The 144,179-nt window shown below is 44.1% G+C and overlaps 1 protein-coding gene across 1 annotated transcript; it reads left to right on the forward strand.

Moving 5' to 3' along the window:
• The first annotated feature begins 39,527 nt into the window (after window positions 1–39,527).
• On the forward strand, window positions 39,528–92,010 carry ZFP64 (ZFP64 zinc finger protein). Its single transcript, XM_056547891.1, has 6 exons — window positions 39,528–39,726; window positions 46,854–47,087; window positions 48,757–48,909; window positions 50,605–50,667; window positions 53,826–54,077; window positions 90,120–92,010. The coding sequence occupies exons 1-6, from the start codon at window positions 39,684–39,686 to the stop codon at window positions 91,310–91,312; spliced, it is 1,938 nt and encodes a 645-aa protein (XP_056403866.1). The 5' UTR covers window positions 39,528–39,683; the 3' UTR covers window positions 91,313–92,010.
• The last annotated feature ends 52,169 nt before the right edge of the window (window positions 92,011–144,179 follow it).

The following is a 144,179-nucleotide window of genomic DNA, read 5'->3' on the forward strand; positions in this document are numbered from 1 at the left end:
GGAAGACGACCCCCGGTGCTGGGGACCCCGATCCCCGGCGTCCATGTTGGGATCGGGGCCCCAGGTGCGACGGCGGCGAGGGACTTTCCTGCGATGGAGCAGCAGCAGGAGGTGAGTTACAGCCTCCTGCTGTTGCTTAGCAACAGCTCCCAGCATGCAAAAAGGGCATGCTGGGAGCTGTAGTTATGCAACAGCAGGAGGCAGACCACCACAACTCCCAGCATTCCCTTATGGGCATGCTGGGACTTATGGTTTTGCAACAGCTGGAGGCACATTCTTTCTATGGAAAAGTGTACCTTCAGCTGTTGTATAACTACAACTCCCAGCTTGCACAAACAGCTAAAGTGCATGCTGGGAGTTGTAGTGGTGCATCTGCTGGTTGCATAACTACAACTCCCAGCATGCCCGTTGGCTGTCGGTGACTGCTGAGAGTTGTAGTTTTGCAACAGCTGAAGGCACACTGGTTGTGAAACTTAGAGGTTTTTTTTTTTACCTAACTCAGTGTTTCACGACCAGTGTGCCTCCAGCTGTTGCAAACTACAACTCCCAGCAGTCACCTTACACCATGCACCTGACATGCTGGGAGTTGCAGTTTTGCAACAGCTGGAGGCACACTGGTTTTGAAACACTGAGTAAGGTCACAAACTCCGTGATACATAACCAGTGTGCCTACAGCTGTTGCAAAACTAAAACTCTCAGCATGTACAGTCTGTCAGCGCATGCTGGGAGTTGTAGTTTTGCAACAGCTGGATGTCCCCCCCCAATGTGAACGTACAGGGTACACTCACATGGGCGGAGGCTTACAGTAGGTATCGGGCTGCAAGTTTGAGCTGCAGCAAATTTTCTGCAACAGCTCAAACTGCCAGCGAGAAACTACTGTGAACCCCCGCCCGTGTGACTGTACCCTAAAAACACTACACTACACTAACACAAAAAATAAAATAAAAAGTAAAAAACACTACATATACACATACCCCTACACAGCCCCCCTCCCCTCCCCAATAAAAATGAAAAACATCTGGTACGCCATGGTTTCCAAAACGGAGCCTCCAGCTGTTGCAAAACAACAACTCCCAGTATTGTCGGACAGCCGTTGACTGTCCAGGCATGCTGGGAGTTTTGCAACAGCTGGAGGCACCCTGTTTGGGAATCACTGGCGTAGAATACCCCTATGTCCACCCCTATGCAATCCCTAATTTAGGCCTCAAATGCGCATGGCGCTCTCACTTTGGAGCCCTGTCGTATTTCAAGGCAACAGTTAAGGGTCACATATGGGGTATCGCCGTACTCGGGAGAAATTGGGCTTCAAATTTTGGGGGGTATTTTCTGCTTTTACCCTTTTTAAAAATGTAAAGTTTTTGGGAAAAGAAGCATTTTAGGTAAATTTTTTTTTATTTTTTTTACATATGCAATAGTCGTGAAACGCCTGTGGGGTATTAAGGTTCACTTAACCTCTTGTTACATTCCCAGAGGGCTCTAGTTTCCAAAATGGTATGCCATGTGGGTATTTTTTGCTGTCCTGGCACCATAGGGGCTTCCTAAATGCGGCATGCCCCCAGAGCAAAATTTGCTTTCAAAAAGCCAAATGAGACTCCTTCTCTTCTGAGACCTGTAGTGCGCCAACAGAGCACTTTTCACCCCCATATGGGGTGTTTTCTGAATCGGGAGAAATTGGGCTTCAAATTTTGGGGGGTATTTTCTGCTTTAACCCTTTGTATAAATGTAAATTTTTTGGGAAACCAAGCATTTTAGGTAAATTTTTTTATTTTTTTTTACATATGCAAAAGTCGTGAAACACCTGTAGGGTATTAAGGTTCACTTTACCCCTTGTTACGTTCCCCGAGGGGTCTAGTTTCCAAAATGGTATGCCATGTGTTTTTTTTTTTTGCTGTCCTGGCACCATAGGGGCTTCCTAAATGCGGCATGCCCCCAGAGCAAAATTTCCTTCAAAAAAGCCAAATGTGACTCCTTCTCTTCTGAGACCTGTAGTGCGCCAGCAGAGCACTTTTCACCCCCATATGGGGTGTTTTCTGAATCGGGAGAAATTGGGCTTCAAATTTTGGGGTGTATTTTCTGCTATTACCCTTTTTAAAAATGTTAAACTTTAGGGAAACCAAGCATTTTAAGTAAAAAAATATTTATTTTTTTTTACATATGCAAAAGTCGTGAATCACCTGTAGGGTATTAAGGTTCACATTACCCCTTGTTACGTTCCCCGAGGGGTCTAGTTTCCAAAATGGTATGCCATGTGGGGTTTTTTGCTGTTCTGGCACCATAGGGGCTTCCTAAAGGTGACATGCCCCCCAAAAACCATTTGACGCTCCTTCCCTTCTGAGCCCTCTACTGCGCCCGCCGAACAATTAACATAGACATATGAGGTATGTGCTTACTCGAGAGAAATTGGGTTTCAAATACAAGTAAAAATTTTCTCCTTTTTACCCCTTGCAAAAATTCAAAAATTGGATCTACAAGAACAAGCGAGTGTAAAAATGAAGATTGTGTATTTTCTCCTTCACTTTGCTGCTATTCCTATGAAACCCGTAAAGGGTTAAAACGCTTACTGAATGTCATTTTGAATACTTTCGGGGGTGCAGTTTTTATAATGGGGTCATTTATGGGGTATTTCTAATATGAAGACCCTTCAAATCCCCTTCAAACCTGAACTGGTCCCTGAAAAAAAGCGAGTTTCAAAATTTTGCGAAAAATTGGAAAATTGCTGCGGAACTTTGAAGCCCTCTGGTGTCTTCCAAAAGTAAAAACTCATCAATTTTATGATGCAAATATAAAGTAGACATATTGTATATGTGAATAAAAAAAAAATTATTTTGAATATCCATTTTCCTTACAAGCAGAGAGCTTCAAAGTTAGAAAAATGCAAAATTTTCTAATTTTTCATCAAATTTTGGGATTTTTCACCAAGAAAGGATGCAAGTTACCAAAAAATTTTACCACTACGTTAAAGTAGAATATGTCACGAAAAAACAATCTCGGAATCGGAATGATAACTAAAAGCATTCCAGAGTTATTAATGTTTAAAGTGACAGTGGTCAGATTTGCAAAAAATGGCCGAGTCCTTAAGGTGAAAAAGGGCTCAGTCCTTAAGGGGTTAAAGGGCCAGTAGCACCCAGATTGTTAAGGGTTTCAGTCCTTAAAAAAACGGTGGACCAAGATCAAAGTGCAGGTGGATATAGAGACTACTGATGGCTGCCTTCTTTGTCTCTCCTGTATTGCATTCACAAAGAAGGGCAACAATCAGTCCAAAAAGACATCTCATGTCCAGCATCAACAAGTCTGTCAGATACGCATTAAGATGATGGAAATCCTGACCCTGAAAGTGCATGCAAAAGACCTGAAGGAGGTTGTTAACAAACTGATCCCAGGCAACATAGGCCAAGATATTGCAAAGGCATGTCAACCTATCTATCCTCACCACGATGCCTATGTTCAAAGGGTCAGGATGCTGAAAAACTCAAAATTCCGCTTTCCTGAGACCCTGGCCCACTCTTGCAGCCACAGAGCTGAGGCTGGGTCCACAGGCGTCCACAGACGTACCCAGGCCTACTCCTGCTGTCAAGGAGGTTTGGCCTAACCAGCGGGTACCAATCAAAGTGCCTCGGCCAACTCCAACTGATGGGGAGGTTTGGCCGGATCAACAGGCACCAACAATTCATCCTCCAGTGGCGCAAACTGCTGCTGTACAAGTGGTGGTGACTGTGAGTCCAACCATCTCTGAATCCAGTTTGTCTCATAGAACGCACATGTCAACCCCATGGAGGGGGCCCAGTCTCGTGGTCCTAGGTATATGACCCAGCCTAGAAAGCAGTTTGATCAACGAGGTTGGAGTGGAAGTGTTCTATTTGTGTACTCGTGTACAGTAACTTCACCAGGCCTGGTCGTATGACTAATTGACTCCTGTGTGCAAGCACAATTTTTGGACCTGCACTATAATTGTTGTAGTGTAATAAAAATGCATATAGTTTGTTGCTCACCAAAAAGTCAGTGTATCATGTCTCTGATGTCTGGTAGTTTTCTTTTAGGGGTTGTCCTAAGCCAATCAGGAGAAGCAATATTTCACCCTATCACCAAGATCATGTACAGTCAACAGTAAAGTCGTGTACTACTCATAGTCATAAGTACATATAAAGTGCACAGAAAGTCAATTATGTCTTAGTAATGTATAAAGTGTTGTTATGCATAGTCAAATGTCCTAATGTGCATAGTCTAATGTCATGATATACATAGTCATAGTCCATAAGTCGTGTTATACCATAGTCATAGGTATGTTGTTGTTATTATTATACCTAATCCTTATTCTCCGTTAAATACAAAAATCTGCCAGTGCATGTATGGACATTGATACAGAGACTGTATTGCATTATCAGTTCTTGACAAAAACAGCCTGGAATGCTCCAGAATTGCATGTGGCCCCACGGCTGTTTTGCTCCTCAAAGCTTTCCAGGATGGACGTTGGGGGCGACTTTAGATAAGTAGGAGGATTTGTGATGTCCCAGTACAGGATATGCATCTCACAGTCCTATCAGCTTGAGTCCCTGCATGTCCCCAGGGCTCACCTGCACTGTACCCGTATAATCTGTATAATTGTATATTATATGGTCACAATTGATATGGTCACAATTTTATTGATCACATGATAATAGTTGTCACATGTTAAAGTCACATGTTTTGTTACCCAGAGAGCACCAGATGACCCGCAGCTAGCCTATGGGCTCCTTGCACAGCCCCCCTTTATAAGGAAGGGAGGAGCTGTAATCTCTCTTGTGATCTTTCTGCTGAGGTCAAGTCCAGTCCAGACATCTCAGAACCAGTGTCCAGCACATCTGGAGGCCTCAAGCCTAAATTACAGTCACAAGTCAGGAAGTTAAGTCATCTCTGTATGCTGTCACTATCTTCAGTCAAGTCTATTATAGTCAGCGTGGCTGTGCTAAAGTCTGTCAAGTCACTGCAAGTCCCAGCAAGCTGCAAGGTCCCCTTCCGTGTTACTGGCCACCTCTCTGGAATCCTGGCCTAGCTGTAAAGACTGTTACCATCTGTCTACCTCAGTAAAGCTACCGTTAACCCTGACCTGGCCTTGGACTCTTATTTGCCCTGCCTAACTAGGACTAGCGGTGCTACCGTTTGGGTGGTTATCAGTAAAACCACGCCCTGGTGTCACGAACATTTAGGGGTTAACACATCTGCCCCTGGGCTACAGCATCTGCCCCATAAACCTAACATCGCACCCCCATGGCGCATCCTTATCAGATGTGGTAGTAATGCAGCAGGATGCCCTAGTATTTATACTGAAGAATCAGTTCTAGGACATGGTTCTGTAAAACCACATCAATGTGAATTATGCTTTAACACTCTTACATCAGGGGGAAAAAAGATCTCACAGGGCACATCGTATCAATGGAGGATGCCCCCCCCCCCCCCCCCACCCCATATGTGGGTTCTGGTTATACTCACTTTATGATCATTTGTTTATGGTCAAGATGGAGCAGAAGTCTCTAATATCATTGTACACTGGGGACCTCTAGTGGTCCTGATATGTATGGCAGGCACTTTATGAAGGATACTTAATCTAGTTTAAAGGAGAAATATGGCGAAAATCTTTTAACTCATCCTGTGCCTGGGCTGCAAAAATAAAAAATTCTTACTTTAACTCACCTTCCTACATTCCCCCGTGGTGGAGATATCGGCATTCCGTTCCTCGGGTGATGCTCTGCTCCGTGCTTCTTAGGCTTGGAACGTCACACTGCGGTCAGCGTATCGCCGGCCGCAGCGATGTCCCACCTGGGCCGGTGATAGGCTGAGTGCACTGTAATGTAAGAAGCCGGCCAGAGCTCCTTACATGACAGTGCGCTCAGCCTACCACCGGCCGAGGCGGGACATCGCTGTAGCCCGCGATACGCTGACAGCGCTGTGACGTTCCGAGGATAAGAAGCACGGAGCAGATCAGTGCCGGAGAAACAGGACGCCAATATGGCCGCAACAGGGGAACGTAGGAAGGGGAGTTAAAGTTTTTTTTTTTTTTTTTTTTTGCAGCCCGGCCACAGGATGAGTTAAAAGATTTTCGCTGCCTATGTCCTTTTAAAGTGGTATTACAGGATTTATTAATTTTTTTGACTATGCTACAGGGGCTGTAAAGTTAGTATATTTCATAATATAGTGTCTGTACCTGTGTGTGACAGTAACAGCATACAAAATGACTCAGGTCTCGGGTTTTCCTAGGTTGCACTGCGGCCAAGACATTTCATCACTAATCAGGTGTGCAAAGGGAACCTGTCCTGCTTCAAGGGGTGGAGCGACTGCATTGTATTTATGCAGCAGCTGTAGCCACCCTGGTTAAAAAACACTGTTCTTTTGAATGGAATGCAACTCATTTGTGTTTCAATGGGTGGGGTGGATGATGTGTGGTAGGGATAAAAGTGATCTCACACTTACAAACAAGGAACTATAGGATTTGTAGTTTGAGAGAACAAACTCCAACAGGAAATACCCAGTTCACAAAAAGATAGCCACAGCATTATGGTAATCTCACAACATTTAGCCCGAAGACAAGCAAAGATACTTCTTAAGCATGTCCCTTTACTGGCAGGTATGTACTAAAATCACCTTATGGTGGATAACCCCTTTAAAGAGGACCTGTGGCCAACCTCAAAATGTTGCGAACCCCATGTATGCTGCACATTTATTGCAGATTTTCTCTATTGTCTGCAGTGGAAAAATTCTACATCTGGAATGCTCTGGCAGTGTTGCTGATTCAGCAGAAATGTTGCAGCTTGATTTTGTTTTTTGCCTTTTGAATTTGCATATTAAGCACAAAATATCCATAAAGAAAAATCTGCAACAAATCCACAACTTAATCCAGATATTGGTGGAGAAATACAGCAGGTTTTCTGCTCCTGTAAATTCAAATACTTTCCAATACATGTGGCTTTACCCTAAAATGTCTGCTGCGTTAATAAAATTCAGTTTTTGGAGCATTACATTCTGTAACAAAAAGAAAACCTGCATATACTGTAAACCTTCAAGTTGTGTTTTTCACAAGTTGTAAAAAATTCTATTCAAAATATTTTTTTTTTCCATATGAAAATGGTAATAAAAATCTTGGGATCTTGTCATGTTCTGTATATATGTATATGCAAAGTGTCTTTTTATATGCAGTATATTTTGGATTTTCACCCCATGGGCTTCTTAGAGCAGAAATAGAGATGTGAGGGCGAAAACTTCAGGGGTGCCGGAATACAGGCGCTGACCAAGAAGGGGACCAGTGAAGCCAGGTAGGTAACAAACAGCTTTAATCCAATGCGACGCGTTTCACCGCGCTTGCTCGCAAGCGCGGTGAAACGCGTCGCATTGGATTAAAGCTGTGTGTTACCTACCTGGCTTCACTGGTCCCCTTCTTGGTCAGCGCCTGCATTCCTGCACCCCTGAAGTTTTCGCCCTCACATCTCTATCGTTTCCAGGAAGGCTGCAGACCTAATTCACTACAGCAAAACCCATATCCTTGTTGTGTGGGAATTTGCACAACTTGGCAGGGTGAGCCTTCATTTTACCCTCCCTCCCCACACACCTGTGATCCCGTTGATTCTCCACAAGGGAGCGCCTGTTCTTCTTCTGTTTTATAGAGCAGAAATAGACACAATTGATCAGTTCTGCAAACCATGTCATGCTGGTAGTTGTAGTTTCACAACAGTTGGAGAGTCACAAGTTGCAGTTTATACATTCCCCGTATCATACACATTGGGAAATGTGATTGTTCTCTTCAGGTGCCATCTAGTAGCAGGTGTTTGTGGTTTCCCCGCTGCTGTTCCACCATAGCCCCCTGGCTCCAAAGCTCTCCCTAGTACAGCATATATGGACTTAAAGTCACTGCGAAATCTCCTGGTGAGTGCCCCGTTTCTTTTCTATTTGATTTGCCATCTTTTAATCCTCTAATACATCAGTCCCAGACAGACGTTCCCATTGCATCACCTCCTTGTCCAAAGCAGATCGGTGACCGATCATTGATATCACTTTCCTTCTACCACCAGGATTCTTCTCTTTAGCTTTCTTATGTTCTCTTTGGTTTAAAGGGGTACTCCGGTGGAAAACATTTATTTATTTTTTCAAATCAACTTGTGCCAAAAAGTTAAACGGATTTGTAAATTACTTCTATTAAAAAATCTTAATCCTTCCCGTACTTATCAGCTGCTGTATGCTCCAGAGAAAGTTGAGTTCTTTACTGTCTGGCCACAGTGCTTTCTGCAGACACCTCTGTCCATGTGAGGAACTGTCCAGAGAAGGATAGGTTTGCTATGGGGATTTGCTCTTACTCTGGACAGTTCCTGACATGGACAGAGGTGTCAGGAGAGAGTACTGTGGTCAAAAGAACAACTCAACTTCCTCTGTAGTATACAGCAGCTGATAAGTACTGGAAGGATTAAGGTTTTTTAATAGAAGTAATTTACAAATCTGTTTAACTTTCTGGAGCCAGTTGATTATTATTATTATTATTATTATTATTTATTTTTTGCACCGGAGTCCCTTTTAAGAGCTTCCTTTTGGCTTTTCTATATGTAAATTCTATCTTATCCAGCGATTCCATACAGTCCTGTCATGGACATTGACTTCTGTCTCCTCCATTTTTTTTTTTTTCCAGGCATATTGCTGTGACTTTTCTATCTTGGGGCATCCACATCTTCCTTGCTCTCTCCATGTCTTTTTTTATGTAATCTACTATACTATTTACACCTTCCTGTATTTTCCACAAAGCTGACTGGGAACAACCATCATTTTCTGGCACATTCCATGGTGAAGGAGTTGGATAATCCTTCTCATGAATACAGCCGCCAGCTCTCTTGTTGGGGCCTTGTTTCTATCAATGAGTCCAGTCCACAACTCTCTCCCTATTGCATGTACATTTAGTAACATAGGGGGAGATTTATCAAAACCTGTGCAGAGGAAAACTTGCCCAGTTGCCCATAGCAACCAATCAGATTGCTTTTTTCATTTTTCACAGGCCTTCATAAAAATGAAAGAAGCTATCTGATTGGTTGCTATGGGCAACTGGGCAAGTTTTCCTCTGCACAGGTTTTGATAAATCTCCCCCATAGTTCTTTAGGTTTAAAAAAAAAAAGTTACTTACCCCCTTACACACATTCTCCCCCAGCCTGATCCTTCTCATTTTATGCACCAATCATTTATGTGGAACCGTATCGAATGCTTTGGAAAAATCCAGATATGCAACATCCAGTGATTGCCCCTGGTCCAGTCTGGAGCTCACCTCCTCATAAAAGCTGATCAGATTAGTATGACAGGACCGATCCCTCATAAAACCTATGCTGATATGGAGTCATACATTTATTTTTATCAAGATATTCCAAAATAGCATCTCTTAGAAAACCCTCCAACAATTTACATACAATGGAGGTTAAACTAATAGGCCTATAATTTCCGGGGTCATTTTAGACTACAGATGGAAGTTACATGGTGATGCCAGATTTTTTTTCCACTCTTTGATTTGGAAAACCATTGGCCATTAATACAATAATTTTTCATATGCGTAAGCAGAAGATACATTTAATAAAGAATGATCAGGGTCATATTTGGGATTTGTTAGGATGTAATAAAGCCAATGACATCCTCTAAGTGAGGGAATCCAGAAGTCTTGCCAGGGGTTGTAGTTTCCTGTACACACCAACAGTAAAAAATAAAAATAAAAAAGTTATACAATGATAGCCAAGGTCTAGGTATTCCTGGGATTCAGCTCTTATTTTACTGGAGATGTATGAATTATTGTATTTATTGGCATATAACATGCACCCTCATTTTAACAGGGAGATTTGCTTAAAAAATAAATAAATGTGAAATAAATGACTTGGAAGCTCTGAACTAAATGCAGCATCATTCCTTCAACTTTGATTCCCCCCATTCACCAAATCATTCCCCCTGCTCCTTAGTCTGGTCCCTCCTGTGCCATATCTTTTCACCCACTTTATCAGTCCCTGTGCCACATCCCCCCCCCCCCTCTGATCCCCTGTGATCTCCCTTGTTCCTCGTCATTTTCCCTTTGTGCCTCATGTGACCACCTATGTTTAAATATTTCCCCTTTGTGCCTTATTTCCCTGTGATCCCCCCTGTGCCTCATCATTCCCCACTATCTCATCATCCCCCCACATCATTATTCCCCCCTTCTCCCTGCTTTTTGTTTTCAAATTCTCTGTTACCTGGCCATGCTCCGGCAGTCTTAGGGGCTGCGGCCACTTTAAATCATTGGTCAGCGGATTTACCGGCGTGCAACGCGCAGCTAGGGTTTTTGCTTTAAATTTAAGTTTCAAAAGTGTGTGTTATGCACCAATAAATATGGAAATTCGTTCACAAATAAAAAGATCTAAATTTAATTGGGGCCCTCAACATTCAGATATCCCAAGGCACAACTGGACTTCACCAATATCAGGTGCTTTTCTGGGTCCTAAATGTAAGCCTCAGTACTCACAAAAATTCTGCCGCAATTTACTGCCCAATACTTTCAATGGGATTATGCTTCCCATTCAGACAGTGAAACTTCTGCCATTCTGCAGCAGAAATTCCGCTTTACACATTCTGCAGAAATATAAGATCAGTCTAATATTTTGCGTTATTGAAATCAATGGGGTTGGAATTTCAGCGGAATTCTGTATTCTGTGAGAACACAGAAATTCCACCCCAATTACGTTTAGCAAGCTTTGCTGAATGGAATTTCTGTGGAATTGACCATACACTATGAGATAATAGAAGGAAGATCCCTGCTATTCATAACAGGTAGAGGCCTCATGCACCTGTATGGAAGCTACATACCAGTATAGTACAAAACTCAGCTTTATGGAGGGCCATGTGCATGCTACCTTACACTTCTATATGCTGGAAACATATGCTGGATTATCTGAATGTTAGATTAAATTCATTTATTTGTATAAACTTTTCCAAGTATTTTTTTAGTTGCAGGTTTTTCATAAAACTTTGGGCACATTTTAGACCATTCCATGAGTCAGTTTTTCATCTAGTCAAGCAATAAGACATCACAGTCTACATCTTAAAGCATTGGGCACCTGCAGAAAATTTCTAGGTGCATTGGTGTCAGGATTCGGCAGGCTGGTGGTGGATCCTCTGTGTCAGTGAGGGATTGGCGTGGACCGTACCGGAGGACCGGTTCTAAGTTGCTACTGGTTTTCACCAGAGCCCGCCGCAAAGCGGGATGGTCTTGCTGCGGCGGTAGCAACCAGGTCGTGTCCACCGGTAGTGGCTCAACCTCACTGACTGCTGAGAGTGGCATGGTACAGGAGGACTAGACAGAGGCGAGGTCAGACGTAGCAGAAGGTCAGGGCAGGCGGCAAAGGTTTGTAGTCAAGGGCAACGGCTGAAGGTCTGGAAACACTGGTAATGGACACACACAAGAAAGCTTTCACTAGGCACAAGGCAACAAGATCTGGCGATGACAGGAAGGGGAAGTGGGTTTTTATAGGGAAGGTACAGGTGCAGGACTGATTGGACCAGGCGCCAATCAATGGCGCACTGGCCCTTTAAATCTCAGAGAGCCGGCGCGCGCCCTAGGGAGCGGGGCCACGCACGCCGGGACTGAGCAGACAGAGGACGGGGCAGTTGAGGAGATTGGGATGCGACCCACGGGTGGGCGCGTCCCACTACGCGGATCGCATCCCCGCCGGCAGTGACAGTGCAGCGCTCCCGGTCAGCAGTTCTGACCGGGGCACTGCAGAGAGGAGAACGCCGCGAGCACTCCGGGGAGGAGCAGCGACCCGGAGCGCTCGGCGTAACAATTGGTTTACTGGAGGTAGTCCCCCTGGTCTTCTGTCTCATTCGATTCTATATCATTCATGACGGGATTTGGGGAAATCGTTCGCTTAATACGACAAGTATTTGCCTTCCGTCTCAGTGGAGTGGAGGGGCGGTGGTAAGCTGCGCACCTTGTCACTCCTTGTTGAAACATGCCGTGTGGCTTTGAAGTTCAGTTTTCACATTCAAATACAGCGTGTTTGTGCTTCTGCTTGTAAATAATAGATCACTCTCCGAGCGTCACCTGCTTTCCAGAGAAAATGTAAATGGGGCCGACTAAGGGACCGCACAATGACAATGGACTACCTACAAAGCTAATTCCATTCTACAAACTTCTGCATGCACTGAGACTAATAGAAACCTGCGGGGAACACAAGGTTCCATTTCTCTGCAGTGACATTTCTACCTCCACATTTCTGGCTGTGTTTCAGCTCCTAAAGACGTCTTGTGTTTGCAGATCTCCCCGGAGCCCCTTAAATGCTGCTGTGTTAGTGGTTCCTATTGTAGCAGTTCACTTATGACAGTTTATCAAACTAACAAGTCATTGAGCAATGGGGTTTTTTTGGGCTCAGCTCCACAAGGGGGAGAATTGAGAGAAAAAACGGAGGTTTAGCGACAGCAATTTCCTTCTAAGCCGAGGAATCTATAATTTATTAATGTGAGAACGCTCAGCTTCAGTGTTTAGGGTAGAAGAGTCTTACACAAATCTGAAGCTGATCCTCTTGCTGCCTGTCTCCTCATAGATTGATCATGGAGGGTTTATGATGGCATTCTAAGTCGTAAGACAATGAACAACACTATCCTGACCCAAAAGGGACATGTTGCAGCCTTGTGTGACTGTAGCATTTGAAATGCGTGACAGGGTATATGTTGAATAAAGCAGATTTTCATACGATTTGAGATAGTTGCATGTAGATAACTATAGCTACTAACAATCCAAATGTACGGCCACTCTTACAAGAAAATTACCAGAAGATCTGCATCAAAACATCTTTGTCATTTCAGGTAACTTATCAAGATAAACTGTGATCTATGTATACATGAGGAGTATCACTGTTTTATGTCTATTATATAACTCGTACATGGAATTCATCACTAGTTTTCAGCTCTATAGGCTCAATTTCTAATTTTCAGCTTTCTCTGAGCTAGTGAGTGTTGACTAGCTACTATGATGTCTCCATATACTGTACACACACAGAAGAAGGAGTCTCCAATGACTCACAAGTGTCATCTTTTGTGATTAGAGTCGTCCTTTTTCCTTTTCTTCTCCATCCGGCTCCGACCACCCTGATGACTTCTTCCAGTCATAACTCGTCTCTTCAGCATTTGCTAAAAAAAACACCTCAGGCTCCATATGTGATAGGGACCCCCCCACACTCCACCCCCCGAACATCCATTCAAATAAAGACATTACAACTAAGTGGGTGAAAGGCCACAGCCATTTATTGAGGGTTATTATTTTATTAATAAATAAATTAATAATAAATAACCATTGAATCTAAATAACTCCTAAACCATCATAAAAGATATAACCACAGTGTATAGTCACAACACCATCTGTCCACCCAGAAAACTCTGGGTGACACCGCCACTTAAGATTAGCTGTCCACATAAGTGACACCCTCATAACAGACCGTGACAGGGACGGAGGGACGGGAAAGCTTCTCCTTCAGGGTTTACTTCAAACTGGTCACCAGCTCGTTCCAGCAGAACTTTATATAGATTTCAATCTTCCCGCTGTAGCTATCCAGCCAATCAGATAATTCTCCAGATCTGCCCTGCAACTCTCCGGCCCTATGAGAAACTCAGCACGGTATTAGACATTCAATTAACACTTGCCATAACTTCTCTTGTCATAACTTGTACATCTACCTGACCTTATAACCAGGGGGAGGGGGGCCCATCCCATAAGCCCCCTCCGTTATCCTACTGGGCCTTTTCATTTTATCAATTCTTCTCAACCTCTACATAAACTTCTTCTATAGTCCCCAGTTGTAATAATACCCCCTTCATGCCCCGCACTGTAAAAATAAGCAGTTTAGTCTGCCACCACTAACCTCCCTGGCGGTATGATTATGTGTGGAAATTTGTACCAAAAGTGGTACAATTTTTTGCATTGAAATTTTCATATCTCCCCCCGCCCATTTCACATCTTCCCCCCCCCCCCCCGTCACATTCCCCCTCCCTTGTCACATTTCCCCCCCTTATCACATTCTCCTCCCCCTTGTCACATTCTCCCCCTCCTTGTCACATTCTCCCCCCTCCCATGTCACATTCCCCTCCCCCTCTGTCACATTCCCCCCCTCCATGTCACATTCCCCTCCCCCCGTCACATCCCCCCCCCCTTGTCACATTCTTCCCCCTCTGTCACATTCCCCCCTTTGTCACATTCTTCCTCCCTCCATGTCACATCCCCCCCCCCCTTATCACATTCTCCTCCCCCCCCCCCTTTGTCACATTCTTCCCCCTGCCCCGTCACATTCATCCCCCCTCTGTCACCTTGTCTTGTCCTGCAGCAGCATATACTGGGTTTGCCGGGCGGATTTCAAACCTAGTGTATTTGCTGCAGAATAAGTCCTTTCCCCTTCAGCCAATCACAGGCTTTACACCACTGCGGCTTGTGATTGGCTGAAAAGGGAAAGGTCCTCAATATGAATAATGAAGAGAGCAGGGATCGGAACGCACGGAGGGGAACGGCATCTGCAGGGACCAGGAGAAGGTAAGCAGAAGGTTTTTTAAATTTTCCTCCTGGTGGCCTTTTACACTTAGCTCACTTGGCTGTTCGGGCATGCTGAGAGTTGTAGTTTTGCAACAACTGGAGGCCCCCTGGTTGGGAAATACTGACTTTTAGTATTTGTCTTTACCTGTTCTGGCCGGCCTCCGCCACAGGAGCCGACCCGAGCAGATAATCGCATGTTTTCCCGGGGGGCCGTATTCTCGAAAATCGTATCTCGTTTTCCAGGGGGCCGTATCTCGAAAATCGTGTCTCGTTTTCCCGGGGGCCGTATCTCGTAAATCGGGCTGCACAATATATCGCAAAAATTGCAATTTGATTGCTTTTGCGATATATTGTGCAGTCCAGCCGGCAACTCTGCAATTCTACCCCGAGCGTGACTCGGGGTTACCGCTCCTTGCAAGGAAAATTAACCCTGAGTCACGCTCGGGATAACCGCTAAGAAGGTTAAGTAGGTATGTCCTCACAGTAGGCAGGTACAGTGCCTTGCATAAATATTCACCCCCTTGGACATTTTTTTTTAACATTTTGCTACTGTTACAAACCGGAATTAAAATAGACTTTTATCATTTGATCAACACAACATGCAAAGTACTTTGAAAGTGCAAAATACCTTTTTATAGTGACACAAACAATAATGAGAACTAAAAAGTTGACATCTGTTGAATACATAAGTATTTTAGGACATTGAGAATAAATGGTAGAGAGGCTCCTATCACCTTGGCCACCTGAGACTCGAGCTGCCCAAATAACACCTATGCCCACTAGAGATGAGCGAATTTACAGTAAATTTGATTCGTCACGAACTTCTCGGCTCGGCAGTTGATGACTTTTCCTGCATAAATTAGTTCAGCTTTCCGGTGCTCCGGTGGGCTGGAAAAGGTGGATACAGTCCTAGGAAAGAGTCTCCTAGGACTGTATCCACCTTTTCCAGCCTACAGGAGCACCTGAAAGCTGAACTAATTTATGCAGGATAAGTCATCAACTGCCGAGCCGAGAAGTTCGTGACGAATCGAATTTACGGAAAATTCGCTCATCTCTAATACCCACGGTGCCAAAAAGTACAAAATATAGTAGAGAAATTGGGGCTCAGAGTCGTGAATATTGGATAACGTTTGGTTTATTGTATATGTATATATATATATATATATATATATATATATATAATATTAATATGCTTGTGTTCTGTGACTCACAGGGCCCTTGTGGGTCACCTTGGTATAAATAGAGTTAAATGAATATGGTTAAAAAGAATATAATCTGTTGAAGGAGTGTCCACACGTTCTATGGAGATAAAGGCAGTGAAATAGCAAATATAAAACATATAGTGGTGTCTCTGTTTAAGGCAGTTTTTGTTTAGACCACTGTTTCCACAAATGTTTAAATCCACATGAATGAATGATAGGCTGTCTTTATGTATTATCTCTCTTTGAAGATATATAGTATACAGTGGTTATTGTTATGTAGCTATGCAAAGTTAGTTTGTAACAATTGTATCTAAGTTTGTAATCCTGGCTCTCTATACAGAGAGCTCGCTGCTAGAGACACGGCCGTCTCACACATATGCAGCGGCGATACTGAACTTGATTGCAGATAATAACAACGCTTCTTTTACATGAAAGTTAAAGAATTGGCACCTTCTATAATTTGTGCTGGTCGCCGGTCTGGTCCCGGCTCCCTAGGGTGCGCTTCTAGAGACTCGGCCAACTCAGAGTCACAGCGGCAGCAGTGGGCTCGATCAGTGTGTACTGCTGCGGTTCTCCTTTAAGCAGTAGAGGAAGGCCAGCAGCATCCTCGTGGTAAGGATAGCACGCACTGTTCTGTGTTGATTGACAGGGGCAGTGGATCTTGTATAACAATGTATCCTTTTGAAAAGCTTGATGTGTGGCACTTAGGATTAATAATGGTTATGGCTGGACGCGTTTCAGGTCCCCCATAGGACCTTTCTTCAGCAGCTAGACATAGGTCATATCTTGAAAAAGATACAATTGTTACAAACTAACTTTGCATAGCTACATAACAATAACCGCTGTATCCTATATATCTTCAAAGAGAGATAATACCTAAAGACAGCCTATCATTCATTCACGTGGATTTAACTCCTTAAGGACGCAGGGTTTTTCAGTTTTTGCTTTTTCGTTTTTTCCTCCTTACCTTTTTAAAAATCATAACCCTTTCAATTTTCCACCTAAAAATCCATATTATGGCTTATTGTTTGTGTCACCAATTCTACTTTGCAGTGACATTAGGCATTTTACCTAAAAATTCACGGCGAAACAGAAAAAAAAAAATTATTGTGCGGCAAAATCGAAGAAAAAAAGCCATTTTGTAACTTTTGGGGGCTTCCGTTTCTATGCAGTGGATATTTCTGTAAAAATGACACCTTATTATTCTGTAGGTCCATACGGTTAAAATGATACCCTACTTATATAGGTTGAATATTGTCGTAGTTCGGAAAAAAATCATAACTACATGCAGGAAAATTTATACCTTTAAAAATGTCATCTTCTGACCCCTATAACTTTTTTATTTTTCCACGTACAGGGCGGTATGAGGACTCATTTTTTGCGCCTTGATCTGAAGTTTTTCGCGGTACCATGTTTGTTTTGATCGAACTTTTTGATCACTTTTTATTCATTTTTTAATGGTATAAAAAGTGACCAAAAATAAGCTTTTTTGGACTTTGGAATTTTTTTTACGTGTATGCCATTGACCGTGCGGTTTAATTAATGATATATTTTTATAGTTTGGACATTTACGCACGCGGCGATACCACATATGTTTATTTTTATTTACAGTTTAATTTTTTTTTATGGGAAAACGGGGGTGATTCAAACTTTTATTAGGGAAGGGGTTAAATGACCTTTATTAACACTTTTTTGAACTTTTTTTTTTTTTTTTTTGCAGTGTTATAGGTCCCATAGGGACCTATAACACTGCACACACTGATCTTTTACACAGATCACTGGCGTGTATTAACACTCCTGTGATCAGTGTTATCGGCGCTTGACTGCTCCTGCCTGGATCTCAGGCACGGAGCAGTCATTCGCCGATCGAACATCGAGGAGGCAGGTAAAGGCCCTCCCGGTGTCCAGTAAGCTGTTCGGGATGCCGCGATTTCACCGGGATACTTTCACTTTCGCCGCTTATTAAGGGTTAATACAGGGCATCATCGCGATCGGTAATGTCCTGTATTAGCCGCGGGTCCTGGCCGTTGATGGCCGCCGGGACCGACCCTATATGACTGTGTGACCCCGTGGCATATCGCGGGAGCCGGCGGAGGACGTAAATATATGTCCTTCGTTGTTAAGGGGTTAAACACATGTGGAAACAGTGGTCAAAACAAAAACTGCCTTAAACAGAGACACCACTATGTTTTATATTTGCTATTTCACTGCCTTTATCTCTATAGAACGTGTGGACACTCCTTCAACAGATTATATTCTTTTAAACCATATTCATTTAACCCTATTTATACCAAGGTGACCCACAAGGGCCCTGTGAGTCACAGAACACAAGCATATTAATATTATATATACAATAAACCAAACGTTATTCCAATATTCACGACTCTGAGCCTCAATTTCTCTACTATATTTTAGGACATTACCATGCTTTCATCTAAACTATTCCATTGTAGCCCTCACTGTAGGTTTAGGGTCATTGTCCTGCTGAAAAATGAACCTTTGTTCTAGTCTCAAGTCTTTTGCAAACAAGAGGATAACAGCAGCACACTGCTAGCACTAAGCTATATGTGAAATATGACATGTTTAACTTTGCAACACTGCTATAGTGAAAAATAGAGGTTCATAGCTTACCATTTGGCCAAATAGTGTGTACCATCCCACCACGATAAGGTGACCTCTTTGGGACAGACCCTACACTATGAATATCCCTTTCTAGGCAAGCACGGAGCCCCAATTTCTGGGCATGTAAGGTCTGGCACTGGGTGGAGTGCATGAACCAAGATGGAGACAGCCACTCTTCCCACATGTGTAACATAAAAAGCATAAATTGGTGAGCACAACCTTTTTTTAGGTAGGCAGGTAGTTTTGCCTGTCCCCAGTAGACAGGTACAGTCTTAGGTATTCCCCCACCACCAGCAGCAGGTATGTCCTTAAGTTACCCCCACTCTGCAGTATGTAGGTAGTTCCCTCCTGCGTATTTCTCATAAAATTTTAATCATACAGAAGGTTAAATTGCAACCATATGTTATTTATTTAGCATTGTTTTATCATATATAACTATAGATTATATGTTTATAGTATCAGTGTATGTTTTGCACTATTATAGTTTATATGATGTGCATTCTATTTTTCACGTTTACCTCGGTCTTTATTTTGGAGTCATGGCCTTCCTTTATTGTACTTATATGTTCGTGATATACCATAATGGACATGAGAAAGAAGGCAGCAGTGCCTTCAAAAACGTGTCACCTTCTTAAAGTTACGGTTGTGCTTCCAAGACCATTTCATCTACTGTCCAGACATCACGGGCAGCACTGACTTTAAGCATCTTTTCTCCTATTCTATACTTGGATCTCCTCCTCCGTCCCTGCTCTGGGCTGGGGTGGATGCTGGCTGCCTCTGTATACTATGATCATTTATTGATCTATAGACACTATAAGGTGCTCTTAGTACGACACCCTCAGGTGGGCACATTACTTGACTTCAGTGTGGTCACCAATCGAAGTTGACTTATGGCACTAAGTGCGCCTCCTGGTTCCTTTTTCTCTTTCATTTTCTAGGTATGTCCTTAGGGTACGTTCATATGTATGCAGATTTGATGTGCAGGATTTTCTGCTGCAGATTTCAATGTAAACTAAATGACTGAGCACAGCTTCTAATCGGCAGTTACAAATACTGCACATCAAATCTGCGCAGGATCCTGTATGTGTGAACAAACCTTTAGGCATTTCTCCCCTTGGTTCGTAGGTATGTCCTTAGATATTCAACCTCACAGTAGGCAGGTATGTCCTCAAGTATTCCCTTCTTCCCAGGAGGCAGGAATGTTCCTTGGTAACCCCCCTCCCCAGTAGGCAGATAATTCCCTCTTGGTGCCAGAATAACAAAAAAAGTCACTGCGTTTCCCGCAAAGAGCCTCCAGGCCACCTCCTTGGTCTCAGTGTAGACCGCAGGTCTTATCCTGCCTGAAACCTACAGTGACAGCTATCAACTGTATGTGCATGTGCCTAGAGGTTCGGGGCAAGTGTTCTTGACTCCCTGTTAGCGAACAAGTGAAATGTGGAATATGATGGGCCAGTTACTTTCCACTCCTGGACAAAGCCCCCCACAAGAAATCACAAGATCCATAGACTTGTTAAAGATATGCAAATGTAATAGAACAAAATTGAACACTAAGATAACACATCCTATATCTGAATGAATGAACTAATCGTATGAAATACTTTTGTCTTTACATAGTTGAATGTGCTGACAACAAAATCACACAAAAATTATCAATGGAAATCAAATTTATCAACCTATAGAGGTCTGGATATGGAGTCATACTCCATATATACTATTTAAGTGGAAAATCACACTACAGGCTGATCCAACTTTGATGTAATGTCCTAAAAACAAGTCAAAATGAGGGTCAGTAGTGGGTGTGTTTATTTGTGTTAGTGTAGTGTAGTGTTTTTAAGGTACAATCACAGTGAGTTTTCCGCTGGGAGTTTGAGCTGTGGCGGAAAATTTGCCGCAGCTCAAACCTGTAGAAGGATACCCACTGTAAACCGCCTCCTGTGTGAATGTACCCTGTACATTCACATGGGGGGTGCCCCAAACCTTTGCAAGACTACAACTCCCAGAATGCACTGACAGACCGTACATGCTGGGAGTTGTAGTTTTGCAACAGTTGGTTGGAATCACACTGGTTGGAATCACAGTTAGGAAACAGACTCTAGCTCAGTGTTTCCCAACCAGTGTGCCTACAGCTGTTGCAAAACTACAACTCCCAGCATGCACTGACAGCCGAAAGGCATGCTAGGAGTTGTAGTTATGCAACAACTGGAGAACAGTTTGGAGACCGCTAAGTAGTGGTCTCCAAACTGTAGCCCTCCAGATGTTGCAAAACTACAACTCTAAGCATGCCCAGACTGTCCAAGCATGCTCGGAGTTGTAGTTTTGAAACATCTGAAGAGCCAGATATTGCAGAACTACACTTCCCAGCATCCCTGACTGTCTGGGCATGCTGGGAATTGTAGTTTTGCAACATCTGGAGGGCTACACTTTGGAGACCACTGTATAGTATTCTCCAAACGATGCCACTTCAGATGTTGCAAAACTACAACTCCCAGCATTCCCAGACAGTCAGTTCATGCTGAAAGTTGTAACTTTGCAACATCTGGAGGACCACAGTTTGGAGACCACTACACAGTGGTCTCCAAATTGTGGCCCTCCAGATGTTGCAAAACTGCATGCTGGGAGTTGTAGTTTTGCAACTTTTAGAAGACCACAGTGAAGATCACTTACCAGCGATCTTCACTGCAGCCTCCTCCACCACCGCACTTTCCGGCCGCACTCCTCCTGCCACCGCCCAAGGTCTCTGCCACCGCCGCCAGAGTTAGTGGACCGTCTCCAGAAGATCTCTATCGGGACCGAGGAGGCCTGCTATCAAGTTCCGCTGCCCGAAGACGACGGAAACTGGCCTGCAACCCGGCGGAAGGTATGCCGAAGTCTTCACGAGAGTCGTCACCGATGAGGCTGTCACCCAATCACCGGACCTTGGGATCCTGGGTGGAGATCTACACAGAGGAGTCAGAAGTGAGTACCCCTCCATCTACCCCCAGTCCAGAGTCTGCACCCCAGGTCCTGCAGCCCACAGAAAGTCCCCAGTCACCACCACTACCCAGGTGGTTATTTGGTGACGAGCCAGCACTTCAGGTCATGAGGGATCATCTCCTACCCCTACCAGGGAAGTCACATCCTTCTGTCCCAACTGCCCAGGCTGAGAAGGCTAAACGGGAGGCTGAAGTGGCTGCCATCATGGAAGAATTAAGGGCAACGAGGAGAAAAGAGTATGGTCCTCAAATCATGCCGTATGAAGTCCGTCAAACCCCGCAGCAGGACACTAAGAGCATTGAAGCCTTGTACATAAGAAGGCTAGAGCAACTCCGAGAGGGAGAGCCACTACTAGAACGGTGGAGGGCCAGAGTCATCAAGTTCGACAGAGTAAGGGGGTATGGCACACTAATGAACTGCCACCAAGGTGGTACTATTCTAGTCAACAGGAGAGCAGTAAAAAGTGACTACCTCCCTACACATCTACACTCCCTAGAGAGCAGGGAGATTGTAGAATACACCCCTGTAAAGCCTGCGAGGGGAATGGGCAGCAGCCATCACCAGACCCAAGAATCGTACGCAAATCCCCTTTGCCTATTTCCCCTCTGAAGATTGGGACTCCGATCCATTTGGTCTCCTGACGCCAAGTGTCAAGGGGAAAGTCATCCAAGAAGAATGGTGGTATCCCGAGTCACCTGTTATGGACCCCAGATATCTGCGTCGAGGGTCTTCTACAGATATGTCCAGGCCTACTCCTGTAGTCGAGGAGGTTTGGCCTAACCAACGGGCACCAACTAAAGTGCCTCAGCCTAATCCTGTTGAGCAGGAGGTTTGGCCGGCCCAACAGGCACCTACACGTGATCCCCCAGTGGCGCAAACTGCTGCTGTACAAGTGGTGGTCACAGTGAGCCCGACCATCACTGAATCCAGTTTATCCCATGTGTTGTGGGATATTCATGTCAGCCCCATGGAAGGGGCACAGTCTCGTGGTCCTAGGTACATGTCCCAGCCTAGAAAGCAAGGTGACCGTCGAGGTTGGGATGGAAAGTAGCCAGGCCACAGTATTTGAAGATTTTTACTATTGAGTCATGAGACTAACTGCGTTCAGGAATCTTTGTTGTTTTAGGTTTTGCAACGTTCAAGAACAAGTGTCTGACGAACTTGTCAAGAAGTTTACTTGTAACCACATGCGTAAGTGTTCCTGCCCGGCTTTCAGCCATGACCCTTTACTGAGAACTCCAAAATGTAACTGAACTGTACAGTGGTACAATGAAAATCTGCATATATCATCAGAGTAATATATTTTTGCCAATGATTTTTGCACAAATAGATACTTATGTTGGTGTGCTGTAATAAAACGTGTATAATATGTTTGTACAGGAATGGCTAACGTGTGCAGTGTTTTTATTCATGGCAATCTATATGGGAGGTCTCCTGACCCAGTCAGGAAAAGTGTAGCCATTACCTCACCACCATGACAACTCCCAGCAAGGTACAAAGATTAATTCACTCTAAAACATGTGAAAGTTATGTACCACACATAGTCCCAGTTATATGATAAAAGTAGTCCACATACATGTAAATATATCAGTTAGGACTGTTAACATTATTTGAACACCCTGTCCACCCATGTCTATATTAAAAATGTCTAATGTTTTCTCATGTCCAAGTGTGCAGGATACTTTACTGGCCAGGAGGTATTCCTGATAGCTATACAAAACACGTACAGTGACAGAGATAATATGTCAAAGTAAAGTAATACTTATGTCTAGATTAATATGTAGAGTTCTGGGGGGAAGTGTGTAAAACCAAGGGACTCCAGTAGCCAAGGCATTGGGTAGATAGCCTCCGACAGCCCAATCCGAAAAAATCTTTAATAATTGTTATGCATATTCTTGTTAGAGAGTGTCCAGAATGTCATTACAAGGTCAAAAGTCCTCGCATATGTACAAGAGCGTGTATGGACATTCACCATGCCACATGGACTCATTTCTGTTTGTCATCAGACCTGGAAAGGACATTTTGTTAAAAGTGGTCACTTCGGTCCCCCGCCCTCTAGGACTGGGCGTCGAGGGTGACTGCAATTAAGAGGGGGAGTTTGTGGTGGCCCAGTACCCCAGGGTCCCCTGTAGTTGTTTCCCCATTTGTGTGTGTGTGTAAATATATATATATATATATATATATATATGTTGTATATTAAAAGATGTGTTAAGCCTTTAACAAAATGAACCATGTGATTGTGCCTTTAACAAAATGTACCATGTGATTGTTACCCAGGAGGCACCAGTGATGAGCTGACCCTAAAGGTGACCTCTGGGCTCCCTGCCAGTCTCCCCTAAATATAAACCCTGGGCGGAGCTAGCTTCTCTCTCTTTCTCTCTTGCTTCCTTCTGAGGTTCAGTAAAGTTGTGTCTAGTGTGTGTGTCCAGAGTAGTGGAGGCCTCAAGTCAAGTCCTGCAGCCACAAGTCAAGTGCAAGTAAGATAAAGTCACCATCCTGTCAGTCACAAGTCAGTCAAGTCATCTGTATACCCAGTGTGGCCTGCACTAAATTCTCCCATCCAACTACAAGTCCCAGCAGGCCTGCAAGGCATGTTTCACTGGTCCCCTCCTTGGGCCCTGGCTGTACTGCATCGACTGTTCCAACTGTCTACCCTCAGTAAAGCTACCACTGTCTGTAACTTGGCATCGGTGTCTTCATTGCCTCTGTGCCTAGCCCAGGATCCAGAGGTATACCTTTGGGCGGTTAAGTATAAACCATGCCCTGGCGTCACGAACACAAGGGGTTAATACCATCTGCCCCTAGGATAAGAACATCGGCCCTGCACCTCACACCCCGCCATACCACACCCTTATTATGTATAGAAAGATATAGGTCTTCTTTGAACAAAATAACATAATATAAAAAGTGCAGGAACTTAAAGGGGTACTCCACTCGTCAGTGTTCAGAACATTTAGTTCCGAACACTGTGCGCTCGCTGCTGGGGTCAGCCACGTCCCCTAGTGATGTCACACCCCGCCACCTCAAAGCAAGTCTATGGGAGTGACGTCACTAGGGGGCGTGGCCGACCCCTGCAGTGCACGCACAACCAGTGGAGTACCCCTTTAAACCATCTCCACTGATCTGTGAAGGATTCTGAGTAATGCGGAGATGATACCCGGCATGGAGTACAACAGACTAACGATGCCTATTAAGGTGAGATTTATCTTCTGGGATGCTGGGATTAGTATGGGCCACACGTGGCAGCCTATTATCATATATTAATATTAGCTAATCATTTCACCACCTCTGTGGAAGCATCGAGTCAGGATGGATTTATTACTACAGGTCTCACAGCTTAACTAGGAAATCTCTTTATAACTTAGGTAAACAAAGCTTCTTTATGGGATGAAGAATATACAGGAGGAGGTAAGAAGGAGAGAATAGAGACCTCCCCACTGGTCAGTGTTAGGGTGCCATCTGTTGTGCACTACTCTCTTATTACAGTGAACACTTTGGAGACTATACAAGTAGATCGCAGATTGTGCCGATCAGTGCCATGCCAACACGCCTCGGGTGCTGCATGGAGATCGCGTGGGGTTCGAGCAGCGGGACCCCCGCAATCAGTCATCTTATCCCCTATCCTTTGGGACAGATATGATTGTAATATTAGTCATTGGTGTAGCGTGGGTTGGCAGCACCTGGGGCTATTGAGTAACCCATCCTCACTCCCCCCACTCTACTCTCTTAGTGAACTTATGAGAGTGGAGATGCATACAAAGTATTGTTGCTCACCAGGGATGCATGCAATGCATGCAGGATTTTTTCAAGGTTGTGGTTTAAAAACATAAAATAATCCCTCCGCATTAGGATGACTTATTACTACTGCAGTGGTTAAAACACAACCATTAATGTCTAAACCTTTGGAACAAAAGTGAGTACACCCCTAAGTGTAAATGTTCAAATTGAGCCCAATTAGCAATTTTCCCTCCCTGGTGTCATGTGACTAATTAATGTTCCGGTGTCTAGGTTTGAATGGGGAGCAGGTGTCTTAAATTTGGTGTTATTGCTCTCACACTCTCTAATACCGGTCTCTGGAAGTTTAACATGGCACCTCATGGCAGAGAACTCTCTGAAGATCTGAAAAAATGAAATGTTGCTCTACATAAAGATGTCCTAGGCTAGAAGATTACCAAGATCCTGAAATTGAGCTGCAGCACAGTGGGCAATACAATGCAGCAGTTTCAAAGGACAGGTTCTACTCACAACAGGCCTCGCCATGTCAGACCAAAGAAGTTGAGTGTACATGCTCAGCGTCATATCCAGAGATTTTCTTTTGGAAATAGATGTTTGAGTGCTGCCAGCATTGCTGCAGATGTTGAAGGGGTGGGGTCAGTCTTTTCAGTCCATACGACGCACATTGCATCAAATTGATCTGTATGGCTGTCGTCCCAGAAGAAGCCTCCACAAGAAAGCCTGCAAACATTTTGCTAAAGACAAGCAGACTGAGGACATGGATTATAGGAACCATGTCCTGTAGTCTGATGAGACCAAGATAAACGTATCGTTGTATATGGTATAAAGCGGGTGAGGCAGCAACCAGGTGAGTACAAAGACAAGTGTGTTTTGTCTACAGTCAAGCATGGTGGTGGGAGTGTCATGGTCTGAGGCTGTATGAGTGCTGCTGGCACTGGGGGGGCTACAGTTCATTGAGGGAACCATAAATGCCAACAAGTACTGTGACATACTGAAGAATAGCATGATCCCCTCCCTTGGAAGACTGGGCCACAGGGCAGTAATCACACATGATTACGACCCCAATACACCTTGAAGATAACCACTGCCTTGTTAAAGCAGCTGAGGGTCAAGGTGATTGACTGGCCAAGCATGTTTCCAGACCTAAAGCCTATTGAGCATCTGTGGACCATCCTCAAACAGAAGGTGGTGGAGCGCAAGGTTTCTAACATCCACCAGCTTCGTGATGTCGTCATGGAGGAATAGATGAGGATTCCAGTGGTAACCTGTAAAGATCTGGTGAACTCCATGCGCAAAAGGCTTAAAGCAGTGCTGGATAATAATGGTGGCAACACAAAATATTGACACGTTAGGCCCAATTCCTACTTGGGGATGTACTCAATTGCTCTACATACCCATACATGGAAAATGGAGAAAAATGGTCTTAGAGGCGCTGCGCAAAACGTGGTCACAGATGGAAAGACTCGAGCCAGCACATGACAAATAATATTTCATTTGACACAACGGACGACGCGTTTCGGCACACAGACTGCCTTCCTCAGATTCAAACATACAGTGCTGTACTATCAGTGTCCTGGAACTCTGTGACCAAAGACTGCAAATACTGAAAGCGATCTACGCTTGCACAGTGCCCGCCGCTCATCTTCTCTCGTGGGAGAACCAGGACACTGATAGTACAGCACTGTATGTTTGGACCTGAGGAAGGCATGTTGTGTGCCGAAACACGTAGTCCGTTATGTAAAATAAAATATTAATTGTCCTGTGCTGGCTCGAGTCTTTCCATTTGTGACCATGTTTTGTGCAGTGACTCCAAGACCGTTTTTCTCCATTTTCCATGTGTTGCTCAAACTGGCCCTTGCACAAGGGTCCAGTCCCGGTCAGAGTGGGGCAGCCATTACCTACTAAAACCATACTCCCACCGGTCCACTGCAAGTATTGATCCCAGGAAACCTGGGACTAAGGCTTGCCATCCGATCTGGTGAGCATATCACTTAGGTGTGGTGGAGGGTCACACTAAGTCGGTATACGTAAACGAAGGGAGCGCCCCGTTTTCTTTTTCCCTCTTTCCTACGTCTACATATCCATGTGAGGGCTTGTTTTTTGCGCAACCTATTGTATTTTGTAAACAAAGCTTTTATTTTACCATAAAATGCAAGGCAAAACCAATATATGAATATTTGTGGGAGGAAATGTTTTAAAAATTGACTGTTTTGGTTTTGACAGTTAAACTGACCCAGCATCTCTATTCTGATTAAATCAATACCCATATCGGCTTTCTATTATTGTACAACTTTCAACAAAAAGGTAAACCATAAACAAAATATGTATGCTTAAAAGGGGTATTTTGGGCTTAACTAGCTTTTAACTATCAAATACAACAACTGAGAAGATTCAGAAGATCGCACTCACCACTGTAGCTCAAATCCTTTATTGGGATGTGTAAAGCAGGTACAGAAGATACAGATGCGGGGGCGCCTCCATGGGACGGTCTCTGTTTCGTGCACGAGGTGCACTTCGTCAAGCCAACACTCACTGAATGAGCAAGGAGGCGGAAGTTATCAACACATCACCACAGGTGTTGCAATCAGCATGGTCTCACCTTCATGGAGGAAAAAGGTTAGTAAAACATAAAAATAGCATAAAGCATACAAAACTTTATAAGAATGAACTATAATCGTTCCTATCATTTAATCCAAGTGGCCCCAGTGCTTCTAGTTTGGTTATCCACTTTTCTTCGCACTGTAAAAGATTCCTTTGTCTATCACCTCCGTTCCGGGGAGGGTTAACCACTTGAAGTCCAGCAAACTTTATGGTACTGCAATCATTATTGTGTTTTTCTTGTATGTGGCTTATTAGTCGTGGTGCTCCATGTCCTGATTTTACTGAATAGAAATGTTCACGGACTCGGGTGAATAGTTTTCTGAAAGTCTTCCCTATATAATAGTATCCACACGGACATATTATTGCATACACAACATATGTTGAACGGCATGTGATCATTTGATTAACCGTGTGTGAATGTCCTCCTAGTTTTTTATTGGAACAATAACTGCAATGTCTGCAGGGAAAATTTCCGTTCGGAGCGGATCACTCTAACCAGGTATTATTCAACAAGTTTTTTTTTTGCTTAGAAACGGTGCATTGCCATAGAATGAGATTTGCCATAGAATGAGATGCTCCGCCTCTATCACATCCTATTGGCTCACACTTGTCACGTGACATATTTAACCATCACGCATCGACGCGCACAGTAGTCTCAGTTTGGCTATCACAGGGAGAGGATCTCCTCTCCCTGTGATAGCTGAAGCTGCACGGAGCTGCACCGAGCTCTCAGCATGCCTGGGTAGCCTTTAGCTGTCTGGGCATGCTGGGAGTTGTGGTGCCTAACTTCCTTTCACTATTAATACTAAACTATGCTAACTTACAACCTACACTAATCTACGGCTACGCTACCTACCTACTTCCATACGCTATTTGCGTAGTGCTGCGCATGCGCATTACTGCTTTAGCTGCGCGCACATGCGCAGTACTACTTTACCTGCACCCAATGCTCCACTTTCTGTTCCCCGCTCCCTGAGCGTTAACGGGGGACGGGGAGTAGAGCTGCGTGCGTGGGGTGTAGTTAGCGCTGGCGGGCATAGGGATCCCGATAGCGCTGTGGATCTATCGCGCTCGCTGGGAGGCAAAGCTGATGACAGCGTTATTGGGCATAGGGGTCCCGATAGCGCTGTTGATCGATAGCGCTGATGGGAGGCACACTGACAGCGCTATCGGGCATTGGGATCCCGATAGCGCTGTGGATCTATCGCGCTCGCGGGGAGGCACGCTGATGACCGCGCTATTGGGCATAGGGATCCCGATAGCGCTGTAGATCTATAAAACAGTAAATGTAATAAAAGAGTAAATGTATGAGCCGTATGAGCTGAGTAAATTTATGAGCTTCTGTGGCCCGATTGAATCGGGCCACAGAGCCCATGTGAGCTCCGTGCAGCTTCAGCTGAATCGGACCACAGAGGCCATGAGAGCTCGGTGCAGCTCCGTGCCGTTTCAGCTGTCACAAGGAGAGGAGATCCTCTCCCTGTGATAGCCAAACTGAGACTGCTGTGCGCGTCGATGCGTGACGGCTAAATATGCCACGTGACAAGTGTGAGCCAATAGGATGTGATGGAGGCGGAGCATCTGATTCTATGGCAAATCTCATTCTATGGCAATGCAACGGCATCTCCGATAGTGGAGCTTTTTCTATGGGTCAGCAGTGGTTTTCTTATAGCGATTTCATGCAACTCAGGGTCTGCTTCAATCATGTGCCAATTCTTTCGGATGGCAGATGCTATGACAGAATTCATATTTGAGTTGGAAAATGAAAAAGTAAATCTTCTATTATTCCCGTCATTTTTGTTGTGACGTTTGGATCTAAACAAGGTATGTCGGGGTATGACATTTGCTCTATTAGCTGCTTGTTCGATAATATGTTCAGGATAGTTTCTTTCTCTTAGTCCGGTTTTTAATTCTTCTGCTTGTATGAGGTATGTCTCCTGGCAACTATTTATTCTTTTACGTCTAAGAAATTGAGAATAGGGAACACTTTTTTTGATATGGTGGGGATGGGAACTATTGAATTCTAATAATGTGTTATGTGCTGTACTTTTTCTAAATCCTTGTGTGTGGATTTCATTATCCACTATCTTTATAGAGACATCAAGAAATGCTAGTGTGTCGTCACCAAATACATGTGTGAATAACATGTTCACATTATTAAAATTGAGAAAATGAACAAATTCTTCAAAGCGCTCCCTACTGCCCTCTCAGACAACAAGCACATCATCCACATAAGAAATGAATAGTTTTATGTACCTTTTGTATGGGTTGGTGTCAGGCTTCGGCAGGCTGGAGTTGGATCCTCTGTGTCAGAGAGGGATTGGCGTGGACCGTGCCGGCGGACCGGTTCTAAGTTGCTACTGGTTTTCACCAGTGCCAGCCGCAAAGCGGGATGGTCTTGCAGCGGCGGTAGCAACCAGGTCGTATCCACCGGCAACGGCTCAACCTCTCTGACTGCTGAGATAGGCGCGGTACAAGGGATAAGGCAAGAGCAAGGTCGGACGTAGCAGAAGGTCAGGGCAGGCAGCAAGGATCGTAGTCAGGGGCAACGGCAAGAGGTCTGGAACACTGGCTTGGGATACACAAGGAACGCTTTCACTGGCACAATGGCAACAAGATCCGGCAAGGAAGTGAAGGGGAAGTGAGGTAATATAGGGAAGTGCACAGGTGAACACACTAATTAAAACCATGCGCCAATCAGTGGCGCACTGGCCCTTTAAATTGCAGAGAGCCGGCACGCGTGCACCCTAGGGAGCGGGGCCGCGCGCGCAGGAGACAGCACAGATGGGGAACGAGTCTGGTAAGCGGGTCGCATCGCGAATCGCATCCCGGCTAGGGACATTATCGCAGCGCTCCCGGTCAGCGGGTCTGACCGGGGCGCTGCGAACAGGAGAATGCTGCGAGCGCTCCGGGGAGGAGCGGGGACCCGGAGCGCTCGGCGTAACAGTTGGCCTCTGAAAAGACAAACTTTCTCTCAAAAATCTATAGAGATTGGCATAAGTGCAGGAGACCGGCGTGCCCATCGCAGTGCCGGTCTCCTGCCTATATCTCCATCAAACTGAAACTCATTGTGAGAGAGGATGAAGGATAGGGAATCACATATGAATGATGTAAAATTATCTGATCTCCCGGCTTCGACAAGGAGCTCATGGATAGCCCGCAGACCCGCATCCCTAGGGATGCGGGTATATAAGCTCTCGACATCAAATTGACGCGAGATGATAATCATCACTCCAAGTGAAGTCACTGAGTCGGGCCAAAAGATAGGAGGTATCCCTAACATATGTGAGCATGGATGTCAGCATGGGTTTTAGGAGCCATTCAAGGTACTGGGAGAGAGGTTCAGTCGCAGAGCCGATCCCCGCCCCTATGGGGCGGCCGGGGGGGGGGGGGTCGGCTTTGCGACTTATGAATTTTTGGGAGAAAATACCATTTAGGATATTTTGGGTGTTCTATGATTAGACGTTCAGCTGTTTTTATGGAAAATTTGCCTTTTTCAGTATAAGATCTAAGGAGGGATCTACGTTTTGTGACAGTGTTATGTGTAGGATTACATATAGATGGGTATACACATCTTTATTGTGCAGCTGTCTAGCTGAGTTGTAGTAATCAATGTCGAGTACAACTACACTGCCTCCTTTATCAGCCCTGCATATTTTAAGATCTTTACGTGTGTTCAGCCATGTAAGTGCTCTTTCTTCTTTTGGAGAGAGATTGCTTCTAGTGGTGGGGTATATTAGGGACTTTACCTCCCTACAAACCGCTTCCCTAAACAGATCGAATGAACTGCCTGGTGCCACGGGAGGGGAGAACCTAGAAGGCTTCCCACCTGTAAAAGGAATCTCAATCTCTTTATCAGAAAGGCTGGTATCTGGTAAATCTTGGAATGAATTGGCTAACATATGAACCAGGGTTATTTCCTTTTCTGAAAATGTACTAACCACACTAAAACCCAATGGACCAATATTCACAGGGGTCTCTCCTTCTATTTGCTCTTTTGATACTTTATTTCCAAATTTTTTGGAGAAAAATTTAGTAAGGTTCATCTAACGGATCGATTTGTATAGATCGATTTCAAATTGGGTATAATCAAACGGATCACAAAGTCTAAAGTTAAGTTCCTTTGATAAAAGTGCGATTCAATCTTCAGACAAATCGACACTCGTAAGGTTGATAACATTATTTAATTTTTCTCCTTGTCGAAGCCGGGAGATCGGATAATTTTACATCATTTATATGTGATTCCCTATCCTTCATCCTCTCTCACAATGAGTTTCAGTTTGATGGAGATTGGTATAGGCAGGAGACCGGCACTGCGATGGGCACCCCGGTCTCCTGCACTTATGCCAATTTCTTTGTATCGATTTTTGAGAGAAATGTTGTCTTTTCAGAGGCCAACCCATACAATAGGTACATATAACTATTCATTTGTTATGTGGATGATGTGCTTGTTGTCTGGAAGGCAGTAAGGAGCGCTCTGAGGAATTTGTTCATTTTCTCAATTTTAATAATGTGAACATGTTGTTCACACATGAATTTGGGGACGACACACTAGAATTTCTTGATGTCTCTATAAAGATAGTGGATAATGAAATCCACACACAAGGATTTAGAAAAAGTACAGCACGTAACACATTATTAGAATTCAATAGTTCCCATCCCCACCATATCAAAGAAAGTGTTCCATATTCTCAATTTCTTAGACGTAAAAGAATAAATAGTTGCCAGGAGACATACCTCATATAAGCAGAAGAATTGAAAACCCGACTAAGAGAAAGAAACTATCCTGAACATATTATCGAACAAGCAGCTAATAGAGCAAATGTCATACCCCGACATACCTTGTTTAGATCCAAACGTCACAACAAAAATGACGGGAATAATAGAAGATTTACTTTTTCATTTTCCGACTCAAATATGAATTCTGTCATAGCATCTGCCATCCGAAAGAATTGGCACATGATTGAAGCAGACTCTAAGTTGCATGAAATCGCTATTAGAAAACCACTGCTGACCCATAGAAAAAGCTCCACTAAGCAAAAAAACGTATCGAATAATACCTGGTTAGAGCGATCCGCTCCGAAAGGAAATTTTCCCTGCAGACATTGCAGTTATTGTTCCAATAATATCAAGAGCCGCACCGTAAAACTAGGAGGACATTCACACACGGTTAATCAAATGATCACATGCCGTTCAACATGTTGTGTATGCATTAATATGTCCGTGCGGATACTATTATATAGGGAAGACTTTCAGAAAACTATTCACCCGAGTCCGTGAACATTTCTATTCAGTAAAATCAGGAGCACCATGACTAATAAGACACATACAAGAAAAACACAATAATGATTGCAGTACCATAAAGTTTGCTGGACTTCAAGTGGTTAACCCTCCCCGGAACGGAGGTGATAGACAAAGGAATCTTTTACAGTGCGAAGAAAAGTGGATAACCAAACTAGAAGCACTGGGGCCACTTGGATTACATGATAGGAACGATTACAGTTCATTCTTATAAAGTTTTGTTTGCTTTATGCTATTTTTATGTTTTACTAACCTTTTTCCTCCCTGAAGGTGAGACCATGCTGATTGCAACACCTCTGGTGATGTGTTGATAACATCCGCCTCCTTGCTCATTCAGTGAGCGTTGGCTTGACGAAGTGTACATCGTGCACGAAACAGAGACCGTCCCATGGAGGCGCCCCCGCATCTGTATCTGCTTTACACACCCCAATAAAGGATTTGAGCTAAAGTGGTGAGTGCGATCTTCTGAATCTTCTCAGTTGTTGGATTTGCTAGTTACTTGGATTGGATCTGCACCTCCACGCTCATTTATTAGTGCTCACTCCCACTCTTGCATATGCCCAGGGGGGTCATTAGACCCCCTCCCATGTCGGCGATCGGCAAAATCGCAAGTGAATTCACACTTGCGATTTGCGCAGATTCCGGGTCATTACGGGTCTATGGTGACCCGGAATAGAAGGGGGATCGCGGTTGTCTAAGACAACTACGATCCCCCTACAGCGATAGGAGTGAGGTGGCAGGGGTGCCACCCCTCCTATCCCTGCTATTGGTGGTCTAGACGCGACCACCAATAGCAGATCGGGGGCGGAGGGGTTTACTTTCGTTTTCCCCGTCCTGCCCATCCACAATAGGCGGGGCAGGACGGGGAAAACAACGGGGACCGTTACCCCTCCGGAGGCTGCGGGCGACGGAGATCGGCGCGGGCGGCGTGCGGCAGAAGAGGACGGCTCCCTGGATCCTACGGAAGCCGGTAAGTTGCCTAGCAACATCTGGAGGGCTACAGTCTGAGACTGTAGCCCTCCAGATGTTGCAAAACTACAACTCCCAGCATGCCCAGACAGCTGTTTGCTGTTTGGGCATGCTGGAATATGTAGTTTCGCAACAGCTGAAGGGCTGCAGTTTGAGACCACTATATAGTGGTCTCTAAACTGTATCCCTCCAGATCTTGCAAAACTACAACTCCTAGCATGCTCAAACAGCTCTTTGCTGTCTGGACATGCTGGAATTTGTAGTTTTGCAACATCTGAAGGGTCATTGTTTGGAAATCACTGGGCAGTGGTCTATAAACTGTAGCCCTCCAGATGTTGCAAAACTGCAAATCCCAGCATGCTGAAACAGCAAACAGCTGTCTCACCATGCTGGGAGTTGTAGTTGCGTAACCTCCAGCTGTTGCATAACTACATCTCCCAGCATGCCCTTCGGTGATTAGTACATGCTGGGAGTTGTAGTTTTGCAACAGCTGGAGGCACACTGGTTGGAAAATACTGTTAGGTAACAGAATCTAACTGAAGGTTTTCCAACCAGTGTGCCTCCAGCTGTTGCAAAAGTACAACTCCCAGCATGCACGGTATGTCAGTACATGCTGGGAGTTGTAGTTTTGCAACAGCTGGAGGCACACTGGTTGGAAAATACTGTTAGGTAACAGAACCTAACTGAAGGTTTTCCAACCAGTGTGCCTCTAGCTGTTGCAAAAGTACAACTCCCAGCATGCACTGTCAGTGCATGCTGGGAGTTGTGGTTTTGAAACAGCTGGAGGTTTGTCCCCCCATGTGAACGTACAGGGTACATTCACACGGGCAGGTTTACAGTAAGTTTCCTGCTTCAAGTTTGGTCTGCGGCAAATTTTTCACCGCAGCGCAAACTCCTAGCGGGAAACTCACCGTGACACGCCAGTGTGAATGTACCCTAAAAACACTACACTACACTAACACATAATAAAGAGTAAAACACAACATATACACCACCCCCTTACACTGTCCCTCCCCCCCAATAAAAATGAAAAACGTATTGTACGGCAGGGTTTCCAAAACGGAGCCTCCAGCTGTTGCAAAACAACAACTCCCAGCATTTCTGGACAGCCACAGACTGTCCAGGCATTCTAGGAGTTAAGCAACAGCTGGAGGCACCCTGTTTGGGAATCAATGGCATAGAATACCCCTATGTCCACCCCTATGCAATTCCTAATTTAGTCCTCAAATGCGCATGGTGCTCTCTCACTTTGGAGCCCTGTCGTATTTCAAGGAAACAGTTTAGGGCCACATATGGGGTATTTCCGTAATCGGGAGAAATTGCACTGCAAATTTTGGGGGGCTTTTTCTCCTTTTACCCCTTATGAAAAGGAAAAGTTGGGGGTTACACCAGCCTGTTAGTGTAAAAAAAAAATTTTACACTAACATGCTGGTGTTGCCCCATACTTTTTATTTTCACAAGCAGTAAAAGGAAAAAAAGCCCCACAAAATTAGTAATGCAATTTCTCCTGAGTACGGAATTACCCCATATGTGGGCGTAAACCGCTCTGCGGATGCACAAGTCTCAGGAGTGAGAGCGCACCATGTACATTTGAGGCCTAAATTCGTGATTTGCACAGGGGTGGCTGATTTTACAGTGGTTCTGACATAAACGCAAAAACATAAATACCCACATGTGACCCCATTTTGGAAACTACACCCCCCACGGAACGTAACAAGGGGTATAGTGAGCATTTACACCCCACAGGTGTTTGACGAATTTTCATTAAAGTTGGATGGGAAAAAATTTTTCACTAAAATGCTGGTGTTACCCTAAATTTTTCACTTTCACAAGGGAAAATAGGAAAAAAGCCCCCCAAAATTTGTAACCCCATTTCCTCTGAGTAAGAACATACCCCATATGTGGATGTAAAGTGCTTGGCAGGCACACTACAATGCTCAGAAGAGAAGGAGCGCCATTGGGATTTTGAAGAGAAAATGTGTCCGGAATTGAAGGCCACATGAGTTTACAAAGCCCCCATAGAGCCAGAACAATGGACCCCCCCCCCCCACATGTGACCCCATTTTGGAAACTACACCCTTCGTGTAATGTAATAAGGGGTACAGTGAGCATTTACGCCCCACATGTGTCTGATAGATTTTTGGAACAGTGGTCCGTGAAAATGAAAAATTTTATTTTTCATTTGCACAGTCCACTGTTCCAAAGATCTGTTAAACGCTTTGTAAATGCACATGGCCCCTGATTACCCTTCCAAACGAATTCTCTTTCCAAAAGCTCAATGGCGCTTCTCCTCTTCTGAGCATTGTATTTCGCCCGAAGAGCATTTTACGTCCTAACATGGGGTATTTCCATACTCAGAAGAGATGGGGTTACAAATTTTGGGGGGCATCCTCTCCCATAATGCTTTGTAAAAATGGTAAATTTGGGGAAAAAACTGCACTTTAGTGAAAAAAATTTTTTTTTCATTTACACATCCGATTTTAACGAAAAGTCGTCAAACACCTGCGTGGTGTTAAGGCTCACTGGACCCCTTGTTACGTGCCTTGAGGGGTGTAGTTTGCAAAATGGTATGCCATGTGGGGTTTTCTGCTGTTCTGGCACCATAGGGGCTTCTTAAATGTGACATGCCCCCCAAAAACCATTTCAGCAAAATTCACTCTCCAAAATCCCATTGTTGCTCCTTCCCTTCTGAGCCGTCTACTGCACCCGCCGAACACTTGACATACACATATGAGGTATTTCCTTACTCGAGAGAAATTGGGTTACAAATTTTTGGAGGCTTTTTCTCCTATTACCACTTGTAAAAATTCAAAAACTGGGTCTACAAGAACATGCGAGTGTAAAAAATGAAGATTTTGAATTTTCTCCTTCACTTTGCTGCTATTCCTGTGAAACACCTAAAGGGTTAACAAACTTACTGAATATCATTTTGGATACTTTTAGGGGTGCAGTTTTTATAATGGTGTAATTTGTGAGGTATTTCTAATAGGAAGGCCCTTCAAATCCACTTCAAACCTGAACTGGTCCCTGAAAAATTTCGATTTTGAAAATTTTGTGAAAAATTGCTGCTGAACTTTGAAGCCCTCTGATGTCTTCCAAAAGTAAAAACATGTCGACTTTATGATGCAAATATAAAGTAGACATATTGTATTTGTGAATCAATATATAATTTATTTGGAATGTCTATTTTCCTTACAAGCAGAGAGCTTCAGTTAGAAAAATGCAACATTTTCAAATTTTTCATCAAATTGTGGAATTTTTCACCAAGAAATGATGTAATGATGAAGTATCGACAAAAATTTACCACTACCATAAAGTAGAATATGTCACGAAAAAACAATCTCGGAATCAAATTTATAAGTAAAAGCATCCCAGAGTTATTAATGCTTAAAGTGACAGTGGTCAGATTTGCAAAAAATGCTCCCCTCCTTAGGGTTATAATGGACTCCATCCCCAAGGGGTTAATATTACCATATTCTGACCCCCTTTAACTTTTTTATTTTTCTGAATATTGGGCTGTTTGATCCGTAGTTTTTATTGGTACCATTTTTGTTTTCATGGGACTATTTGATCACTGTTTATTCATTTTTTTTTCTGATAATCAATGAGCAATTCTGGTGTGAACAAATGTTTATGTAAGTAATTGTATTTTTCATTAGGGGAGAGGCTATATCTGCAACTTAATGCGCACACACACAGCTCTGCTACACATACAGCATCATGTGTGTCATATACAGCTCTGCTTAAAGGAGATGGAATAATACAGGAATAAAATAAAATGTAAAATCCGCAGGATAGGACATAAGTTTAAGATTGTGGGGGGGGGTCAGAGCGTTGGGGCCCCCTGCAATCTCCTGTATGGAGCCCCAGCTCTCCCGTGGAGCAGCACGTCACAACCCTCTCCCGAAGCAGCGACCGCCGCACCCCCTCCATATATCTCAATGGGAGAGCGGTTATCTTGGGCTCACCCATAAAGATTTTCCGGCAGAGGTCATAATGCACCACTCTATGTGAGCCGAGGCTCCATACAGGAGATTGCGAGGGGCCCCATCGCTCAGACCCCCTGCGATCAAAAACTTACCCCCTATTCATAGGTCATGTAAGAAGGCGGCCGGCTTCTTACATGACAGTGAGCTCAACCTATCACCGGCCGCGGCGGAACATCGCTGCGGCCGGTGATAGGCTGACGGTTCTCCGAAGTTCCCGTCCCCAGGAAGAGCGTGAGGCCGACGTATGAAGGTGAGTTAAAGCTTATTTTTTTTATCTTTTGCAGTCCGGGCATAAGGATACAGCGTACAGTACAGAGTTCCAGTGCCGGCGGCCCGCAGCAAACAGGAGGACGAGGAGGGCAGCGCATGCGGGTGACATGTGATTAGTTCCCCGATGGCGACAGCGCAGCGCTGATAATTAATTGGGAGGGGAAGCAGAACAGCGCTCGCGGGTCACATATGATTAGTTCCCCGATGTGGAGACAGCGCAGCGCTGGGCTGACAATTCATTCATTCCAAGGGGGAGGGGCCAAACCGGTATTGCGGTATGGGAAAAATTCATTTCGTGCAGCACAAAAATTTCGGTATTCGGTATGAACCGGTATACCGCCCAGCACTAGCGTCACGCACAACACAACTCTGCTACACAAAGTTTCATGCACACACACAAACACACAACTCTGCTACACACACCTTCATACATACACAACTCTGCTACACACAGCTTCATACATACACACCACTCTGCTAGTTTCATACACACACACACACCACTCTGCTACACACAGCTTCATACACACACACCACTCTGCTACACACAGCTTCATACACACACACCACTCTGCTACACACAGCTTCATACACACACACCACTCTGCTACACACAGCTTCATACACACACCACTCTGCTACACACAGCTTCATACACACACACACCACTCTGCCACACACAGCTTCATACACACACACACCACTCTGCTACACACAGCTTCATACACACACACACACACCACTCTGCCACACACAGCTTCATACACACACAGCTTCATACACACACACCACTCTGCTACACACAGCTTCATACACACACACACACACACACCACTCTGCTACACACAGCTTCATACACACACACACACACCACTCTGCTACACACAGCTTCATACACACACACACCACTCTGCTACACACAGCTTCATACACACACACACCACTCTGCTACACACAGCTTCATACACACACACCACTCTGCTACACACAGCTTCATACACACACACACCACTCTGCTACACACAGCTTCATACACACACACCACTCTGCTACACACAGCTTCATACACACACACCACACTGCTACACATAGCTTCATACATACAACTCTGCTACACACAGCTTCAGACACACACACACACAACCCTGCTACACACAGCTTTTTATATATATATATATATATATACACACACACGCACACGCATTGTGGAAACACTGTAGACGTTTTGTTGTAGTTCTAGGTGCGCTCATCTGCCGCAGTTTCCATACGGAGCCCGGACTCAGGATCTCCACCAACTCAAACACCTGTAACTGAACAACCCAGACTCCTCCCACCCACGTGTCCGATCACATGACAATGGCGTCATGAAAGGTCCTTTATCCTACTAGGATCTAGCATCTACCATTAATAACGGCTATCAGTGGTCTCACAGCCCCCCAAGGCACCCCTGTAATATCTCTGAGTGGGCAGGAGGGGGTCCCCGGGCCGGTCATGAACCCCAGCGCAGCCGCCGAGGGATATCCCACCATGCAGTGTGAGTACTGGGTGAGCGTGCAGGTTCCGGGGCGCCGCTCTGGGCATTAAGCGGGTAACCCGGGAACGTGCCTGTTCTTATAAGGCTGAGCCCCTGAACGGCTATGGAGTGATACAATAACTAGGCAGCTCCCAGGGTGCAGTGCAGCAAACATGGCGGCACCAGGCTCTTACCTGTAGGCAGTGTGTGCTAACATAGAGGCTCATTTATCCGCACTTCATTTGTTTTGTGCAATATTTCAGGTGTGGATTTTTTTTTTACCACCAACAAAAAATGTTAGAAATTGATAACATTTTTGTCAATGTATTAGCAATGACCTGCACTGCCACTGAACTGAAGTAAAATTTGCGCAAAAATGTAGCAAATTTTATAAAAGTTGCAGTTGGTAAATGTGGCATTCACATGCTCGTAAAAAAATATAAAGAAAATACAGAAATATGTGTAAATGACTGAAAACTGTCTTAGTTATACACACAGAAAAGGCGCAATTTGCAACAAAAAAAGGGACAAATGGCGCAAATATGGTGAAAAGTTGCACAAACCCTAAAAACTACATAGAAAAAGTGCAGTTTACAGCAAAAAGTATAATGGAAAAAAGGACAACGAAAAAGGCCAATTTTACAACAAAATGGTGCAAGTAAAATGATAAATTTTTGTGCAGTGTAAAACCTGTTGCGCAAGTCTGTGGTTTAACCAGCTGCCACGCAAAATGTATTATTGCAGATGTCACTTTAAAAATGTCTGCAGAGGACAGGAAGGCTAGGATAGTGCAAGAAAGGGTAAAACGCTCACGCACATTCCTACACTCTCTGGTCACCGGAGTACAATTGCGCAACAATAATAGGAAGAATGCACAGTTGGAAAATTGATGAAGCCAGCACAGACTATATAAAAATAGCGCAAAAGTCAGTGTGCAAAATAAAAACATTCAAGTGCGCAATTTTTAAGGTACACGCCGGTTGGTATGCTTAGAATGGATCAAGAAACGTACAGCAAAAAAACAAGTGTGACCCCCAAGCCTTTGAGTAGGAAGAGGCACAGTCCCTGTTTACATCATGTCTATTTAAAGGGGTACTCCGGAGGAAAAATAACTTTCAAATCAACTGGTGCCAGAAAGTTAATCAGATTTGTAAATTACTTCTATATAAAAATCTTAATCCTTCCAGTACTTAACAGCTGCTGGATGCTCCACGTAAGTTTTTTTTTTCTTTTTCAATTTTCTTTTCTGTCTGACCACAGTGCTCTCTGCTGACACCTCTGTCCGTGTCAGGAACTGTCCAGAGCAGGAGCAAATCCCCATAGGAAACCTATCCTGCTCCGGACAGTTCCTGACATGGACAGAGGTGTCAGCAGAGAGAACTGTGGTCAGACAGAAAATAAAAATTGAAAAAGAAAAAAACTTAAGTAATTTACAAATCTGATTAACTTTCTGGCACCAGTTGATTTGAAAGTTTTTTTTCCTCCGGAGTACCCCTTTCAATAGACATGATGTAAACAGGGACTGTGCCTCTGCTGTAGAAACTATAGTCCCTACAGAAAGGACAGTAAAGGCAAATGTACAATCTTTCTGTTGGTCTCCACTCTTTCACTACATTTTCAATGTCTGACCCCTCTCCTCCTACTACCAACTTGAAGCCCACCACATATTACAGTTCCCACTCATCTGACACTGCTACATCGATGAGTATGCAGGCCCTCGGGCGTTGTTGACCTTGGTCTCTGGCTTCCAGTTCTCCCCTGGGCAGTCAGTCCAGCAGCCTTAGTAAGGGGAGGAGAAAAGGTGACGGACATTGGTCAGTGCAGTTACATAATGTACTCCTCCAGCACCCTGTCTAATAGGGGATTGTCCTCAAGCCTTCAACATGTAATGTTGTCCAGTCCTGCCTATCTGGTTTGGCTGGGTTCACATAGTTTTTGGTTTAGGATCTGTTCAGCCACATCCGTGTTTCCCAACCAGGGTGCCTCCAGATGTTGCAAAACTACAACTCCCAGCATGCCTGGACAGTCTTTGGCTGTCCAGGCATGCTGGGAGTTGTAGTTTTGCAACACCTGGAGGCACCCTGGTTGGGAAACACTGATCTACATCATTGGTTTCCTAAGGGCTCGTTCACACAGCCGTCTGCCCCCGTTAAAGGACAACTGCAGCGGAATTACACTTATCCCCTAACCACAGGATAGGGGATAAGTGTTTGATCGCGGGGGGTCCGACCGCTGGGACCCCCCTCGATCTCCCTAACGGGGCACTGGCATTAGCGCCCATGGTGATGTATCGTCGACCTAGAGGTCGACGGTGACGTCCCGTCTCCTCCCCATCCCCATACAGTTCTATGGGGGATGCGGGGAGGCACGAATGCTGCCTCCCCGCCTCTCCCATAGAGATGTATGGAGGAGGCGTGCCATAGGAGAGCCGCGGCCCCGTATAAGTGTTTGATCGCGGGGGGTCCGAACGCTGGGACCCCCTGTGATCTCCTGTACGGGGCCGCGGCTCTCCTTTGAAGGGGGCGTGCCGGCCGCAGCATGACGTTGCGGCCGGCACGCCCCCTTCACAGGAGAGCCGCGGCCCCGTACAGGAGATCGCCGGGGGCCCCAGCGTTCGGACCCCCCCACAATCAAACACTTATCCCCTATGTTGAGGATAGGGGATAAGTGTTTGTACCGCTGCAGATGTCCTTTAATAAATGCCCGTTCTGCAATTCGTTTGATCATTTTTAAACGGGTTGTAAACGGCGGTAATATAATCCCATCGATGTCAGTGGGATTTTTTTTAGTATGCTTTATCACTCATTTACACATGTTTGCTTCCTGTTCCGTTTTTTTTTTTTTTTTTTTTTGATGGGAGAAACGGTGCATGCAGTATTTTTTCTGCCGTCAAAAATAACGGAATGGAAAAGGATATTCTAAATTTAACATTGAAGTCTATGGCAAACGGATGAACCTTTAATGTCATCCGTTTGCCCCCGGTTTATAATATCCATTTTTGAACTGTTATTACTTCTGAGCATGCTCAGAAGAGGTGACATCAGCAGACTCCTCCAGCGCTGAGGGACTACTACTACTTTCATCATGGAACAGACTTGTTTCCATGTTGGTAGGAGTAGTTCCCCAGCTGCGGGAGTCTGCCGGCGCCTGAAAGCGCTGAAGGATTGATCGCACCGGGTTTCACTTCTAAGACCCGATGCGATTAGCAGTTATAAAGTAGGGGAGCAGGCAGCATGCTGCACTCCCCTGTTATGCATATACTGTGTAGACTTTCATTTTGAAATCCCCCACTAGGAGCCCTAAATGGCCGGCACCGTGGAGCCATTCAGGGCTCCCTGCGGGGTATTTAAACTACTACTGTGACCCCTAAATTTATTCCCCGCCATGCATATTTATAATAATTCATTGGCCCCAGTGTGCATATCCTTATTCCCCACAGTGTCCTTATCCCCCCCCCCCCCTTCTCCCTGCTCCTCATCTTCTTGGAGCAGGGCAGCAGCGGGACAGGTTGGGAACCGGCAGCGGTGAATGAATGAAGCTGACATGTCCCGCATGTAGGCATCATTCATTTTCCGCCGCCGCCGCCCCACATGTCCCCGCTGCTGCCCTGCTCCTAGCGCAATCAGAGCACACCGCTGGGACATGTCTATTGTCTGCTGCTCATCCCTGTCTGGTACGGAGATGAGCAGCAGAGAATAGGCATGTCCCGGTGGTGCGCTCTGATGCAGGACTTGTCGGCTTCATTCATTCATTTGCTGCCGCCGGTTCCCGACATGTCCCGCTGTTGCCCTGCTCCAAAAAGATGAGGAGTAGGCAGGGGGGGTGGGGGTGGGGGATAAGGATAAGCACACTGGGGCAATAAATTATTATAAATATGCATGGGGGCATAAATTTGGGGGTCACAGTAGTAGTTTAAAAAGCCCGCCGGGAGCCCTGAATGGCTCCTCTGTGCCGGCCATTAAGGGCTCCCGGCGGGGGATTTCAAAATGAAAGTTTACACAGTATATACATCGCAGGGGAGCACAGCATGCCGCCGGCTCCCCTGCTTTATAACTGCTGATCGCATTGGGGGTACAGGGGTGTGGAAATTTAAAAAAAAAACTACTTGTCCCCACTAGACCACCAGGGATGGATATAAAATCCCTTTAGACACTGCTGACAGCGATGATCTAATGGTTTAATAGGCAATTGCAGTATGCCAGGATATTAGCGGCGGGAGAGCTGTAGCTCCTCTTACCCCCGAGGGAAGCCCAGAAAAGTCTAGATGTAACTTTTTGATCACCTTATAAAAAATGTCTCATATGAAGTGCTTATCCAGTTTATGTGCTGCATTTTGTGTCCGAAAATGCTGGAAGTTGCATTTAGTTACTAGATAACTACATCTCCCAGCATGCCCTGATACAGCCTATGGTTGTGTGGGTGTTGCAGCATGTTGCACTGTATAGTACAGTTAAGGTTATTGTGGGACATGCTGGGAGTTGTAGTTTTGGTTTGTGTCAGCTGCAGAGCCATAGGATGTGTCAAGGAATAATGGGAATTGCAGTTAGTAACTACAACACCCAGCATGCCCTGATGTAGCCTATGGCTCTGCAGCTGACCCGAACCAAAACTACAACTCCCAGCATGTTGCACTTTATAGTTCTACAGTTTAGGTTATGGTCCAACATGCTGGGAGTTGTAGTTTTGGTTTGGGCGTGTTTGTGTGCATCCGTGGGGCTCTTGGTCGTCGGGTGAGTATGAAGGGGGTGGGATTCTGGGGGTGCAATTTAGTGCGGGTGCCACTAAAAATAAATAAAATTAGATGGCACAACTGCCCTAATGCCCGACGTGACAGTCCGCTCCTATACAAAACATTCATGCATACACATATCATACATGCACCAGCCACTGCCCCCATATCATACACACATCCCCCCGCCACTGCCCCCCCACATCATACACTCACACCATACATATACACCATACATATGCACACATCATACATACACCTGCCGCTGCCCACCCCACATCATACATCACATACACACATCACACTTAGACATTATACACACATCATACATTACATACACATCACACATAGACATCATACACACATACAGTCACACCATACATATCCACCAGTGTTTCCCAACCAGGGTGCCTCCAGCTGTTGCAAAACTACAACTCCCAGCATGCCCAGGGCATGCTGGGAGTTGTAGTTTTGCAACAGCTGGAGGCACCCTGGTTGGGAAACACTGATATACACCATACATATGCACACATCATACATACACCTACCGCTGCCCCCCCATCATACATTACATACACACATCACACATACACTCACACCATACATATACAACCACCCTTCCTGCCGCCGCCTGTATTCTCGGTCTCCTCACCTGATCCGGCCATGAGTGGACATCAGAGCTGTAGTCCCGGCGGTGTGTGGTGAGATTTCCGTCCTCCCCCTCCCCCTCCCCCCCCGCTCTGTGTTTTCCCCGTGCAAACAAGCAACCGCCCCGTGGTGGATTAGGTCCTATGGAGACAGATCAGGGGGAGGGGGAGGGATAGAGCTGTGTGCGGGGGATGGAGCTGTGCACGGAGCTGTCTACGTCCTTTCTCTCACCCTGCTGTGTCTTCTGAGCTGCGTCCTGCGGGAGGGGAGATAAGGAGACTCTGCAGTCAGCTGGAGGCCGCCGCCCCCTCCATACACTCTGAGTGTCGGTGTGAGGTGTAGACTTCCATCGGCTCCTGCACCTCACACCGGCATTAAAGAAAAATAAGGGAGAAATCTGTCTGTCCCAGCTAGCCCGATACAGGGCTAAATCTATAAACAATTCACCTGCCCGACGCCCAAAACTACTTGTCCCGGGCGTCGGGCTATAGGATTTCCACATCCCTGGGGTAGAAGAAACTAGAAGAATGGTCAGAACTCTGGCAACTGAAATTTAATGTGAATAAGTGCAAGATAATGCACCTGGGGCGTAAAAACCCTCAGGCAGAATATAGATTATTTGACACAGCCCTGACCTCAGTATCTGAGGAAAGGGATTTAGGAGTAATTATTTCAGAAGACTTAAAGGTAGGAAGACAATGTAATAGAGCAGCAGGAAACACTAGCAGAATGCTTGGATGTATAGGGAGAGGTATAAGCAGTAGAAAGAGAGAAGTGCTTATGCCGCTGTACAGATCACTGGTGAGACCTCACTTGGAGTATTGTGCGCAGTACTGGAGACCGTATCTCCAAAAGGATATAGATACTCTAGAGAGAGTTCAGAGAAGAGCTACTAAACTAGTACATGGACTGCAGGATAAAACTTACCAGGAAAGGTTAAAGGACCTTAACATGTATAGCTAGGAAGAAAGAAGAGACAGAGGGGATATGATAGAGACTTTTAAATACATAAAGGGAATCAACACGGTAAAGGAGGAGAGCATATTTAAAAGAAGAAAAACTACCACAAGAGGACATAGTTTTAAATGAGAGGGGCAAAGGTTTCTGCAGTAATATCAGGAAGTATTACTTTACTGAGAGAGTAGTGGATGCATGGAATAGCCTTCCTGCAGAAGTGGTCTCTGCAAATACAGTGAAGGAGTTTAAACATGCATGGGATAAGCATAAGGCTATCCTTCATATAAGATAGGGCCAGGGACTATTGATAGTATTCAGATTATTGGGCAGACTAGACGGGCCAAATGGTTCTTATCTGCCAACACATTCTATGTATCTATGTAGTACAAACACTAATGTAGCCTTCCCAGCCGTTGGCAGACTCCTGCAGCTGGGAAACTACTACTTCCATCATGGAAAGGAGTTTGCTCCATGATGGGAGTAGTAGTCCCGGCTGCAGTAGTCTGCAGGCGGCTGATACTAATGGAAGAAAAACTGATTCAAACGGATGCCACTAAATCAGTTTTCATCCGTTATTAGAATGGTCCATTTAGGAGGCAATAAGAGAGGAAATATGAATGAGGGCAGACGGCTGTGTGAATGAGCCCTAACCAGGATGCCAAAGGCTGTCCAGGTATGCTGGGAGCTTTAGTTTTGCGACAGCTGGAGGCACCCTGGTTGGGAAAACACTGATCTACATGGACAGATCTGTTCCGCTACACGGGTGTGAACCCAGCCTTAGCAGATTTGTTCATTGCCTTTCTGTCCTGTCTAGTTTCAGGAGCAGCCACAGTGCTGGTGGAACTCACAGCCGACATACACATCTGTGGCCTCTGCAAGACGCAGTTCAATAACCTGGATGCTTTTGTGGCTCATAAGCAGAGCGGCTGCCATCTTACTGGTGCCTCCACGGGAGGAGCGAACACCGTCCAGTTTGTATCGGCTGAAACTGTGAATCCATCTCAGACCGCAGCGCGGACGATCACCTCCGAGACACAGACCATCACTGGTAAGCCTTTATGTATCCATAGGAGAGCTCGCAGAGAAGTCAGATGATGGGAGGGAGGAAAATCAGATATAGTTAATCTCTACTGTATACTGCCTCTATTGCTTTATAATAAGTGGGGGTCCGATCCTGAGAGTGAAGGGTTGTGCTGCAGTTCTCTCCATAGCCCTAATTCTCTAGCTTGCTGAGGGTCCCAGGAGTCAGCAATATGCCATCACTGTATTACAGTGTTTCCCAACCAGTGTGCCTCCTGTTGTTGCAGAACCACAACTCTCAGCATTCCCGGACAGCCTTTGGCTGTCCGGTAAATCTGGGAGTTATAGTTTCGCAACAACTGGAAGCACACTGGTTAAAGTGTACCTGTCGTCAACAAAAACCTTTTATATAATGTAGATAATATCATTATATGTATATTTGTAATATACATTGGTTAAAAAAAATTGTATATTTTTGTCCCTGCAGCTACTGCCTGTGTGTATCTATGAGGAGTCCAAATACAGGAAGTGAGAGTGGACAAGCAGGGCTCTGTGCACTACGAAAAAGCAGGACAGTGTGCACTGAGGCTCTATAACATGCTCTCGGGTCATACATCAGGATGATTGACAGGCCAGGAGTCTGCACAAAACCCTGCTTGTTAAGCCTCACTTCCTGTATTTGGTCTCCTCATAGAGACACACAGGCAATAGCTGCAGGGGCAAAAATATACACAGTTTTTAACCAATGTATATTACAAATATACATATAATGATATTATCTACATTATATAAAAAGTTTTTGTTGACGACAGGTACACTTTAAGAAACACTACTGTATAAGTTGTGAATAAGTTATTAGGGTATATGCAGCAATAAGTTATTAGGGTATACGCAGCATATTCCACACTGTGCAGTGGGAAATACACTGTGAATTCTCCTATAAGCAGACACACTGGGCATTCCCACTGCAGCCCTTTGTGCGCAGCGTTGCTACGTGACGGGGCCAGTGCAGCGATGTGACTGACGCACGACCCGCCTACAATCCTCACTACACACACTGTGCTACCGTGGGGAAATCCTGTGTGTCTGGTCATAGGAGAATACGCAGCATATTTCCCGCTGCACAGCATGAATACTATGCGTATACGCTACGTGTGCCCCTACCCTTAAAGTGTTACTGTCATAAATAAAAAAAACATTCGACATGTCAAAAGTTTTGATTAGTCGGAGTATCGGTGCTTCACTCCTCGCCTCAGTGCTCTATCCATCACATTGCGGATGTCAGTCTTCATAGCCTATAATGGAACCCGTCTCCTGCAATGAGCACTGAACCCCCGGAGTGAAGCGTGCTGCCATGCCCTTCACACAGCTATATCTAGAGATTGGTCGGGGTCTCAGCTCTGAGCACCCCGAACAATCAAAACATTTTTTTTTCACCTGCTCATATATATTGTTACAAACTATCAGGACAGGATAACGGCTAGAACTGCTGATGGGTTCACCAAGAATTACGCTGAAACAAAACCTCAGCTATGTGAACATGACTAGATGAGTTTAGGTTTTTAGCCTATAGATGTACAAAGATAAAAAGGACTTCTATGGTTAGAGGTGGTGGGTTTCAGGATCTGATGGGACAGCCTGGGGGAGTACAGCAGTTGCTGTAACATTTATAACTTGCATTGTTTTTTATCTCTTAGTTTCGGCTCCAGAATTTGTCTTTGAGCACGGATATCAAACGTTTTTGCCAAGTGAAGGGCCAACATCCCAGAACATCACCATAGCCACAAAATGTCGCTCCAGGAAAGTGTCTGCTTCCTTATCCCAGAAGAAGCAAAGCTGCCACTACCCAGGTGATGCGGACTGATGTTCAGAGGGCTGCTGTTTAGAACAGTCTCTCAAAGGGAAACTATTAGCAGTCACTCCCCAATGATGTGACCCTGGGCAGTCACCTGTTCCATTCTCAATGAGGCCATCTATGTAATACACAGATATGCTGAGTCCATCAGAATGAGACTGGCTTTTTGTGGTGACTCTGCTATATTGTACCCCCACCAGCCATTAATATGTAAATACATTATCATGCAAATAATAATAATCTTTATTTATATAACACTCACAGATTCTGCAGTGCTGGTGGATCCAGGGGGTTCAAAAAAGGTATTAGGGAAAATATATAAGTTGTTAATTAAAGGAGTACTCTGGTGCAGAGTATTCCTGCTCCATCCTGCCCGGGCTGCAAAAAAAATGAAAACAAAACCATCCCTCACCTTCCTGGGTTCCCGCGGAGCGCCACTACAGCTGATCAGTCCTCCGGTCCATCCTCTTCATACTTCCGTGTGAACAAAGCGTCACATGACGTTCAGCCTATTATGGGCTGAGGCAGAACATTGCGGCGGCAGACGATAGGCTGAGCGCCATGTGACGCTTCGTTCACACGGAAGTATGAAGAGGTTTGACCGGAGGACCGATCAGCTGTAGTGGCGCTCCGCGGGAACCCAGGAAGGTGAGTGATGGGTTATTTTTTTTTTTTTTGCAGCCCGGGCAGGACGGAGCAGGAATACTCTGCACCAGAGTACTCCTTTTAAGCATAGAAGTAAAAAGAAGGTGTCAAAAAGTAGAGTGAAATGGGAGGAAGATATTGGTAGAGTGGAGGAAAAAGTTTGGGAAGAAAACATAAATATAAAGTGTCACAGATTAAATTGATTTATAGAGTCCATTATTCACCCAGATCTTTATTTAGAATGGGGAAGAGAGCAGATTCGAAGTGCCCTAGATGCCCGGAGGAAGGTGCAGAACTGTGGCATATGATATGGAATTAGAGAGAAATCCAAGTTTTTTTGGAGAGCATTTTTTTTTTTTTTTTTTTTTTTTTTTTTAATCAAGGAGGTGTATGGGATTAAGTTACCATATGATTATGGTTACTGTAGTATTGGGAATAGGAATTATGCTCATTGGGAGAGATTTATCAAAACCTGTTCAGAGGAAAAGTTGTGCAGTTGCCCATAGCAACCAATCAGATCGCTTCTTTCATTTTTAAAAAGGCCTCTGAAGAATGAAAGACGCGATCTGATTGGTTGCTATGGGCAACTCAGCAACTTCACCTCTGGACAGATTTTGATAAATCTCCCTCATTGAGTACAAAGGAGTGATAATAAAGCATCTGGGTCTGGCCCGTATCTTGATCCTAGTTCATTGGCTAATATGGAATAGAGTAAGTGGCAATAATGAAAGTTGATGTCCTTTTATTTGTGCCAGTCTAGTTGGGGGGGGGGGTGGTGTTGGTATTGGGTTAATGGATTTAGTTTTTCCTGAATATTGTTATGGAATGTGTAAACACACGTTTTGTTATTCTGTATAAGAAAATTAAAAGCTATTTTAAAAAATTGGACCTCCACCAGCCGTTAATGTAAATAAATATATACATTGTCGTGCAAATAATAATCATTCTTTATATAATGCACACAGATTCTGCAGTGCTGTACACTCAAATTGGTGCCTGTACCCATTTGGGCTAATGTTTAATTTTCTTTCCTCTCACCTTCTAGGCTGTCAATTCAAGACAGCTTATGGGATGAAAGACATGGAACGTCACCTGAGGACCCATACAGGTATTTGTGGAAAATGAGGTCAGGCTAACCTTCATTTACCTTATTCTTCCCACTATATTATTTCCTTGGATGTGTTTTACCATAAGGCTGTGTTCACATCTTCTGGTTGTTTTTCAAAAACCTTTTTTGTCATGTTTAATTAAACTGCTGCTAATTTGTAAAAAATTATGGAAACAAAAGTAATACAACCACAATATGTCAGTACAGCCTTAAAGGGTTACTCCACTGGAAAACCCTTTTTATTTTTTTTAAATCAATTGGTGCCAGAAAGTTATACAGATTTGTAAATGACTTCTATTTACAAATTCTAATCCTTCCAGTACGTATCAGCTGCTAAATGCTCCACAGGATATTCTTTTCTTTTTTAATTTCCTTTCTGTCTGACCACAGTGCTCTCTACTGACATCTCTGTCCATGTCAGGAACTGTCCAGAGCAGGATAAGTTTGCTATGGGGATTTGATCCTGCTCTGGACAGTTCCTAAAATGGACAGAGGTGTCAGCAGAGAGCAGTGTGGTCAGACAGAAAGGACATTCAAAAGAACTTCCTCTGTAGTATACAGCAGCTGATAAGTACTGGAAGGATTAAGATTTTTAAACAGAAGTAATTTACAAATCTGTTTAACTTTCTGGCACCAGTTGATTTAAAAAAATGTTTTTCAGCGGAGTACCCCTTTAATGTAGCATATACAGAACTTTTCTGGTTTATTATATTACTACAGCATTGGAATCTTTTTGAGTGATGCATCTCTTCCTATACACGGATTTACTATACCTTGGTAGAGAGAGACTTGTCACCCCCAAGGACTAGTTACCAGTGTTCTGGTGGCCTTTTTAAACTATCATTACTCCTGAAATGAGTGTCTCAGTAATTCATAGTGTCACAAAGTCACGATACCTGCACCGGTTTTATGCTGCCCACAGTTTTGGTAGCATAAAACTGATGATGGCTTCCCTTTAAATGCTTTTAAAGAGTACCTGTCATGGTCTTGTTAAATTTTATATTCCTCCCAGTTCACTGCCCCATCATGATAAACCACCCCTGCCTTTATTTTTATAATTTTTTAGTTTTCTAACTTGATATTGCTCTGCATTTTCTGTCAGATTCACAGACTGGGAAGGGGTGTTACCCAGCAGGTGTGACATCATCGGAAGCCATACAGGGGAGAACTTCCTCCTTCACTCTGCTACACACAGCCCAGAGCAGTTCAGTGCGTGATGAGCTCTGATTGGATAAGGCTGCACACACCCCCCCTCAGCACTCCAGACTGCATTTCCTAGTTTTGGACTTCTGCCAGACCAGCAGGAGTCCAAAGTCTGTGCGAGAGATTGGGTGAAATGTGCTCTGGACAAGTAGGGAGACACCTAGTGGCAGCTTTTTTAAACACAAATAAAACATAGAATTTTTTTTTCAAACAAAGTACATTTTTTATTTAACATAAGGAGTGCAATAGCAAAATTTTTTTAATGATAGTGCTTATTTAAATGTCTGTTTGCTCACATAACCATGTTGTTTCTAAACTGCTTGTGGGAGAAGGTAACCTCTCGTGTTTTGTTTCATTGGCTTGATTTTTTTTTTCATGTGTTGTATTGGTGCTGTTAATAAAGTTTTTTATTAATACGTTGATACCCAAAGTCCGCCTATATCTGTTCACGTTAGCTTTTCTCTTCTTAGTGGCAATTTTTTATTTTTTTTTGCAGACCAGCACAATTTTTTTAAATGACAGGGACACTGTAACAGAACACAAGTTTTGATTGATACCTTTAGCCGATGCTACAGGGAGATTGCAGTAGTTCTGTACTGCATGTTTTAAGGGATTCGGCTTTATATACTATGAGAAGTGTCAGGGGTCTCCCTTTTCTGAGGTAAAGGGACACTTGTCTGTCTTTATCCAAATCAGGCATACAGCAAAAATGTTCTTGCAATCTGACTTTTGGTCAGGGTTATTAGGTTATTATCAAAGGTTGCAAGCCAAATGAAAACAACAATACATGAACAAAAGTTCGGCACTACCTATACAAGTGATGATCCTCACTACCAGCTCTGCCAGCTAACAAAAACCCTTTCAGCAACCTTTACTCCCATGAATCTCTCCACAGGCAGGCATTTTATTTTTTATATCTGCCCTCTCATTCACCTTAAAGGCTTACAGGGGTACTCCCCCCTGGAAAACCTTTTTTTTTTTCTTTTTTTAAATCAACTGGTGCCAGAAAGTTAAACAGATTTGTAAATTACTTCTGTTTAAAAAAAAATCTTAATCTTTCCAGTACTTATCAGCTGCTGTATACTACAGAGGAAGTTCTTTTCTTTTTTCCTTTCTGTCTGACCACAGTGCTCTTTGCTGACATCTCAGCCAATTCTAAGAACTGTCCAGAGCAGGAAAGGTTTGCTATGGGGATTTGCTCCTACTTAAGACAGTTCCTAAATTGAATAGAAGTGTCAGCAGAGAGCACTGTGGTCAGACATAAAGGAAATTCAAAAATAAAAGAACTTCCTCTGTAGTATACAGCAGCTGTAAAGTACTGGAAGGATTAAAATTTTTACACAGAAGTAATTTACAAATCTGTTTAACTTTCTGGCACCAGTTGATTTAAACTTTTTTTTTTTCTTCCAGTAGAGTACCCCTTTAATTAATCATCTTGAAGGTGAGAGGCTCTGGAGATACCTCACTTAGGAAAGGAACCTGGGGGAAATATACCTGCGTTCCACCACCAAACCTGCATGAGTGTCACAATACATTGCTGTTGATCTAGTTGCTTTATTCTTCTATGCACCACATTACTATAATTGATTTCTAGAATGTCATCTCCTTCCCATCTAGATGTGATGTAGACACAATACTACAGATTCCCACCACATAGGGTCTACTGATCAATATGGTGGCTGCCTCCTACAGGAGACTGTTGTTTCCCATGTATCATATATTGTGTTAGAAAATAAGTCCGTCCATAGAGCAGCAGGAAATTACAGTCCCCTGCAGTCTCTCCGTTGATTTGACCTGTTTTCTGTTATTTGATGTCCTTATTGCGGTCTGCTCAGTGATCAGAAACCTTCTGCTCACAAACAAAGCCAATATACATTTATATTAGGATTTGCTATACATGCACTCTCTTAAAATGAATCTCTATGTTTTCCAATGTTATTCCTATTTGCCTTCAGGGGACAGACCACACAGGTGTGAGACGTGTGGAAAGTGTTTCAGTCGGAAGGATAAGCTGAAGACGCACATGCGCTCCCACACCGGAGAGAAGCCGTATAAATGTAAGGAGTGCGACTACAGTGCAGCAGACAGCAGCAGTCTGTGCAAACACCAGCGTATTCACACGGACGAGCGCCCCTTCAAGTGTCAGATATGCCCATATGCCAGCCGCAACTCCAGCCAGCTCACTGTGCATTTGCGCTCACACACAGGTAATCTGTCACTTTCAATAGCACTTCTTTTTAGAATATAGTAGGCAACTGTTTAACAATTCCTGCATGTATGGTTATAAAAGGGGTACTCCGCCTTAGACATCTTATCCCTATCCAAAGGATAGGGGATAAGATGTCAGATCTCCGGGGTCCCGCCGCTGGGGATCCCCGCAATATAGCAAGCAGCACCCACCTTTAACTGCTTCCGGAAGCGCTGGAGGATTTCAGGCTAATTCCTCCCGACCACGGGGACGGAAGATCGTGATGGCTGCCACGCCCCCTCCCATAGACTTGCATTGAGGGGGCGGGGCGTGATGTCACACGGGGGCAGAGTCATGACGTCACAATCTTCCGTCCCCGTGGTCGGGAGGAATTAGTCTGAAATCCTCCAGCGCTTTCGCAGTTACAGGTGGGTGCTGCTTGCTATATTGCGGGGGTCCCCAGCGGCGGGACCCTGGCGATCTGACATCTTATCCTCCATCCTTTGCATAGGGTATAAGATGTCTAGGGGTGGAGTACCCCTTTAAATGAATTGCTGCAATCGCATCAGTGCAAGCATATTCTGCACATCACTGAATATAGACGGACTTCAAACAATCAGCATCCTGCCCTCCTGTTGCAGAGTTCGCTTTTTAGATCCATCAACTTTCAATTAACCAATTACCTAACATATAAAGTGGAGATTCTGTAAAATTGTTACAAGGTATAGCTAGTTTATTATTTATGTTTTGTGAGATTTATCAACACCTATCCAGAGTTGCCCATAGCCACCAATCAGATCGCTTCTTTCATTTTTTGAAAAGGCCTCTGAAGAATGAAAGAAGCGATCTGATTGGTTGCTATGGGCAACTCAGCAACATTTCCTCTGGACAGGTTTTCATAAATCTCCCCCTATGATTCTGGGTGGATCCTTCCTATTAATAAAATAAAACTTAATTGTTCTATAATTTTTTATTTAAAGGACACTATTTATTTGTCTATTTATTGTTCCCCATTATCTGCCCTAGAGTCAGAGGTAACATTGACTATAGGAAAGATGATGACTCTTGGGGGGAAATTTATCAGATCCTGTGCTGAGGAAAAGTTGACCAGTTGCCCATAGCAACCAATCGGATCACTTATTTCATTTTTCATTGGTTGCTATGGTCAACTTTTTTCTCCACTGGTTTTAATAAATCTGCCCCTTGGTTATCTGCTACGTCAGGCTGTGTAAAAATGAGGCTAAATGTATTCGCCCCATGATCCCTACACATTTCCTCTGCTGTGACCTCCAAAAATGTTTACATCATATGTGACCTATATCAGCCCCTCTTTTTAGAACACTCCAGCACTGATATCCAACACTTCAGAGACATTACATGATATGTGACTGATATCATCCTCTCCTCTTATAATGCTCCAGTACTGATATAATCTCCAGACATTACATTATATGTGACTGATATCATCCTCTCCTCTTATAATGCTCCAGTACTGATATAATCTCCAGACATTACATTATATGTGACTGATATCATCCTCTCCTCTTATAATGCTCCAGTACTGATATAATCTCCAGAGACATTACATTATATGTGACTGATATCATCCTCTCCTCTTATAATGCTCCAGTACTGATATAATCTCCAGACATTACATTATATGTGACTGATATCATCCTCTCCTCTTATAATGCTCCAGTACTGATATAATCTCCAGACATTACATTATATGTGACTGATATCATCCTCTCCTCTTATAATGCTCCAGTACTGATATAATCTCCAGACATTACATTATATGTGACTGATATCATCCTCTCCTCTTATAATGCTCCAGTACTGATATAATCTCCAGACATTACATTATATGTGACTGATATCCTCCTCTCCTCTTATAATGCTCCAGTACTGATATAACCTCCAGAGACATTACATTATATGTGACTGATATCATCCTCTCCTCTTATAATGCTCCAGTACTGATATAATCTCCAGACATTACATTATATGTGACTGATATCATGCTCTCCTCTTATAATGCTCCAGTACTGATATAATCTCCAGACATTACATTATATGTGACTGATATCATCCTCTCCTCTTATAATGCTCCAGTACTGATATCATCTCCAGACATTACATTATATGTGACTGATATCATCCTCTCCTCTTATAATGCTCCAGTACTGATATCATCTCCAGAGACATTACATTATATGTGACTGATATCATCCTCTCCTCTTATAATGCTCCAGTACTGATATAACCTCCAGACATTACATTATATGTGACTGATATCATCCTCTCCTCTTATAATGCTCCAGTACTGATATAATCTCCAGACATTACATTATATGTGACTGATATCATCCTCTCCTCTTATAATGCTCCAGTACTGATATAATCTCCAGACATTACATTATATGTGACTGATATCATCCTCTCCTCTTATAATGCTCCAGTACTGATATAATCTCCAGACATTACATTATATGTGACTGATATCATCCTCTCCTCTTATAATGCTCCAGTACTGATATAATCTCCAGACATTACATTATATGTGACTGATATCATCCTCTCCTCTTATAATGCTCCAGTACTGATATAATCTCCAGACATTACATTATATGTGACTGATATCATCCTCTCCTCTTATAATGCTCCAGTACTGATATAATCTCCAGACATTACATTATATGTGACTGATATCATCCTCTCCTCTTATAATGCTCCAGTACTGATATAATCTCCAGACATTACATTATATGTGACTGATATCATCCTCTCCTCTTATAATGCTCCAGTACTGATATAACCTCCAGACATTACATTATATGTGACTGATATCATCCTCTCCTCTTATAATGCTCCAGTACTGATATCATCTCCAGACATTACATTATATGTGACTGATATCATCCTCTCCTCTTATAATGCTCCAGTACTGATATCATCTCCAGACATTACATTATATGTGACTGATATCATCCTCTCCTCTTATAATGCTCCAGTACTGATATCATCTCCAGACATTACATTATATGTGACTGATATCATCCTCTCCTCTTATAATGCTCCAGTACTGATATAATCTCCAGAGACATTACATTATATGTGACTGATATCATCCTCTCCTCTTATAATGCTCCAGTACTGATATAATCTCCAGACATTACATTATATGTGACTGATATCATCCTCTCCTCTTATAATGCTCCAGTACTGATATAATCTCCAGACATTACATTATATGTGACTGATATCATCCTCTCCTCTTATAATGCTCCAGTACTGATATAATCTCCAGACATTACATTATATGTGACTGATATCATCCTCTCCTCTTATAATGCTCCAGTACTGATATAATCTCCAGACATTACATTATATGTGACTGATATCCTCCTCTCCTCTTATAATGCTCCAGTACTGATATAACCTCCAGAGACATTACATTATATGTGACTGATATCATCCTCTCCTCTTATAATGCTCCAGTACTGATATAATCTCCAGACATTACATTATATGTGACTGATATCATGCTCTCCTCTTATAATGCTCCAGTACTGATATAATCTCCAGACATTACATTATATGTGACTGATATCATCCTCTCCTCTTATAATGCTCCAGTACTGATATCATCTCCAGACATTACATTATATGTGACTGATATCATCCTCTCCTCTTATAATGCTCCAGTACTGATATCATCTCCAGAGACATTACATTATATGTGACTGATATCATCCTCTCCTCTTATAATGCTCCAGTACTGATATAACCTCCAGACATTACATTATATGTGACTGATATCATCCTCTCCTCTTATAATGCTCCAGTACTGATATAATCTCCAGACATTACATTATATGTGACTGATATCATCCTCTCCTCTTATAATGCTCCAGTACTGATATAATCTCCAGACATTACATTATATGTGACTGATATCATCCTCTCCTCTTATAATGCTCCAGTACTGATATAATCTCCAGACATTACATTATATGTGACTGATATCATCCTCTCCTCTTATAATGCTCCAGTACTGATATAATCTCCAGACATTACATTATATGTGACTGATATCATCCTCTCCTCTTATAATGCTCCAGTACTGATATAATCTCCAGACATTACATTATATGTGACTGATATCATCCTCTCCTCTTATAATGCTCCAGTACTGATATAATCTCCAGACATTACATTATATGTGACTGATATCATCCTCTCCTCTTATAATGCTCCAGTACTGATATAATCTCCAGACATTACATTATATGTGACTGATATCATCCTCTCCTCTTATAATGCTCCAGTACTGATATAACCTCCAGACATTACATTATATGTGACTGATATCATCCTCTCCTCTTATAATGCTCCAGTACTGATATCATCTCCAGACATTACATTATATGTGACTGATATCATCCTCTCCTCTTATAATGCTCCAGTACTGATATCATCTCCAGACATTACATTATATGTGACTGATATCATCCTCTCCTCTTATAATGCTCCAGTACTGATATCATCTCCAGACATTACATTATATGTGACTGATATCATCCTCTCCTCTTATAATGCTCCAGTACTGATATAATCTCCAGACATTACATTATATGTGACTGATATCATCCTCTCCTCTTATAATGCTCCAGTACTGATATAATCTCCAGACATTACATTATATGTGACTGATATCATTCTCTCCTCTTATAATGCTCCAGTACTGATATAATCTCCAGACATTACATTATATGTGACTGGTATCATCCTCTCCTCTTATAATGCTCCAGTACTGATATAATCCTAGACATTACATTATATGTGACTGATATCATCCTCTCCTCTTATAATGCTCCAGTACTGATATAATCTCCAGACATTACATTATATGTGACTGATATCATCCTCTCCTCTTATAATGCTCCAGTACTGATATAATCTCCAGAGACATTACATTATATGTGACTGATATCATCCTCTCCTCTTATAATGCTCCAGTACTGATATAATCTCCAGACATTACATTATATGTGACTGATATCATCCTCTCCTCTTATAATGCTCCAGTACTGATATAATCTCCAGACATTACATTATATGTGACTGATATCATCCTCTCCTCTTATAATGCTCCAGTACTGATATAACCAGAGACATTACATTATATGTGACTGATATCATCCTCTCCTCTTATAATGCTCCAGTACTGATATAATCTCCAGACATTACATTATATGTAAATGATATCATCCTCTCCTCTTATAATGCTCCAGTACTGATATAATCTCCAGACATTACATTATATGTAAATGATATCATCCTCTCCTCTTATAATGCTCCAGTACTGATATAATCTCCAGACATTACATTATATGTGACTGATATCATCCTCTCCTCTTATAATGCTCCAGTACTGATATAATCTCCAGACATTACATTATATGTGACTGATATCATCCTCTCCTCTTATAATGCTCCAGTACTGATATAATCTCCAGACATTACATTATATGTGACTGATATCATCCTCTCCTCTTATAATGCTCCAGTACTAATATAATCTCCAGACATTACATTATATGTGACTGATATCATCCTCTCCTCTTATAATGCTCCAGTACTGATATAATCTCCAGACATTACATTATATGTGACTGATATCATCCTCTCCTCTTATAATGCTCCAGTACTGATATAATCTCCAGACATTACATTATATGTGTCTGATATCATCCTCTCCTCTTATAATGCTCCAGTACTGATATAACCATAGACATTACATTATATGTGACTGATATCATCCTCTCCTCTTATAATACTCCAGTACTGATATAATCTCCAGACATTACATTATATGTGACTGATATCATCCTCTCCTCTTATAATGCTCCAGTACTGATATAATCTCCAGACATTACATTATATGTGACTGATATCATCCTCTCCTCTTATAATGCTCCAGTACTAATATAATATCCAGACATTACATTATATGTGACTGATATCATCCTCTCCTCTTATAATACTCCAGTACTGATATAATCTCCAGACATTACATTATATGTGACTGATATCATCCTCTCCTCTTATAATGCTCCAGTACTGATATAATCTCCAGACATTACATTATATGTGACTGATATCATCCTCTCCTCTTATAATGCTCCAGTACTGATATAATCTCCAGACATTACATTATATGTGACTGATATCCTCCTCTCCTCTTATAATGCTCCAGTACTGGTATCAGTCACATATAATGTAATGTCTGGAGATTATATCATCCTCTCCTCTTATAATGCTCCAGTACTGATATAATCTCCAGACATTACATTATATGTGACTGATATCATCCTCTCCTCTTATAATGCTTCAGTACTGATATAATCTCCAGACATTACATTATATGTGACTGATATCATCCTCTCCTCTTATAATGCTCCAGTGCTGATATAACCTCCAGACATTACATTATATGTGACTGATATCATCCTCTCCTCTTATAATGCTCCAGTACTGATATAATCTCCAGAGACATTACATTATATGTGACTGATATCATCCTCTCCTCTTATAATGCTCCAATACTGATATAACCAGAGACATTACATTATAGGTGACTGATACCATCCTCTCCTCTTATAATGCTCCAGTACTGATATAATCTCCAGACATTACATTATTTGTGGTCATGGCTCGAAAGGCCGAACGAGCAAGTATACGAAGAAGGAGAACAAGAGTACTTACCGTCCTGAGCCTTGGAACCCCGGTAGACCTAGTACAGAATTAAGAAATACAAAACAGCGGATGAGGTGTGCCCAATAACCGCGACCGAGGGCACGCCTATAGAGGGCATGCCCTATGTATGGATTATGATAGAAAAAGGGAGGGTTGGGTGGGTGACGCCCACGAGTCATACGCCCCTACCTGAGGGAGAGGGGAGTTTATATACCCCACGCCACTCCCACAAATGCAGCCAATTAGGCTTTTTACTTGTGGTCATGGCTCGAAAGGCCGAACGAGCAAGTATACGAAGAAGGAGAACAAGAGTACTTACCGTCCTGAGCCTTGGAACCCCGGTAGACCTAGTACAGAATTAAGAAATACAAAACAGCGGATGAGGTGTGCCCAATAACCGCGACCGAGGGCACGCCTATAGAGGGCAAAGAGTCAAGAGTAGGGTGTAACTCTATTTTATTTGTATCACAACGCCAACACTTTAAACACATTAGCCATTTCGGTAGAGGGATCCGGAATGTACCGGTCAAAACAGCTGGAGTTCCAGCGGCCTAGCTTCTTAATGATGTGAGCTGGGACATCATGTTTGGAGGCTGCGGAGGCCGCTCCGATCCTGAACGAGTGTCCTGAGATGACAGCGGGATCATGACCTAGCATGGTGACTAGGGAGCGGACGTATCTGGTAAACTGGGAGGAAGACAGAGCATGCCCAGCCACCGGGAGGAGCGGACTGTCCGTTGCTTGCCCGGACAGCATTGAGAGGAGGTCGGTGAGAGACGAGACTGGGCACCACTGATGTGAGGTGGGGAAATATCTGATGGATGCTCCCCATCTGCAGGTTTTGGTGGACGGAAGGGTGAAAGTGAAACCTAGCCTGTTAGATGATAGCTGGCTCAGGGTCGGCCCGGGTGCTCGGCAGCCAGTGCGCGTGAACTCCCCCGGTCTAAGGAAGCCGTAAAAAGCAAGGTGTATGGCAGCTTTGATGACCGTGCTGAGGTGAAAACCAAAAGGGTGCGTGTCCAGTAAGGAAGACATGGCCCGGAAAAGATCCCCCGTGACCGGTGCGCGAGAAAGAGATTTGGGGTGCGACAAGACTGAAATGCCCTTGAGTGCTGCTTTGATCGGATGAGCAGAGAGTAGAGAAGAGGCGTGAGGGTGCGAGAGTGACCTGTGGTGTTGAAGACCTGTTAAGTGAAGTTTGATGGTGTTCTGGGATAAGTGTAAAGAAGAATGGCAAAAACCAACAAAAGCTAGGGCAGAGTGTAAAGTGATTGTGGGGGAAAGCCCTAAGCCCTGCATGAAGGAGGAGAAAACCGCCAAAGCGGTATCATAAGCCCGGATCGTGCTGGGAGCTAAAGACTTCTTGATTAGAGTGTTGGCAATGGAGACGTATCTGGCTAGTCCGTTAGCAGTTGTTGGAACGGAGGCACCGGGACTCCGACCCGGTCTGCGTCTGGTTGTACCTGAAAAAACACACCGAATTTAGCCCGAGAGAGTGCATCAGCCGCCAAGTTCTTCCTACCTTCTATGTGCTCGATCAAAAAATGGAAATTGTGCTGGAGAGACAACAGAATGAACCTCCTGACAAAGCGCATTATGTGGGGGGACCTAGAGCGTCCTCTGTTGAGAATGTCGACTGTAGCGGAATTATCGCACAGAAATCGAACTGTGGAGTTAGCCCAGGAGTTTCCCCAGACAGCAGCGGCGGCTACGATGGGAAATGTTTCAAACAGGGCTGAAGTTACTGTGAAGTCGGGAATGTTGCGGATCTCAGCTGGCCAGGGGCCGGCTAACCATTTGTTCCCGAAAATGGCTGCGAAGCCAACCGATGAGGCATCGGACACTATAGTCGGGGACCCGTCTGATAAAGGGGGAACGAAGAAAGAGACACCGTTCCAGCTCTCCAAGAAGTGATCCCACATGAGTAGGTCAGCCATCGCCTCATTGTTGATGTGGATGACCTGCCTCTGACCCGATACAGAAGGGAGAAGGTCCAAAAGTCTGGATATGAAGGCTCTCCCCTGCGGGATGATCCTCATAGCGAAAGCCATCATGCCCAGGAGGCTCTGGAGTTCGACCCTGGTTACTGTGCGACTCCTGGATAGGTTGTGTATCATCTCCCGGGTTCTGACTAGTTTCTCCTGGGGAAGCCTAGCCTGCATGTTTACAGTGTCTAGGATGACGCCCAAGAACACCAGTTGCCTGACGGGGCCCTCCGTCTTGTGAGGTGCCACTGGGACCCCGATTTCCTTGAACAGAGACAGTAGTGAAGTGAGGTTGAGAGGAGCGAGACTAGGATGTTCGAGTAGTAAGAAATCATCCAGGTAATGTATGACGTGCTGGCAGTCAGCCACGTTCTGGAGTGCCCAATGCAGTGCTGTGGCTAGTTGGTCAAAGAGCCAGGGGCTGCTCTTTGCCCCGAATGTGAGCTTAACTGCGAAATAATACTTGTCCAGCCACCTGACACCGTGCCATTGCCAGAGGTCTTGTCTGATCGGGAGTAGTTTGAAAGCGTCCGTTATGTCCGCTTTGGACAACCAAGTGTTTCTCCCTAACTGTAGGATAATCTGTATGGCTCGGTCAATAGTAGCATATTTCATGGAGAACTCGTCGGAGGGGATTAAAGCATTGATGCTGGGAATGATGGAGGAATAAGGCGCTGAGAGGTCATAGATTAATCTTCTTTTATTGGAAAATTTGCCTGTGGCAAGCCCCAGAGGGCTGACTCTCCAACATGGAAAAGGGGGAACATCAAAGGGACCTATCATGAAACCTTTTGCCAGTTCCTGCTGGATTAGCCCGGACACGATCTCTGGTTCGGAAAGGGCTGACGACAGGTTACCACATTCATGCGTGCTTTGCGGCAAAGCGACCAAACCTGTGTGGAACCCATCGCAGAAACCCGCCACCAGCCATCTCACCCAGTCGGGCTCAGGATGACCAGCTAGGACCTGTGCGAGGACCTGGACCTGTACCACGCCTAGTCATGCCTGAGGGCCCTTCTGGGAGCAGATAGAGCTGGGGTGAGCCCTGAAACAAATGAAACACACGTGTAGTAGTCTGCAATTGCTGTACACGCAGGAGGAAAGATTGAAGTTATTGCAGATCTGGGTCTTGCCCAGGTACCTCACTGGTCTACCGAGCCTATCTAGGGCGGCCACGTTCCTTGGAGCTGGAGGGGTGAAGGCGTTCAGGCTCCTACTGGTGCTGGGTTCCCCTGGGTTGCTGACCTGCGGGCACCAGCTGGAGGAATGCGTGGTCACCCCGCATGCGGTGCAGGAGGGGGCTTTCAGACCCGCGAAATGTTCGCAGTATAGCTCCGTGTCTATGGACCCCCAGTTGGTGACGTAGCCGAACTGCGCGTATGCGGCTGCTACTTTTGCTGAAAAAGACTTGTGGTACTCGTAGAACGTGGTGCCCCCGTACTTGTACGCCATCTGCACAACCCTGTGTAAGTACAGGTCCAACTCCTCCCTGCGGCCAGGGCTGACTGAACAGAGTACGTCCCTGAATAGTCCAAATGCCAGCACAAACTCAGTGACACTCAACTTCCTGCTGAGCCTAGCGTCCTTGCTTTTGAACGTGACCGCCAGCTCCCCGCAGGCAACGGTTTTGGTATCATGTACGTCCGTGGTGGCAATTAGCAGAGAGGCGAGGTTGACCTCTTTTCCCTCAAGGATGTCCTTTTTTATGGCTGCCGGGATGAAATGTGCGGGCGTGATGATCGGTGGAGGATGTGGCATACCTGAAGGCGTGGCCTGAGAGGTAGAAGCCGTGGGCGACGCTGCGGTCGGGACTGCTACGTCGCTCCTGGAGAGTTCCATTAGGTCTAGCCTAGCCTTGAAACCTGACACCGTCGTAAGCACCTCAGTCATCATCGTGTGAAGCTGAGACAAGGAGGCGCTTGAAACTTGATCCTGGGCCGCAGCCTGGCTACCCCGGGGGGCTTGGTCAGCATTCAGCAAGTTGAATAACTCGCCCTTCCTAGCTGAGGCCGGAAAGGGGACACCCCTCCTTCTCAACTCTTCCATTAGCCTGGGGATGGTCCAGGACCTGTACGAGGGCAAGCTGCCTCGGTCCGAGGCCCTGGCAGGAGTCTCAGGAACCGAGAGTGCCTCCTCGATATCCGCTGGCTGAGACATGCTGCTGGCAACCTGTCCGGGCCATAGAAGGGTGCCGGCAAGAATAAGAGGGAAAGAGAACAATAAAAATGACTAGAGAAAAAAAAAATATATATATGTATATATATATACCCTCCCTATATATGTATGTATACTCTCTGTACACAGTTTTTTTTTTTTTTTTCCGTTCTCCTGGCTACAGGAGGGAACTGACCTGCTGAATTTCCTGAAAGCTTCCAACACCGGGAGTACTGACCGCACGGTAATGGCTTCCAGCTGTGGATATTTAAGGGAAAGATTAATTACACATGAATGTGACCGACCGAAAAGGCGTGATGGAGGAAAGTGTGATACTGAAACTGAGGCTAAATGTATGCTGTTGCGCTGAAGAAGAGTCAGAACAGCATACGCAGAGGACCCCACTGAAGATGAGTCAGACGCAGGTGATCCTCTGCCTATGAGTGATGTCGAGTCGTTCTGAAGAAGAGTCAGAAATAACCATGTCGTCAAGCCCCAACTGAAATTGAGTCAGGCTGGGGCCGATTGACGTGAGTGTGGTGACGCACGTGGCTCTGAAGACGTGTCAGTAGCAGCGTCCTAACCGGTGGCGGGAGTGCTCGTGACTGCGTAAATGTACGGGATGAATATGGAGTGATAGACGGGGGGAGAACATACGGTTCCCCTCTCTAATATTGATTCTGTAAGTACCTCAAACTGAAAGCTGTATGAGATGTATACGGGAATACGGACACAATCCGACCACCTGGTACCCTGTGGAGCAAGCAAAACGTGATGAGGCAGGAAGCACCCTGACTGACCGTGACTGCCAACGTTGACGAGCCACCGGCCGTCAAGCTACATATATGTATACAGTGACATCAAGCAAACAAGTTCCGTGCCGTAGTGGTGACAAGCAGCTCCCAACCCCGCTCCCTTGACACCCCTTCCCCCTGGCAACCAGGACCTGCTGGGCCTGGCGACTCCTGCCATGTGCCCGCCTTGTATGTGAAAACGAGGGGGGGGGGGGGGGGGGGGGCTGGAGCAGTGGTGGGAAAGAGTCGCTGCCCCCTGGAGAAATCCGGCGTGATTAGTAGGGCCTACGTGCCACTGGAGGGAAGCTGTGGCCTCCGTGCGTGGCTCTAACTGAAACCGAATCGACCCCCCCCCCCCCCCCCAGCCGAGCGGCGAAGGGGAGCGGGACTGTATTGCAGGTCCTGGGAAACCCCTCCCCTATGGCCGGGGCCGTTTGTGTGGAGGCCGTCAGCGGCAGCGTCCTACGGCTGAGCAGCGGCAGCGCCGCGGCGCCGGACGACGCCGTCACTGAAACCCCGCCCCCCCCCCCGGGCCAGAAGCCCCGCCCAGCCAGCGCACGGCAGGAGATGGCGTGGAAGCGGGGCACCAGGCCCGGACGGAGCGGCCGGGCCGACGAGCGGCGGCGGCGGCGCGGCTGAACCAGGGAGGTCCCCCACCCACACCCGGAAGCGCAACACCGGGGAGAACGCCGTAGTGCAGGGCCCAACAACCCGCTCCCCCCCACGGCCAGCCGAGCGGGTGCTGACAGCCGGCAGGAGAGGACGGGCCGCGCGACCCGCAGGAGCAGTGCTCCCCCAGAGCGGCAGCGAGCAGGTGGCAGGCGGGTAAACGGTACAGGGGCCTGGGCCTGCGGCAGGAGTGAATACTTACCGACCTGAAACACGAAACACGAAATAACTGCAACCCACTGCAAACAACTGACACCTCCGAGACGTACGCCCTAACACGGTATCCTGCAAGAGAAATACCGCCCACGAGTCATACGCCCCTACCTGAGGGAGAGGGGAGTTTATATACCCCACGCCACTCCCACAAATGCAGCCAATTAGGCTTTTTACATGTGACTGATATCATCCTCTCCTCTTATAATGCTCCAGTACTGATATAATCTCCAGACATTACATTATATGTGACTGATATCATCCTCTCCTCTTATAATGCTCCAGTACTGATATAATCTCCATACATTACATTATATGTGACTGATATCATCCTCTCCTCTTATAATGCTCCAGTACTGATATAATCTCCAGACATTACATTATATGTGACTGATATCATCCTCTCCTCTTATAATGCTCCAGTACTGATATAATCTCCAGACATTACATTATATGTGACTGATATCATCCTCTCCTCTTATAATGCTCCAGTACTGATATAATCTCCAGACATTACATTATATGTGACTGATATCATCCTCTCCTCTTATAATGCTCCAGTACTGATATAATCTCCAGACATTACATTATATGTGACTGATATCATCCTCTCGTCTCATAATGCTCCAGTACTGATATAATCTCCAGACATTCCATTATATGTGACTGATATCATCCTCTCCTCTTATAATGCTCCAGTGCTGATATAATCTCCAGACATTACATTATATGTGATTGATATCATCCTCTCCTCTTATAATGCTCCAGTACTGATATAACCTCCAGAGACATTACATTATATGTGACTGATATCATCCTCTCCTCTTATAATGCTCCAGTACTGATATAATCTCCAGACATTACATTATATGTGACTGATATCATCCTCTCCTCTTATAATGCTCCAGTACTGATATAACCTCCAGAGACATTACATTATATGTGACTGATATCATCCTCTCCTCTTATAATGCTCCAGTACTGATATAATCTCCAGACATTACATTATATGTGACTGATATCATCCTCTCCTCTTATAATGCTCCAGTACTGATATAATCTCCAGACATTACATTATATGTGACAGATATCATCCTCTCCTCTTATAATGCTCCAGTACTGATATAACCTCCAGACATTACATTATATGTGACTGATATCATCCTCTCCTTTTATAATGCTCCAGTACTGATATAATCTCCAGACATTACATTATATGTGACTGATATCATCCTTTCCTCTTATAATGCTCCAGTACTGATATAATCTCCAGACATTACATTATATGTGTCTGATATCATCCTCTCCTCTTATAATGCTCCAGTACTGATATAATCTCCAGACATTACAGTATATGTGACTGATATCATCCTCTCCTCTTATAATGCTCCAGTACTGATATAACCAGAGACATTACATTATATGTGACTGATATTATCCTCTCCTCTTATAATGCTCCAGTACTGATATAATCTCCAGACATTACATTATATGTGACTGATATCATCCTCTCCTCTTCTAATGCTTCAGTACTGATATAATCTCCAGACATTACATTATATGTGACTGATATCATCCTTTCCTCTTATAATGCTCCAGTACTGATATAATCTCCAGACATTACATTATATGTGTCTGATATCATCCTCTCCTCTTATAATGCTCCAGTACTGATATAACCTCCAGACATTACATTATATGTGACTTATATCCTCCTCTCCTCTTATAATGCTCCAGTACTGATATAATCTCCAGACATTACATTATATGTGACTGATATCCTCCTCTCCTCTTATAATGCTCCAGTACTGATATAACCTCCAGACATTACATTATATGTGACTTATATCCTCCTCTCCTCTTATAATGCTCCAGTACTGATATAATCTCCAGACATTACATTATATGTGACTGATATCCTCCTCTCCTCTTATAATGCTCCAGTACTGATATAACCTCTATAGACATTACATTATATGTGACTGATATCATCCTCTCCTCTTATAATGCTCCAGTACTGATATAATCTCCAGACATTACATTATATGTGACTGATATCATCCTCTCCTCTTATAATGCTCCAGTACTGATATAATCTCCAGACATTACATTATATGTGACTGATATCATCCTCTCCTCTTATAATGCTCCAGTACTGATATAATCTCCAGACATTACATTATATGTGACTGATATCATCCTCTCCTCTTATAATGCTCCAGTACTGATATAATCTCCAGAGACATTACATTATATGTGACTGATATCATCCTCTCCTCTTATAATGCTCCAGTAATGATATAACCTCCAGACATTACATTATATGTGACTGATATCATCGTCTACTCTTATAATGCTCCAGTACTGATATAATCTCCAGACATTACATTATATGTGACTGATATCATCCTCTCCTCTTATAATGCTCCAGTACTGATATAATCTCCAGACATTCCATTATATGTGACTGATATCATCCTCTCCTCTTCTAATGCTTCAGTACTGATATAATCTCCAGACATTACATTATATGTGACTGATATCATCCTCTCCTCTTATAATGCTCCAGTACTGATATAATCTCCAGACATTACATTATATGTGACTGATATCATCCTCTCCTCTTATAATACTCCAGTACTGATATAATCTCCAGAGACATTACATTATATGTGACTGAAATCATCCTCTCCTCTTATAATGCTCCAGTACTGATATAACCTCCAGACATTACATTATATGTGACTGATATCATCCTCTCCTCTTATAATGCTCCAGTACTGATATAATCTCCAGAGACATTACATTATATGTGACTGATATCATCCTCTCCTCTTATAATGCTCCAGTACTGATATAATCTCCAGAGACATTACATTATATGTGACTTATATCCTCCTCTCCTCTTATAATGCTCCAGTACTGATATAATCTCCAGACATTACATTATATGTGACTGATATCCTCCTCTCCTCTTATAATGCTCCAGTACTGATATAACCTCCATAGACATTACATTATATGTGACTGATATCATCCTCTCCTCTTATAATGCTCCAGTACTGATATAATCTCCAGACATTACATTATATGTGACTGATATCATCCTCTCCTCTTATAATGCTCCAGTACTGATATAATCTCCAGACATTACATTATATGTGACTGATATCATCCTCTCCTCTTATAATGCTCCAGTACTGATATAATCTCCAGACATTACATTATATGTGACTGATATCATCCTCTCCTCTTATAATGCTCCAGTACTGATATAATCTCCAGAGACATTACATTATATGTGACTGGTATCATCCTCTCCTCTTATAATGCTCCAGTACTGATATAATCTCCAGAGACATTACATTATATGTGACTGATATCATCCTCTCCTCTTATAATGCTCCAGTACTGATATAACCAGAGACTTTACATTATATGTGACTGATATCATCCTCTCCTCTTATAATGCTCCAGTACTGATATAATCTCCAGACATTACATTATATGTGACTGATATCATCCTCTCCTCTTATAATGCTCCAGTACTGATATAATCTCCAGAGACATTACATTATATGTGACTGATATCATCCTCTCCTCTTATAATGCTCCAGTACTGATATAACCAGAGACTTTACATTATATGTGACTGATATCATCCTCTCCTCTTATAATGCTCCAGTACTGATATAATCTCCAGACATTACATTATATGTGACTGATATCATCCTCTCCTCTTATAATGCTCCAGTACTGATATAATCTCCAGACATTACATTATATGTGACTGATATCATCCTCTCCTCTTATAATGCTCCAGTACTGATATAACCAGAGACATTACATTATATGTGACTGATATCATCCTCTCCTCTTATAATACTCCAGTACTGATATAATCTCCAGACATTACATTATATGTGACTGATATCATCCTCTCCTCTTATAATGCTCCAGTACTAATATAATCTCCAGACATTACATTATATGTGACTGATATCATCCTCTCCTCTTATAATGCTCCAGTACTGATATAATCTCCAGACATTACATTATATGTGACTGATATCATCCTCTCCTCTTATAATGCTCCAGTACTGATATAATTTCCAGACATTACATTATATGTGACTGATATCATCCTCTCCTCTTATAATGCTCCAGTACTGATATAATCTCCAGACATTACATTATATGTGACTGATATCATCCTCTCCTCTTATAATACTCCAGTACTAATATAATCTCCAGACATTACATTATATGTGACTGATATCATCCTCTCCTCTTATAATGCTCCAGTACTGATATAATCTCCAGACATTACATTATATGTGACTGATATCATCCTCTCCTCTTATAATGCTCCAGTGCTGATATAACCAGAGTCATTACATTATATGTGACTGATATCATCCTCTCCTCTTATAATGCTCCAGTACTAATATAATCTCCAGACATTACATTATATGTGACTGATATCATCCTCTCCTCTTATAATGCTCCAGTACTAATATAATATCCAGACATTACATTATATGTGACTGATATCATCCTCTCTTCTTATAATGCTCCAGTACTGATATAATCTCCAGACATTACATTATATGTGACTGATATCATCCTCTCCTCTTATAATGCTCCAGTGCTGATATAACCAGAGTCATTACATTATATGTGACTGATATCATCCTCTCCTCTTATAATACTCCAGTACTAATATAATCTCCAGACATTACATTATATGTGACTGATATCATCCTCTCCTCTTATAATGCTCCAGTACTGATATAATCTCCAGACATTACATTATATGTGACTGATATCATCCTCTCCTCTTATAATGCTCCAGTACTAATATAATATCCAGACATTACATTATATGTGACTGATATCATCCTCTCCTCTTATAATGCTCCAGTACTGATATAATCTCCAGACATTACATTATATGTGACTGATATCATCCTCTCTTCTTATAATGCTCCAGTACTGATATAATCTCCAGACATTACATTATATGTGACTGATATCATCCTCTCCTCTTATAATGCTCCAGTACTGATATAATCTCCAGACATTACATTATATGTGACTGATATCATCCTCTCCTCTTATAATGCTCCAGTACTAATATAATCTCCAGACATTACATTATATGTGACTGATATCATCCTCTCCTCTTATAATGCTCCAGTACTGATATAATCTCCAGACATTACATTATATGTGACTGATATCATCCTCTCCTCTTATAATGCTCCAGTACTGATATAATCTCCAGACATTACATTATATGTGACTGATATCATCCTCTCCTCTTATAATGCTCCAGTACTGATATAATCTCCAGACATTACATTATATGTGACTGATATCATCCTCTCCTCTTATAATACTCCAGTACTAATATAATCTCCAGACATTACATTATATGTGACTGATATCATCCTCTCCTCTTATAATGCTCCAGTACTGATATAATCTCCAGACATTACATTATATGTGACTGATATCATCCTCTCCTCTTATAATGCTCCAGTGCTGATATAACCAGAGTCATTACATTATATGTGACTGATATCATCCTCTCCTCTTATAATGCTCCAGTACTAATATAATCTCCAGACATTACATTATATGTGACTGATATCATCCTCTCCTCTTATAATGCTCCAGTACTAATATAATATCCAGACATTACATTATATGTGACTGATATCATCCTCTCTTCTTATAATGCTCCAGTACTGATATAATCTCCAGACATTACATTATATGTGACTGATATCATCCTCTCCTCTTATAATGCTCCAGTGCTGATATAACCAGAGTCATTACATTATATGTGACTGATATCATCCTCTCCTCTTATAATACTCCAGTACTAATATAATCTCCAGACATTACATTATATGTGACTGATATCATCCTCTCCTCTTATAATGCTCCAGTACTGATATAATCTCCAGACATTACATTATATGTGACTGATATCATCCTCTCCTCTTATAATGCTCCAGTACTAATATAATATCCAGACATTACATTATATGTGACTGATATCATCCTCTCCTCTTATAATGCTCCAGTACTGATATAATCTCCAGACATTACATTATATGTGACTGATATCATCCTCTCTTCTTATAATGCTCCAGTACTGATATAATCTCCAGACATTACATTATATGTGACTGATATCATCCTCTCCTCTTATAATACTCCAGTACTAATATAATCTCCAGACATTACATTATATGTGACTGATATCATCCTCTCCTCTTATAATGCTCCAGTACTGATATAATCTCCAGACATTACATTATATGTGACTGATATCCTCCTCTCCTCTTATAATGCTCCAGTACTGGTATCAGTCACATATAATGTAATGTCTGGAGATTATATCATCCTCTCCTCTTATAATGCTCCAGTACTGATATAAACTCCAGAGACATTACATTATATGTGACTGATATCATCTTCTCCTCTTATAATGCTCCAGTACTGATATAATCTCCAGAGACATTACATTATATGTGACTGATATCATCCTCTCCTCTTATAATGCTCCAGTACTGATATAATCTCCAGACATTACATTATATGTGACTGATATCATCCTTTCTTCTTATAATGCTCCAGTACTGATATAATCTCCAGACATTACATTATATGTGACTGATATCATCCTCTCCTCTTATAATACTCCAGTACTAATATAATCTCCAGACATTACATTATATGTGACTGATATCATCCTCTCCTCTTATAATGCTCCAGTACTGATATAATCTCCAGACATTACATTATATGTGACTGATATCCTCCTCTCCTCTTATAATGCTCCAGTACTGGTATCAGTCACATATAATGTAATGTCTGGAGATTATATCATCCTCTCCTCTTATAATGCTCCAGTACTGATATAAACTCCAGAGACATTACATTATATGTGACTGATATCATCCTCTCCTCTTATAATGCTCCAGTACTGATATAATCTCCAGAGACATTACATTATATGTGACTGATATCATCCTCTCCTCTTATAATGCTCCAGTACTGATATAATCTCCAGACATTACATTATATGTGACTGATATCATCCTCTCCTCTTATAATGCTCCAGTACTGATATAATCTCCAGACATTACATTATATGTGACTGATATCATCCTCTCCTCTTATAATGCTCCAGTACTGATATAATCTCCAGAGACATTACATTATATGTGACTGATATCATCCTCTCCTCTTATAATGCTCCAGTACTGATATAATCTCCAGACATTACATTATATGTGACTGATATCATCCTCTCCTCTTATAATGCTCCAGTACTGATATAATCTCCAGACATTACATTATATGTGACTGATATCATCCTCTCCTCTTATAATGCTCCAGTACTGATATAATCTCCAGACATTACATTATATGTGACTGATATCATCCTCTCCTCTTATAATACTCCAGTACTGATATAATCTCCAGACATTATATGTGACTGATATCATCCTCTCCTCTTATAATGCTCCAGTACTGATATAATCTCCAGACATTACATTATATGTGACTGATATCCTCCTCTCCTCTTATAATGCTCCAGTACTGATATAACCAGAGACATTACATTATATGTGACTGATATCATCCTCTCCTCTTATAATGCTCCAGTACTGATATAATCTCCAGAGACATTACATTATATGTGACTGATATCACCCTCTCCTCTTATTATGCTCCAGTACTGATATAATCTCCAGAGACATTACATTATATGTGACTGATATCATCCTCTCCTCTTATAATGCTCCAGTACTGATATAATCTCAAGACATTACATTATATGTGACTGATATCATCCTCTCCTCTTATAATGCTCCAGTACTGATATAACCAGAGACATTACATTATATGTGACTGATATCATCCTCTCCTCTTATAATGCTCCAGTACTGATATAACCTCCAGACATTACATTATACGTGACTGATATCATCCTCTCCTCTTATAATGCTCCAGTACTGATATAATCTCCAGAGACATTACATTATATGTGACTGATATCACCCTCTCCTCTTATTATGCTCCAGTACTGATATAATCTCCAGACATTACATTATATGTGACTGATATCATCCTCTCCTCTTATAATGCTCCAGTACTGATATAATCTCAAGACATTACATTATATGTGACTGATATCATCCTCTCCTCTTATAATGCTCCAGTACTGATATAACCTCCAGACATTACATTATACGTGACTGATATCATCCTCTCCTCTTATAATGCTCCAGTACTGATATAATCTCCAGACATTACATTATATGTGACTGATATCATCCTCTCCTCTTATAATGCTCCAGTACTGATATAATCTCCAGACATTACATTATATGTGACTGATATCATCCTCTCCTCTTATAATGCTCCAGTACTGATATAATCTCCAGACATTACATTATATGTGACTGATATCATCCTCTCCTCTTATAATGCTCCAGTACTGATATAATCTCCAGACATTACATTATATGTGACTGATATCATCCTCTCCTCTTATAATGCTCCAGTACTGATATAATCTCCAGACATTACATTATATGTGACTGATATCATCCTCTCCTCTTATAATGCTCCAGTACTGATATAATCTCCAGACATTACATTATATGTGACTGATATCATCCTCTCCTCTTATAATGCTCCAATACTGATATAATCTCCAGACATTACATTATATGTGACTGATATCATCCTCTCCTCTTATAATGCTCCAGCACTGATATTATCTCCAGACATTACATTATATGTGACTGATATCATCCTCTCCTCTTATAATGCTCCAGTACTGATATAATCTCCAGACATTACATTATATGTGACTGATATCATCCTCTCTTCTTATAATGCTCCAGTACTGATATAATCTCCAGACATTACATTATATGTGACTGATATCATCCTCTCCTCTTATAATACTCCAGTACTAATATAATCTCCAGACATTACATTATATGTGACTGATATCATCCTCTCCTCTTATAATGCTCCAGTACTGATATAATCTCCAGACATTACATTATATGTGACTGATATCCTCCTCTCCTCTTATAATGCTCCAGTACTGGTATCAGTCACATATAATGTAATGTCTGGAGATTATATCATCCTCTCCTCTTATAATGCTCCAGTACTGATATAAACTCCAGAGACATTACATTATATGTGACTGATATCATCCTCTCCTCTTATAATGCTCCAGTACTGATATAATCTCCAGAGACATTACATTATATGTGACTGATATCATCCTCTCCTCTTATAATGCTCCAGTACTGATATAATCTCCAGACATTACATTATATGTGACTGATATCATCCTCTCCTCTTATAATGCTCCAGTACTGATATAATCTCCAGACATTACATTATATGTGACTGATATCCTCCTCTCCTCTTATAATGCTCCAGTACTGGTATCAGTCACATATAATGTAATGTCTGGAGATTATATCATCCTCTCCTCTTATAATGCTCCAGTACTGATATAAACTCCAGAGACATTACATTATATGTGACTGATATCATCCTCTCCTCTTATAATGCTCCAGTACTGATATAATCTCCAGAGACATTACATTATATGTGACTGATATCATCCTCTCCTCTTATAATGCTCCAGTACTGATATAATCTCCAGACATTACATTATATGTGACTGATATCATCCTCTCCTCTTATAATGCTCCAGTACTGATATAATCTCCAGACATTACATTATATGTGACTGATATCATCCTCTCCTCTTATAATGCTCCAGTACTGATATAATCTCCAGACATTACATTATATGTGACTGATATAATCCTCTCCTCTTATAATGCTCCAGTACTGATATAATCTCCAGACATTACATTATATGTGACTGATATCATCCTCTCCTGTTATAATGCTCCAGTACTGATATAATCTCCAGACATTACATTATATGTGACTGATATCATCTTCTCCTCTTATAATGCTCCAATACTGATATAATCTCCAGACATTACATTATATGTGACTGATATCATCCTCTCCTCTTATAATGCTCCAGTACTGATATAATCTCCAGACATTACATTATATGTGACTGATATCATCCTCTCCTCTTATAATGCTCCAGTACTGATATAATCTCCAGACATTACATTATATATGACTGATATCATCCTCTCCTCTTATAATGCTCCAGTACTGATATAATCTCCAGACATTACATTATATGTGACTGATATCATCCTCTCCTCTTATAATGCTCCAGTACTGATATAATCTCCAGACATTACATTATATGTGACTGATATCATCCTCTCCTCTTATAATGCTCCAGTACTGATATAATCTCCAGAGACATTACATTATATGTGACTGATATCATCCTCTCCTCTTATAATGCTCCAGTACTGATATAATCTCCAGACATTACATTATATGTGACTGATATCATCCTCTCCTCTTATAATGCTCCAGTACTGATATAATCTCCAGACATTACATTATATGTGACTGATATCATCCTCTCCTCTTATAATGCTCCAGTACTGATATAATCTCCAGACATTACATTATATGTGACTGATATCATCCTCTCCTCTTATAATGCTCCAGTACTGATATAATCTCCAGACATTACATTATATGTGACTGATATCATCCTCTCCTCTTATAATGCTCCAGTACTGATATAATCTCCAGACATTACATTATATGTGACTGATATCATCCTCTCCTCTTATAATACTCCAGTACTGATATAATCTCCAGACATTATATGTGACTGATATCATCCTCTCCTCTTATAATGCTCCAGTACTGATATAATCTCCAGACATTACATTATATGTGACTGATATCCTCCTCTCCTCTTATAATGCTCCAGTACTGATATAATCTCCAGAGACATTACATTATATGTGACTGATAGCATCCTCTCCTCTTATAATGCTCCAGTACTGATATAATCTCCAGACATTACATTATATGTGACTGATATCATCCTCTCCTCTTATAATGCTCCAGTACTGATATAATCTCCAGACATTACATTATATGTGACTGATATCATCCTCTCCTCTTATAATGCTCCAGTACTGATATAATCTCCAGAGACATTACATTATATGTGACTGATATCATCCTCTCCTCTTATAATGCTCCAGTACTGATATAATCTCCAGAGACATTACATTATATGTGACTGATATCATCCTCTCCTCTTATAATGCTCCAGTACTGATATAATCTCCAGACATTACATTATATGTGACTGATATCATCCTCTCCTCTTATAATGCTCCAATACTGATATAATCTCCAGACATTACATTATATGTGACTGATATCATCCTCTCCTCTTATAATGCTCCAGCACTGATATTATCTCCAGACATTACATTATATGTGACTGATATCATCCTCTCCTCTTATAATGCTCCAGTACTGATATAACCTCCAGACATTACATTATACGTGACTGATATCATCCTCTCCTCTTATAATGCTCCAGTACTGATATAATCTCCAGACATTACATTATATGTGACTGATATCATCCTCTCCTCTTATAATGCTCCAGTACTGATATAATCTCCAGACATTACATTATATGTGACTGATATCATCCTCTCCTCTTATAATGCTCCAGTACTGATATAATCTCCAGAGACATTACATTATATGTGACTGATATCATCCTCTCCTCTTATAATGCTCCAGTACTGATATAATCTCCAGACATTACATTATATGTGACTGATATCATCCTCTCCTCTTATAATGCTCCAGTACTGATATAATCTCCAGACATTACATTATATGTGACTGATATCATCCTCTCCTCTTATAATGCTCCAGTACTGATATAATCTCCAGACATTACATTATATGTGACTGATATCATCCTCTCCTCTTATAATGCTCCAGTACTGATATAACCTCCAGACATTACATTATATGTGACTGATATCATCCTCTCCTCTTATAATGCTCCAGTACTGATATAATCTTCAGACATTACATTATATGTGACTGATATCATCCTCTCCTCTTATAATGCTCCAGTACTGATATAATCTCCAGACATTACATTATATGTGACTGATATCATCCTCTCCTCTTATAATGCTCCAATACTGATATAATCTCCAGACATTACATTATATGTGACTGATATCATCCTCTCCTCTTATAATGCTCCAGCACTGATATTATCTCCAGACATTACATTATATGTGACTGATATCATCCTCTCCTCTTATAATGCTCCAGTACTGATATAACCAGAGACATTACATTATATGTGACTGATAGCATCCTCTCCTCTTATAATGCTCCAGTACTGATATAATCTCCAGACATTACATTATATGTGACTGATATCATCCTCTCCTCTTATAATGCTCCAGTACTGATATAACCTCCAGACATTACATTATATGTGACTGATATCATCCTCTCCTCTTATAATGCTCCAGTACTGATATAATCTCCAGACATTACATTATATGTGACTGATATCATCCTCTCCTCTTATAATGCTCCAGTACTGATATAACCAGAGACATTACATTATATGTGACTGATATCATCCTCTCCTCTTATAATGCACCAGTACTGATATAATCTCCAGACATTACATTATATGTGACTGATATCATCCTCTCCTCTTATAATGCTCCAGTACTGATATAATCTCCAGACATTACATTATATGTGACTGATATCATCCTCTCCTCTTATAATGCTCCAGTACTGATATAACCAGAGACATTACATTATATGTGACTGATATCATCCTCTCCTCTTATAATGCACCAGTACTGATATAATCTCCAGACATTACATTATATGTGACTGATATCATCCTCTCCTCTTATAATGCTCCAGTACTGATATAATCTCCAGAGACATTACATTATATGTGACTGATATCATCCTCTCCTCTTATAATGCTGCAGTACTGATATAATCTCCAGACATTACATTATATGTGACTGATATCATCCTCTCCTCTTATAATGCTCCAGTACTGATATAATCTCCAGACATTACATTATATGTGACTGATATCATCCTCTCCTCTTATAATGCTCCAGTACTGATATAATCTCCAGACATTACATTATATGTGACTGATATCATCCTCTCCTCTTATAATGCTCCAGTACTGATATAATCTCCAGACATTACATTATATGTGACTGATATCATCCTCTCCTCTTATAATGCTCCAGTACTGATATAACATTCAGAGACATTACATTATATGTGACTGATATCATCCTCTCCTCTTATAATGCTCCAGTACTGATATAATCTCCAGAGACATTACATTATATGTGACTGATATCATCCTCTCCTCTTATAATGCTCCAGTACTGATATAATCTCCAGACATTACATTATATGTGACTGATATCATCCTCTCCTCTTATAATGCTCCAGTACTGATATAATCTCCAGAGACATTACATTATATGTGACTGATATCATCCTCTCCTCTTATAATGCTCCAGTACTGATATACTCTCCAGACATTACATTATATGTGACTGATATCATCCTCTCCTCTTATAATGCTCCAGTACTGATATAATCTCCAGACATTACATTATATGTGACTGATATCATCCTCTCCTCTTATAATGCTCCAGTACTGATATAATCTCCAGACATTACATTATATGTGACTGATATCATCCTCTCCTCTTATAATGCTCCAGTACTGATATAACCAGAGACATTACATTATATGTGACTGATATCATCCTCTCCTCTTATAATGCACCAGTACTGATATAATCTCCAGACATTACATTATATGTGACTGATATCATCCTCTCCTCTTATAATGCTCCAGTACTGATATAACCTCCAGACATTACATTATATGTGACTGATATCATCCTCTCCTCTTATAATGCTCCAGTACTGATATAATCTCCAGAGACATTACATTATATGTGACTGATATCATCCTCTCCTCTTATAATGCTCCAGTACTGATATAACATTCAGAGACATTACATTATATGTGACTGATATCATCCTCTCCTCTTATAATGCTCCAGTACTGATATAATCTCCAGAGACATTACATTATATGTGACTGATATCATCCTCTCCTCTTATAATGCTCCAGTACTGATATAATCTCCAGACATTACATTATATGTGACTGATATCATCCTCTCCTCTTATGCTCCAGTACTGATATAACCAGAGACATTACATTATATGTGACTGATATCATGCTCTCCTCTTATAATGCTCCAGTACTGATATAATCTCCAGACATTACATTATATGTGACTGATATCATCCTCTCCTCTTATAATGCTCCAGTACTGATATAATCTCCAGACATTACATTATATGTGACTGATATCATCCTCTCCTCTTATAATGCTCCAGTACTGATATAATCTCCAGACATTACATTATATGTGACTGATATCATCCTCTCCTCTTATAATGCTCCAGTACTGATATAACATTCAGAGACATTACATTATATGTGACTGATATCATCCTCTCCTCTTATAATGCTCCAGTACTGATATAATCTCCAGAGACATTACATTATATGTGACTGATATCATCCTCTCCTCTTATAATGCTCCAGTACTGATATAATCTCCAGACATTACATTATATGTGACTGATATCATCCTCTCCTCTTATAATGCTCCAGTACTGATATAATCTCCAGACATTACATTATATGTGACTGATATCATCCTCTCCTCTTATAATGCTCCAGTACTGATATAATCTCCAGACATTACATTATATGTGACTGATATCATCCTCTCCTCTTATAATGCTCCAGTACTGATATAACATTCATAGACATTACATTATATGTGACTGATATCATCCTCTCCTCTTATAATGCTCCAGTACTGATATAATCTCCAGAGACATTACATTATATGTGACTGATATCATCCTCTCCTCTTATAATGCTCCAGTACTGATATAACCATAGACATTACATTATATGTGACTGATATCATCCTCTCCTCTTATAATGCCCCAGTACTGATATAACCAGAGACATTACATTATATGTGACTGATATCATCCGCTCCTCCTATAATGCTCCAGTACTGATATAATCTCCAGACATTACATTATATGTGACTGATATCATCCTCTCCTCTTATAATGCTCCAGTACTGATATAATCTCCAGAGACATTACATTATATGTGACTGATATCATCCTCTCCTCTTATAATGCTCCAGTACTGATATACTCTCCAGAGACATTACATTATATGTGACTGATATCATCCTCTCCTCTTATAATGCTCCAGTACTGATATAACCATAGACATTACATTATATGTGACTGATATCATCCTCTCCTCTTATAATGCCCCAGTACTGATATAACCAGAGACATTACATTATATGTGACTGATATCATCCGCTCCTCCTATAATGCTCCAGTACTGATATAATCTCCAGACATTACATTATATGTGACTGATATCATCCTCTCCTCTTATAATGCTCCAGTACTGATATAATCTCCAGAGACATTACATTATATGTGACTGATATCATCCTCTCCTCTTATAATGCTCCAGTACTGATATACTCTCCAGACATTACATTATATGTGACTGATATCATCCTCTCCTCTTATAATGCTCCAGTACTGATATAATCTCCAGACATTACATTATATATATATTAATGATATCAACCTCTCCTTGCTGTATAATGTGCCAGTACTGATATAACCATTACATTATATGTGAGTGTTATTAGGTGCTCCTTTAAGGGTAGTTCAAGAAGATTTCTCCACCACAAATGTTCTGTGGTTTTGGACACAAATCTGTGGCGAAACATGCAGATTTACCTTGGTTTTCTCCCCTGCTAACACTAAAGGGGGTGAAATCTGCTGTGAAAATCTACAACAGAAATGAACATGCTATAGATTTGAAAAACACACGACATGTATATTTCCACCTGCAGCTAATTTTAATGCTGCCGTACAGTTAGTAGCTGAAGACTTTAGGTTTAGTGCTCCTTAAACGGTCCTGTAATTTTTAGGCCCCTTATTTACATGTCATCAGTATTGTATATCATGCTAATCTTTATGCTTACCGTACTTTTCGCTGTATAAGACGGTCCGGCATATAAGACGCACCCAATTTTAAAGGAAGAAAATCTAGAAAAAAAAGATTATGAACCAAATACAATGTAAAGTATAGGACAGTGATCTTCAACCTGCGGACCTCCAGATGTTGCAAAACTACAACTCCCAACATGCCCGGACAGCCGTTGGCTGTCCGGGCATGTCGGGAGTTGTAGTCTTGCAACATCTGGAGGTCTGCAGGTTGAAGACCACTGGTATAGTAGGTAGTACTCACGTGTCCCCGCCGCTCCGGACCCGTCACTGCTCATCACCGCTGCCCTGGATGGCGCCCTCCATCACTGTCGCCGCATCCCCGTGGTGTCCCAGTCACTCCGGAACGTCTCTGCTGCCCGGGATCCTCGCTCTCCATCGCCGCCATCACGTCACTACGCACGCCGCTCCTATTGGATGACGGGACGGCGCGCGAGACGACGTGATGACGACGAAGGAGAGCGCCGGCCATGCAGGGGATCCCGGCACGGAGCAGTCATTTGCCGATCAGACACCGAGGAGGCAGGTATGGTCCCTCTCGGTGTCCTGTAAGCTGTTCGGGACGCCTCGATTTCACTGTGGCGGTCCCGAACAGCCCAACTGAGCAGCCGGCTTAGTTTCACTTTCGCTTCAGACGCGGCGGTCAGCTTTGATCGCTGCGTCTGAAGGCTTAATACAGGGCATGTCCTGTATTAGCCGCGGGTCCTGGCCGTTGATGGCCACAGGGACCGCCGTGATATGACAGGGTTTTAATGTGTATTTGCCGTATAAGACGCACCAACTTTCCCCCCCCAAGAAAAAGTGCGTCTTATACGACGAAAAATACGATAACTTCTTCAGTGTCCTGTACAGCTTCAACAGGGTCCTGTACAGTACACAGTGTCCCAAAAAGTTAACCCTCACCTTGTGTCCAAATGAGCAGCTAACCGTAGAACAGAACATGCAGTACCTCCCCATACTGTAAGGAGGAGCTACCAGACACCAGTCAGTGCATACACTTCAGTATTACAGGGGTTTTACCAGTGAATGCCCATTCTGATTGGTCAGTTCTTCCAACCATTGACATGGTTTGCAGATTTGGACTGTCTGTAGCATTGTATGTTGAGTATGGATTCAAGTTACAATGATCCAGAAGTGACCATTGTATGTTGAAAGTATTGTAACCTGAGGCCATTGTAAGTTGAGCGATCACTGTATAGCTGCAGCCACCATATACGTGAAGCCCAATGGTAGCTAGAGTAGGTCATTCTTCTGAAATTCTTTCAGATAATGCGTGACATCTGCTTGCTTCCCCATCTACTTGTCCTTCAAACTCTAGGTTTGTCTTTCACAAACTTTTAAGTGTAAAGGCATCAGGTAGGAAAGAGTTAAACAGTTTAAAGGAATTGCATTTACGATTGTAGAAAATGTTAATCCAAATTTTGGTATTTTAGGGGAAGTGGAGCACTTAGATGGTACAGTATGTTTATACACTTATATCTCGCCCCCCGATCTAAGGAGGATAATAATCTAAATGCATATTGATGTGCGTTTGATCTACATAGTAAAGCTTTTAGTGCGATTAAGTGTGAAATTCAGCGGCACATCCCCCGACTGCAGCATGTTGTTTACAGAGCGGAGATATTTTTCCTTATTAGATGAATACATTTTTGTACGAAAAAAAAAAAAGTTAAAATATAAAGGAAAACAGCAAATTGGTCTCCTACTGATATTTTAATTAAATGCACTTTGAATGTATATAGAGGGGAGAACGGGCAGAAAGCCGCCATCAGTCATCCAAACGCCAATCCTGCCGAGAGGTTAAGAGTTTACCAAAAATAACAAAATTCTGCTTTAGGGTACGTTCACACATACAGGATCCTGAGCAGATTTGATGCGCAGGATTTGTAACTGCAGATTTGAAGCTGTGCTCAGTCATTTAGTTTACATTGAAACCTGCAGCAGAAAATCCTGCGCATCAAATCTGCGTATGTGTGAACGTACCCTTACAGTGAGATTCCTTAAACTGCTCAATAAATCCACTGGATGTGAGACAGACGCCCCGTGTCCCCAAGAACCGTCCACAAACTCCTTGTCGTCACAGGAACTTTTACCGTTCTAGAAATTAATATTTTACTACAGGAGTTTCCCCCTTTTTATTTTTTTATTTTTTATTTTTTTAAAACAAACAAATGGATGGTATTCCCAATTTTGGGGCCTCACAATAATGACTGCTTTACTAGTAGGATTAGAGTGCCCATGGATTACAGAGGCCCCATTGCAAATGAAAAAAACTTCTGTTCCTCAGCACCAGAATTACCCTCACAAATTAATTATTTGGAAGAAGTAGCCGAAAGGGGACAATCTCCTTAACCCCTTAAAGACCAAGCCCATTTTGGCCCTAAGGCCAATTTTCCTTTTCGTTTTTCTCCCTCCTCTTCTAAAAACCATAACACTTTCAATTACAGTGGTCCCTCAACATACGATGGTAATTCGTTCCAAACGAGCCATCATTTGTCGAATCCATCGTATGTTGAGGGATTTGTGCAATGTAAAGTATTGGAAGCTGTACTCACCTGTCCCCGCCGCTCCGGACCGCGTCCCGCCACTCCCGATGGTGTCCCTGCCGCTCCCGATGGTGACCCCGGGCCTCTGCTGGGCTCTCCTGGTCTTCTCCGGTCCTCCGCAGTCTTCTCTGGTCCTCTGCTGTCTTCCGCAAGGCCTTACTGGACCTAGGTAGCGACGTCATTACGTTGCTGCGTGTGCCGTTCCTATTGGATTACGGGACAGCGTGCGCAGCTTCGTATTGACGTCACCGGAGAGGGCCGAGAAGACACCGGAGGACCAGCGCTGGACCCGAAGGGCACCCCGGAGCATCGTGGAGGGGTAAGTAATACTCACCGCACCACACGGGGAACATTAAGCTGCTATCCGGCAGCAGCTTAAGCGTTTTGTGCTGCCGGATAGCACGATGGCCCCGACATAAAAAAAAGCATTGTATGTTGATGCTGACATCGACATGCGATGGCCTCTGAGAGGCCATCGTATGTCGATTTGATCATATGTCGGGGCCATCGTATGTCGGGGAGTCACTGTATGCACCTACAGACCCATATAAGGGCTTATACCAAAAACAAACTATTATTTGTGGTGTGAAATTTAAAGAAAAAAAAACACACCATTTTGTAACTTTTGGGGGCTTCAGTTTTTAAAGGGGTACTCCGGTGCTTACACATCTTATCCCCTATTCAAAGGATAGGGGATAAGATGCCTGATCGCGGGAGTCCCGCAGCTAGGGATGCCCGTGATCATGCACGCGGCACCCCGTTTGTAATCAGTCCCCGGAGCGTGTTCGCTCCGGGACTGATTAGGGTCGACCGCAGGGCCGGCGACGTGTGACGTCAAACCCCCGCCCCGTGTGACGTCACGCTCCACCCCTCAATGCAAGCCTACAGGAGGGGGCGTGATAGCACCGGAGTACCCCTTTAAGCAGTGCACTTATCGGTAAAAATTACTCCTTATTTTTATTCTCTAGGTCCATACAATTACAAGAATACCCAATTTAGGCTACATTCTCACTGCCAGTTGTCTCCGGCAGTGTTAAGCCTGTTATTTTAGGATCGAGAATAGCCGGAGAAAAACTAGTGCTTTCACCGTCTTAGTCTCCTGCTATTCTCTCTGAAAATAACAGTGCCTGATGGACCCCATTGACTATAATGGGGTCCTTTGCGACCCATTATTGGCCGTTATGACCTGTCAAAATTACGCCCGTCAAACTGCAAAAATAAAATAAGGGAGTTTGACGGACAAAATTGACGGGGCATACCGGCAGTGTGAAAGGGGCCTTATATAGGTTTTATTTTATTCTACTTCCGTATTTTTTGCCGTATAAGACGCACTTTTTCTTCCCCAAAACTGGGGGGAAAAAGTCAGTGCGTCTTATACGGCGAATACACCCCTATCGCGGCGGTCCCTGCGGCCATCAACGGCTGGGACCCGCGGCTAATACAGGACATCACCGATCGCGGTGATGTCCTGTATTAACCCTTCAGACGCGGCGATCAAAGCTGACCGCCGCGTCTGAAGGGAAAGTGACACTAACCCGGCTGTTTAGTCGGGCTGTTCGGGACCGCAGCGATTTCACTGCGGCAGTCCCGAATAGCCGGGTTATTGCTTACAGGACACCGGGAGGGACCTTACCTGCCTCCTCGGTGTCTTCTCCGTTCAGGGATCCCCTGTATGGCCGGCGCTCTCCTTCCTCGTCATCACGTCGTCGCGTACATGCGTCGGCGTGCGTAACGACGTGATGGCGGCGACTGAGAGCAAGGATACCCGGCCGGCAGCAGAGACGTTCCGGAGCGACGGGGACACGGCGACAGCGATGGCGCGACATCCAGGGCAGCGGAGACGGGTCCGGAGCGGCGGGGACACGTGAGTATTACCTCCTATGCAGTGGTCTTCAATCTGCGGACCTCCAGATGTTGCAAAACTACAACTGCCAGCATGCCCGGACAGCCGTTGGCTCTCCGGGCATGCTGGGAGTTGTTGTTTTGCAACATCTGGAGTTCCGCAGGTTGAAGACCACTATTGGGTTCAAAATCTTTATTTTTTTAGATTTTGCACCTATAAATTGGGTGCTTCTTATACGCGGGTGCGTCCTATAGGGCGAAAAATACGGTACTTTAAAAACATTTTAACTACATGCACCAAAATAAGTTTGCTGAAAATTCTCATCTTCTGACACCTATAACTTTTTTTTTTTTTCCGCATACGGTGATGTATGAGGGATAATTTTTTGTGCTGTTCTCTGTAGTTTTCATCTGTACCATTTTTGTGTTAATGGGACTGTTTTTATTATGGTATATGAAGTCACCAAAAATGCGCAATTTTTCTTTTTTTTTTTTTACCTGTACGTCATCAACAGTGCGGTTTAACTACTCTTATATTTTAATAGTTCAGACATTTATACACGCAGTGATAGCACATATGTTTATTTTTTATTACATTATTTTATTTAAAAAATGGGAAAAGGGGGGTGATTCAATAAATTAACTTTTTTTCATTTTTGTCCTCATATGGGGCTAAAACATGCGATTACATACACTGTTCATTGATCAGTGTTAGAGATGAGCGAATTTACAGTAAATTCGATTTGTCACGAACTTCTCGGCTCGGCAGTTGATGACTTTTCCTGCATAAATTAGTTCAGCTTTCAGGTGCTCCGGTGGGCTGGAAAAGGTGGATACAGGAAAGAGTCTCCTAGGACTGTATCCACCTTTTCCAGCCCACGGGAGCACCTGAAAGCTGAATTCATGTATGCAGGATAAGCCATCAACTGCCGAGCCGAGAAGTTCGTGTAAATTCGCTCATCTCTAATCCGTGTTATCGGTGCTCTGCTGCTCTAGCCTGCAGACCCTGGCTGCATCACCAGAGGACCGATCAGATGGCGAAGAGGCAGGTAAGGGCCCTCCCATCGTCCGCTCAGCTGATCAGGACCAGCAATTTCGCTGCGGATGTCCCGATCAGCTCCGCTACCAGCATTGTTATATCCCACATTAAGATGCCGCAATTAACTTTGATCGCGGTGTCTAAAGGGTTAATGCCGGGCATCGGCCCCATTGGCAGTGTCTGGCATTAACTATGGGTCCTGGCTGTTGATGGCGGTCGGGACTCACCAGGTATGAAGTGCACTTATGAGCCTGCGGGAGCAGGGCATACAGGTACACCCTTGGTCCTTAAGTACCAGGATGCAAGGGCATACAGGTTATGTCCTTCATCCTTAAGAGGTTAAGGATATGTTCACAATATGAAATCGCCGCTCGCGGAATTCTGATCAAGAATTCCTTCTTGGGGCCACCTCAAAAATCCTTCGGCGGGGGGTCTACGCTGACCTTTGCCATCACCATTGACAGCAATGCAGTCCACACGTAATTCCACAGAAAGAATGAACATGTTTATTCTTTTGTCGGATTAATGTCGGCGACAAAATTTTCTGCTGCTAAAATTCCATAGTGTACATGGGTCTGTGGAAGCCTCACACCAGTGTTAAGGTTCACACAACGGAATTCCCAAGCGCAAGTCCTCGGGCAGAAATTCTGTAGTGTGAACACACTCTAAAAGTGCAATGGTTGGCCTGTTTTAGTTTTTATGTGGCCATACACATTAGATGCATGTTGACGGAACTAGCTGATTTGCTTAGGACCAGCCAAACGTCTAATGTGTAAGGTCTTCTATCTCAGGAGAAAGAAGGACCAGACCGCTGGATTTCAACAGATTTGTCTGGAGAAGGACAGATTGACTTGGATGGGGAAAGAGGAGTCTATGGGACTATAGGGGTCTGGAAAGTGGTGCGGGCTGTGGAGGTCATGACATCATGACCACGCCCCTTGTAATGCCACACCCCCTCAATGCAAGTCTATGGGAGGGGGCGTGACAACCACCATGTCCCCTCCCATAAACTTGCATTGAGGGGGCGAGGCATGACGTCACCACCCCCGCAGCCCACACCCAGTGCTTGGAACTAAATGTTCCGAATGCTGGGGCAACTACATGATAGGTAACAGAGGGGGCCTATCTCCCTGTTAGCTATGTGGTGACCCTCTTATGTTTCATTGTGATGTGTTTGTTTTTCAGTGAGGGATCTTTATGGCTGTTTCTTGCTTCTCCTGATGATAAAACGCTGTGGAATGTGTTGGCGATATATAAAGGTTATTATTATGATTCATACAAAATCTGCATAGCTGTAGGTTATTATGGCACGTTGGGGGGCATATACTAAGATGTGTGTGATTTAGTAAAAAAAAAAAATGTTGGCGTGTTTTTTTTCTTTTTGTGTGACTCGCCAAATTTATTACATGGTTTCAAGGCATGTGATAAATTTTGTGGAGGATACACATTTTCTGAAATTTCACTCTTCACATACACCAAAAAGCTACTCTAGGTCTGGGCTGGTGTAGAATTGCACCTTATTGGGAGGTTTTGTGACTTTTTTGCAAAAGTCTCAGTTGATAAGTTCATTACCACTGCACAAGACTAACCCTTAACATCTGGCCTGTAAGCTCTTTTTAAAAAAAGGTGTAAATCATAAAGGCGCAAAAAAATAGCTTGAGGCGCAGCGCTGTTCCTAAATAGAGACAAATCTACACACAAAAACAGCTCTAAAGACAATGATAATTGCCCCCAATTGTCTCCTGTGTTGTGCTGACTGACAAGAGAGCCGGGGGTCAGACTGACACAGAAAACCCATTTTAGCACAGAACTGTATATGTGTTACACCATCTTCTATTTTGTTCCCTTCTTTTTTAGGAGATGCACCTTTTCATTGTATACTCTGTAACTCCAAGTTTAAGATCAACTCTGATTTGAAGCGACACATGCGAGTCCACACAGGAGAGAAGCCATATCGTTGCGAGTTCTGTGATTTCTTTTGTGCAATGAAAGGGAACTTGAAGTCTCACATACGGATGAAGCACAATGCGGAGAGCACATTTAAATGTAACCAATGTGAGTTTCATTGTGGCAGTAAGGCCGATCTACGGCAACATTTACGCTCCCACCTACCAGAGCAACCAGTAAAATGCCTTGAGTGCAGTTATTCCTGCGCCAATAGAGCAGCCCTGAAGGTCCACGAGCGGATCCACTCCAATGACCGACCCTTTAAATGCCATTTCTGTAAATTTGACACAAAGCAGCGTAGCAACCTGACTACCCACATCAAAAAGGTTCATGGAGACCAGGTGAAAGAGAAGTCTGATCCCCAAAAAACAGAATGCACTTTTCAAAGGCAGTCCACGGCACGGAAAAATAACAAAGTGGAAGCCAAGAAAACATTCAAATGTGACCTCTGTGATGCTTCGTTTGTTAGGGAGGACTCTCTGCGCAGTCACAAGAAGCAGCACAATGAATACATCATACAGAAGAACCATACTTTGTCTGTTCTGCAGCTTTCTATTGATTCCTCAAGAGAAACCGATGATCAGATCTTAAAAGTTAAGGCCAGACAAAGGCTTCAAGACAGAGATGATACAGTCACTTCCTTGCAGAATGCTTCAATTTCAGATAGAAAGGTGACTAGCAACCAGCTCCAGATGCTGAGCCATGTAAACCTAATGGCTTCTCCTCAAATGAGCACCCCTCATGGCAGTGAAGTAGAAATGGTTATACCTGTTCCACCAAGGCAAGCCAACAGTGACCATTCACATGAGGAGCTGATAGGGAATCATGCGGACCCCAGCCAGGCATCCCCAGCCAACCCAACCTTTATAAATGCTGCAGGCATGACCTGTTCAGACCTTGAGGGCCTCAATGTTTTAATTCATGAGGAGTCAGAGAATGTTACTGTGGTCAGGGTGGGAGATGAAGACTCTCATCCGCCAAACTCTTCACCATCTCCGGAGTACCCTTCTCCTCCAGTTGTCTCCCCCAAAGAAAAGTACATCATCATACAGGATGACGAAAGTCCTGATGTCCTGTGCCCTGCAGATGCCATTCCTGATTGACTAAACGTATGTTTAAGAATGGAGACTGTTTCTTAGATGAAAACTATGCACTGGTACATACTGTTCTGCGCACGAGGTTAGCGGTATGCTATGAACACTTGTTGGTTGTGCTGGCTAGAACAGAAAGCTGATTTTCTAAGCTGTGATTGTACTGGGGGTAAACTGGACTGACCACACAAATGCCTTTTACGGATCCCCAAACTTTCCTAAACATGCTGGTGGGCCCCATCCCATTAGGCTAACACCATCATACAGATACAAGCCTTAGTTTGTTGCTGATAAATTATGTCTACTAAAAGCAACATGAAGCTAATATATACATATCCCTTCCAAAGCTAAGGTTTAATTTCTTCCTTAGATGGACAAAGATTATACTGAACAAGTGTTTTGTTCCATGAAGCATAATAAATGGCATTGGGAGTGTGGCTAAGAAATCAAAAAATGTGCCAATATTATTATGAATGGGCAAATAATGTAAATGTACATGAGGCATAAGTCAGTGGAGACAGTGATGCATGATGACCTGCACCAAGTTTTGCCAATTTTCACTGACTAGTCATTTCATGCAAACACTTGTCACTACCACTTTACCAAAATCTTTCATCTTAGAGGGTGCTTTTTTGAAAAATGTTTTAAGTTTTTGTTTCCTAAATTACACAAAGAAAACTGAGTACATAGGGGGGATTAAGCAAAACCTGTGTAGAAGCAGAATGGTGCAGTTGCGTATAGCAACCAATCAGATCACTTCTTTCAGTTTTAACAAGGCCTCTGAAAATGAAAGAAGCGATCTGATTAGTTGTTATGGGCAACTGCACCACTATTCCTCTACACAGGTTTTGACCTCCCCCATAGTGTGCACAACATTTACTATACATATATCTGAATACTCGCAGATGGAGGTTTAAAAAACTGATATTTTCCATGTCAATTATATTTTCTGCCAGATGGTGTGTATATACATTTTATTATTTATTTTATAGTGATAAAGCCTAAGTTTTATCCTTTATTATACACCAGAGGTACATTCACTATTCTCTTGGTGAAGTCACCATGTACCTATATTAGGTACCTATACATTACTTATCCTGTACTGATCTGGAGTTATATCATGTATTATACTCCAGAGCTGTATTCACTATTCTGCTGGTGGGGTCACTATGTACATACATTACATCACTTATCCTGTACTGATCCTGAGTTACATCCGGTATTATACTCCTAAGCTGCACTCACTATTCTGCTGGTGAGGTCACTGTGTACATACATTACTTATCCTGTACTGATCCGGAGTTATATCCTGCATTATACTCCATAGCTGTACTCACTATTCTGCTGGATGAGTCACTGTGTACATACATAATATTATTTATACTGTACTGATCCGGAGTTAAATCCTGTATTATACTCCTAAATTGCACTTACTATTCTGCTGGTGTAGTCACTGTGTACATGCATTACATTACTTATCCTGTACTGATCCTGAGTTATATCCTGTAGATCTTTTATTAAAATTTCAAACATAACAATAAAAAATTACAAAACATAAACATATCATATCCGACAGAACATATCAATATAACGATCATAAAACCAACACCATAGCATAAAATACAACACCGGTCCACCCCACACTCATTCCTGCACACAAACAAATATATACAATATTTACAAAAGACATATTCCTATAATACCCATAATACCCATACCATACTAATAAACTATATACACTAATACTAAATGTGAATTTCCTGGCCCAGTTGCAATACCAAAAACCCAATACCAGTAATATACCAAAAAGAATAACAACAACAACAATAATATATACAAAATAATAAAACCAACACAAAAAAAATAACACCACTTTTTTTTTTAGTTTTTTTATTTTATAATTTTTTTTGGCCCTGAGCTGGTCCCGCATCCCATGCCCCCAGTACATGTTACCAGACGTCCATGAACCAGTCCAGGATTTTCTGTATATATAAAAGTCCCATACAAACCCCCTCCCCCCTTTTTAACCCACCACCCAACCTAAACTAAACCCAAACCCCAGGTGGCATCACACAATATATACAATATATACATTACATAAAATATACACAGACTAACAATATATACAATACATAAGTATACAAATAGACTACAACAATAAATACAATAACAAATACATATAACACTATAAGCCAAACAACAAACCCCTAAAGCTCAAGTTCAGCGCCTGCAAGCCCTATATTACCATAAACCAACTGCTCAAAACAAAAAGACTAATGTGCCAGCATCAGCCCACCACCAGGGGGAGACAACAGGCTAAGGCACTTTAAAGGCAGAGCCCCTCCATAGACGAGAGGCCCTGCCAGCACCCAGCCTCTCGTACTCCAGAGAACGTGCCTTCACCAGGTCACCGAGAATGTTCCTAACCACCACATCCACAGGGAGGATTTTACGCTGCGTCGACACTAAACACCGTGCGTTCCACGTGTAGTACCTAACCACTGAGCTGACTAGGAATAAAGTGCACCGGTCCCAGCCTCCAAGGTTTCTGAATGCCCCATAGGCCCATTCCGCATAGGAGAGACTGGCCAGCCGAGGCCAACCAATGGAAGCGCCCACCCTGGTGTAAACCTCTGTGTTAAAGGGACAATGAAGCAGAAAATGCTCCATGCTTTCCAGCATGCCTCCACACTCTTCGCGGGGACATCCCCGGTCATCAGAGCTCCTGCACTTCAGATTGTCCCTCACACACAGTTTCCTGTGGAAGCAGCGCCAAGTCAAGTCCCAAAACTTCAAGGGGATCCTGATAGAATTCAAAAGCTCTAAACCCACCTCCAGATCCCGAATTGGGCAGTCCTTGAGCGCCAATGGCCTCTGGAAATGAGAAGACAGGACCCTCTTGTCAAGGAATTTCCTCGACAGAGTCCTAATCTCCCCCATCCCCGGACCCCACCGACGAATAACCTTCAGAACCGGGGTAGCGTAAGCCGGGAGATGCCCGTGTGGTGTGCGAAGATCCTTCACTTGCCCTCCTGTCTCCCATTCCTGGAAGAAAGGCCAAAACCATCCCCTACAGGAGGATACCCACGGAGGAGCCCTCTCTGACCAGAGGTTTGCTATATTGGTCTTAAGAAAGGTATTCACTAGGAACACCACAGGGTTGACCATACACAACCCCCCTAGTCTCCTCGTACGGTAAGTAACCTCCCTCTTCACTAGGTTCAGTCTGTTCCCCCATAACATCTGGAAGAACACACTGTAGACCCGGGTCCAAAGAGGTTCTGGCAACATGCATACACTGCCCAGGTATATCAGTAAAGGGAGCAGGAATGTTTTGATCAGGTTAACCCTTTCCCGGAGGGTCAAAGACCAACCCTTCCACTGATCCACCTTCTGAGCGGCGATCTTAAGCCTGCTGTCCCAGTTTTGTTTGGGGTAATCCCCTTGGCCAAATTCGATGCCGAGAACTTTTGCAGATTCCTGGGGCTCTGGAAGGGCGTCCGGGAGATCAAAACCAGGATCTCCCCCTCCCAGCCAGAGACTCTCGCACTTATCCCGGTTGATCTTGGACCCGGATGCCTCCGAGTAGCGGTCCACCTCTGAGATCACCCATTGGCCTTCCTCTTGTGAGGAGACAAACACGGTGACATCATCAGCATACGCTACCGCCCTCAGAGCCAAATCCGGCACCGCCAGGTCCATTCTCACCCCCGCCAACGGTCCACAATCAATCCTCCTAAGGAAAGGATCAATTGCAAACACGTACAGCAACGGGCTCAAAGGACAACCCTGACGGACGCCAGACCCAACCTCAAAAGAGCGGCCAATCCAACCATTCACAAGCGGGAAACTCTCTGCCCCTGCGTACAAGGTCTTAAGCCAATCAACAAACCCCCCCGGCAGGCCATATCTCAGAAGAACAGACCAGTGGTATTCATGGTTAACCCGATCAAATGCTTTTGCCTGATCCAAGGACAGCAAGTACCCCTTCCAGTGGCCAGCCCTACCCTGCTCCACAGCCTCTCGGACACTGAGCACAGCACTAAATGTACTGCGGCCCGGAACAGAGCAATGCTGAGCCCCCGAAAGGAGCCGGGGTGCAAACTCCACCAGCCGGTTAAACAGCACTTTTGCTAGAATCTTTCGGTCCACATTGAGAAGTGCTATGGGACGCCAATTCTCAATGTGGGACGGGTCTTTACCCTTTGACAGGATGATCAGCGCTGACCTCCTCATTGACTTTGGCAGAGTGCCCGAGGATAGACACTCATTAAAAACCCCAGTCAAGAGGGGAACCAAAGTGTCCTTAAAGGTCTTATAGAACTCAGATGTTAAGCCATCCGGACCGGGTGACTTCTTGAGGGCAAGCCCATCAATAGCCATCCTGACTTCCTCTTCCCGGATCATCTCTGTCAAAACGTCAAGAGAGGAGTCTACTCCTGGTTCAGGGACGGTTTCAGCCAAGAAAGCTGATACCTTATCTCGATCTAGATCCTTCCTTCCCAAGAGGTGCGAGTAGAAGGATCTGACGACCTCCAGGATCCCTGATCTGGACCTTTTCAAGGATCCCGTACTATCAATCAGTCCTGAGACTATTTTACTATTCACTGACATCTTGCAGTTTCTGTAAGGGTCGGGCGAGCGGTACTTCCCGTAATCCCTCTCAAAAACCAAAGATGCGTGTCTGTCATACTGGCACTTCATCAACAAGGACTTCACTCTGGAGATATCGTCACGACTACCTCCAGTCGAGACAAGGTTCTCAAGTTTCTTCCTCAGGCCCTGGTACAAACGGTACCTGTTTAGGCTTCTGAGGCCCGAGAGCTGGCAGAAGAATCTCGCAACCCTTTCCTCGAAGATCTCCCACCACTCTGACTTACTGCTACAAAGGCCCAGCAATGGTACCTGGCTCTGAAGAAAATCCTCAAAGGACTGTCTTATCTCCGCTTCTTCCAAGAGAGACGAATTCAGCTTCCAATAGCCTCTGCCCATCCGGAGGGTCTCTGTGACATTCAGAGAAAACAAAATTAAACAGTGATCGGAGAACTCCACCTCAACAACAGACACTGCTGAAAAGACGGCCTCCTCCTTTAAAAAAAACCTATCTATCCTAGACCTACAACTACCCCTATGATAGGTGAATCCCGCGTGGCCTGGGGTGTGCCGGATGTGGACATCCACCAGGCGAGCCTCACTCGCTATGCTATTAAGGGCGACGCTATCATAAGTCAGCTTGTCTCTGGCACCTCCCCTGTCTTGGGGCCTCGTGACAGCATTAAAATCCCCTCCAAAGACCACCTGCCGACTTGTAAAAAGATAGGGCTTGATCCTCATAAAGAGACACTTCCGGTCCCACTTAGACTGTGGGCCGTAGATGTTAATAAGGCGAAGTTCTTGTCCCTTCATGAGGACATCTAAGATCAGGCACCTCCCCATTTCTAACTCGATAACCCGTCGGCATTCTACCGCTGCGGTAAAAAGGACTGCCACTCCGTTATACGGCTCGGCCCCAAGAGACCAGTAGGAGGGCCCATTCCTCCACTCTCTTTTAGCCTTGTAGATAGATGACATATCTGTTAGCCTGGTCTCTTGCAAAAATAAAATATCAGCATTAATATGGGCAAAAAAATAGGCCGCAAATCGAGCCGTATCTGACTTTATGCTGGCAACATTAATAGATGCCAGAGTCAACGGAGAGGGTGCCGCCATCAAGGGTGATTGAGTTAGACAGCTTTCTTTTTCCCACCATCCTTTCCATCCACCCCACCACCCTCCTCATCAGATGATGGTTTACCCCTTTTAAGTGAAATAGATGTGTCCATTTTCCCTTTATATACATTTTCCTCGTCCCCTGACTCTGGGCCAGTCTCCCCCCCTGAAGACATAGATTCCCCAGGGAGAGAGGACTCAGCGTCTCCTGTGAGCCCCACCGCAACATCCGGAACCTCACCCCCAGCCCCCCCCTCCTCCGAAGAGGAAATGTTGCGGAGGGCTCGGAACCGGTTGGAGAGACCAATCAGAGGGGGGTCAGTTGTACCTTCCTTTGGCATCTGGCGGGTGGGAGAAGATCTTACATCTCTCCTTTTCTTATTCTTCCGAGTACCCCGCTTTGTTTCTGCCCATCCCCCACTGTCCTCATCCGCGCTCCCACCATGGGAGGACAGTGAGGAGACGGCATCCCCCTCTTTGTGGATCTTCCCAATCTCCTCATCCAGTTCACTATCCCCCAGGGCCTCAGCAGTAAGACTGGCCGCAGGGACAGGATCAGGAGTCACCCCAGTTGGTTGATGCTCCTGTGAGTCCTGAATCTCCCTGTCCCTTTGACGCTTCTCGAGACGCCTCAGTTGGGCAGGCGTCTTCTGCTTACTTTTCTTCCCTGGCCCCTGCACCCCTTCATCCCCGACAGCCATCCCCCCAGCAGAATCCACCTCACGGCTTACTCCCACCGGGGCAACAACCGCGTTGACAAAGGAACGAGGGCAGCGACTGAATAGGTGACCTAAGTCACCACACAGGTGACACCTAATCTCTGCACAAGCGAGATGGCCTATTTCCCCACATCTGTGACAGAGCTTCGGCTGACCCTGGTAGAAGATCTGGATACGATCCCTTCCGAGGAAGGTCGCAGATGGTATATGGGTAACGGTGTTTCCTGAACGCCTAAGCTTGACCATAAACGTCCAGGCCCCTGACCAGATGCCATATTCATCCCTGTTCTTTTTTGGGACCTCCACCACCTCACCATACCGACCTAGCCACGTCATGATGTCAATACAAGAAAGCGATTCGTTACGGGTTAAAACGGTCACCTTCTTGACATTATTTTGGCGAGACACTGCCTGAATGGCAAAGTCTCGCCAGCCGGGCTCATTCTTTACCAACTCATAATTCGACCAGAAGAGCTCAAGCCCCTCTGGCCGAACAAAGCTGATATCGAACTCAGGGGTACCATAAGGATGTATTAAGGCATAGATGTCAGCTGCCTTAAAGCCCAACTTCAGCAGAAGCTCAACAACTTTAGCTCTTGGAGGACATGTATCACTGCCTCTCCACCTCAGCCGGACCACATTCCTTCGGAGACCACCTGGCCCGGCTGTTGGGAGAGACCACACAGTATCCCCCCCTCTTTCCTCTCGGAAGGCTGAAAGACCATGTCTTTCTATCCAAAAGGATAGATCAACCTCCCTACCCTCTACATTGATTGATCTCTCCCCTCTCCTTAAGGCCCCCAGGAGACGCTGCTGCAAACTGCTCTCCCCAGAGCCAGAGGACGAGGAAGCTGCCCCCCTTCCCCCATCGGTGACATTCGCGTAGCTGCGGATGGGTGCTGCCACCGCTGGGGGTGCAACTGGACCAGGCCCTACATTCCCACCACTAATCTGTGCCCCTTCACCACCCTCCTCCACATAATCCATACCCAAACCATTGACCCCTATTTTAGCTGATGTGCCCCCCATACCTCCACCCGTGCTACAGCCCAAACCACCATTCAAAGCCCCAGAAAGATTTTTAGTAACATATGAATTATTCACCTCATTCACACCCTCAGTCACTCCAACATTAACCTCCACATTCATACTGGCTGGACCGGTGCATTCTGGTGCAGATTTTGTACTGTCAGCATCACTGGGTACCAGGGCTGGAGCCATCACCACAGGACAGGTCACCGGTCCCTTATACAAGGACCGGGAAGCCTGCCTAGCCTGTTTATTAGCGGCCCCAGCCCTGTTTTTACCGGTACCCTCCGCCTCATCCGTACTAGAATGTCCAGCTCCTGGGCGCCGCTGATCTGGATCAGCGGCGCCAATGCAAAACAAAAGTTTCTTTCTACTTTTGGGAGAATCTATTTTTCCCTTAGCCACCACGACTACCTCCGGCACTGAGTCACCCCCCTCTCCCACAGGGGAGCGAACTACAGCACCGGAGTCTGCCTCTCTGCCCACTGCATGGCCGCCCTCACTGTACGGCCTTGCGGCCGATGCCTTTTCTGCTCCATCCCTGCTACTGCAAACAGGCATGGAGCTCTGCGCCCTTTTAGTATCTGTACTCTCCCCGCACCTTTGCACCGAGTCCACCACAGAACACGGGCTGGGCTGGGTAACGGGGCTTGCACAATGAGCTGACCCTGCGGCCGACTCAGGGTTTACAGGGAGGGGGGTGTAGATGTAACTCACCACTTCTTGCTGCTTTGGCTTGGTCTTCTTCTTCTTACCCCCAGGTGCCTCATTTGGGAGCTCATCTCCAAACACCAGGTTCTGAGGACACACTGGGGATTCCAGCATGCGGATCTGGGCCATTAGTGCCCCTCCCTGGTAGCTGCTGTCACTGTCCTCCCCTGAGTCGGCAGGTGATACTGCTGGTTGCTGTGCAGGGGGCCCACTGTACGGGGCCTGCTGCTGTTGCCGCAGGCCACCAGGTGGATCTGGCTGTTGTTCTTCCTCCATCTCCTCCGCATCATCCACCTGGCTCTCAGGTTGCAGCCCCATCAACCTTTTATTTTCCTTTTCCTCCATTACCTTGAATCGTTCTCCATTTTCCAATTTTTCTTTAAATGGCCCACTCTTCGCCAGTAATTCTCCTCTCCTCTCCTCCAAAGCTTGTATTTCCGCCATAAGTCTCTTTATCTGCCCCTGGATCTCCGTCTTTTTCTTTTTTGGAGTTACCTTAGCCCTGGCACGGTCACAGCGCAGTTCCTCTCGGAGCCTCCTGATGGCCTTACAGGCGTCTTCATACTCACGGAGGTGACTTTTTACCCGGGAGGTATAGGTGGAAATAGACTCCCGGGTCCTCAGCACTCCCCAGCCTTCCTCACTGAGGTCGGCTTCACCTCCGTGAGCACTCTGCCTTCTTCCTGATGAACCCAGCTTTCCGCTGGTAGCACCCAGCTTTCCTGAGGTGGATCCAGCCTTGGAGCTTCTCACCTCTGTGGGGGGAGTTGGAGCAGCATTGCTGCGACTCCTGGTGGAATGCCTCACCCCCAAATCCTCCGATGTTCCGGCCGCTTGCTGGCTTCTACTGCTCCCCTGCGGCCTATTCCAAGGAGCAGAAGCCTGGGCCTCGCCTCCCTCACTCATGCCTGGAAACCCACTCCCTCCCTGGGGAGGAGGAAGCAGACCCCAGGTGGAACAGATGGAAATCCCTGGAGCTCAGGAGACACAGCAGACACACACAGCACAGCTGAAGCACGACCACACCCGCAACTAATTGGTCAGCACTCCAGAGCTGTACTCACTATTCTGCTGGTGAGGTCACTGTGTACATACATTACTTATCCTGTACTGATCCTGAGTTATATTCTGTATTATACTCCAGAGCTGCACTCACTATTCTGCTGGGGTTACTGGTCCAGTGTAATGCCCCATCTGGTGTGGACCTGCTTTGCCATCTACTGGTTTTTGGAGAGAATTCTAAGGATTCCCCTAGTTTTCATCCCTTATCCCGCTTCAGGATGTGTAAGCTGGACTTCTTCTCTAGGGGAGATACCAGGTGGCTTCCACATGAGTGGACTTTCATAGGTGGCAGCAGGTCCGGACACCCTGCTGCCAAGGGAGATACAGGCGGTTGAGGGGAGCTGAAGCTGTAGGTGGAGATGGCAAACCAAATCCAAGTTGGTAATGCAGCAGAGCTAAGTAAGAAAAGTAGACTCAGGTGCAGATAGGTGGTAACAGGCTTGAAAAATTCATGTGTGGCTTGCATTCTGGTGGTTTCTCTAGTGTATGACCCAATACAGAGGGGTCAGGATAACTGGCTCCGGTCAGGAACTGGAAAACCGCTAGAGAGCAAACACACACCTTCACTGTAAGAAAAGTACAATATTGCTTTGGCACAATAGGAAGGAAGAAGCATTCTCATATAGGTGGTTCGTGGCAGGGATAGGAGGACAAGAAACAGGGATGTGCACAAATCCCTAAAGAGGCAGCCTGTTCATGCACCGATGACCAGAAACTCGTACCCTGCAGCAGCACAAAGGAGGATGCCCAGAGCTAGCAGCAGAACAGGGAGCCATGTGTGCGGCTCAGCTGAGGTAAGCAGTGGGACACACAGACAACAGTACACCCTGATATATCAAACTATCTGAAGCTGAGCTGTGATTAGTTACTATGGGGCAAATCAGATACATTTTTGTCTAATTAACCTTTGTCACTGTGTACATACATATGTGGCATCAGTGTAGAATAAGGAATTATCCTGTTCGAGATGCCAAATTATGTGGTAGCCACGGGGGGTTAGTAAGAATACCTGATCACTTCGTGATGCCAGGGCACCGTTATCCTATACACGGTCCAAGGTTGGGGACAGCTTCTGCTGGGCCAGACATGGGGAGTAAATGAACACACTGATGTCAGGTAACGGATAACTGTCTTTACTGAGCAGGGTGCAGATGGTAATACACGTACAGCTGGTTTTGAGTGAGAGTGCAGCGTAACCCCTTGGGAGCCCTGTTGCCTTGCTGGGACTTGTGGTGCCTTTACCAAACATATACTGACTTGTGAGATGGGTAGATGAATCCTGGTAGGTAGGGTTCTGTCAAGGTACTGAAGAAGCCTTCTCTGCTACCACCATGTGAATAAACCTTGCAGAATGACCAGAGAGTAGATTTGAGGTAGACCTTCCCTCAGAGAGCACAGCACACACACCTGAACCAAACTGTAACTCAGGAGCCACTAGACTGGGGCAACTCCTCCCCCCACTACACTATATAAGGGAGACTTTAGGGGTTCCCATTGGCAGGCAGGGTAACATAGGGTTCACTGTCAATTAAGGGTACAGTAACACAGGATAACATATATACATATAACAGTAATATAATTAATTTAGAAAAATATATTATTTGGCAATAGAATGTAAACATAATTCATATAACAGCAAGTCTCTGGTGGGCCTAACACCTTGTGCTACCAAGCTGCCCAAAACAGTCCAAAGCCACAGGAACTGATCCTGAGTTATATCCTGTATTGTGCTGGTGGAGTCACTGTGTGCATACATTACATTACTTATCCTGTACTGATCCTTAGTTATATGCTGTATTATACTCCAGAGCTGTACTCACTATTCTGCTGGTGAGGTCGCTGTGTATATACATTACATTACTTATCCTGTACTGATCCTGATTTATATCCTGTATTATACCCCAGAGCTGTACTCACTATTCTGCTGGTGAGGTCACTGTGTATATACATTACTTATCCTGTACTGATCCTGAGTTATATCCTGTATTATACCCCAGAGCTGTACTCACTATTCTTCTAGTGGGGTCACTGTGTATATACATTACTTATCCTGTACTGATCCTGAGTTATATCCTGTATTATACTCCAGAGCTGTACTCACTATTCTGCTGGTGAGGTCGCTGTGTATATACATTACATTACTTATCCTGTACTGATCCTGAGTTATATCCTGTATTATACTCCAGAGCTGTACTCACTATGCTGCTGGTGCAGTCACTGTGCATACATTACATTACTTATCCTGTACTGATCCTGAGTTATATCCTGTATTATACTCCAGAGGTGCATTCACTATTCTGCTGGTGGGGTCACTGTGTGCATACATTACATTACTTATCCTGTACTGATCCTGAGTTATATCCTGTATTATACTCCAGAACTGCATTCACTATTCTGCTGGTTGGGTAACTGTATATACATTACATTACTTATCCTCTACTGATCCTAGGTTACATTCTGTGTTATACTCCACTAGTGATCAGGTTGTAGTATGTGTAATATAACACATATAAAAAATAGGCCTGGGCTTTTTTTTGAATTAGCAGCCTTTTTGGTGAGGGTCTGACTGCTGGGACTGTGTACATACACAACAGTACTTATACTGTTCTGATCCTGAGTTACATAATGCATTACATTCCAGAGCTGTACTCACTATTCTGCTGATGCAGTCATTGTGTACGTACATTACATTACGTATCCTGTACTGATCCTGAGTTATATCTTGTAATATACTCCAGAGCTGTATTCAGTATTCTGCTGGTGGAGTCACCGTGTACATAAATTAGATTACTTATCCTGTACTGATCCTGAGTTACATCCTGTGTTCTACTCCAGAGCTGTACTCACTACTCTACTGGTGTAACATACACAACATTACTTATCCTGTACTGAACTTGAGTTACATCATGCATTACACTCCAGAGCTGTACTCACTATCCTGCTGGTGGAGTACATGCATATTTACTAATGTATAATGTCTAGCCCTTCCTCTGTGGTGGGGCTGAGTATCCACAGCAGCTCTGATAAATTGAGTTACATGACCTATATTCACCACTAGGGGGCCCAAGATACATATGCCAAAATTATGGCTGCATGAGAAAAACAAAAGTATATATACATAATTTTCTGGATAATTTAACCCCTTCCCGCATTATGACATATAAACGTCATGATGTGCTTGTAGTTCGCGCATCATGACTTTTATAAAAGTCATGCAGTTAACCCGGCGATGCGCAGCATCGCACAGGTTAACAGGCAGAAGTCCTGCTGTTACCAGCGGGGACAACTTCTGCAAGCCCCCCCCCAGGACCATCTGTGGATGGTCCTGGTCAGCGATCACTGTGATTGGTCCCTGTGGACCAATCACAATGATCGCTGACTGGGGGGGTTAATGTTCAGATCCCCTGCTCTGCCCACCCCTAGAAGTCGGGCAGAGCGGGGGAAGAGGATTCTGGGTGCTGCCGGTGGGGGACCGCGGCACATACCTGCCGGGACGGCGCGGACTTGAGGACCGGGGACTGGTGGCAGGAGCACGTGGAGGCGGTGGCAGGCAAGTGGAAGCAGCAGTGAAAGTGATATTCATTGCTGCTTCTAGGAATTTGAAAACTACAACTACAGCCAAAGGCTGTCTGGGCATGCTGGGAGTTGTAGTTTTGCAACATCTGGAGGGCTGCCGTTTGGAGACCACTGTGCACTGTGCTCTTCCAGATGTTGCAAAACTACAACTCCCAGCATGCCCAGACAGTCCAGGCATGCTGGGAGTTGTAGTTCTGTAACATCTGGCCCTTCAGATGTTGCCGAACTACAACTCCCAGCATGCATGGGCAGTCTGGGCATGCTTGGAGTTGAAGTTTTGCAACAGCTGGAGGCACACGGGTTGGGAAACACTGAGTTAGGAAACAATGTTTCCCAACCAGTGGGCCTCCAGTTGTTGCAAAACTACAACTCCCAGCATGCCCAGACAGCCGAAGGGCATGCTGGGAGTTGTAGTTTTGCAACAACTAGAGGAGAACAGTTTGGAGACCGCTAAGTAGTGGTGTCCAAACTGTAGCCCTTCAGATGTTGCAAAACCTCAACTCCAAGCATGCCCAGACTGCCCAGGATGCTGGGAGTTGTAGTTCAGCAACATCTGAAGAGCCAGATGTAACAGAACTACAACTCCCAGCATGACTGGACTGTCTGGGCATGCTCCCAGTTGTAATTTTGCAACATCTGGAAGAGTACAGATTGAAGACCACTGCACAGTGGTCCCCAAACTGTGGCCCTCCAGATGTTGCAAAACTACAAGTCCCAGCATGCTCGGACAGCCAAAGGGCATGCTGGGAGTTGTATTTTTGCAACAGCTCGAGGTTTGCCCCGCCCATGTGAATGTACAGGGTACATTCACACGGGCGGGTTTACAGGGAGTTTCACGCTGCAAGTTTGAGATGCAGCAAATTTTCCGCTGCAGCTCAAACTTCCAGCGGGAAACTCACTGTCAACCTGACCGTGTGAATGTACCCTAAAAACACTACACTACACAAAATACAAAGTAAAACACTACATATACACCCCTACACAGTCGTCCCCCCCTCTCCAATAAAAATGAAAAACATCAGGTACGGCAGTGTTTCCAAAACGGAGCCTCCAGCTGTTGCAAAACAACAACTCCCAGTATTGCCGGACAGCCATTGACTGTCCAGGCATGCTGGGAGTTTTGCAACAGCTGGAGGCACCCTGTTTGGGAATCACTGGTGTAGAATACCCCTATGTCCATCCCTATGCAAATCCCTAATTCTGTCCTCAAATGCGCATGGCGCTCTCTCACTTTGGAGCCCTGTCGTATTTCAAGGCAACAGTTTAGGACCACAAGTGGGGTATTTCCATACTCGGGAGAAATTGCCTAACAAAGTTTGGGGGGGCTTTTTTTCCTTTTATCCCTTATGAGAAGGTAAAGTTGGGGTCTACTCCAGCTTTTATTGTAAAAATGTTTTTATTTTTTACAGTAACTTGCTGGTGTTGCCCCATACTTTTTATTTTCACAAAAGGTAAAAGGAAAAAAAGACCCCCAAAATTTGTAACGCAATTTCTCCCGAGTACGGAAATACCCCATATGTGGACGTAAAATGCTCTGCGGACGCACAACAAAGCTCAGGAGTGATAGAGCCGCATGTACATTTGAGGTAATTTGCACAGGGGTGGCTGATCGTTACCATGGTTCTGACATAAATGCAAAAAAAAAACGCCCACATGTGACCCCATTTTGGAAACTACACCCCTTAAGGAACGTAACAAGGGGTATCGTGAGCCTTAACTACCCACAGGTGTGTGAAAATTTTTCGTTGAAAATGAAAAATCTTAATTTTTTTCACTAAAATGCTGGTGTTTTCCCAAATTTTTCATTTTCACAAGGGGTAATAGGAAAAAAATCCCCCCAAAATTTGTAACCCCATTTCTTCTGAGTATATAAATACCCCATATGTGGATGTAAAGTGCTCTGCGGGCAAACTACAGGGCTCAGAATCGAAGGAGCGCCATTTGGAGAATGAATTTGGCTGGAATTGAAGGCCATGTGTGTTTAAAAAGCCCCCATGGTGCCCCCACATGTGACCCCATTTTGGAACTACACCCCTCACATAATGTAATAAAGGGTGCAGTAAGCATTTATGCCCCACAGGTGTCTGACAGATTTTTTGAACAGTGGTCCATTATAATAAATAAAAATATTTTTTGTTTGCACAGTCCACTGTTCCAAAAGTCTGTCAAATGCCAGTGGGGTGTAAATGCTCACTTCACCCCTTATAAAATTCTGTGAGGGGTGTAGTTTCCAAAATGGGGTCACATGTGTGGGGGGGGGGGGGTTCCACTGTTCTGGCACCATGGGGGCTTTGTAAACGCACATGGCCCCTGACTTCCATTCCAAGCAAATTCCCTCTCCAAAAACTCCTTTTCTTCTGAGCATTGTAGTGCTCCCGCAGAGCACTTGTAGGTCCACACATGGGGTATTTCCATACTCAGAAGAAATGGGGTTACAAATTTTGGGGGGCATTTTCTCCTATAACCTCTTGCAAAAATAGTTAATTTGGGGGGGGGGGGGGGAATCTGTATTTTAGAGAAATTTTTTTATTTTTATTTACACATCCGACTTTAACGAAAAGTCATCAAACACCTGTGGGGTGTTAAGGCTCACTGTACCCCTTGTTATGTGCCTTGAGGGGTGTAGTTTCCAAAATAGTATGCCATGTGGGTTGTTTTTCTTTTTGCTGTTATGGCACCACAGGGGCTTCCTAAATGTGACATGCCCCCCAAAAAACTGTCACGATTCGGCTTACGGGTTGTGGATCCGCTGTGTCAGCGAGGGATTGGCGTGGACCGTGCTAGTGGACCGGTTCTAAGAGGCTACTGGTTTTCACCAGAGCCCGCCGCAAAGCGGGATGGTCTTGCTGCGGCAGTAGCAACCAGGTCGTATCCACTAGCAACGGCTCAACCTCACTGACTGCTGAGAAGGCGTGGGACAGAAGGACAAGGCAGAGGCAAGGTCAGACGTAGCAGAAGGTCGGGGGCAGGCGGCAAGGTTCGTAGTCAGGATGGATAGCAGAAGTTCAGGTACACAGGCTTTGGACACACTAAACGCTTTCACTGGCACAAGGCAACAAGATCCGGCCAGGGAGTGCAAGGGAGGAGCTCAGATATAGCCAGGGAGCAGGTGGGAGCCAATTAAGCTAATTGGACCAGGCACCAATCATTGGTGCACTGGCCCTTTAAGTCTCAGGAAGCTGGCGCGCGCGCGCCCTAGAGAGCGGAGCCGCGCGCGCCAGCACATGACAGCAGGAGACGGGAACGGGTAAGTGACCTGGGATGCGATTCGCGAGCGGGCGCGTCCCGCTGTGCGAATCGCATCCCCGACGGCCATGACAGTGCAGCGCTCCCGGTCAGCGGGACCGACCGGGGCGCTGCGGAGAGAGAGACGCCGTACGCGCTCCGGGGAGGAGCGGGGACCCGGAGCGCTAGGCGTAACAGTACCCCCCCCCCCCTTAGGTCTCCCCTTCTCTTTGTCCGGTAACTGCCTCCCCTGGGATGAGGACACCGGGAAAGGATGGAGGGATTCCTCAACGGCAGGCAGAACAGCAGGAGTAGGAATGGGGAGGGAGGGCAGAGGGCGAGGCCTGGCACGGGGCAGTGTGACACCAGGACGAGGGCCATGAGGAGGCACCGAGGCTTGCCTGACTGGACTGGGAGGGGGGGAGAGACACTTCCTGTGGCAGGCAGAGTCCCAGTACTTGATCTCCCCGGTGGTCCAATCAAGGGTGGGCGAATGAAGCCGGAGCCATGGCAGACCGAGGAGGACCTCAGAGGTACAGCCGGGGAGAACGAAGAGCTCAATCCTCTCGAGGTGGGGTCCAATAGACATGAGGAGGGGTTCTGTGCGGTAACGCACGGTGCAGTCCAATCTGGCTCCGTTGACCGCGGAAATGTAGAGCGGCTTGACGAGACGGGTCACCGGGATGCTGAATTTATTCACAAAGGACTCCAATATAAAATTTCCAGAGGCACCAGAGTCCAAGCAGGCCACGGCTGAGAGGGAGGAGTTGGCTGAAGAAGAGATCCGCACGGGCACCGTGAGACGTGGAGAAGCAGACTTAGAGCCAAGAGACGCCACACCCACGTGAGCTGGGTGCGTGCGTGCGTTACCCAGGCGTGGAGGACGGATAGGGCAATCCACCAAGAAATGCTCGGTACTGGCACAGTACAGACAGAGATTTTCTTCTCTACGGCGATTCCTTTCTTCCTGGGTCAGGCGAGACCGATCCACTTGCATGGCCTCCTCGGCGGGAGGCCCAGGCGTAGACTGCAAAGGATGTTGTGGGAGAGGTGCCCAGAGATCTAAGTCTTTTTCCTGGCGGAGCTCTTGGTGTCGCTCAGAAAAACGCATGTCAATGCGGGTAGCCAAATGGATGAGTTCTTGGAGGTTGGCAGGAATCTCTCGTGCGGCCAGCACATCCTTGATGCGACTGGATAGGCCTTTTTTAAAGGTCGCGCAGAGAGCCTCGTTATTCCATGATAACTCGGAAGCAAGAGTACGAAATTGGATGGCGTACTCGCCCACTGAAGAATTACCCTGGACCAGGTTCAACAGGGCAGTCTCGGCAGAAGAAGCTCGGGCTGGCTCCTCGAAGACACTCCGGAGTTCAGCGAAGAAGGCCTGGACTGTGGCTGTGGCAGGATCATTGCGGTCCCAGATAGTTCTGATAGTTCTGAAGGAAACAAGTCCGACAACATCTCCATATGCAGGGAACACTGAGACAAAAATCCACGGCAGAGTTTAGAGTCCCCATCAAATTTGTCCGGCAGGGACAAGCGGAGGTTAGGAGCGGCCACTCGCTGCGGAGGAGGTGCAGGAGCTGGCGGAGGAGATGGTTGCTGCTGTAGCAGAGGCAGAAGTTGCTGTAACATGGCGGTCAACTGCGACAGCTGCTGTCCTTGTTGGGCAATCTGCTGCGATTGCTGAGCGATCACCGTGGGAAGATCAGCGAGACTTGGCAGCGGCACCTCAGCGGGATCCATGGCCGGATCTACTGTCACGATTCGGCTTACGGGTTGTGGATCCGCTGTGTCAGCGAGGGATTGGCGTGGACCGTGCTAGTGGACCGGTTCTAAGAGGCTACTGGTTTTCACCAGAGCCCGCCGCAAAGCGGGATGGTCTTGCTGCGGCAGTAGCAACCAGGTCGTATCCACTAGCAACGGCTCAACCTCACTGACTGCTGAGAAGGCGTGGGACAGAAGGACAAGGCAGAGGCAAGGTCAGACGTAGCAGAAGGTCGGGGGCAGGCGGCAAGGTTCGTAGTCAGGATGGATAGCAGAAGTTCAGGTACACAGGCTTTGGACACACTAAACGCTTTCACTGGCACAAGGCAACAAGATCCGGCCAGGGAGTGCAAGGGAGGAGCTCAGATATAGCCAGGGAGCAGGTGGGAGCCAATTAAGCTAATTGGACCATAGTTACATAGTTAGTACGGTCGAAAAAAGACATATGTCCATCAAGTTCAACCAGGGAATTAAGGGGTAGGGGTGTGGCGCGATATTGGGGAAGGGATGAGATTTTATATTTCTTCATAAGCATTAATCTTATTTTGTTCCAGGAATGTTCCAATCATTGGTGCACTGGCCCTTTAAGTCTCAGGAAGCTGGCGCGTGCGCGCCCTAGAGAGCGGAGCCGCGCGCGCCAGCACATGACAGCAGGAGACGGGAACGGGTAAGTGACCTGGGATGCGATTCGCGAGCGGGCGCGTCCCGCTGTGCGAATCGCATCCCCGACGGCCATGACAGTGCAGCGCTCCCGGTCAGCGGGACCGACCGGGGCGCTGCGGAGAGAGAGACGCCGTACGCGCTCCGGGGAGGAGCGGGGACCCGGAGCGCTAGGCGTAACAAAAACATTTAAGCAAAATTTGCTTTCAAAAAGCCAAATGTGGCTCCTTCTGTTCTGAGCATTGTAGTTCGCCAGCAGAGCACTTGACGTCCGCATATGGGGTATTTCCATACTCAGAAGAGATGGGGTTACAAATTTTGGGGGGCATTTTCTCCTATTACCTCCTGTAAAAATTGTAAATTTTGTACGATGGTGCTGGAAAGTGAGTGAACCCATCAAAATATTCAATATTTCAGCATAAATTTCAGCTAAAACAACATCTGATTTTCAAAGGCTGATAGATTTACAAATGTAGATAAAGAGAACCAAATCGAAAAATGAGTCAAAACTATTAGCATTAGGTCATTAATTGAGGAAAATGATCATTGGATCACATATCTGTTATCTGAGTGGAAAAGGTATGTAAACCTTTAGGATTAGCAAATAATTTAAAGGTGAAATTATAGTCAGGTGTTTTTAATCAATAGAATGACAATCAGGTGTGAGAGGCAACCTGTTTCATGTAAAGAACAGGGTTCTTCACAAAACATTTGGAGAAGTTATCATGGCACAAACAAAGAAGGTTTCCTTAGAAGTAGAAGTTTTTCCTCCTTACCTTCTAAGACCCATAAGTTTTTTTTATTTTTCGTTGTATTAGGGCTTCTATTCTGCGTGACAAATTTTACTTTCCACTGATACACTTTTTTTCCCTCATACAATGTACTATGAAGCCCAAAAAAAATTAGATGTAGGGCAAAATTGAAAAAAATATGGGCCCAGATTTATCAAAGAATTTTCTCACGTTTATTTGGGTGGTGGATTTGACTAGCGTGCATCTTATTTATCAAGAAAGTGCAGCAGGATGATGAATTTTGCGCAGCTCTGCTGTCGTGGGAAAAACTCTACCACATACACTTTTTCTAGACACTCGTGAGGGAGGGAGTTTAGCAGGTTTGGTGTTTTTACTTACTTTCACAGAGCGGCCTGGACATTTTTACTAACATTTTAGATGCTACAATCAAATTTGATTGCGGTGTCTAAGGGGTTAAAGCCGGGCATCACCGTGAGCGGTTATGTCTGGTATTAGAGATGGGTCCTGGTGGATAGCCACCAGGACCACCCAGCTATGACCTGCGCTCAGCTCCTGAACACGTGTCATAGAAGGGGAGTGGGATGCTGTCATCCACAAGGGGTTAAAGGTTGAATTGTGGAAGGTAGAAACTATTCTCATGCCTACTGGTAGGTGGTGTAGCTCTGTGCCTAAAAAAAAAAAGTACCTTTGCACACAAAATAGCGACTTTTGGCAAAAGTCGCAAATGATAAATACGTGTCCACTGCATGGTCAAAAAGAAAAAGTTATACGGGTAGGCAAAAAGAGTAAAACTGTCTATATCAAAAGGTGCATAAAAGTCGCTAAATATGCTGCTTGCGTCTGAACTGTGCCTAAACATAGACAAAAAAAAATGCTCTAAAAGCAATCATAAATCTCGCCCATGGAGTTGCACAATTTTGTCGGGCAATAATTTTTTGTTCACAATACATCAAAACCGGCATGCTATCTTTATTCTGTGGGTCAGTGTGACTCCAATGATACCAAACTTGAATACATTTTGTTTCGTTTTATGATGAAAACAAAAATTCACGACTTGAAAAAGAAAAGAAAAACTTTGTTCATTACCATGTTCTCACCCCTATAACTTTTTTATTTTTCCACCTACGGAGCTGTCTTAGCATTGGTTTTACGCGCCATGAGCTGTGGTTTTTAACATGTTTGTGTAGTTGTGGCTTTTTGATCACTATTTATTACGTTTTTTTTGGGATATAATTGAACCAAAAATTAACAGTTTTGGCAATTAGAATTTTTTGGGTTTATGCCACTCACTGTGCAGGATCAAATAATAATTTAATAGTTCAATTAACAATTACGCACCCGGCGATACCAAATAGGTGTTTTTTTTATTGTACAGTTTTATTTAATAATGAGAAAGGGGGGGGGGGGGGAGGGTGATTTAAACTTTCATTATGGGAAGAATTTTTTTATATTTTTAAAAATATATTTTTACAATTTTTTTTTTTTAATTTATTCATGATCGATAAAAAATGCTGCCGCAAAAAAAAAAGTCATGGCTGCATTTTTGTTGATGACAGATGATAATGCACACAAAAAAATTTAAATCCGCCAGCGAATTTAATAAACATAACCTGCTCAAAAAAATAAAGGGAACACTTAAACAACACAATGTAACTCCAAGTCAATCACACTTCTGTGAAATCACACTGTCCACTCAGGAAGCAACACTGATTGACAATCAATTTCACATCCTATTGTGCAAATGGAACAGACAACAGGTGGAAATTATAGGCAATTAGCAAGACACCCCCAATAAAGGAATGGTTCTGCAGGTGGTGACCACTGACCACTTCTCAGTTCCTATGCTTGCTGGCTGATGTTTTGGTCACTTTTGAATACTGGCGGTGCTTTCACTCTAGTGGTAGCATGAGACGGAGTCTACAACCCACACAAGTGGCTTGGGTAGTGAAGCTCATCCAGGATGACACATCAATGCGAGCTGTGGCAAGAAGGTTTGCTGTGTCTGTCAGTGTAGTGTCCAGAGCATGGAGGCGCTACCAGGAGACAGGCCAGTACATCAGGAGCGGTGGAGGAGGACGTAGGAGGGCAACAACCCAGCAGCAGGACCGCTACCTCCACCTTTGTGCAAAGAGGATCAGGAGGAGCACTGCCAGAGCCCTGCAAAATGACCTCCAGCAAGCCACAAATGTGCATGTGTCCACTCAAACGGTCAGAAACAGACTCCATGAGGGTGGTATGAGGGCCGGACATCCACAGGTGGGGGTTGTGCTTACAGCCCAACACCATGCAGGACGTTTGGCATTTGCCAGAGAACACCAAGAATGGCAAATTCCCCACTGGTGCCCAGTCCTCTTCACAGATGAAAGCAGGTTCACACTGAGCACATGTGATAGATGTGACAGAGTCTGGAGATGCCGTGGAGAACGTTCTGCTGCCTGCAACATCCTCCAGCATGACCGGTTTGGTGGTGGGTCAGTAATGATGTGGGGTGGCATTTCTTTGGGGGGACTGCACAGCCCTCCATGTGCTTGCCAGAGGTAGCCTGACTGCCATTAGGTACCGAGATGAGATCCTCAGACCCCTTGTGAGACCATATGCTGGTGCTGTTGACCCTGGGATCCTCCTAATGCAATACAAAGCTAGACCTCATGTGGCTGGAGTTTGTCAGCAGTTCCTGCAAGAGGAAGGCATTGATGCTATGGACTGGCCCGCCCGTTCCCCAGACCTGAATCCGATTGAACAATTCCAAACTCATGGAATCATTTTAAAACGTAATTTTATTATATCATAAAAAACAAGATAAAAGAGCATGGTGGAACAGAGACTCCCACAGGGGAGGAACTGAAAGGAAACGGGGCATCACAACCTGCTAAGCTGGTACTATTACAGGGGGGTCCTGGATGAAGGATTTCTCCGAAACGTACGTTGAGGTGGCGTCACTCCTGCTGCTGTCCTATGCACTTTAAACTTGTTGAGTATATTGGGGTTTGTATATGGTGCTGCTAGTTAAAAACAATGGAGATGTACTATCCCTGATGTATGCATTATGCACTTTGTCTTCCCCATCTTTGTCAATTTTGCACTTTATTCTGTAATAGTACCAGCTTAGCAGGTTGTGACGCCCTGTTCCCTTCCAGTTCCTCCCCTGTGGGAGTCTCTGTTCCCCCATGCTCTTTTATCTTGTATTTTTTATGATATAATAAAATTATGTGTTTTAAAATGACTCCATGAGTTTGGAGTTGTTTATATGTAGTTGGAGTTCATATATGAAGCCCTTATGGTTGGATAGTCCCCTCTCATTTTATGAGAAATATTGAGTCTGTGTTGACCTGTGATCTCCTTATGATTTCATTGCTATTAATTTTGCCTGAATCCGATAGAGCACATCTGGGACATCATGTCTCGCTCCATCCACCAATGCCACGTTGCACTACAGACTGTCCAGGAGTTGGCGGATGCTTTAGTCCAGGTCCTTGAGGACATCCCTCAGGAGACCATCCGCCACCTCATCAGGAGCATGCCCAGGCATTGTAGGGAGGTCATACGGGCACGTGGAGGCCACACACACTACTGAGCCTCATTTTGACTTGTTTTAAGGACATTACATCAAAGTTGGATCAGTCTGTAGTGTGGTTTTCCACTTTGATTTTGAGTGTGACTCCATATCCAGACCTCCATGGGTTGATAAATTTGATTTCCATTGATAATTTTTGTGTGATTTTGTGTTCAGTACATTCAACTATGTAAAGACGAAAGTATTTCATACGAATAGTTCATTCATTCAGATCTGGGATGTGTTATCTTAGTGTTCCCTTTATTTTTTTTGAACAGTGTACATAAGTTTGTTGTCATTATCTACTTTTCAGAATTGTTTGAAAATCTGATGTACTTTTAGGTTTAATTTATGCAGAAATTCTGCAAAAAATTCTAAAGAATTCAGAAACTTTTAAACACTACTGTTTGTTATCTTCAGAGTTTCTCAGCTAGTGAACCAAATATTATGCCAGTTCTGGATTAAAGGGGTACTTCACTGCCTCAGCGTTGGGAACATTTTGTTCAGATCACTGAGTGCGGACGCCGGGCTTGTGACGTCACTGCTGTGCCCCTTGTAATGTCATGCCACGCCCCCTCAATGCAAGTCTATGGGAGGGGGCGTGGCGGCCACCATGCCCCCTCCCATAGGATTGCATTGAGGGGGTGTGACATCATGAAGGGGTGTGGCCGTGACATCACGAGCCCTGGTGCCCGCACTCAGCAATCTGAACAAAATGTTCCCAACGCTGAGGCAGTGGAGTACCCCTTTAAGAGAACACAGAACCACTATGTTGGCACATTGACTCCGCATGCTACTGTGCTGAGCAATGGTTCTATGTGAGAAAACCACTATATAAAATATCTAAAGGAAGATGTATAATATGGATTCATTCTTTGGGTGCTATATTATGGTTCTGTACAATGGTTAAAAATCATTAAAGGGGCTGTTCAGCATCGCAGCATTTTTATGGGCAAAGGCTTCCATAAAAATGAACGCAAAATGATATTCATGTGTCCTGATCACCCATTGCATCCCTCCTGAAGGTGCTTGGCCAGACGTCATCAGAATGGATGCGGCAGGGGATCGGAGAAGGTAAGTATAATTCGTCCTTTTTTTCTTTTAAAGGGGTACTCCGCTGCCCCAGCATCAGGAACATCATGGGGGTCATCATGGGGGTCATGACATCACGGCCATGTCCCCTCAATGCAAGTCTATGGGAGAAGGTGTGGCGGCCACCACGCCCCCTCCCATAGACTTGCATTGAGGGTCGTGGTGTGACTTCACTAGGGCCATGATCGTGACGTCACAACTCCCGCCCCCTGCACCCAGAGTTCTAAACGAACATCTGGTGCTGCAAAGAGATCGTGGGGGTCCCCCGCGATCAGACATCTTATCCCTCTATCCTTTGGATAGGGGGTAAGATGTCTAGGGGCGGAATACCCCTTTAAACAAGAAAAAAGTATTCAAAATCTTACTAGCCCATGGTCTTGGCACATTGGGTGCATGGGTTTATAGAGCTTGCCTAGTGCAGGCTGAATGTAATAAAATGTGAACAGACCCAAAAAGGTATCTGCTCCAGAAATAATCAGAAATAAACGTTTAAAGAGGCACAGTGCTGGAGTCCTACCAATGGGTGCTCAGCTAACAGACACCCAAAAATATACACATGTTTTTAAATACATATAATTCTATTATTTACATTATATTAAAAATGTTTGCTAACGACAGGTACACTTAATCCACAACTCCAAAAAAACATTGTGAACATTGTGATCCAGAGATCCAAAATAAATAATTGTGGAATTTATTCACCTATCCCAAGATAAGCGCTTTTTAAATCCGTGAAAAAATAGGTGGGGACATATTCTGCTACAGTAATAAGTTGTAAAGGACAAAAAAAAAAAGTCGTACACAACTGTAGTTAGTACAGTGGCCCACAGGTGGTGCAAGAGATCAAAATTTCCCAAAATATCAAGCTTTTCATGGCTCTGTGTGTTGCTCTGATTGCCTAGGACAAGAGATGCAAGTAATTGTATGGCTGCGAAGAGAGGGCAGTAGTGGTGGCGCTAGAACACCAAAAGTAAAACAACGGTGGAAACATGCATCTGTTCTGCTTATACATCCATTCACTGATTTTTTTTTTAAATATATTTTATTTTAGTTTTTTTTCCTGCTTTACAATTCAGTCTTTGCATGTCACAGTATCTTGTGATTCTCTTATTGAGACCTCTCCCCTCTATATGCTGCAGCTTTCTGATAATCTTCTCTTTTTTACTGGTGATCTTGTAGTTTATAATCTGTCCTTAAAGGGGCACTCTGCCCCTAGATATCTTATCCCCTATCCAAGAGTTAGGGGATAAGATGTCTGATCGCGTGGTTCCTGCCACTGGGACCCCCGTGATCTCTGTGCAGCACCTCGTGTTCATGTAGAACACTTGGTGCGGATGGCGGGTGTCGTGCCATCACGGTCCCTCCCATAGATTTGAGGGGGTGTTACCATGATAGCACGATCACGGCCGCCCGGTCCAAGCGTTGGGAACCATATGTTCCGAATGCTGGGGAAGCAGAGTACCCCTTTAAAGGGGTACTTTGCCCCTAGACATCTTATCCCCTGTCCAAATGTCCAGCTGTCTCGCCCCTCCCCATAGATATGAATGGAGGAGGTATGACATCACGAGGGGGCGTGGTGTGTTGTCACACAGCCGCTTGAGTCCAGTGTTCTGAATATAATGTCCAGAACGCCAGGTGACTACACGGAGATTGCGGGAGTTCCAGCGGCCGGACCCCTGCGATCATACATCTTATCCCCTATCTTTTGGATAGGGAATAAGATGTCTAGGGGTGGAGTACCCCTATAATGTAGTAAAAATCAGATCCACATGCACTTTTTTTCTTTCAAAGACCGTGCCCTGTTTGTCTCCATTTTTGGTGTGGTTTTTCAACTTTGCTCCATTCACTTCAATGGAAAGGAGCTTCAGAACCACACCCAACCTGGAGACAGACAGGGGTAGGTAATTGAAACAAAAAAGGCCTATTTTTTTATTCCTGGAATACCCCTTCAATTGCAGGTAAGCTAAAGTTGCTGATCATAGGTGTTTCATAGCGGAGTGATGATAGTAGCCATTATTCCGGGGGAATCAATATGGTGGGCTCCAGTTTAGAGGCCGCAGGTTTACAGCTGCAATACATGGATAAATCTGCTCCGGAGAGCTAAAGGCTGCTCCAGCTATGTTACTGAGCTAATGGTGGTGATAGGTTTAAAGGATTAGCGGTCAGATTAGCTAATTTGCACTGAAGCCCCTTATGACCTGCTTCTATGGACAGAGAAGGGCTCTGAGGCTCTGCACTGCTTGTGAGTAAGTTGAGAAGAATCTAATATTTCAGGAGTGTGCAATGACACGAGTCCAGGCCCTGCAGGTGTGCGGCACAGACAACAGAACACTTGTCTCCACTCTTCACAGCCAACACATTTCTGAGCAGCATCTACGCAATGGGCGACTTCTGCTGTTAGACCAGATTCACAGAATGGGAGGTGGAACCTAACCTAAAGCTTCTGGGCCTCAATGTAAAAGCTTTCCTTAAAGGGGTACTCCTGTGAAAAGCTTTTTTCTTTTAAATCAACTGGTGGCAGAAAGTTAAACATATTTGTAAATTACTTCTATTAAAAAATCTTAATCCTTCCTGTACTTATTAGCTGCTGAATGCTACAGAGGAAATTCCTTTCTTTTTGGAACACTGATGACATCACGAACACAGTGCTCTCTGCTGACATCTCTGTCCATTTTAGCAACCATACATAGCAGATGTATGCTAAGGGCAGCATGGTGGCTCAGTGGTTAGCACTGCTGCCTTGCAGTGCTGGGGACTTGTTGTTTTAAATCCCACTAAGGACAACAATAAAAAAAAGTGTTATTATTATTATAATAACGTCAGCAGAGAGAACTGTGGTCGTGATGTCATCAGAGAGCATTCCAAAAAGAAAAGAATTTCCTCTGTAGTATTCAGCAGCTAATAAGTACAGGAAGGTTTAAGATTTTTTAATAGAAGTAATTTACAAATATGTTTAACTTTCTGCCACCAGTTGATTTAAAAGAAAAAAGGTTTTCACCGGAGTACCCCTTTAAGCTGTGTTTGCACCTGGCAGTTTTTTGAATACTGCCACTGCAGTATTTGAGCCAAAGCAAGAAATGTATTCAAAGGAATGGGAAATATAACTTATACTTCTCCTTCCTACTGGATCCACCTCTGGCTTTGACTCAAAAAGGGTTATAACAGTCTTCCAAAAAAATCCAGCCCGAGCCTTGTTTCAAGGGACGCATTTTTACATCCGTATTGCCATTGCATTTCCGATTACCTAAGTTGACTGCCGTCAGGGTCTATTCACACGGCAGAATTTAATTTCCTGTAAGAGGAAATTCTGCTGTGTGAATAGACTCTGAAACTTTTAAACCATCCATTTCAAGATGGATCTGTGAATACATCAATCCATGCAACTCCCTTAGTAATCGAGATCCTCCAGAATGTACTTCCCACTTGCAGTTGTAACTATTTAGGCAGACAGAAGTTTGGTTCTCTTGGACTACAGTGCCTTGCATAAGTATTCATAAGTAAAGTTAGTGTAGTTCATACTATAGTGTCTTTACCTGTGTGTGACGGTTTTCTCACAATTCTTCTAATTCTTCTGTGACTTTCACCCCAATATTTATTTTTTACAGCATACAAAATGACTGTTGTCTCAGATTTTTCCCAGCTTGCAATGCAGTCGAGACCTGACTCACTAGTCAGCTGATGACAGGGAGCCTGACTGCTTCAGTGGGTGGAGGGATCAATCTGCAACTAATGTAACAGCTGTAGGCACCCTGATTGAAGACCACAGGTCTGCAGCTCATTTATGCTTCAATGGGTGGGGTAGCTGATGTGTGGGAAGGAGGAAAATGGTATCATGGGATTTGTAGGCAAACAAGAAAACTGAAAACAGGAAATACAAGTTCACAGAAAGCTAGCCACAGTGTTATGGTAATCTCATAACATAGCCATTTAGCCCAAGACAAGCGCAGATCCTTCCTAAGCATGTCCATTACTGTCTGCCAGGCACTACTAAAATCGCCTTATGCTGGATAACCCCTTTAAATGGACCAACACAAAATAGTCCATCATTTGGGGGGGGGGGGTTGTGGTAATAACATAGATTTCAAAAATACAGTCATGGCCTTAAATGTTGGCATCCCTGAAAGTTTATTCCCTTTGTGTGTATTGGAACTAAACCAAAAAAGGGAGGAAAGAAAGCAAATTGGACATAATGTCTCACCAAACTACAAAAATGGGCTGAACAAAATTTTTGGCACCCTTAACTTAATATTTGGTTGCACCTATTCAGTCGCTTCCTATAACCATCAATAAGCTTCTTACACCTCTGAGCCGGAATGTTGGACCACTCTTTCTTTGCAAACTGCTCCAGGTCTCTCTTATTGGAAGATGCCTTTTCCCAACAGCAATTTTATGATCTCTCCACAGGTATTCAATGGGATTTAGATCTGGACTCATTGCTGGCCACTTCAGAACTCTCCAGCGCTTTGTTGCCATCCATTTCTGGGTGCTTTTTGACGTATGTTTGGGGTCATTGTCCTGCTGGAAGACCCAAGATCTCAGACACAAACCCAGCTTTCTGACACTGGGCCGTACAGTGCAACCCAAAATCCGTTGGTGATCCTCAGATTTCATGATGCCTTACACACATTCAAGGCACCCAGTGCCAGAGGCAGCAAAACAACCCCAAAACATCATTGAACCTCCACCATATTTCACTGTAGTTACTGTGTTCTTTTCTTTGTAGGCCTCATTCTGTTTTTGGTAAACAGTAGAATGATGTGCTTTACCAAAAAGCTCTATCTTGGTCTCATCTGTCCACAAGATGTTTTCCCAGAAGGATTTTGGCTTACTCAAGTTCATTTTGGCAAAATGTAGTCTTGCTGTCAGCAGTGGGGTCCTCCTGGGTCTCCTGCCATAGTGTTTCATTTCATTTAAATGTTGACGGATAGTTTGCGCTCACACTGATGCTATCGGAGCCTGCAGGACAGCTTACATATCTTTGGAACTTGTTTGGGGCTGCATATCCACCATCCGGACTATCCTGCGTTGACACCTTTCATAAATTTTTCTCTTCCGTCCACGCCCAGGGAGATGAGCTACAGTGCCATGGGTTGCAAACTTCTTGATAATGTCGCACACTGTGGACAAAGGCAAATCTAGATCTCTGGAGATGGACTTGAGAATCTCAAGGTTAAAAGTCCTCAGTTCTCTTCTCCTCTTTCTTTTGTCAATGCTTAGTGTGGCTTATTTGCCCCAGGTGAGTATAATTTAATGCTTGAAAAAATCTTATTTTTCCACAATTTTGAAAGGGTGCCAATAATTTTGTCCAGCCAATTTTTGCAGTTTGGTGTGACATTATGTCCAATTAGCTTTTTTTCCTCCCTTTTTTGGTTTAGTTCCAATACACACAAAGGGAATAAACATGTGTATAGCAAAACATGTGTTACTGCAATCCTTTTCTGTGAGAAGTACAGGGGTGCCAACATTTACAGCCATAATCTGAAATAATGTTAAGTGCATATGTATTCAACCCAGTGCCTTCACATGTCACTCACATTTGCAAGCCACATAATTAGTGTATAGGGTCCACCTATCTGCAGTTAGATTTTAGTACAAATACACTTGTTCTGTGAATGAGCAATACTAAACAAACATAAGGCTGGGTTCACACCACGTTTTGTAACTACAGTTCCCGTATACGGCTGGGTGGAGGGGGGTGGGGCTTAATCATGGCGCCCGCACTCAGCCGTATAGCGGAACCGTATTTAATGCATGTCTATGAGCCGACCGGAGTGAACCGCAGCCTCCGGTCGGCTGCGTTTTCGGCTGTATGCGGTTTCCCGACCGTAGGCAAAAACGCGGTTGACCACGTTTTTGCCTGCTGTCCTGGACCTTTCCTGGACAGTTTCTGACATGGACAGAGGTGTCAGCAGAGGGTACTGTGGTCAGACAAAAAATAACTACACAAGAGATAGAAGGTCGGCTTCATAAACAAATAGAGAGGGCCGCCCGGGCAGGTACAGTGGTAATAATGGGAGATTTTAACTATCCAGATATAGATTGGGGTCCGGGGTTGGCTAAAACTACAAAGGGGAGAAAATTCCTAAATTTATTGCAGGATAATTTTATGGGCCAGTTTGTGGAGGACCCAACAAGAAGTGATGTCTTGTTGGATCTGATCATTTCCAACAACGCAGAGCTGGTTGGTAATGTAACTGTGCGGGAAAACCTTGGTAATAGCGACCACAATATAGTTACTTTTGACTTAAAATGTAGAAAACAAAGACAGGCGGGGAAGCCAAAAACATATAACTTTAAAAAGGCAAACTTCCCTGGGCTGAGGGCTGCACTACAGGACATAGACTGGGGGGAGGTGTTCTCAAATACTGATACAGAAGGTAAATGGGACATTTTTAAATCAACTCTAAATAACTATACATCTAAATATATACCAAAGGGGAACAAATATAAACACTTAAAACTAAATCCTACATGGCTGACAAATGATGTTAAAAGAGCAATAAACAACAAAAAAATAGCCTTCAAAATGGGTTCTTTAGTTCTGTATACACTATGGAAAAAGGAGCTGACATTGGCCAGGTCAGTGCTGGTAACACATCATATAATGTATTGAACTGGCTTAATGTAGAGATGGTACAAGGTAAGTTAAGTAATATAAATGTAAGCAAATCTCCAGGGCCAGATGGACTACACCCAAGAGTTCTTAGAGAGGTAAGTTCAGTAATATCTGTACCCCTGTTCATGATATTTAGAGATTCACTGGTGTCTGGTATTGTGCCAAGGGACTGGCGCAAGGCGAATGTGGTGCCAATCTTCAAAAAGGGCTCTAGGTCTTCGCCAGGCAATTATAGACCGGTAAGTTTAACGTGCATTGTGGGTAAATTGTTTGAAGGACTTATAAGGGATTACATACAGGAATACATAGGGGATAATTGTATTATAAGTGATAGCCAGCATGGGTTTACTAAGGATAGAAGTTGTCAAACCAATCTAATTTGCTTTTATGAAGAGGTGAGTAGAAGCCTTGACAGAGGAACGGCTGTGGATATAGTGTTTCTGGATTTTGCTAAAGCATTTGATACTGTCCCTCATAGACATCTGACAGGTAAGTTAAGGTCTTTGGGCTTGGAAACTTTAGTTTGTAACTGGATTGAACACTGGCTCATGGATCGTACCCAGAGAGTGGTGGTCAATGATTCGTACTCTGATTGGTCCCCGGTTATTAGTGGTGTACCCCAAGGTTCAGTACTGGGCCCGCTGTTGTTTAATTTATTTATCAATGATATAAAGGATGGTATTAACAGCTCTGTTTCTATCTTTGCAGATGACACCAAGCTTTGTAGCACGGTACAGTCTATAGAGGATGTGCATAAGTTACAGGATGACTTGGATAGACTAAGTGTCTGGGCATCCACTTGGCAAATGAGGTTCAATGTGGATAAATGTAAAGTTATGCATCTGGGTACTAATAACCTGCATGCATCGTATGTCTTAGGGGGGATTAAACTGGCAGAGTCACTGGTAGAGAAGGATCTGGGTGTACTTGTAGATCACAGACTACAGAATAGCATGCAATGTCAGGCTGCTGCTTCCAAAGCCAGCAGGATATTGTCATGTATCAAAAGAGGCATGGACTCAAGGGACAGGGGCATAATACTCCCCCTTTATAAAGCATTGGTACGGCCTCACCTGGAATATGCTGTTCAGTTTTGGTCGCCTGTACATAAAAGGGACACTGCGGAGTTGGAAAGGGTGCAGAGACGCGCGACTAAACTAATATGGGGAATGGAACATCTTAGCTATGAGGAGCGATTAAAGGAGTTACAATTGTTTAGTCTTGAGAAGAGACGTTTAAGGGGGGATATGATAAACGTATATAAGTATATTAATGGCCCATACAAAAAATATGGAGAAAAACTGTTCCAGGTTAAACCCCCCAAAAGGACGAGGGGGCACTCCCTCCGTCTGGAGAAGAAAAAGTTTAGTCTCAAGGGGCGACACGCCTTCTTTACCATGAGAACTGTGAACTTATGGAACAGTCTACTTCAGGAACTGGTCACAGCCGGAAAAATTTAAAACAGGATTAGATACATTCCTGGAACAAAATAACATTAATGCTTATGAAGAAATATAAAATCCCATCCCTTCCCAATATCGCGCCACACCACTACCCCTTAATTCCCTGGTTGAACTTAATGGACATATGTCTTTTTTCGACCGTACTAACTATGTAACTTCCTGTAGAGCATACAGCAGCTGATAAGTACTGGAAGGATTAAGATTTTTAAATAGAAGTAATTTACAAATCAGTTTGACTTTCTGGCACCAGTTGATTAAATAAAAAAAATTGTTTCTACCAGAAACTAGTTGATCTGTTTCCCTTTAGTCCCATTAGCAGCACAATCTTTCCTCCCTTAATGTAATACCTTTATAATAACTGGCCTTAGGGATTTTATACCGATATACCTGGAGGGGGGATGTCTTATGTTAATTGGTTGATGACATCATTAACATTTCTCTTGTTAACACCCATGTTATTGTGCTGCTGATGGGACTAAGGGGAAAACAGATTTACTAGTTAAAATCTAATCCTAGCGCCTATAGACTTTTATAGACAGTGCCCGGCCATATGTAGCCAACCAGCAGTGGACACAGATGGCTGACAGCCCCCTGTGCGAAAACAGTATATGGGCTTCTCATTCTCCATAGAGCATGCCCCTTATGTATCAGACACAGTTTACCAATAGCTATTACCAGTTCGTTCCCTTACAGTCTGACACAGGGATGGGGCTCATTGTTTTTAAAGGAGTACTCAGCCCCTAGACATCTTATCCCCTATCTGATGTCTGATCTCCCTGCTGCACCCAGCGGGTGCAGTGTCGGAGGCTTGTGACGTCACAGCCATGCCCCGCTCGTGACGTCAAGGCCGCGGACCCTCAATGCAAGTCTATAGGAGGGGGCGTGATGGCCGTCATGCCCCCTCCCATAGACTTGCATTGAGGGGGCATGACCGTGACATCACAGGCCTCCGCCCCGCATTACCAGTCATCCGGCAAGGAGCACCGGATTTCTGGGGTGCCGCAGCCGAGATCCTTTGGACAGGGGATAAGATGTCTTGGGGCAGAGTACCCCTTTAAGGTGGCAGAGAACCCTGTACATGCTGGACCTCTGGGCAGCTGAAGAGCGTGCACATATGACATATCTGCCCGTGCTAGTGGTAGAGGACTAGGCTCCCACTGATCCTCCATTATGACTGCTATGTGTGCTCCAGATCAGTGAACGTCATCTTATTATTTCTTCTTTTGGTGGCCTCATCATGGAAACTCAGAGACATTTTCTTCAGTGTTATCTTCTGCTATGGGGGCCACATTGTATATCTGTATATACATCCCCATTCAGTCTGTTTCTGATCTGTGAGACTGAAAACCACGTGTGCTTGTTTAATATCAGATAATATCAGCGTAACCTCCAGCACCACTTGCCGCACTTTCCTCCCGAGACACAGCAACTGACAATTGTTTTCAGCTTTGTTATCTAAATTTCATCGTCTTCTAAAGCAAAGAATTGTTTACCTTAAAATAGGAAACCGGTAGATTATTGTCATTATAGAGGCAGCCGCGGCGCACTGGTCCTTGGCTTCTATTTCAGATGAACAGGAAAGATAAGGCGTATGGTTAGCCCAGTCTTATAAAAGAGACAAATCTTTCCTAGTCAGACGAGGGGAGACAGATTTTCTGTTTTGCTTTTTTCTTTCACAAATGTAATTATTTTGCAGCAGTGCACGGCCATCCGGAGATGTCACTGCTGCCACTACGAGGCATTACTAACTAGAGCCATAAAGGGGTCATTGTGAGGCTCCATCAGGCGTTATGAGGAACACCAGCAGCTATTTTTACATTGAAATTCATCCTGTTTGGGGAAAAAAAAAAAAAAAGTTATGTCTATTTATTATGGTGGAAGAATATGTTCATTAGCATATTCACACCATGTGGTCTTTTTCTGCCAACAATCTTTATGTTAGTAATGGACAAATTCTTTTGGGCTCGGGTCATTATCATGATGTTGGAGGGGAGGAGAAAATTGGGACTCCTGGTTATATTATCTTGTAGGGATCGACCGATATTGTTTTTTTAGGGCCGATACCGATAATCGGTGGAGGTTAGGGCCGATAGCCGATAACTTATACCGATATTCCGGTATAAGTTATCGGCTATTTATCCCCCCGCGACACCGCTGCAGATCATTGATTGACCCGCCGCACTGCGACCACCCCGCGCCGCACGGCGACCGCCCCCCCCCCCCCCCCCCGACTCGTCGCACCACCCCGGCCCCATTGCCTCCCCCATCCCCGGTTTTATGATTACCTGTTCCCGGGGTCCACTCTACATCTGGCTCCAGTGGCGTCCTCCTGAAATGTCACTGTGCGCACTGACGGTGACGTCACGTCGCGCACGTCACGTCACTGCGCACAGCGTAACGCAGGACGCAGCAGGAGAATTAAGAAGCGTGGGCCCCGGGAACAGGTAATTATAAAACCGGGGATGGGGGAGGCAATGGGGCCGGGGCAGTGCGGTGGGGGGTGCGACGCGGTTTGGGGGGGGGGGGGCGTTCGCGGTGCGGTGGGGGCGGTACGGGGGCAGGGCATTATCGGCTTATCGGCAAGGTAATTGCCGATACCGATAATGCCCAAAATCGTGATTATCGGCCGATAATATCGGCCATACCGATAATCGGTCGATCCCTATTATCTTGCTTTTTTTTCCCTGCTATTTGGACTGTGCTGTTACTTTTTCCTGCGTGCACTACTATTTCAGGACTCTGTATCAGGGACCTGTACTTAAAGGGGTACTCCGCCTCTAGACATCCTTTGGATAGGAGATAAGGTGTCTGATCTCCGGCCCGGCACCGCAGTAATCCGCTTGCACGGAACAATCTACGCTCTGTGCCGGATTAATTTTTCAAGTGGAATTCAGATCAGTGTCAGAAATGTACATGCTGAAATTACTGTGTGAACATGGTTGCAGAAATCACATTGAAAACAATTGGAGTCAGATTTCAGGCGGAATTCACACTGAATTAGAAGCAGAATAATCAGAATTCAGAGAGGATTCTACCTTTAATTACTGAAATCATGTGCATGATTAACCAATTATATCAAATGGGAGACAATGATCATCATTTTCAGATGGAGGCTGAAACAGAGTCATTAACTGAAACAGGAACAGCTGTGTAGGAGGCTTAAAGCTGGATGAGGAAACTCCACCAAAGTTTGCTACAGAGGTGAGGTTGTGGAAGACCCATACCAAAAGTAATGGCGAGACTGAGCACAACAACAAGACACAAGGTAGTTATGCATCAGCAAGGGCAGTCTCAGGTAAAAATTGCTAAGTAGGCTGGGGTTTCACAATGTGCTGTTCAACTCTTTTTAAGAAGCACAAAGAAACAGGCAACTTAAAGAACTGTAAACAAAATGGTCCACTAAGGTAAGTGTGCAGTAATGCCTTTTCATTAAGAATGACCAATAGGGTAAAGAACAACAGTGCGTCCTGGAAGTGATGATATGACCTCCAAAGCCCTGATCTCAACATCATCAAATCTGTCTGGAATTACATAAGGAAACTAAACGATTTTGGCAAGACAACATCCATAGAAGATCCGTAGTAAGTTCTTCGGGATGTTTGGAACAAACTCCTCACAGAGATCCTTCAAAAACTGTGCAAGTGTACCTAGAAGAATTCATGCTGTTTTGAAGAGGGTGGTCACATCAAATGTCAATTTGACTTAGATTTGTCTTCTGTTCAATTTGCATTTTGTAAATTGATAAAAGTAAACTATTAGCCCACCTATTTTTTAAATCATTAACATCTTTACAGTATTTTATACTCCAGAACTGCACTTAATTATCTACTGGAGGAGTTATTCTGTACATACATTACATGCATTATCTATCCTGTACTGATCACCGTACCGATCTGCACAGAGCTCTGCTTGTCCTCAGTGTACAGAGCCCTGCTTGTCCTCAGTGTACAGAGCCCTGCTTGTCCTCAGTGTACAGAGCCCTGCTTGTCCTCAGTGTACAGAGCCCTGCTTGTCCTCAGTTTATAGAGCCCTGCTTGTCCTCAGTGTACGGAGCCCTGCTTGTCCTCAGTGCACGGAGCCCCGCTTGTCCTCAGTGTACAGAGCCCTGCTTGTCCTCAGTGTACAGAGCCCTGCTTGTCCTCAGTGTATAGAGCCCTGCTTGTCCTCAGTGTACAGAGCCCGGCTTGTCCTCAGTGTACAGAGCCCGGCTTGTCCTCAGTGTACAGAGCCCCGCTTGTCCTCAGTGTACAGAGCCCCGCTTGTCCTCAGTGTACAGAGCCCCGCTTGTCCTCACTGCACAGAGCCCTGCTTGTCCTCACTGCACAGAGCCCTGCTTTTCCTCAGTGTACAGAGCCCTGCTTGTCTTCACTGCACAGAGCCCTGCTTGTCCTCAGTGTACAGAGCCCTGCTTGTCCTCAGTGTACAGAGCCCTGCTTGTCCTCACTGCACAGAGCCCTGCCTGTCCTCAGTGCACAGAGCCTTGCTTGTCCTCAGTGCACAGAGCCCTGCTTGTCCTCAGTGTACAGAGCCCTGCTTGTCCTCACTGCACAGAGCCCTGCTTGTTCTCACTGCACAGAGCCCTGCTTGTCCTCAATGTACAGAGCCCTGCCTGTCCTCAGTGCACAGAGCCCTGCTTGTCCTCAGTGTACAGAGCCCTGCTTGTCCTCAATGTACAGAGCCCTGCCTGTCCTCAGTGCACAGAGCCCTGCTTGTCCTCAGTGTACAGAGCCCTGCTTGTCCTCAGTGTACAGAGCCCTCCTTGTCCTCAGTGTACAGAGCCCTGCTTGTCCTCAGTATACAGAGCCCTGCTTGTCCTCAGCGTACAGAGCACTGCTTGTCCTCAGCGTACAGAGCCCTGCTTGTCCTCAGTGTACAGAGCCCAGCTTGTCATCAGTGTACAGAGCCCAGCTTGTCCTCAGTGTATAGAGCACTGCTTGTCCTCAGCGTACAGAGCCCTGCTTGTCCTCAGCGTACAGAGACCTGCTTGTCCTCAGCGTACAGAGCCCTACTTGTCCTCAGCATACAGAGCCCTGCTTGTCCTCAGTGTACAGAGCCCTGTTTGTCCTCAGTGTACAGTGTCCTGCTTGTCCTCAGTGTACAGAACCCTTCTTGTCCTCGGTGTACACAGCCCTGCTTGTCCTCGGTGTACAGAGCCCTGCTTGTCCTCAGTGCACAGAGCCCTGCTTGTCCTCGGTGCACAGAGCCCTGCTTGCCCTCACTGCGCAGAGCCCTGCTTATCCTCACTGCACAGAGCCCTGCTTGTCCTCAGTGTACAGATCCCTGCTTGTCCTCAGTGTACAGATCCCTGCTTGTCCTCAGTGTACAGAGCCCTACTTGTCCTCAGTGAACAGAGCCCTGCTTGCCCTCAGTGTACAGAGCCCTGCTTGTCCTGAGTGTACAAAGCCCTGCTTGTCCTCAGTGTACAGAGCCCATGTTTTTGGCCCTTTTTTTGACTCAAGGCCAAAAACTGTTTTTACGCGATACCTCCACTTCACAGGTAATTCAAGCACAATCTCTAGCTCAGCCCCACCTTACTCCACAAGCTCTGTATCTCCAGGTGAATGTGTCCGTCTGGCGTACAAGCCACGCCCCCTTCTACAAGCCAAACTCCCTTCTATTTTCAGCCCTTTATTGTGCGTAGGTTCGGCTTGCATACCACGTCGCCCTGCATAGCCGTGTTCCCTTTAATTTTGACCCTTTTTTGGTGCATCGGCCCAGCTTGCAAGCCACACTCCACGCCCCACAAAACACCCTTCTTTTTTCGGCATACAATCTCTTCACTACAGCTGAGCCCAACCTGAAGACAGGATATGTGGTTGGAATATATATGTGGAATATGTGGTTGGACAGAATATAAGGTCGGGATATGGGGGTGAGTGTGTCATTGTTGTTTTTCCTCTTCCACAAGGTTTAGGTTAAAAAGGCCAGTCAACGCCAGGTACTCTGCATGTTCTATAATACAGAAGCCGGCAGAAAAATACTCCTGTTCCTGGTTGCATGTTTTTTTGCCATACATAGGAAGATCTCTACTGTAAGAAATCAGCCTAACTCAACTGCTGTAGGAGCGGGCTCCAATCTGCTTTGCCTTTAGTGTGGGATATGAATCTGCGCAGACGATATCGCCCGCCATCTATTAATCACCAGAGGTCACTGTTCCAGTAGGATTTCATTATTCAGACAAAACTGCTAACAAAACTATTCTGCAGCGATGAGCGCCTGTAAAGTGCTCTCCATCGCTGCCGCCATTGATTAGCTTTCATGAGTAATGGCTACATGAGCTATTCTCAGGATTGTCCGGTTCCACGTCCCGTGTAAATCGTGAGACTCTGACAGAGTGAGAGTTAGGGGAAAGTATCTGGCTGCACTTTTGTATCCAATAAATGGCCGTAAAACAAGAAATATAGCTGCTGCAGTCCAATATTCCAGAAGTGATACCGGCAGACTGACATACAGGAAAAGACAGAGAGACAGTGGAGAGTGATGCTCGGGGACAGGGCTGATGTGAGAACATAGAGGAAAACTATATCAATATGGCAGCTGGTCCCTTTGGTGGGAGGACAGCGCAGAATCCTGGAGCAGTTAACATCAGCAACTTTTACTATCAAGTTCTTAAAGTGATATGTCCCATCTTGCAAAGTTTTCCATGATTTTAACCGCTGCCCAGAAGGGAATACCCCTTTAAATGTTATCCATTAATCACAGATGCTGATACATTTGGGGTATTTTTTAAGTTCTTCACATATATCACAGCTAATATTTCAGGTTTAGCACTCCTACTACTCAATGCTCTATGATAAGTTTAATAAATCTGCAGATGCATTGGCCCTCATTTACTAAGAGTGTCGTGTTTCTTGATTTACCCCGTGTATTTTCTCCCTGATTTACTACTGTGTCGCACGGGGGGAAAAAATTGTGTCGCAGGGTAATCTGTATATATGCCCCCCAACAGCGCATGTGTATATATATATATATATATATGCCCCCCGCACAGCTCTATCATATACCCCCGCAGCGCATGTGTGCATATATATATCCCCCTCTGCATAGCGCTATTATATACCCCCCGCAACGCATGTAGATATATATTATATATGCCCCGCACAGCGCATCTATATACAAATGCCTCTGAAGCGCTATCAATGACTAATGCAGTGGTCTCTCCAACTTGCGGACCTCCAGATGTTGCATAACTACAATTCCAAGCATGCACGGACAGCCGTGGGGACCAGAAGTGGGGACCAGACATATAGCGTTATCTGGTCCCCACTTTGCTTATATATACATATGCCTCTGAAGCTCTATCATTGACAAGCACAGTGATCTCCAACCTGCGGACCTCCAGATGTTGCAAAACTGCAACTCCCAGAATGCCCGGACAGCCAACGGCTGTCCGTGCATGCTGGGAGTTGTAGTTATGCAACATCTGGAGGTCCGCAAGTTGGAGACCACTGCATTAGTCATTAATAGCGCTTCAGAGGCATATGTATATAGATGCGCTGTGCGGGGCATATATAATATATATCTACATGCGCTGCGGGGGGTATATAATAGCACTATGTGGGGGATATATATATGTACACATGCGCTGCGGGGGATATATAATAGCGCTATGCAGGGGGGGATATATATATGTGTACACATGCGCTGCGGGAGGTATATATATATATATATATATATACACATGCGTTGCGGGGGGCAAGACATATAGCGCAGCAGGGGGCAAGATATATAGAAGCTGTGGGGACATATACAAAACCCCCAGCAATTCTATATATCTTTCCCCACCGCAGCTCGCAGGGATCCCTGAATGGCTCCTCTGTATCGGCCATTCAGGGATCCCAGCGGGGAATTTAAAAATGAAAGTAAAATACATCTTACATCGCAGGGTTGCGGACCATGCCGCCCGCTCCCTTGCTTAATAACTTTTGATCGGGTCGGGTCTCAGAAGTGAGACCTGTTGCGATCAACCCCTTAGCCCCTGTACTACTACCCCCAACATGGAACAGACCCTGTTCCATGATGGGGGTAGGATTCACTCAGTTTTCAGTAATTTCCCGACAGCTCAGAGCTGTCTGGTTTTAGTGAAGAAAAATTCACAGGTTTTCCTGTGAGTTTATCATACTCCGAGTGTTTTTTCTTTTTTGTCTGGGACACGCCCCTTTTTGTGATAACCACGCCCAATTTGGTCGCACAACCCAACAAAAAAAGTCGGGTTGACATTAGTAAATGAGGGCTATTGTGTGCAACAATGCAGAGCTCAGCAGGTGCTGCCAGTTTCCTGTGCCATACTGCCAGTGTAAGCACTCTATAATACTACAATACTTTCTTTAGGGTAAATTCTCACAGGGCAGATTTGTTGCAGAAACTTCTGCTGCATATGAATACAATGCAATGTAAGTGGTAAAATCTACATAAAGTCTGCTTAAAATCCTCTGTGTCCCTGACCTGTGCATGTTTTCCTGATGTTGCCTTTGTCTTATCCCTCGGTACCCTGCTGATTTTCCAGTGTATGACCCGGACTGTTGACAACTTCTGGGCTCTCATCAAGCCTGCATCAGCTGGTTGCATCTGAGCTTCTCATCTCTACTGTGCTAGACACTCAACGCTGCTGTAACCATTTCAGCTCTGACACTCTGTACTGTGCTGTGCTGCCCTACTACCAACTACAGTGTCAGCTCACCACTTCTGCCTGTATCCCTGGTGCTTGACACTGAGACATTCTGGCCTCTCTGGCCAGCTGCCGAGCGACCTGGTATCTCCCCTGCAGCTGAAGTCCAGCTTCCACAGTCTAGAGCGGGATAAAGGGTGAAAGCCATGGAAATACTTTCCAAGTGGGACAGGGGGTCCACACCCGTTGGGGCATTACAGCTTGTACCACATGTGGCATAAAGTTTCAGCCTTATTGGGAGTAAATCTATAGAGTTAGAAATCAGAATGTGTGTTTTGTAGAGATAGATAGATAGATAGATTAGATAGCAAAACCAAGGATAAGAAGCACAACCTTGAGGATGTAATATAGGAGTGAGTTTAAGTAGGTAAGTCACAGCCTAGATCCCTTAACCAGTTGAAAAAAAAAGTGTCGAACAGCACTTCAGTGAAAAAAAATTATGTTTTATTCATGCATGTGTATTTTGACATGGGTGGGTAAATAAATAGATATGAGATAGATAGATAGATAGGGGATATATAGATAGATAGATAGATAGGAGATAGATATGAATTAGATACATATGAGATACATAGATAGATATGAGTTAGATAGATAGAAATTAGATAGATAGATATGAATTAAATAGATATGAGATAGATAGATATGAGATAGATAGATAGATATGAGATAGATAGATATGAGATAGATAGATAGGTATGAGATAGATAGATATGAGATACATATGAGATACATATGAGAGATAGATATGAGTTAGATAGATAGACATGAGATAGATAGATAGATACCGTATATACTCGAGTTTAAGCCGACCCAGATATAAGCCGAGGCCCCTAATTTTACCCCAAAAACCCAGGAAAAGTTATTGACTCGACTATAAGCCTAGGGTGGGAAATACATCATCCCCCCATGTAATCATCCAGACCCCCGTCATCCTCCAGACCCCCATCATCATCCCCCCCTTCATCATCAACCCCTGTCAATCCCTTCATCAGTGGCCTTCAACCTGCGGACCTCCAGATGTAGCAAAACCACAACTCCCAGCATGCCTGTCCAGGCATGCTGGGAGTTGTAGTTTTGAAACCTCTGGAGGTGCGCAGGTTGAAGACCACTGCGGCCTTCGACATCATCCAGCCCCCCCCCCCCCCCCTTTTGTTTTGTACTCACAATATGAGATTGAGATAGATAGATATAGATAGATATAAAGTAGATAGATATGAGATAGATAGATATAGATAGATATAAAGTAGATAGATATGAGATAGATAGATAGATATAAATTAGATATACAATACTGTAATAATGTTGGGACTATATATGAGATAAGTAGATTTATAGACCTGTCTGTGTAATTCAGTCTTTTGATCATGTTCTCAGGACATTCTGCTAACCTTAGCTGCCCTGGTATTTCTGAGAACTGTCCATTATACAGGAACATAGGAACATGCACTCATCATAACACCATCTGAGGTGTGACTTGTGGTTCATACATATATAACCTGCACAGACCAGACTAAGAACTCATGTCCAGTCTCCCACATCGTCTGCCTGGGTTGTGTCTTCTCTTATTATCATAGCTATACAATTGTTACGTAGTTGCTGTGATCACTGGAATGGAGGAAGGTTTCTGTACCTTGAAAAGAAAACAGTCTCTCTCTGTTTTTCTTTCTGCTTCACAATCATATAAATAAGATAAATACAATGTATACAGTTTAGGGTTGATATTTCCTCACCAGTGCTGCTGTTACTACCATTTCCACCAGGCTTAAAAATTTACTTTGGGGGTGGCGGACTGACAGGTTGGGCACTGGCCGAGGGTCCAGGCCTGAGAAGGGGCCCACTGCTGCTAGCACTTTTTTTTTTTTTGTTCTATTTACCTTCAGCTGATAGGGGAATTAACCCACCTCCAGCTTTTGCAAAACTACAATTCCTAGCATGCCCAGACAGCCTTTTGGCAACAACTGGAGATATAAAGGGTTATTGTCTAAGTGTTGTTGGTTTTTAGATACATTTTTATCATTTATAACTTTAAAAAGCTGCTCAATTATTACTCAAAGCTAAACAGATTTGTAAATTACTTCTATAAAAAAATCTTAATCCTTTCAATAATTATCAGCTGCTGAAGTTGAGTTGTTGTTTTCTGTCTGGCAACAGTGCTCTCTGCCGACATCTCTGCTTGTCCCGGGAACTGCACAGAGTAGAAGAGGTTTGCTATGGGGATTTGCTTCTAAACTGGGCGGTTCCCGAGACACGTGTCATCAGAGAGCACTTAGACAGAAAAGAACAACTCAACTTCATCAGCTCATAAGTATTGAAAGGATCAAGATTTTTTTGATAGAAGTAATTTACAAATCTGTTTAACTTTCTGGAGTCAGTTGATCTATAAATATTTTTTTTCCTGGATAACCCCTTTAAATAGTGAAGTGAAAGGGGAACAAATAATACATTTATTGGCCTTGATTTACCAATCTGTCTGAAGCAAAAACGGTCTGTTTTCCCATAGCTATCACGCCCCCTCCTGTCGGCTTGCATTGAGGGGCGGAGCGTGACATCACACGGGGGCGGAGGCGTGATGTCACACGCCGCCGGCCCTGCGGTCGAGCATAATCAGAACACGCTTCGGGGACTGATTACTAACGGGGTGCTGCGTGCATGATCACGGGCGTCCCCAGCTGCGGGACTCCCACGATCAGGCATCTTTTCCCCTATCCTTATGATAGGGGATAAGATGTCTAAGCACCGGAGAACCCCTTTAAATCACTATGGCCCTGTTCTTTGCTCTCACCTTCTCTACGTCATTCCGTGTTGTGCTGTTTCGCGCATGCATAATCCATAATCTACGCGTAGTCCAATCTACGCGTAATCCGTAATTCCCCTATGATGGTCCCCTATGGCTTGTTGTGTGACATTGTTGTTTTTTTGGATAACTTTTCATGATGCATGCAGGAGTGTTAGTGTAGCATGTAGTACGATGTATAGCGTAGGGAACCTGTGCTGTATATTGTACTGTCGTGCAATGTATGGTGAATGTATTATTTATTGTATAAGTGATTGACGTTTGATTACTAATAAGGGTATTTTCATTCCCAAATTTTTTTCTTAGCCATACACAGCATCAGGGCGGGCAAAAAAGCGAGTTTATTTAGGTAGACTGGGCAGCAACAGGGGTATTAACCCAAGTACCATGCAAATCAATGGGAAATGTATTTTCCCACATAACTTCCATACGGCTGGAGATATTTCAATACCTGGTACACGTATTACGGTTCGGGATAGGAGGTCAGGATAGGAGGTCGGGGTAGGAGCTCGAGAAAGGAGGACGGAATAGGAGGTCGGGATAGGAGGTCGGGATAGGAGGACGGGCTATGAGGACGGAGTATGAGGACGGGATAGTAGGTCGAGATAGGAGGTCAAGATAGCAGGTCGGGATAGGAGGCCGGTATAGGAGGTCAAGATAGGAGGTCGAGATAGGAGGTCGAGAGAGGAGGACGGGATATGAGGACTGAATATGAGGACGGGATAGGAGGTCGGGATAGGAGGTCGGGATATGAAGTCAAAAGCTTCCTCTGTTGATTTTCCTCCACAACAAGGATTAGGAAGGAAAAACCGGGCAACGCCGGGTACTCAGCTAGTCTTTAATAAAGCTGAGTTTCCTTCATTTTGTTCAGTCTTGATCTACGCATTCAGGTGGGTGCGGGTCCATGCACAGGAGTTTTGGGTTGGTGAGCTAGCTTCCCTTATTTGCAAATACAAAAAAAAAACATGAAAGCATGTTTTGTTGGCGGGTGGAACAAGCAGGGCGGGCAGAGGGTGGTGAGATTTCGTCAGGAACATCAGCGTATCACATAATAACCCAGGTCTATCATTTGATTTGCTGCTTACTGTGTCAATCAGCACACAGGCCAATAGGACACAGCAAGGGGGAGGTCATCTTAACACAGAGAAAAAGGGCAGTGACATCACCTACTGCAAGCAGAGCGCCGTAACTGCAGGGAGAAAGAGGGATGGAGACAGAAATAGGGACAGTTAGTGATTAGAAAGATAGAGATACAGATCGGAAAGAGAGGCCTTGTGTGTGTTAACAGGATTCAATTCCCATACAAAAATCCTATAGGGGCTCCTATACACTAAAACAGCATATAAGGGGACATCCTAATCAAACCTCTGAAGGGCTCATTTTTTGCTACCACAAATCCAAAGCCTTTTTCAAGGCTCATACCTGCATATACTTGAATTGAATAGTCAATAATACAAGCGTGTGTGCCGCTCACCACCCCCATAATTCACTGCATCACCTGTGCAGGGACGCGCCGGTCCCGCCCTCGGCTTGGTATGCAAACTAGAAGAAAGAAGTTCGTCCAGCACTCGAGGTATGCAGATATAATCAAGTCTTGCTTTATTATAATCTTCGGACAGAAGTCACAAAGTGACACAAAGTGTATAATATAGCAAGACTTGATTTTATCTACATACCTCGAGTGCTGGACAAACTTCTTTCTTCTGAAGTGAATAGTGTTCCTCAACCAGCCACAGTAGCTAGTGAGGTGCAGTGATCTGTATCTAGCCTGTAGTGTAAATCCAGTTCTGGTGCATTTCATATTGTTCCGCAAACACCTTCGGTACTCATTCTGCTGACATCCCTGCCACGCAAAAAGCGTGTTGAAGTTACACGTATCTAACCTGTAGTGTAAATCCAGTTCTGGTGCATTTCATATTGTTCCGCAAACACCTTCGGTACTCATTCTGCTGACATCCCTGCCACGCAAAAAGCATGTTGAAGTTACGCGTATCTAAACTGTAGTGTAAATCCAGTTCTGGTGCATTTCATATTGTTCCACAAATACCTTCAGTATTGATTGTGCCATCATCCCTGCCACGTAAAAAGTGTTAAAACTTAGATTTGACAAGTAGGCTGTGAAAATTCACCCAAAAAGGATAAAAGTAACGTGGGGATACTGTCAAGGTGGGTATACTGAGGGGGAGCAAGGAGCCCAAGAAGTCCATGCAGAGAAGAGTGGCGTGGACATTGAGGAGTTTGATGTTGACGATGATGTGGTGTTGGACAGGAAGTGGGAGTCACCTTAGTAACATAGTAACAAAGTTCGTAAGGTTGAAAAAAGACCACAGTCCATTTAGTTCAACCTATATCCCTAATGAGTCCCTACTGAGTTGATCCAGGGGAAGGCAAAAAAAACCTCATACTAGAGGTAAAAATTCCTTCTCGACTCCAAATATGGCAGTCAGAATTAATCTCTGGCTCAACATGCTGTCCCTAAATATCCAGTATACATAACCATCAATGTTATTATTCTCCCCATATTACTTTGGTTGCCCATCTTTTAACCCTCTCTGGCTCCACTATATCTTTCTTGTATACTGGTGCCCAGTACTGTACACAGTATTCTATTTTATTCTGTGTGTATAGGTGTGTGTGTGTATCTTCTGCATAGGTGTGTGTGTATCTTGTGTATAGGTGTGTGTGTGTATCTTGTGTATAGGTGTGTGTGTATCTTGTGTATAGGTGTGTGTGTTTCTTGTGTATAGGTATGTGTGTATCTTGTGTATAGGTGTGTGTGTCTTGTGTATAGGTGTGTGTGTGTATCTATCTTGTGTATAAGTGTGTGTGTATCTTGTGTATAGGTGTGTGTGTGTGTATCTTGTGTATAGGTGTGTGTGTCTTGTGTATAGGTGTGTGTGTATCTTGTGTATAGGTGTGTGTGTATCTTGTGTACAGGTGTGTATAAATATATATGTATATATACATACATACATACACATGGTCTTTGAGAAAGCATGTAATTGTTTTTGAACATCCATGGCACTACAATTTCAAGGCTGGGTTCACACTTGCATCAAGTGCCTCCATCACTGGTTCCGTCAAAGATACAAGATAAATGTGCTATCTTATCACCCTGGTTGGTAAACACTGTTTACCAACCAGGGTTCCTAAAGCTGTTGCAAAACTACAACTCTCTGTCCGGGCATGCTGGGAGTTGTAGTTTTGCAACAGCTGGAGGCACCCTGCTTGAGAAACACTAATAAGATCTGCATATGCTATATTGGTCTGTGTACAGCGGCTTTATTCAGTGTCCGTATGTTAGTATTATCCCATTACTATATGGTGGTGATTGTTGTTGTCATAGTGTGGCGCAATTATTTGTTCTTTGGATAGTGCTGAATTGTGATCTAGGTCTGTGTAAAGTGGTTGTTATTATTTATTCACTGCAGTAATATGTTGTCCTGTTATGGAGGCATTAATTTATGCTAATAAACCCCAATCCCTGAGAAAATCCCCTCGCATCATACCTGGTGAGTGGCGATGTATACACTGAATGCATCACCGTTATATTGTATTCACCACCTCTGATTTTGATTTTAAAAAAATTTGGTCTGAAAACATATTTTGTGTTCTGATAGCACTCACTTGGTGCTTAAGTGTGGCGTATTAATTAATGAAAACTGCTGTGTAGACAAAAATCGGGCCCTGCATCATCCCCTCTGGTGGTAATGATAGTGGTCATAGTGTTGCAGTATTATCTGTCTCTTGTATAGTGGTGATAATGTCTCTGTATAGTAATTTTATTCAGTATCAGTATGGTAATATTATCCTGTCATTATATGGTGGTAATGGTAGTGGTCATAGTGTTGGGGTATTATCTGTCCCTTGTATAGAGGTGTAACTGTCTGACTGCATGTGCTGCTGCTGAATGTCGCATGATGCGCTAGGCCTCTTTTTTTTGCTACCACCTGCCAGTGCCACCATGAATGAGCATATGGGGGGGCCTGAATGAGCTGCAACATATGGGGGCCTTAATAAATAAATAAACAACTGATATTAGGGGGTCCTCCTGAGCCACTGATATGGGTGGTGGCCCCCTTGAGCAAGTGACTTATGGGGATCCACCTCTGTATGTAACATATGAGTGGGGGGCTCCTGAACAAGTGACGTATTAGGGGGGGGCAGGCACATTCTTTGCACAGGGGCCCTGTGCTGTCTGTGTCCACCTGGTCCTGCGTCGTTAAGGCTAAGTTTCCACTTTTTGTGTGTTTTTCCCAAAAAAACGCCAAAACGGCCCCCAAGGCCAGATGTTAGCTGTAACTCTATGAGAAATCGCAAAATTCTTTTTCCACTTTGCGTTTATATATTTGTCGTTTTTTTTTAAAATTATTATTATTTTGGCATTTTTCAGCTTCTTGGCGGTTTTGCGAAGTCTCACCATGTTTAGCCTATGGCGTTTTTTTTGACTGAAGTCTATGGGAGTAAAAAATTTCCAAGAAGAATGACATGTGGGTTTTAATTTTTGCATTTTTGCAGGCGGTTTTTATTCTTTTTTGGACCAAAAAAGTGATGGAGATACCTTTTTTAATAAAATTTCATAGGGTACCATTAACAGATCACCTGTTGCGATCCTCCTGTATAATGTATAGATGCGGTCAGCTGCTCTTCTATGGTCCTCTGCACTGCCATATATATAAACCTATTCATATTTCCCGCAGAGAATTGTGATTGTCCAGATGGTTCCAGCCAATCACAATATTCATAATATACATTATACAGGAGGATCACAGCAGTGTCAGGAGTGATCTTTCCTTAACTGCAGGTACTACTGCTCCTAACATGGAGCACACTCTGCTCCATGCAGGGAGCTGTAGTATCTGCATTAATAGACAAATAGGTGTCAGAAGTGACACTCACTGCGATCTGTCTATTAATACAGGTACATTAATGCAGGTACTACAGCTCCCTGCATGGAGCAGAGTGTGCTCCATGTTGGGAGCAGTAGTACCTGCAGTTAAGGACAGATCACAGCGGTTGTCACTCCTAACACCCGCTGCGATCATCCTTCATTCCTGAGATGCAGAGCGGCTTTCTCCTGCACTCGCATCCCCGCTCTGTACTCCGGCCGGCCACTCACCATTCATATTTCCCGCTGAGAGCGGGGATTGGCTGCCACCATCTGGCCATTCCCAACTCTGGGCAGAAAATATGAATGAGTGATGTGAATTTCTATTCGCATCACTGGCCGACCTGGAGTATAGTGCAGAGATGCGAGCGCTGTATATAGAATCTCTGCTATATTATGGACAATCGCATTGGGTGTCAGGAGTGACACCCGGGTTGATCTGTCTATTAGTACAGGAACCACTACTCCTGTGGTGCTGGAAGAGTGTAACGTTGACTGGGGTGTTGCAGTGGTAGTGTAGGGTCTGGTGGTATTAACCCTTGAATGTCGTGATGCCAGGGTGTGGTTTCCTCAATAGTAATGTTCCTACCGCCAACCGTCCCACAAACTGTCCAGATTTTATGAGTAAACTGAAGAAACCTTAATTGTGGAATTTATGAAACAGTCTTTAACACAACAGTTTTTTCAAGAGTGAACCGGGATACAGGTTCCTCACAAGTTTGCTGGGACTTGGAAGCAATGAGCTTTTATGGAGGCCACTGTGCTACTAATTTAGGAGATTTGAGCTGGTAGTAGTCACACAGGATTTGATAGATTGCGACTTGAGTAACTCAAGTTTAGTGGCTGCAGGTTCTTAGGCTTTGGCCTAGTTGAATTGCATTGATGCTGATGAGATGCTTGTGCTTCTTGATAGTGCAGGAACTAAGAGCCAAGAGAGAGAGAGAGAATTTAGTGGCAGTAGCCCCTTATATATTAACCCCTTAAGGACCCAGCCATTTTACACCTTAGGACCCGGCCATTTTTTGAACATCTGACCACTGTCACTTTAAACATTAATAACTCTGGAATGCTTTTAGTTATCATTCTGTTTCCGAGACTGTTTTTTCGTGACATATTCTACTTTAACATAGTGGTAAAATTTGCATCCTTTCTTGGTGAAAAATCCCCAAATTTGATGAAAAATTTGAAAATTTAGCATTTTTCTAACTTGTAAGCTCTCTGCTTGTAAGGAAAATGGATATTCTAAATATTTTTTTTTTTATTCACATATACAATATGTCCACTTTATGTTTGCATCATGTTTGGTGCCAGAACAGCAAAAAAAATATGTAAAAAAAATAATAATAATAAAAAATGTGTGTTTCCCCCCAAATTTCAAATTTTTGCAAGGGTTATTTGAGGCCTGAATTAGGGATTTGCATAGGGGTGGACATAGGGGTATTCTACGCCAGCGATTCCCAAACAGGGTGCCTCCAGCTGTTGCAAAACTCCCAGCATGCTTGGACAGTCAACGGCTGTCTGGCAATACTGGGAGTTGTTGTTTTGCAACAGCTGGAGGCTCCATTTTGGAAAGAGTGGCGTACCAGACGTTTTTCATTTTTATTGGGGAGGGGAGGGGGGCTGTGTAGGGGTATGTGTATATGTAGTGTTTTTTACTTATTTTATTTTGTGTTAGTGTAGTGTAGTGTTTTTAGGGTACAGTCACACGGGCGGGGGATTACAGCGAGTTTCCCGCTGCGAGTTTGAGCTGCCGCGCAAAATTTGCTGTATCGCAAACTTGTAGCCTGGGATCTCCAGCTGTTGCAAAACTACAACTCCCAGCATGCACAGTCTATCAGTGCATGCTGGTAGTTATAGTTTTGCAACAGCTGGAGGCACACGGGTTGGGAAACACTGAGTTAGGAAAAAGACAATGTTTCCCAACCAGTGTGCCTCCAGTTGTTGCAAAACCACAACTCCCAAACATTCTCAGGCATGCTGGAAGTAGTAGTTCGGCAACATCTTTAGAGCCAGATGTTGCCGAACTACTACTCCCAGCATGCTTGGAGTTGTAGTTTTGCAACATCTGGAGGACTACAGTTTGCAGACCACTAATACAGTGGTTCCCAATCTGTGCCCTTCCAGATGTTGCAAAACTACAACTCCCAGTATGCCAAAACTGTCCAGGCATGCTGGGAGTTGTAGTTCTGCAACATCTGAAGGGCCAGGTGTTACAGAACTACAACTCCCAGCATGCCTGGACAATAAGGGCATGATGAGGATGTGTAGTTTTGTAACATCTGGAAGGGCACAGTGGTCTCCAAACTGTGGACCTCCAGATGTTGCAAAACTGCAACTCCCAGCATGCCCAGACGCCAAGGGCTGTCTGGGCATGCTGGGAGCTGTAGTATACAGGGTCCCATTACAGCAATGCATGTCGCTTTACGGCGACGTGCATTGCTGTAAAGGGCCCGACCGCGGCTGAAGATCCACTCACCTGTCGCCGCCGTCGCCATCTCCGCCGTCGGGATCCGGGTCTTCAGGGATGAGGTAAGTACCGGGGCCGGGCCCCGGCACCCCCCTGTCCCCCGCCATGTCCTCCTTCCTCCCGTCCTCTCCGGACTTCCAGGGGCTGGGCAGGGCGGGAGGGAGTAACCGCCCCCCCTCCTGCGATTGGTCGGTTAGCTAACCGAAGAATCGCAGGGGATAAGAGGAGGTGGCAGGCTTGCCACCTCGCTCCTATACTCCAGCATGGTCCTGGCTGTCTGTGACAACCGGGATCATGCAAAATTACCGGGCGGTCGGGTCCCAGAGACCCGATCAGCCCGGTATCGCCGCAGATCGCTGTTGTGATTTCAGCCTACATGGCCCCCCTTGGCGTTTACCCTGGATGCCTGCTGAACGATTTCTTAACCTGCATACGTCCGCGGCGGAGATCGGAATGACTCAGGACGTATGCAGGTTAAGAAGGCTGGGCAAAAGCTCATTGGCTGGCAAACCTGTAACTTATGAACCCAGTGAACTCTGGGTACATCACATGACCTCCAAAGTTCCTTAAGCATTTTATTCATTACAACGGTGTATCATGTGACCACTAAGGTCCTATACATATATTTCCTATACATTAAATTAATATGTACACACTTTACTTAAGACAACTAGGGGTAAGCCCCACAGGTGAGCCCTATAAACATGAAGGGACTCTAGCTGTGGGGACTTTAGACAAGGGACAGGACAAGGTCCTGTACCGGGATACCACACTCCCATCATGGAACAGTGTGTTCCATGCTGGGAGTAGTAGTACTACCTAAAAAATTAAGAAAAAAAGTGAAAAACACACACACACACACACACACACTACATTTTTATTATTGTTGGCTACATTTTTAGTGCCCTGCCTGCCCACATCAATTGATCCCTGTTTAGAAATAAATAACATTTTGTAATAATTCGTTACAAACTTTTTTTTTTTTTTGGTACTCAACAAATTTCCACTCAAAGGCAAAAAACGCCAGAAAAAACGCAAGAAAAACCACCAAACACAGGAAAATGCTGTGGCTTTTTTTCTGGCATTTTTTTGGGCCACAAAAAAAACAAGTGGAAACTTAGCCTTCGGGGTTAAAAAAAACCTTTAGAAGAGGAGCACAGTCATGTGGTGCAGTCTTTGTCCAATATTCTGATACTGAAAAATGTCAGAGGTGCCAACATTTACGGCCATGACTGTAGATACAAATGGAATATCTTGCTGTACATTTACCATTAATTAACTTATGCTACTTCATTGTGATCTATCGATACCTACAACTTTACTTGTGTCATGGCCCCAGACAACAGGTGGGAGATGATGACCACATGGCCATGCTCAGCAGTCTTTGGCCACTTAGCGGTTGTTGAACTGCTGTAGCAGCGTCCCAACACCAGTTAGTTTCAGCATCCCCACATCGTTTTTCACTTACACATGAACATTAGTGAGGGAAATGACATCCAGAAATTTCCTCAGAAGACAATCCCTGCATCTCTGTCCTGCTGGACCATAGAAGCCATCTTTAAAGGTGGGAACCTACTAAAAAAGATCAATACAGTAATTTGCCCATCTGTACTTATTTCTTAAGTATTTTTTCTATTGTTAGTGCATAAAGAATAGTATTATATTTCCACCTTAATCCTTCTGCCATGTTCTTACTGGATTACTTTTTTCTCAGTACTTAAGTTGGGTTGACATTACTCTATGATGATCCAGTACAGGACATGGTTCTGCACTACACTTAGGCCCTGTCGGGTTGAGTCCCTCAGTGACCTGGGGCTCTCCTGCAGTGTCTCCTCTGCTGTTACTATACTGTCATTTATTGTCATAGAATTGTAGTCAGTGTATTAATGTATAGTTAGTATAAAGGACCTGTGAGGTGTTATCTAAAGGACCTGTTAGATGTCACATGTTATGCTTATGTTATCACATGTTACCCAGAGGGCACCAGTTTAACACATGACCCGCAGCTTGACCAATGGGCTTTGGCTCAGCCCCACTCAGCCCTTTGGCTCAGCCCCCCTCTATTGTACCATCATCACTTTACTGAGACCAGAAACTCTAGACATCTCAGTGCTAGTGACCAGCACCT

This window comes from Hyla sarda, chromosome 12 (genome assembly GCF_029499605.1).
Source record: "Hyla sarda isolate aHylSar1 chromosome 12, aHylSar1.hap1, whole genome shotgun sequence".
Lineage (NCBI taxonomy): Eukaryota > Metazoa > Chordata > Amphibia > Anura > Hylidae > Hyla > Hyla sarda.

Coding starts and splice junctions, on each gene's coding strand:
- ZFP64 (XM_056547891.1), top strand. CDS start 39,684: ATGAACCCCAGCGCAGCCGCCGAGGGATATCCCACCATGCAGT. Junction 48,910..50,604: donor GCAAAGCTGCCACTACCCAG/GTGATGCGGACT, acceptor CTCACCTTCTAG/GCTGTCAATTCAAGACAGCT. Junction 54,078..90,119: donor GCATTTGCGCTCACACACAG/GTAATCTGTCAC, acceptor CTTCTTTTTTAG/GAGATGCACCTTTTCATTGT.